The sequence below is a fragment of the Mizuhopecten yessoensis genome, unplaced genomic scaffold, assembly GCF_002113885.1.
Source record: "Mizuhopecten yessoensis strain PY_sf001 unplaced genomic scaffold, ASM211388v2 scaffold11043, whole genome shotgun sequence".
In the NCBI taxonomy this organism is placed as follows: domain Eukaryota; kingdom Metazoa; phylum Mollusca; class Bivalvia; order Pectinida; family Pectinidae; genus Mizuhopecten; species Mizuhopecten yessoensis.
The window spans coordinates 428,387-572,565 of record NW_018408850.1 but is presented as its reverse complement, the minus strand read 5'-3'; the positions used below and the strand labels follow the sequence as shown (position 1 = coordinate 572,565).

Here is a 144,179-nt window from a genome sequence, read left to right as displayed (position 1 = left end):
TCCGCGTGTGTTGACTCTGGTGTATATATTTTACCATTTAACTTAGCAGTCAATGTACTGCGTTTTGTGCAGCATTGGAACAAGCTTCGGCTATTTTAACAAAACATGTTATCATAGAATAGTTTTATAATTTATTAAACAATGACTGTGTATTTTTCGAATCAGTCGTTTTATTTAACATGAATTGACCGCTTCCTACTCCAATTGACGCGATGTTTACGTTCGAGATACAAAGATACCTCGAATTACAAAGTTACCTCGAAGCCGTACTTGTTGTGATATGTCCTCAAAATGATATTGCAATATATGCTACATCGGTTGATATTACCAATATCTAAGGTGGATCAACGTTACATCATATACAAGATGATGAGATCGAATATTTGCTGATGGCATAGAATAAGACCAGATGTTCCAGAAGGGTAGTCGTCTTTGTCTTCATCGACGATATAAGCCATGTTAATCTAGGCTTAAACCCTGGAATGTCACGTCGTCAAAATGATAATTGGGATAGTGACATCGAAACAACAAAGTTCTCTCTAATTAGCATCATCTAAAATATTGGAGTTCCTAAAGTACAATTAAAAACATGTTTCCAAATTGGAATATGACGACGACCATAATTATTGCCCATTCTAACTTTCATTTCGCGAAAAAATCATAAATCGACTTTTATCAAAGAAATTGTGATATTCTGAGCAAGCCATATTTATTTGTAAAGTCGCACCATAGAGACGACTCGTCCTTCGGTTTTTATAAAGTGCCAAATTAAAAGAAATGTATGTATACGTTTAATGTTCTATAGGTAAGATACATCAGTGAACGTAACTCCTTTCGAGGTCGGGGACAGGAACCGTCCAATTATGCTATTCCTGTGAAATCAAATGGGACACGTTGGCTGGAATCCATCCTTACAACGCTACTCCAGGGAGAGAAAATAGCATTAGGGACATGAGAGTATTGATAGATTTGACAAGCACGTGGTACCTTCAGAAGAACCTCCACTGATCGCTCTAAAAGCATGCATTTCCTGCCGGCAGGTCAATTGGTACTGGAGTACAGTACATATGCATTTACCAAATTTGCTGCGACATTTTGTACATTAAACAAGTACCCTTCGACCTGTAATCAATGTATCCTTTAGAGTAAAGCTTCAAACGGTTTATAGCAAGAAATGCTACGTACGTACCATCAGCATTTTCATAGAATAGTGTTTTTGTTATCTAAATTTTACAACAGCCTGTTCCTTAATAAATTGGGAAAATATAGCAATATTTTCTATTGAAATTGGGACTTTCCTGAGGTTTTGGTCATTTTGGAAAAAATAAGGCACTTTTTAGCTAGGGGGAAAAGCCTGTATTCGGCAATAAAACCAAGCAAGAAATCAATGTAGAAAGGTACATGTACTTTATATCGGAAAATGACACGAATAATTTGACAAAATGTACCGATATGATGTAATTGTCTTCATATAGGGTCCAATCGTTTTGTCATTCACAAACGCCCTAATGCGTTTTCAATTTAGACTTCAGATGCCGATGAAAACCCCCATAACCCCTGTAGTTTTAAACATTTCCTTTACAAAACCCTGATTGCATGATATGTAACATCATATATTAAAATGTATCAATATGCGGTAACTGCTAACATCACAGATAATTAAAGTTTGTATAAAATAATATTTAGTAATAAAATGTAGACGATATTGTCAATTTTGAATTTTATTTCACGGAATATTTATATCATTCTATGATGTCAGAATAGAAATGAATCAAAATAGAAATAAAGGTTCAACAGTGTTAAATGTCAAATTAAGAATCATGAAAACCTCGGCGAGAGCAGACCCTTTACACTAGCTGAAACCTACCTATGTATATTAGAGCGAATTAACCCGGGTTACAAATTAATTTTACGTGCTAAGAAGTTTATATCCCTATGCTAACATTCACTGCAATACAGTCTTATTGATTTTAAAACACATGGAGTTTTACACAAACAAAAAGTTCAAATTGACCAATAAGTAACGGCACAGTATTGTCGTGTATTCCTTTGATTACAAGCCAATCAGCGAGGTTCGTTTTGTGGCCGACGTGTTAAGCTTACTTATAACCCACCAGCTGCTCATATTGTCAACAAGATTGTATATGGACTTTCGAGGTGGAAAACCTTTCATGAGTTGTTATGAAGTATAGTTGATAATGAAAAGCATGTTGTCCCCCTTTAAGCATTGAAAGCTTCTAATGAATACACCAGGTACAAATTAAAAACAATTATTTATATCCGAGGTATATCAAAGTTTCTGCTCTCACTGGGAAGGGGGGGGGGGGCAAAAAGCAATCAGGCTCAACGTTGTACTGATCTATCGTCATTTGTTGTTATAATATATCTTTTGTTTTCCTGGTATAACACCCGTTACGCATTTCTAGATTATAACTCTGTAAGTTTCTATTGTCATGGGGATCATATCACTTTCGTGAGAGAGAAAAAATGACAAAACATCAAAATAATGATTCAAATTTTTAATAATACGAGAGGGAAAAATAAAACACCACAGTAATGTAATATGATTCGAATATTTCTGAAAAAATACATCTCTAGACATTCAATGATTGTCAAACATTATATGTTTGAGAATATATAATAATATATAATTATCATAGCATGTATAAACACTGAGAGATTAATGTTGAATTTCCCTTATAGATAAATGATCAACCTTCCAGTAAACAAGTTGTGACAATGTCATAGCTAGAACGCTATACCTCAATTTTTGCGATACAGTGCCAGCTCCCCAGCTTTATACAGGGTAGCTAGGGTTACAACGCCTCAATTAATTCCTAAAACGCTCCCTGACTAGTAAATCTTGTTGTTGGAATGCTAGCTTGCCAATGCTAGAATTTGAATATTTGAGCTTGGTAACTAACTTGCCTAACGTCGATATAGAATGCTAACTCGATAGACATATCTTCTATTCAATCACGAGCCAAGAACGATAACTCGTAAATCCTTGCCTGATATTCTTCCTAACTCGACAAACGCGGTGCAAAGGAGTCAATCTTGTCAATTGCTTGGTTAGAACGGTTACTCTCTATTCTTAGGATTACAACTTTTACTTGACAATGACATATGCTGATTTGTCAACCACAAGGCTAAAATGTTATTTAATAATATCACCATTGTTATCTTACAATACAATTTTTGTTTTCTCGTCATTAATGATTATGTGCTTTAATGGCATCATTTTCTTTTGTAAAATAGTGTGGTAACCTCAAGTGCTATTTTTGATGAAATGGTAAATGGCGCATGCGCATTTTCACTAGGACACTGCACTACAATGCCACTCACAATACTTTGCACAAGACCGTACACACGCATATAGACATATTTAGAGCTCATTCGAGGCAACATTTTAATGGAACAGCTGTTCAGGGAAAGAAGTGTATACTTCTTCTTTGATCCACTTGGCTGATCAATTTTTACAGGAAAACTCAGCAAATAATAACTGATATAAAGAGGTTTTCAAGTAATATTTCTAAATCGATATTCACACTAAAAGTCATAACTGCATAAAGCTATATTTGAAAAATAAAAAGTCGTTTATAAATCTTGAGACATTTTTCAAAAATCTCATTTCACAATCGGAGATCTCAAACTCGTTAAGCGAGGAACGCTTTGAACATCCGGGTATCGATGTTCTTTTTAGCGAAATCGTCGACTCAATTAAACATCGAACAACTGACTCGTCGTGAAATAGATGACACTAATCATACACCGAAATGCTATCAGATGGTAATTTTTTTAAAGACAACGTTCTGGGTTGTCATTGTCTATACTATCGACCGTTTATGCAAACCACACTTTTTTCTAATAAATCGTATCCATATTAGAACGGTCGTGCTTTGCCTGTCAATATCATCGCTGGAGAGTGATAATAATATCGATCATTCGTTCCCACGTTCCACAAATAAATCGTATATCTATACCGCTAAGATCGACGTCTAAAAGCCAATCATATTCTTATCAACCGACCTAAGACACGCAGTGGGTATTTAGATCCAACCTACTGCCAGTCTTATGACGTAGAGATGTTGACGTTTGGGTAAGATTCCATTGTCGCTGGATTTTATCTTAATTCGAGAAGGAAGTGTATATCAGTTATTTTCCCGTAGAAAAACCACCGACCTACAGCCAGAACCTGGTGACTGTCGCACGTAGGTCTCGAACCCGCGACCCCGTGGTGGAGGGCTAGTGGTAGCAGGTGACTAGAGACTACAATCTGGTTTTGTATTCGCGGAAGTTAAGGTATTGACATTAAGGAGTTAGTCGCTGTATTAAGCATCATTGAAGGCAGTAATGACAATATATCTTCACAACTCCATCAAAAATACTATAACACTGTCACACGCAATGAAAAGGAATACATAACATTTGTTTTGAACATTAAATGATTATATTGTTGACAGGCATGATGCTGGTAAAAGGAATGGTACATCAATTATCTGAGTAATACCCCTTTGGAATGAATGGAGCAATTGTGGTGTATTGAGTTTTGTTAACGCCACTTTCTCTAAGAGTTTTATCAACTTATACAGTTGTACAAAAGATATTTATGATGTACTTTATATGGATAATGTATTCCTTAAAAAACCGTTGAAAATGTAATTTAATTCCGTAAACTTACAATAATTTTGATCAGTTTCGGTACAATACTGTATGGTTTACACTCAACGGAAGATGATAAGGATTTCCCGAAATTTTCAATGATTTAGTAATATTGCAAATAAGTAACATTTTGTGAAAACAATCTTGATTTTAGCACCGCTTTAACTCTAGTATATATATTACTATAGAATAACCTCGTTTTGAGTTTTTGTATAGACTTTGAATCATGAAAACAGTTTTTCTGGAACGTTTTTTTTTATATATAACAATATGAACAGTTCATAGATGTATGAAGTTAATAGTTAATATCGATACAGTTTGCTCATTTTTTGTAATAGTTAAGTTTGAATAGAGACGATTCCTTTGAAATTGAGACACAATGAATCAGCTATATATATTTATTTAGATGGCTACAGTATGTATGACGTCAGCGCGCGTGAATATGACGTCACTGTGTCGCGTGCTCCTCTGCTTCTCTTTTCTCGTCAAGGGTCATATATTTCGGACTGTCGGCCATAATACTCTGCATTTCCGAACCGTCCCGACTCGCCGCCATGTCGAAATAAGTCTTACTGAATATCCATGATCGGAGTTTGTAAATTTCATAGAGAATAAACTGGCTAAGAATCGCCTGGACTATGCATAGCACACACGTAACAATTGCCTCGGCAGGATTCTCCCAGTTCAATACATTGTACGCGTAATGGCGCCCCTGTAGGATGGTCCCGTCATTCAGGAAGTATATGGCGTTGAACAGGGAGTAAATGGAACCGAGCATGATGGCGAACAACATGTGGAGAAGGCGCACTGGAGCGGCACTGATTAGGAGGTCAAGCACAACATAGGTGGTATTTAATGTGTGCTTGAGGCGACTCATGTCGGACGTCAGGATCTCTGTAGAGAGAAATAAACTTGTTATGTTGTCCGATATACAACAGTATTATTATTTACTGTCTGGTAGTTGTGTGTCTATATATATGACACAATTTCGGTTATTTCTGGATAGATTAATAATGATACAGTAATAATTATCTTAATGTTGTTATCTATTAAAAGAAAACAACAAAGAAATACAGAAGTATCAAATTAAAAAAAACGAAACTCAAACTAAAAAAATACCATTCGGGCAAATGATGTACTAAGAAAAGTTTTACATGGAGTACAAGGAGAATACGACCAGGCCTTCAGGAAGGTAAAGTTATCTTCAAACAACAAGGCGATATAACCCGTAACATCATATATTTCTATATTTGCTTATATGTGAGAAAATATTAGTATAGCCTACAACGATACAATTAAATAAAATTGTAATACATATCGAAACTGTAAACAAGAGTACTAGTATGTTGCCTCCTTTGTTTTTATAGGAATGCGAAATAAAAATAATTTTGACGGCAATAACTTCGGTATGTACGTACTGGACGTGTCAAGAAAGGTGAGAAATCCCCAGTAAGAAATGGTCACCACCACAGCCGAGTTGTAACTGAGGTTCTGTAGTCCCCATTGGAGCTTCAGCGAGCGTGGCATCCTCTCAAACGTCTGGCGATCTGAAGTAGACGAAAACAATGGGCCTTGTGTAATTATTGAGGCATAATGAAATACAATAAACATCCACCTAACCAAATACACATATAAACAGTGTCTAGGACAAAACAGAACAATGTTCTTTTGTGTGAGAAGATGGTCTGAAATATAACATCAAGTCTTGTTTTCTCAAAACTATCTGATGTATAAACATACGCATACATTATCCATTTATTATTTATTAACTTCACATTTCCTGTAAATAAATATCAATGTTTCAAATTTCCTGTACATAAATATCAATGTTTCACATTTCCTGTAAATAAATATCAATGTTTCAAATTTCCTGTAAATAAATATCAATGTTTCAAATTTCCTGTAAATTAAATATCAATGTTTCAAATTTCGACGGTTTTGCATTCCAAACGTTTCTTGATCTTTAAAAAGTAACATCTTACCTTGAGAAGAAATGTGTATCTAAGCAATTTTTCGTTTGCAATTCTATTTCTTTCGCATTTAACGCGCAATGTTGACATGAATAGAAATTATTTCTGTGACATGTATTATAAATAAAAAAAAATGCTTTCTCGTTACTAATGCACAATGTCTACAAATAACTTGGAGACGACAAATTCAGTGTGCGATTGAGTTTCTTTCTAGTAATCCGGAACAGAACCCGATTAGAGTAATTGAATATTTACTCTGCTTCACTCATTTTTATTATTTGTAAAAGTATCGGAACATTCAGATTTCTTGTCGTTGCCTCTTTATTCGGTCTAACGTGAAGCCACAGTGACTACCGGATCAAAACTGTAAGCTATCGAAGTTACTAGTTTCCCAATGCGTCGTTAGAATACTTAATGCGGGGTGAACTAATTTTAATTTGGTCCCTGATGGGGAAAATGTTACCTTTCTCATAATATTAGTGTCACTAGAATCATTCAATACATATATTTTATGTTGTGTAGATGAAAAATGCTCGGCCTTTAATTGTGAATGATGTCGTAGGAGATCTTGATGAATGCAGGGTACTCCTACTAATCCTATCCCAAGCGGCCATATTTTTACTTAAGACCTGTCTACTCTTTCCCCATTCCCGATATTCCAGAGGTTACGCGTATTTACGTTCTCTGCACCCCTGGAATATATGTCATGAAAAAATCTAAGACACGAGGTCAGCTATTTGATTAATTTCAGGAATAAAAACCTGACTAATGGCCGAGGATATGTGTCATTTGAAGATTACAGAGGAACGGTTTCCGACTTCAAAGCAGACCAATTTCACCCTTGTGCTGCACGCGATTCTTTTGATGTACATGGAAATATAAGACTATTCTACTTGTGGCATATATAAGGCAGCGCGTACAAAGCCTTTGATTTCGTCATGACATATTCCAGGGGTGCAGAGAACGTACGAGAGCGTAGCCCCAGGGATTTCAATGATGCTTCATTTCATGTAGACACGAACAAACCTACCTTGTAAGTTGGGATGGGTAGCATGGTTGGACGCAGAGTCTGATAACGAAGAAATAAACCATTTCGAAAAATGATGTATTTTAATTTTTAGAATTTCCTTATTAAAGTGATGCCCTTTTAACCATATTTTGATGATGTAGTTTGTTGCTGTAATAGCACCTCGTAGGGACAGTATTACAGAATATGATATTTTCCTTATCTCTCACAAGAATGCTTTTTCTCTGTAAGTCTCGAGTACGAGATTTCACACGAGATTTCGCATGAACGAGGAGTATGTCACATTGATAAACCATGTAGAGGCTGACACATTAGCTCAATCAGTACGTCAGTTTTACTCCTTTTTGGATACTTGAAAAATCTAACCCAATGCCTCATTGCAATCTAGCAAATCAGATATATCGGGTTTGTTACTTTAGTGTCAAGTTTAATTACTGTAATGCTATTATTAAACTCAAAACGAGATAGATCTCAACATACAAAACGAGAAACAGCTAATGTTTTCCAACGAATCGTCCTGCACTCAAATGTTGAGCGGCATATATATACACTCTAGGAGATGGTCGTCTCTTGTGAGACTGTATCGTTAATATAGCGGTGTCTTTCCATTCTACAATTGTCATTTAGGTGTAGAAGTACTTATCATTTTGAGGGAAAATGGTACCCATGGAATGGCTAATGGACTAATTTGTGGTCTGACATCACTGCGGGAATATCCATGGTATATAATCGGCAGGAAAGACCAAATAGGGATTCTAAAACATTCGTCAGACAGGTTAAGTTCATTAATGCCAAATCTGTTTAAATCGATTCTAAAGTAAGCGTCCTATGTACATCTAATTTCAAATTCTACACAGTAGAACGCCAGTGTTACTAATCCTTGAGCAAATATATATATATACAAGTGAATTAAAGTCTACGAGGAACACAAAGGGTCCCTGCATCGTTGGACAGAGTCTACCTGGTGTTTGTACGTAAGATAGTATTGTTTGGCTTAGAAAGGTTTTAAACATATGAATGATGACAAACAATATCATATAAAACAAATAGATAATGAATCAACATCTGGTATATCAAAAAAGGGGAAAATTAAGTGAAACTTATGGGAAAAAGTCTCGTAGAAACACATTGTTGATTACAGGAAATAAGACAATTCTCAAATCATCTAATAAACTTTCCAATTTAAGATGTAACATAATTTTTATAAGACATCTTATAACCAATCGTTTATATGATACCTTATTAGATACTTTTAACATTCGTAAGACAACATAATTTAATTTCCTAAGATATCTTTTACATGTTTTGCCACCTTAGGTTTCTGAATAAGTGTTAATTTATTTTACAATACTACCTCATATTGATCATACACAAACACTGGTAATATCAATAATGTTGTTTGAACTCGAAGATAATGATAGGAAAAAACGAAACACGACTATAACCTATCAATATTTCCCCTCACATGATCTGTTATATCTGTTTGAAATATTTTTGTATATGTATTACTGCTTTGAAGTTTACTTAAATTCGTAATTCCCTCGGCAGGAATGTCCTAATCAGCCACACAAATGTGTTGTTTTTCAGCAGTATAGGTCATCTGTCATGCTAAGTAATATGAGTACATACATTTGTATCAGTGACACATTCTCGGATAAATCATTGCTGTCCCTTTGATGTTAGTTTTATGTAGGACAGTTTCTATTGGTAAAGTTCGTGCCGAGTACATATCTATCATGCCAAATATACAAATAGCGAGTCAATCAATACTTTGAAAGTCAGATCAAAGTTGAGGTCATTATGTTTCATAACACATATAGTAAAAAATATAAGGTTACTTTCAAGGCAGTACGCATTTTGTGGGGTGATTTTTTTCAGAAAGGTTTATCTGTAAATTTAACACATCAAATATTTCTAACCAAGCAGATCTATGTATCAAACGTTAACGAGATGGACAACGCGTCAATCAAAGCCTTACTAAGCATTAAGATGTACCGTCAAAGCCTTATACATGTACCTTTGTTTTGTCACCTACTTTAAAGTGTTGATGCAGACATGGAATGTTCAGGGTCATGCTGTGTCATTAATATTACTATATCCGTACACGCCCTGACAGATATTCACTCGACCGTCGCCATTACTTTCCTTGTGTCTTTACAACAAATTACCTCACTCTCTATGAACACCTCTAACAAATGAACATTGCTGACACGAATTAAATACGTTTATCAAATATTCTGAATAGCCAGTGCACTTTACCAAACATATGAAAACATCACATTTTAATAAAACAAAAATGTCGTTTTGAAGGAAAATATTCATGTATTACAATGACCAAAGGTCGCCGGTTTTGTGCATGTGTTATTGTCATTTTTCACACCCTATGCACGCTATTAAAAAACCGTTGCAGAAGGCATTTGTTGGTGTATTTATTGAAATTATCAAATTTTGACAAAATGCAAACAATACTTATAAAATATTTTTGCATGATTAAAATGTATTCCAAATGAATTTTATTCTAACATTATCCATGACAACCAACATTCAAAGATCGAATTATTATTCTGGAAAAATATGAGTTTCAGTGTAAAGAACCTAGTCGTAGATTTACACAACCCAAGTTACGATGAATAATCGTATTTTTTTAACATAAAAGTATTTCTTATAATTTTCTTCTAAAAACATACTTTTTGAAAGTCATACAACCGGGGTTTACCAACACTTAATATTCATATTTAATTTCGTATGTACTTAAAAGTAAGGGGGAAATCCACTTGAAAGTACATGTGACATACAAGTACACCGAAAGAGTACTGAAATGTTATTCTTATACCTTGGAATGTACAATAGGACATGCCAAACATTATGACGCGAAATGGGGCAACAAACACTCGCAAAATCACGTAAAATAAACAAACACAGGTTATATTAAAACAGCAAACCGTATTCATTCAAATTTTATGAGTTACCTATCTTCATGAAATTACGAACACTTAATGAAAATTTTCTCAAAAAACATAAAGAATCATTTTTTAGCTGAATGTTTTTCAGACTTTAATAGACACATTTTCGTATTCGCGAATTCTTTTGAAGTGGGTTTTAGCAACAGTACGAAATAAACTAATCGCACATAATAATTGGCATTCGTTTCATATGAAAATCGAGAACATGGTGATAGTTCATAACTGCTTTTCCGAAATACAAATGTATTCGCTTTAATTGCTATCATTACCGAAACTCGGGAATTTCAAAACCACCACATTAACTCACACAGTTGAGACAGAAATCTTAACTTAACCTAGCTGTTACAGAAGGAAATGGTACAGAAAAAAATAATGATATTCAATTTACTTTCCGTTATATTTTGACTGATTTGCTTACGCCTCTCAAAACTCACCGTCAGGGGGCGCAGCTGTGATGTGTTATTGAATGAAATATATAACACCAGGCCATCTTTAATGTACTACATTGTCACATTGGTCTGATTTATCATTGACAGGAAATCAAACATCACGAGATTTCTATCCAATATTGTATTAACAATAGCATGTCTGACCGATTACCATGGAAACGACATCCGTTCCTGGAATTTGTTCCCTCTTCATTTCCACGGAATTGCTGTTGGTAGCACTAACTGCACAGTGAAATTAACTTCAGTATTTGCTTAAAACACACAGAAAATCAATTTTTATACAGACTAATTTTAAAAAGTGTTGTGATGTACAGAACTGTATCATATTGTGTTCATTGCCAGTGCAAAAGTGTTGTTTGCTGTCTGTCAGTGACAGACGTTCTTGAAAAATAATGGAAAACAAGCTTCAACTTTGTCTTGACATGTGCAGTGTCCTCAAATGAGACGGGATTCATTTCCACGCTCTCATTGCATTATAGTTTCAAGGAGCCAAGTAAACTATGTCTTCTTAGCCAATCCTCTTTCTGGCATCCTTTCCATCAAGTCGTTTGACTGGCTTACCTGTCTCGTTCCTATTTCCGCTAGGCTTCTTTTCGAAGCATGTATGTCAAAAGAGCTGCCCAGCGGAGAAATAAAATTGCAACAGGAAAGCTAATCAATTGGGGTTTGTACTTGTTAAGTTGAAGATTGCAAGTCGTTTGCAGATCGATACTCTTATTAGAGAAAGATTATAAAAATAGGAATTCAATGTTCGTTTTGCTGAATGCATTGGCATTAGTATGAACCGAATTACAATATAGCCTTTAAAATTTCATACAAATTTTGAAACGATGATTTTCTTTTATTTCGAAATATATAAAGTGATATCTTTAAAGGGGCTGGTCGTGGAAAAAAATACAAAATAAATGGGTCTTAATGCGTTCTCTGGCCTTCCAAAAGTTATACCACGGCAATATGATGGTCGAGTTCTGCTTGCAAAGTCCAGTTTTGACCACTGAAATCTCGGGGAAGCCCCGCGTAAATTTAGCGCAGATCTGTATATATATGTCACGTGGTTGTTTCGAAAGTGAGGCAGTGAAGATAACAACAATAGCTTGCCATCATGTGCCATGTCGGACTCAACTAGCGGACAAAACAGCAATAATATACGTAAATAATTGTTTTCAAAGGTTATGTATGCTGCAAGTGTAGTATTCCTACCTATATGTTGTTGTTATATATATAACGGTATTGATACTTCGTGCCTGTAATGACTTTTGCACGCATCTTTTTCTATCGCCGCGATGTTTACATTTGGCCTTGTTGATGACGCGCGTGCGGTAAAATTACATCACTGATCTGGGTCAATTGAGAATTTTAGACTGTCAGGTGACGATTTAGGATTTCTTTAATATAATTATAATTTTTACTCTTAGGGGGGCAATTTCAGCAAACTTTGAATCGGTATATTTCATAAGAAGTTATTTTAAACATGTGTGTGTCGTTTTAGCAAATATGACATTTTTTCCCCGACCAGCCCCTTTAACAAGATTGTGTCGAAAACCACCTACAAATATAATGCCTTGTTGAACATTATACTTAACCTAAAGAAAATAACGCTGTGATTTGGAAGGAAACAAAAATGAAGTATAAATGAGATGAAAAATCTCAAAAATGAAATTATTTGACGGTAATATATACACTTCACCACTTTTAAAATCTCCAGTAAACCTCCATGTGACACAGAAATTTACCCGAATTTTAATCTGCTCAACGCCCACACCACGCCCAATCTACGCCCACTACCACACCGCCTCCCACGCCCACCCCTACTCACACGATTAGAATATTCTTCAGGTTTCGTGCCTTCAACCAAGCGAGATAAACAAAATGTACTTAAGGTTGTTTTAAAGAAGGAGGACAAATTCATCAATGCAGTTCACAGCGTAAAAGCTTTCCCGGGGCACAACTACCCATCAGCACAGTCAACAACGCTATTGTAACTCTTAAATTGACAGTAACACAACAAAATAAACACAATCGATTTGTGGATAAATGTCAGTGACAATGGATTAACGATTAATAATAAACCCTCTCGAAATATCACGCAAACGGTTTGCTTTAAATACGATTATTAATATCTGAACGGTGTATTTCGAACAAAGATTACTCGCAGTGTATTTTAACGGATACTGTTTTCATCAAACTCCAGTGTCTTTATTGGTTTCTTGTTAATATTTAATGTCATTAGCGCGAAGATTGAAGGAGAAAGGATCTTTATTATTTGGACAAATGTGGCATACGAAAATAAAGTTATCATTTGTTAAGAAATATGACCGTCGGGTATCCCAATCATGCATGACAATTCCATTCCAGAAACAAACCCTATGTGTACTGATTACAAATAGGGGTACAGAGCATAACCTCATGGTGAAATAAATAATAAGTACATAACTATTTCAAGTTTGAAGAGAAAAAAAAGTAAGGGAAATATCTTGTTCAAAGGTTCTGTGTTTTTTTTATATTAATACATGTAGCAGCATTTGCCACAAACTAATCATGTGACATGTGAGACACATTGAACGCAGACAGTTATTTACTTGGCCCAAAAGGTTTTCTTCCTGGTTGTCTGTGAAACTTCCCTCGGAACAATTGCATTAATTTAAGAAGTATATATTTTAGGTTTTACTTATGCGATTAGCCCTCAAATTGTTTCAACTTATCAAATAAAAACAGCTTTATATCCTTGTTTACATAAATAATGTAAAGGTTTTTTATAATGTTCCTTTCACTGACACGTATGCTACCACAGCTGGATGACTTGTTTGGCAATATATACCCGTTCGTCGAATGTTTGACATATAGTCCAGTCAACGAAAGGTCATACATACCCAGTGTCCAGTCAGTTCGACACGAGTAGAAGGTCACGCAGACCGCCTGGATAATAGCGGTCAATCCCAGAAGGATGAAGCTCCAGTTGGTGGCGTAGATGAGGTAGAGCCACCTCCGATCACTATAAAACACTTCTGTCTCGTACATGACATCAGCGATTATCCAGCCCACCATTCCCGCGGCAATCATCAGCCGGTACGCCACGTAAATCTTCTGGTTGATCGGCCACTGGAAATAAAAACAAAACGTCTATATAAAAAATATGACAATTTACAACGGATGCATACAACAATATTATCAGTGATAGCTCGATAAACGATTGTCGAGCGTTTTATCTTTACACGTCTGGTCAAAATATTGATAAAAGTACATAAAGGTGATAATCGTAGCGTCATAGTCAGAAATGACTAATGTGGGGTCTTTGAGAATCGGGCACTCTGCTTGGGACCACTGATATTTTTAAACACTATGTTATTGATATTTCAGTCAGGTCACACTAGAATGTAACGTCCAAGTTGTCTTCATCACAAGTGGACATTTTCCATGATGTATACAAACATGATGTGCTAGTTCAATTACAACACAATAACGTAACCCATACATTGACTGATTTACAACTTGTCATCGTCCCGTTTGTGACATTTCAGTTATACACCACTATAAAAATAGTCCATTTCTTAACCCCATCGCAGGTAGGTGCTGCTTCTGATTTGATATTTATTTAGAAAGTCGTGGGCTGACTCCATCACAAGCAAACATATCCGATGTGATAAATGAGTTAGATGACATTATAGAGTATCGCATATACGTATGTCGTCTGTATCACAAGAGGACTGTTCGTGATGTGATAATTTGTGAAAAGACACTATAAAATTAGTTCCTTAACTGTCTCAATCACAAGCAGACACAGTTCTGATGAAGTGACCCAATTCTTTTTCAGTTCGCCGTGAATCAACTAAATACATCTTAAGTGCAATCGTCCTGAACACATCGATTCAGTACTGCGGGGTAAACAAAATCCTAATGAAACCCAAATAGTAACAATGAATGATTACTATTATGATAGTTTTGTTTTCAGCTAAAATAGATGACAAAAGATAGACATTTGTGCGCCCTTTTGTGACCGATAGATACTTGAACCAAATACGATCAGCATCAGATTAAATGTTAAACAACCAAGCTAAAATGTCAACACAGTAAGTCCAGTTACCGAGGAACAAGGACAATTTTGAATATTCATAAGCAGACACTATACCTTAATGTCATGAATATTCATTCGCGCCTACACGCACAACACATTTGCATCCGAGAACACTCATTTTTCCATTTAGAATAAGTAAATCATTCCTATGCGCTGTTTTTGCATAATGCCTTTCTGATAAATCTAAATTACTCTTTAAATACAATGAAATCAAATAGAAAATGACGATGTGATGCAAGATGACCTAGATCCATACGTATTTAAATAAATTCACTAAGTGGGACATCTAGTAAAACTTTCCATCAAAACCTTTCTTAACGTATCAAAGATAAATATTTTCACGTTTTTTGGTTTGGTTAAATTCGGATTTCAATCCTCATTAAAAACTTATTATGATTGTCATCATGACTGGATTTACAACCATGATATCTCATTGTTTATAACTATCCTTGACTTATTTTCTGTTTAATACATTGTTGATGACCTGCTGGTTTCCAAGATATAACAAGAAACGTCATGATTGGTAGCACGTGTGCATCAGGAAAAGCCTACTCCACCAGAGCTGCTGACGTGTTGTCGGATTAGTTATCTGTTACATGTTCGTTTCCCTGGTATTATCTTTTCGTGTTGACCTTGAATTCGAATATGTATGGTACGATTAAGAACCAATATAATTTCATAAACGCTTCAATAATGATAATGATGAAATATTCTTTTATTTTGCGCTAGGCATCATGATTGGTACCACATGTGGCGCAGGAAGTGCTAATCCTTCCGCAGTGCTTGGTTTTTTCTCTATGTTTATGAGGACAAGAGCTCATGACGTTTTCGTTATGTTTTGGCATCTCCTTCGTTCATGTTGCTGTATTTTGTTATTGGGTTTAATTTAGGATGTTGTCATCATGCTCTGGTGATGTTATCCTATTCTTCTATACTGTTTTAAACTTTAAAATAGCTTGATCCAATGACACAAGTTTGACTTTTTTTGTTTCAGATATACCCATTTTTTTCGCACCAGAGACATTTGTGAATATGAACTATCTACAGTATTTAAATTTATGTTACATTGTATCCATCATTTATTTTAGTTTTTTAAATATATGTTTTAACATTGCCCTTAGCATTGTAGTATAACACAGCATACCAGATGTTACACAAACGTCCACCTTTGCCATAGGAGCGATCCTGTGACTGCGTGGGCAGTAATCACCAGTTCATAAATACCAATCGACAGAGTTGTTTAATAGCTAATTAGAAACGAAGGTCGATGTTTTCAGTAATTACTTCAACCACAACCTGCAACAACAAGTTTCAGAAATTGCGGAGCATTTACAGAGCAAGTACACGTATAATCATTTGTTTTTTTTGTTTGTTTTTTTTTTGTAAAAGAAATCGTATTATCTCTCTTTGAGAATTAAAAAAAAAACGACCAAAATATATTCAGATAGATGAGTAAGCATCAGCTTCACACATTCACGAGAATCAAAACACACAACTTCATCTATCCGCTCAACGACGAATGTGTACCTTATTTATTACAGAGCCGTACGTTAAATACACAACCGCGTAGCTTGGGGTTCCTACCGGTTGAGATGTAATCAACACTGAATAAAGTTTACAGAAGCCATCCTAAAATGATTATGTACCTTAAGACCTTACCATGATTATATGTATATGTACACATCTATTAGTACACTCTATATAACAGCATAATTAATTTACATACTCTTCTTGATTATAATAATACAAACTTTATTTATTTCACAACAATAACGAAACAAGTTTTTATAACTTATTAATCACTCTGGTCAACGAATGACCTTTCGTTGACTGGACTATATGTCAAACATTCGACGAACGGGTATATATTGCCAAACAAGTCATCCAGCTGTGGTAGCATACGTGTCAATGAAAGGAACATTATAAAAAACCTTTACATTATTTATGTAAACACTCTAATGTGTGTGTGTGGGGGGGGGGGNGGGGGGGGGGGTGGTACCGGAGTACACGGGGAAACCTACGTGTTCGCGCAGGTGACCCCATACCATTTTCACGACCGATCGGGGAATCGAACCCAGGCCGCCTTTAGTGAAAGGTAAGTTCGCTATCCACTGTGCGACCCGACCGGGCTCCTCGATTTGACGTTGGGGGACAACCGTACGAGTGCCACATGTAGTGATAGGAGACATTAGGTTGGGTACAACATTTGTGATGCTGCAAATGTTTCCCATCCGAGGAACTGTTGCTTCTGTTTGGTGATTTCTGTTGTCTTTGCCTTTGTTTTGAAGTCTGTCCGGATTATGTAGGTATCTTTCCCATTGACTTTAAGGTCTACCAACAATGTTAACCTGGCCTAATTACGCTTCTTCCTCGTGTTGAGTACAGCAGTGGCCTTCCTTTTGCCATTTCTATATATTGACTAAAGTGTTAGCTTTGATGGAAACTGTTGGCTCGAAATCAAATACTGAGATCAACAATGTGTGTATCAAAGACAGAATGAGTTGATAGGCACAAGTACTGAATCAACGGTTAACATGTATACTCTGTATTTATCATCAATTACCCCTGCAGGTCGGGAACTCAGAAAATATCTCAAATTGCATGTTGTTAGAGGTGGATGCAAATGTGGATATTATAATTTGGGAAACCCCTGCAGAATTGGGGGTTTGCTTTTGTTCTTTGTACTAAGGACTCAAAAAGACCAGAGTAAATATGTTTAACCGATTGGAACATTAGGGATCTTATATTTTCTCCCTTCTTCCTTACATACCTTTTGTTTGCTAGCACCTTCCATAGAAAAAATCACTTTCGGCTTCTGGTGAGGAAGGCATTGGGTTTTGTCCCCATGCCGGGACATACCAAAGACCTAAAAATGGTAGTTGTTATGAGCTGAATGTTAACCATTTAGGGAAGTAGCAACAACTGGTTTACCGGTTGTCAGTATAAATCTGACCGGGTGGTATACTGTACTGGATGCCTTCGGCATGGTATTTCAGCGAGATGGCACTCTAAAGTCGGCGTCACATCAGCGCCATCGAATGGAGGCAAGTACACCAACATACCGCTTCCAGCGGATCTGTCAATGTACGCTAAACACATCTATTATTGCTTATGTGTTATGCGTTATGTGTTTATTCGTTCTATATTGATTATTTTCTACAGATTCCTATTATCCGTGTGCCTGGTCTAATGTTTTTTTTTATATTGCACGAGTAATAGTGAAAACTTATATTTGTTCTAGAGATAATAAACATTCATCAATATGAGCTTGCGTTTGGATGTTTTGCCTCCTATATTAAAAAGACCTTCGCAAGCTGATATAGTATTACTCCTATAACCGGAAGCGTCTGTGGCCTTGATACGTGTTCGGTAGTCTGGTGTTGAGTGTTGACCATTGTCGGGATTCGTAACTCACTATCGTTTCAGGCCAATCCTTATCCTGCTAGACAAAGTCAATCTTTAATCACGATCTTGCTGGTGTCTGAAACATCCCATAATTCATCATCAATTACCGCATTAAAGGAGCACGCAAAAATTTGAGGTAGTGTTTACCTCTCTCTCGAGACAAAGAATCGTGCTTTACCAAATCTGTAAGCAACGTCAAGAAACGTATTCACAGCGTAGGGTCACTTTAATGTAAAAAAAAATGCTTCATGCCTCGTTTTCAATATAACCTAGAAACTCACATTAACAACGAGGAAGATTTCAATCCCCTCCGCGTAAATCTTTCCTTCGTGGTTATTATGTCTCTAGTTTCATTAGTTTTAAACGGTTTTCGTCATACTGTCTGATATTATTATTTTGCTGCTTAATCTTAAAAAACACACTCTATGTTCCAATCCACTCCGACATGTAAACACCGTAGGTTGAGAAACGGGGATGTTATGATCAAGAAAGGTAAACTTCAAGGTCGGAACATCAAAGGCATCCCGCTTATTATACAGCTAAGAAGGAAACCTTTCTGTTGTTCACGTCGTACGTTAAACTTGAGAAATACAGATGAGTCTTGTGTCCATGATGTCAAGCTAAGGAGGGTATATACGAACGACGTGGTCGATAAATCATGAATTTAGAGATTAATTGCTTGAAATAGCGAGATTTTCTACAATAATAAACAATAGAGTCAAGATTTAAGCCTAGGCCCATCTACACGTCAAGGCAAAGTAAATCCTTCAGTTGAAAGTAGATCCGTTATTTTCAGCACAAAGAAGCCAACAGATCGCAAGGACTTTTCATTGACAAATAATTATTCTCAATAGAGCAAAAGATAAAAACATATTTTTCTGTTTCTGCACTTCCGTCATACGTCATATTATTTGTAGCTTTTACTTCATCTTACCCACATATTTTTATGTGGTAGCCCTATTATGCATCGACCACGAGGACTCGTACAACGCGGCCACACCAAAACATGGTAACAACGCCGACGCAACTGGTCGATGATGGCGGAGTAATTTGGTAACTGCTCTTCAGTTGAGTTATTCCTATTATCAACCAATCCATTCTGCGCCATGATCGATGGCTGGGAATTTGAACGAACGAACCGACACACAGCAAACACAAAACCTGCTCACATCATCACTCGAACAACACTTAATGCTGTGTAAGATTAAGCAGTCGTTCCTGCACACAAAGTACATGTACCCCGATCTAGGTGTGCCTTACTTATGTTGATTTAATCAAAAACGTATATTGCTTTTTATAACTGTATCGCATGTTTTGAAAATGAAATTATCATATTCATATTTTTTTTAATAGATTCCATTTGATAGAAATCTCGACTGAGACAATATTTTACTTATCTTATGAAGATTCTTATATGACCAAGGATACGTAATAGTTACTCATTAACCCGTTTGTCTTTGCGTTCTGCTAAGAATGTATGTACAGTTTTGTTTAAATGAGGCATGGTTACGTTTCTTGGTTATAAATGAGTTAATCGAAGGAGTGGCTCGTAGCGGCGATGAGGGTTGGTCACTGAGGGATATCAAAACATAACGTTTTATACTATTAATCAACTCTGCGATTTTCTGCTTCAGGCTCTTTCAAGTAGCCTTATTTCATATAATCAAGTATTGCCCTCTCATTTGCATATATATTGAATATTTCACGGTTTATACCACTGAGTTACTTTACAGTTAATAAAGATCAGAACATTTTTCTCAATTTGCCCGACAGTTTCATCTGGATTGGAAATAGGTTATGCAATCTAGGTAACATTAGCTAGCGACAGGCACATCCTTGTGAAGATGTAAAACCATATTATTCTAGAGTGAAGTGAGCTTGGAAAATCTTGAGGGTCACGATTGCAATTTTCTCCACGCGTAGAGGAGATCGACGCATGTGATACAAGATTATTTGCCGCTGATGATGGCGAAGATAGAGACTATCACACCCATAAATAAAAGGATGTGCTGGTAAATTGACACACGAATCGAACCATCCGTTGGAACACAATAAGAGAAGCAATTAACACACAGTGTTTATAATTTTGAATACATCAACCAATTCTGAACGAATCATTTTAGAATATATTATTCCGACAAACACTTTAATGAAATATGACCGATAACCCATTGCTAATAACAACAAAGAAATCCTTTCGGCTTACGGGTCCCCGTGCTGGTGGCAAAAGTTTAGCAACGCATTGAAAACTGATTCTTCCAACATGAATGAAGCTTAGATAAATCACTTCTGAAAAGCCTTTGGTGGGAAATAATAAAAGATGAAATAAACAATATATAAATAAACAACTGTGTTCTGGGTGTACAACTTCTACGGGGCTAGACTGGGATTCGAACCCTGACCCCAGAGTATTAAGCTATCGCTAGAATGGTCTGTGGAGCGTAATTAATAGTGTTTACGTTCAACGTATTTTGTCGATAGCTTACATACACTGCACTTGCGCAAAACATGCATGTAATTTACAACCGTCTAGATAACTAAAACAAGCCAATGTGCGTATTATAGACTGTTTGTTGACTTCTTTCCTTACAAAGGTACACAATCCTGGAATACAAATGGTTGCATCACAAGTGAACGGCAAACTACAAATAAATTGTAAATAGCGCTAGAATGGGGACTGGTTGTCAACAGTTTAATACCTATAATTATTATACTTAACTACTATTTAACAGTACAGCAGGCAATCAGGTTTTCCCGAAATACTTCGTTTCTGTTCAAGTTCATTGTGGTTGTTGACAATGTCTTTTGGTTTTGTTTTGGTGTCTTCTCCGTTCGAGTTGTATTTTTGGCTTTTACTTCCGATATTGAACTGATGAGATGACACTGCGAATATGATTTTTTCTGTTTTTCTTTAAAGAATAGGATACAAATGTACGATAATGAGCATGTATGTTTCATCGTCATTATTAATACGTCAGACACATAGGGATCACTTACACTGACAGATAAATGTGTTTACAAACACAGCACTCGGTATTTCTATTCTCCTGTTTTTAACTTCATCATCGCTACAAAATCTCTTGTGGAAACACTTGAGTCTAACAGAAAATGCATCAGAGCGCATGTTGGTGACGTCTAGAGCTTGCTATTCCTGTCCCCGCCTTGAGGCATAATGGAATGAAATCTCGTTATCAGTGCGCAATGGTGACTGGCTGTCAGGGGCTGCCATTGTAAATCCAGCAGACGACAGGAGATGTATCAATCCCTTGGTATGTCATGGCTTCTGAGGAATATGTCAAAGTGTGAGCGTCCAGTAACCCCATATTTAACTGTTTGAGAAAGGAGTTCATCCTGATGTCGTCTACTCCCCGGAGATATGTCGGAATGGGATACTTTATTAGATTGTGTGACAGTATGCCCTGCCGACCACAGTTTGTCCGTCACTCCTAGTCTAGTTATCGAATGTAAATGCATGCTTGCTCACCGGAAAAAAAGCATCTCTGCTCACTTGATTGAAAATTAATCTGGAAACGATATCTCAGTGTCGTCCTTTGAAATGAGGAAACGTAATCTATTTTGTGGTAATTGAAATCGTAGGGAATGAACAGTCTGGCACAAAATATGTCAACGTGACCAGTAGTATACTATATGTGCTTGACACAAATGCATGTCTGGTATATTGCAGGATTTTACGAACTAATTATGACTTAAAACATAGTATGCAAGCTCCATAAAATAAACATCATTAAGAATGCAATGCATTTTTTTGTTTTTTCAAAGTTGTATGCAAACATGTTCTTATAAGTATGAATAAAAAAGATAATCAGTTGGGTCCCGAGACAAATTCAATGAACTAAAACAATGATCCATTGACTTGTCCACCAAATAAACCTCAACAGAACAGGATTAAATAATTACATTTTCATTAAGTGCGTTTTTTCTATATTTTTGCATTATTTCTGAAATATGGGGCTTTTGCAAAACTATGCTACGGAAGGTGCCAACACATGTGACGTCATCACTCACTGTGTGTCATTCTGGTAAGATGAATAGCTGTCTTGTACTGATTACAACGTTAAAGCTACAAAACACGTCAATTAAAATCATATTTAAATAATACATATTGAACATGTCTCGATTTAATTTCATACCTCCAATCGTGTGCTGCTCGTAAATGTAAATATCATAACCCGAGCCTGCAATAGGCCCAAGTTTCAAGAACGTTCATGCACTTTATTATTTTCTTTGGAAAGCATCACTGAAGCTATTTAAAAGCTAAGGTAAAGCATTTTTTCAGCAGAAAAATACTGAAGATGAGGAAATTCCGGAAAATTTTTAGATACCTTGAAAGCACTAACTATAAGAATATTCTATTTTCTCACTTGAACTTTTAATTAAGCTTAAGCAAAGTATCGTCATTTTGAGGCTTGAGAAAATAATGATTATGGAACCTTGACAGAAATAATGTTTTCCACGTAGAGTGGGGTCTGATTGTCTCGCTATACGAAGTAAATGACGAGGCGTCTTTCATAAGTCTTTTTTCAAAAGGCTAACAATTGATATACACCGATTTAAAACGATTTTGTCTCTGCACAACGACATAAGGAATACGTTTTTATTTGCGTTTAATAAGTCTTTACAGTTCATACATATATATGAACACACACGGCCTAGCGGCTGAAAACGATAGGTGTACGTTTAGATACACCGCAAGTAAAAGATATATTAGACAAAAAAGATACCAAGTATCGCAATGAATGCAGAAGATAAAATAATTAAATATTATTAGTATCATTCCCAGTACTGCAGCGGTACCCACATAAGTCGCCTCCTTGGATCATGCAACGGTAAAAAGCGAACGATTTCCGCAACTTAAGAGGTGAGTGGAACAGTAGCAGAACGACGCAAAATAAACATTAGTCAATGACCATACCAGAACGTATACCGATAAATATCGGGATAACGGGTTTGATAACATGCTCTTTATTCAGAAACACGTGTAGAAAGTTTCTGCATCTTTCAAAGAGACGGACACTTGTTTCAGACATTTAAACTAAAGAATATGCTAATGATAGTGTTCCAATAGCCGAATATGAAGATTTCTTAGGATTGTGGAATCATCATTAAGGTGTTCCGAATGAAGAAAGGATTGCGGTACCAAATAATTTGTTCGGATTGTGAAATAAGATTATGTGAATGGAAAAAATATTCAGGACAGATTATCAGTTAGAATTGTGGAATAAGGTGTTCAGAAGGAAGGAAGAGGTTTTGGCGCCAGATGATTTGTTAGGATTGTGGAATAAGGTGTTCCGAATAAAGAACACGATTTGGCGCCAGACTCTGTGCTGTATAAGCCTGTGGGCGTTGTAACCACCATAGAGTAGATCATATCACCATCATACATTTGTTATTGTAAAACCAGTATTGATTGTAACCTTACCCCTGGTCACGACGCTGTAGTGGGCGATTACCCTGCACCAATGAATTTAGATTATATTCTAACGAGAATCGACCGAAAATTCACAGCTGATTAATATAATCGGGGTAATCAAAGCGGTTTTTCGTACCCAAAATCAGGATCTCGAGCAAGGAAAGAAACCTTTGCTGTATAGGGAATGACAATTTTAAAAATACAAACAATTTGTAGTAGCAGGAATTTGCAAGGACCACCTGAAACAAAAACATTGTTGAAGAAAATCTTGTTGTTTCAAAAACAAACGAAAAGAGAACATTGTCCTTATATACAGTATATATAAAAAGATATTAATACAGACAACTCAGAAGAGCTAGTCTCTACAGCTTTAACCCGTGGAAATCATGTATTACCAATAAAGCATCAACCTTTCTTGTTTTATTGTTGTCACTACCATAGCTCTCTTTTTGGGGGGTGATATTATTCGGATTTTATTTTGATGGGAGTGAGTCATAGATGAAGCAGAAGACGCTTGCCCTTTTGGAAAACCTGCTCTCTCAGTTTCCATGTCCTTTGCCCTTTTGGAAAACCTGGTCTCTCAGTTTCCATGTCCTATCTCAAGGATAGCCATGTTAATCCTTCCTTTGTTTATACTTTATCCTAGTTCCCTCGATTTTGAGGTCGAATTTCAGTTTGGTTTAATACTCTTCGGTATTCCCTAGCCAGGTAGGCTTATTAGACAATCTCACGAAAGGTAATTAACAAACATCATATATTGTAAACACATATTTAAAGAAGACACTGGCTACGCACTAAAAACAGAACACATTACATCTCCAGCACACACGCAGGCATCCACACATAGGGAGATATTAGCCAGGTGGCATAGGACTAGCAGTTAGCGCCCGATAAGGCAGCTCCTGCGAATTCCTCAACATTTTATTGATTAATGTATATGCTAATTGTATTAATTGTATATCCATGTACTGTAAAGCGCTTTAGAGTGGCTTATGGTAGCTAGATAGGGCGCCATATCAAATGTAGTATACATTTTTACTATTATTATTATCATTATTGTAGAGATATTTATTTCATACCTTATTCTACATTTATATATAAAAAATCGTAGAGATTAGTATTCCAAACACCTACGAATCCATATTATAATTATAATTCGCGTGAAAACGAAGATACGAGTTGTATATCAACTACCAGAAAACAAGAGAAGAGCTATTTGAAAATGAAAATTAATTAAAATATCAGAGTTCGTCCTAAGGTAAACATACACGTGTCAGAAGCATATGACTAACCGTGTTACTAGTCAGGACTTTGGTATGTATGTGGTAGTTATATTGATTTCCCTTTATGTGATTTAGGTCCCGTGCTACATAAATCCCTCTCACGTATATGTACGACACAGCTGTTGTTACTAACATGTCACATAGACAGCATTATATATCACGATAACAAAGTCAAGTGTAAAAGTCTTAATTTTAACGAACATAAACTACAAGTAAGACATTCTAACTAAAAACAGACATGAAATAAAGACGGAACATTAAATAAAAGATTAGATTGAAAACTTAAGCTGCAAGCTTCGTTTTTGATCCTTCTAAACTAAATTTCATTTCTGTGTACTGTAAAACCTGCTCAAGTCGAATTCCACACAGCCATGACATTAGCTCTTGATATTAAAGTGTTCGAGATAACCAGATTTTAAGAATAACTGGACCTTCATCGACGTTTATATTTATGCATACAAACACCGATATTCCGTTTTTGCGTATTGCAGAGTTATCTTCTCTTGTGAGCAGGGATTGATTGTTACGTCATTGGTTTGTGTGAGAAAATTACGTCGTTTTCTCAAAAGTTGATGACGTTGCTCACAAGAGCAGATAACTCTGCAATAGAGATAGACGGAATTAATTATTAATGGTGGTTTGTCGTCACTTCGGTATTATTTTATCTTTCCATTTTCATTTTGTCCATGTTTTAGGGTTTACTTCTATTAAAGAGTTGAAATTATTTTACTTCATTTTCGGTGAGGTGATATAAATGCTGGAAGGACAATCGTTATATCAATTACTGATATATATGAATTTAATTGTAAGTACTTATAAGTATTAAACTTAAGTGGGTCACTTGTTCAGATAATTTTAAAAAGGAGGAGAACAAATAAATAAGAAACATTTCATTCACCTTTTAATCATATATTCTCATTAAATAAGTTCATCCACATTGCCTTTACCCATTGTACATTTCTACCAAAGGTATCACTAAAAATTAGTTTGAAATCAAATACACTACATACTCTTCTACTTCAGCCACTACTTCGATCTTTGCTGACAACATGACCAACAGGGACAGCTTACTACTCAGCTCTACGATATGCGGGAAGATTTCTGAAAGAAAATCCCTATCTGGAAAGCATCATTTCTGGCCCCGACTCCCTACGGTTTTAACATGCATTTCGTGATAGGTGTCGACTATGGATGTCGAAGACTCGATATCAATATAAATATAAGTATCTTGGAGATGGTTCAGAGATTCGTTAAAGATACAAGACGCTTTTACTAGATTACACTTACTTGTTTATCTTTTTTCACATGACTTTGCAGTATGGAATGATACCAGTACATAATTGTACTATGTGCTGTCCACCAGCATAATTTTAGTTGCCATGTTTTGTAAAATCTAGTTTTTGTACAACCATTATCAAAAAAAAAAAAAATGACATGCAAATATCAATATTCATGTACATAATATACATGTTTTATTATTACTTCAATTCAATATGATGTGTGTAAACTGTTTATAACTGTAAGGAGAGGGCGCTCATAGGCTTTGCCTGTTGCCCAATTCCTTTGTATCTAAGATCTGAACAATAAATATTCTGAAATGAAAAAAACCCAGACAAAACAACACTCGGTGCAGCAGGTTCACTGATTTTCTGTTTATCCGCCTTTTACTGTTTTACTCATGTACTACATCATGTACTGTATTGCGATGAATAATGGACGACTACAAAAGTTCCTTCGCCACTTTGGCACTCTTCCATCAGAATTCCCGCCCACGCCGCACGACAGGAACACTTTGGAATGTCTACGGGTCCTGAACTATTGACAGCGACCTATGCTAGAGGTATGAAGTTCACATAGCAAATCTGTGATGTCGAAGTAATGACCAAGTGAACACACGTTAGCTGTAGTAACGAAGACAGATGTTATTTTCTTTGAATTGTATTTTTTATTAACGTCTCTGTTGAGGTACCATGGAATTATCATAGCACCCTGAACGTAAGTCAACCAGGGTTCTCAATTCAAGAGGCCCACTAGGCCTGCATTGCTCATCTGTTTTGGAATGCTTTTAGCAAATATATCTCATCAATGTCAAATTCATAACAAACTTGATTATACATATCATTACCCTTCACTTAATGGATATTTGCTGGATGACTGCCTTCAACTTTTAACCTTCAAACTTTTTTAAGAAACGTTGATAGTTTGTTATTCCAGCAGGCAACATGTCCACCACCGCTACTCCAGACCTTTGCTAACCTTGGTAGCAGTTGTGTAAATATTTCAAAACAATTCACTACTATATCCCTTTACAATAAAGGTAATTTGTTCGAGGAAATATGAAAGTACTTCATAATAAGCCATAATTAAAATATCATTACTTTAGATATCATAATACTTCTATTGAAAAAAAGTCAATTACGAACATGTTTGCCCCCTATGATTTTGAAAGTGAGTAAAGAGCTAATGATTGTACTTTAATTTTGTATAAAATATGACTGAAATATTCCACATAAAGTTGACTGCATTTTACCATCAGAAATGACCGCATATTTAGGTTGAAGTCTGAGACTAACGAAAGTATCTACTTAATTAACATAATAAAGCAAATTCCAAAAATGACAGCGCTCTGGCAAAATTGCAAATACATAAAACCGTCAATTTAGGATATGATATCGCTAGATAATCATATGTGTTATCATGTAGTGTATTACAGATTGAACTTTAAATCTTGTTGCAACAACAGTTCTTCAAAAAGACATGGAAAACAGGAAAGTCAGATGTTTCAGTTCCTGCACCACATTTGGTATCCGTCTGGATTTCTCCTGTCGTTACCCGGGAAAATATATACCAGGATCAATAAAAGTAAGTATGTCTTTAGTCATGGCACACATGAAAGACCGTCGTTCGAAAACGTATAATGATGACGATAATAGAATTTCTTCTGCGTAGATTGATCCACGCTAGAAGGCTTAACTCTGACCATTATGTAATCCGGAATCGATAGGAAAACGTTAGTCTGTAAACAGACGAACGTCTACCTTATATTTAACTGTTTCCATTGTTCAAACACAGATTTCTTAAAATCGATTCATCTCTGCATTAGAACGCAGTGTGACAGTTGTGGGTGAATTATGTTCAACCTCCAGCAACGTGATTTCTTTGTCTTCGATTTGTAAATACATGTAACAAAGATCATGTATCCACTGTTTACACTGCAACAATTGGTATAATTGTCTCAACTCTGATTTCATTGACGATTTTCTGTTGGTGATATCTCCCAGCATACTTCTGGCTTAATTACTTGGTCTAAGTTGCATCATTGTCCCCCATAGGAATGCATTGTTAATGTGCGCTTATTGAAGCGGTGCTTTTAAACAATCCTCGGTGATTCTTATACCGTTAAACAAACACAAAAAGCGAGGTGTTTATTGTGGTAGAGTGTTATAATCTGCCAACGTCAACACCCTACAACCACAATTCAGTCAAGCCTCGTTCATTCCGCCACCAATTAGCTTCTATCCAAACAGTGTTTTTAATTGGACAGATTGTTCCTACTGTCGTATTGTCCAGACGCATCACAACCCAACCACCTTTGCAGAAAATGAAGGTGGCCGATAGTATCGATGCACGGCGGTATACTGTCTATGACGTGTATTTCGTGAGACCATAATATTTGCATAAATTTGCGAAGGGGAGATAGTCACGAATATTTTTTTCTAGATACATTTAAAGAATCGATTTATGCTATATTTCCTTGCTTTTCAAATCCATTAGAACTAAAAAATAGGATGTTTGAAAATAAGTATTTGAATAAAGTAACAATCTTTTAAATAAATCCTTTTGAAATTTCAATTTCCGCAACAAAGAAATTCTAGAAATTTCAATTTTCCATACGAATATTTGTAAAAAAAAAAAATGTATTTGTAAAAAATAGTATATGCAATAATTAGTAATATCGTGTTAACCAGTATTTGTCAACTGAAGTAATCATAAAAATAGACATTCGTGAAAATTGGAAAAAAAATAGCATCTGTGAAAATAGACACATAACAAAGTGTTGATGAAAATTGGTTTTCGGGAAAAATAAATGTCCAGGGTAAAAAAATGTTCGTGAAAATCAGTTTTCCTGAAAATTGAGTGTTTGCTACAGTATTAGGTTGTTTTAGCAATAAATATTTCCGTGAAGATTGCATAATACAATTTAAGAAGGAATTCGTTATCTGTTATTGGACTTCATTGAAACCACCTTTAGAATGGAAGTATTTATCACGCCAACCTTCCAACATCTTCTTGTCGCGCTATTTCTGATTGCGTGCCTAAGGCCAGACGTAATCACGTTCATTCACTAAACGTGACCATATTCTCAGGCAAGGATGCCTGGACGAGGAATCTAAAGGGATTTAGTCTTCAGACTCAGAATGCTATTATGATAAGGAGACAGAGGGGTATGACGATAACGGCTTCCAATTGGATTTGAGATAATGGCCTTAGATGTTGATGACGTGGTTTATTACTATTAATAGTTTACCTTTATAACGTTAGAACGAAAATATATGTTCTGTTGGGTGTAAGATTTTTTTACTGTGAATTTTTAAATCAGATGTATTAACTGCAATTATATCTAAACAATTTTTCGTCCATTTCGATATTACGAAATAACGATAATCACTAAAAATAAAATAAATAGCATCCCTGCGCGATTCATATGGTTAAAGCGTTAAATCATGTAACGTGGTACTTTAAAAGGGTTATCAATGAACGGAAACATGAATTTGATAATCTTGATGAGTACATATTTGATCATTGATAAACACATTAACACTCATAGGAATAAATTTCATTTGACAGTTGAGATGACAAAATAGTTACACTATATTTGGATATTTTCATGTTATAGAAAATATAATATAATTATATCTTGAGCACAACACGGAATGATGACCGTGTAACTAGGCACTGCATGAAGGGGAACCGATACAGCGCGTTGTTTACGATAATGAACGGTACGTGGTATCCAAGCTGACTCATTAAACTGCGGTTGTCCATCTAGGCAATACCGAAACGAAGCAAATAAAGTGAAGTCATTTATGAGTAAGCCATACTTTGGGTTAAATAGCTAAATATTGGGACACCCCCACGTCTATCTTCGGCAGATAATTGCTATGTGATTTCATTTGTTAACGACAAACCCTGGTATCAATTCCCAACGTCCGTTGACTAATGACGTAAGTAACAACACGTCGTACACCAGTGAGTGGGAAATGAGATACTCATTGCAACAGGCTCAATAAACCACTGAACAGTTCATGTTTCTATAACTTGCCAACTGAAATACCATTACCGAAATGAAAATTTGAAAACAATGTAATGAGATTTGAGGGTAATCTGACGCTCACATTAACAGAAGGTGTGTGTATCAACATTCGTATTATTTTATTAATGTTCCTATATCATTGATTGTATATCCTCTTCATGGTCAAATGAATTCATCGAATTGTTATGCAATAGTATAAACGAACGGTACAATTCAGATGCGAGAGAATAAGACTATATGGTTCAAACAACACAGGACATTTGACAGGTCAAGTGCTGCTTTATAGATAATTTATTGAACATCATTCATGATTTGTTCCAATGTCGTGTGCAGAAGCATAAATCCTTAACTATATATACCACCATGGCACTGAAACGTGGTGGTTGGGAAATCACTGTACCCGTTTATGGTATTGCAAATCAATGCGGGGTGTAGTATGTCTTGATGTTGTAGAGTGAATATGTGTATCAATATAATGTAAAAATACCGTATATATTTACGATAAAGTAACATAAGTATATATGGATAAGCAAATAACAGTGCTGATATAAGGCAAGGTACATAGTAAATATGTGTGTATCAACATAGGGCTAAGTAAATACGTATAAATCTATCCGTATGCATAGTACATTTCTGTATCAATATCTGGTAATAGTACACGTTTGCTATAAAATCTCCATAATACATTGTACAACTATATCTCTTTTGTTTCCCCAAAAACAATGTAGAGTGAATTTTCCTATTGTGTTTATCATTTGAATAACGTAGTGTGTCTCGCATTTTTATTGTCGATATTGATTCTGTCCACGGCTAGTATTCCCTGTATGTGACGAACCTTTTAGTGGTGCAGTCGTTTCACATAGTATGTTCCATGTAAGACATTAAAAGGTTTCGATAATTAGCCTAACCTTTAAGGCTGTATGCTATTTAAATTATCTCCTTCCCAAAAGATTTTCCTTCTAAGAAACGCCTTAAATATTTGTTTTATAAATTTGATTTGCACAATGGTTATAATTAGGATTAACTCTCTGTAGGTAATATAATGACGGTTTGATATCTAAAATGGAAGTGTAGCGACATTTTACAGTAGAGCTATGACAGTATTACACAATTTAATTGTATAATGATATCATTTGAACAAGGTTTTACTGTATAATGTTGGCATTATAACAAGGATTTAATGTTATTTAGTTGAAATATAACAAGGTTGTACTGTATAACGGTGACAGTGTAACAAGGTTGCACTGTATAACGGTGACAGTATAACAAGGTTGTACTGTATCATGGTGACAGTTTAACAAGGTTTAACTGTCTAATGGTGACAGTATAACAAGGTTTAACTGTATAATGGTGACAGTATAACAAAGGTTTTACTGTATACTGGTTGCAGTATAACAAGGTTTTACAGTATAATAGTGGCAGTATAACAAGGTTTTACTGTATAACGGTGACAGTGTAACAAGGTTGCACTGTATAACGGTGACAGTATATCAAAGTTTTACTGTATAATGATGACAATATAACAAAGGTTTTACTGTATACTGGTTGCAGTATAACAAGGTTTTATTGTATAACGGTGGCAGTATAAAAAGGTTTTACAGTATAATGGTGGCAGTATAACAAAGGTTTTACTGTATCCTGGTTGCAGTATAACAAGGTTTTACCGTATAATGGTGACATTATAACAAGATTTTACTGTATAATGGCGGCAGTGTAACAAGGTTTTACAGTATAATAGTGGCAGTATAACAAGGTTTTATCGTATAATGGTGACATTATAACAAGATTTTACTGTATAATGGTGGCCGTGTAACAAGGTTTTATCTGTCTAATGATGGTTTTACTGTATAACGGTGGCAGTATAACAAGGTTTTACTGTATCATGGTGGCAGTATAACAAGGTTTTACTGTATAATGATGGCAGTATAAAAGGTTTACGTATGTAACGGGCACAACATATCAAGGTTCTAATGTATATTTGTGGCAGTGTAACAAAAGTTACCTATGATGTTGCAATATAAGTGAGAGATTTTACAGTAAAACTGTGGCCTTATTACAAAATTTTATTGTATAATGATATTATTTGAACAATGTTTTACTGTATAATGGTGACAGTATAACAAGGTTTTACTGTATAATGGTGACAGTATAACAAGGTTTTACTGTATAATGATGACCGTATAAAAAGGTTTTATGTATGTAACGGGTGCAACATATCAAGGTTTAATGTATATTGATGGCAGTGTAACAAAAGTTTCCCTATGATTTTGCAATATAAGGTGGCTGTGCTTTTACTAGTGGCAGTGTAACGATTATTTTAGCATTTTGGCATTTAATCAATCTTTTCCTAATATATGTATTTACCGAATCCAATCACACACGCATACACTACACGCATGCATCTTACACACAGGGGACGCCGTCCTTAAATGACCATAGCTGTTGATAGGACGTTAAAAATAATACTAAACCAAACCGAATCCAATCAAGGCCGTTACCGATTAGATACCTGTTAATTGAACAAGAGAAATACACAGAATAAAGCTAGCGTCACGGTGTTACGAGGCTTGCTATGTAGGCCAGTATTCTGTTGTGGTGAGATCAGTTAGTACTAATTTGCCTTCTAGTGGTTTATAGATAGAGAAAACGTCTCTGGTACGATTCCTTGAGGACTCTCCACATAAACAAGCTGTTGGAAATACTAACGATTTTTCCTGACACACTATTTATGTAAATGGCAATGAAGTAGAATAAACCCCACTCATAGACAGCCTAGGGACCCGTTTGATTTAGCTGACGGAACATTAAGCTAGTTTAGATCTCCATCAAACGATTCCTTCACGAATGGACCTGTAGTTATGACCACCTTTGAATCTTAAAACAAAGAGTAAATGAACATTACAGTATTTATCTTTTTAGAAATGTGGACCCCGATTGCAAATGTTTTGAAGAATTCTCAAAAAGTTCAATTGATACTAAAATTAACACGGATATGATATGCTTGTCGGCTAAACATCATGTACCGAAACTTAATTATTATTCAGAATCTTCTAAATGGGTTAATTAGTATTTTGATATGATGGAAGTGTGAATTGAATGTTCATATTTTTAGTTTTGACATATAGATGAAATTATTCATTTTAGAAAAGCAATAACAAACGGTATCTCATCCACTGTATTTTGTCTTAAATACAGGAATGTATGCGTGTACATGTATGTGGAGATTTATGCTGGATTTCCTTTTGTTTTGGTGTGTCTTCGATTTCAATTGTTCTAATCATGTTTCTGTGCTTAACCCCAAGGTATATGTTTTTCTTAGTTACAAATATATTTTACTACTTAATCATAATCGCAAAAATAGAATTTTGAAAGTATGCAGAAACTGTATATATTTGACTTTTCGCGTATAATCAATTATTTTTATGTGTGTCTATGCACTGCACAGTAACCCTTGTTATACTGTCACTCTTAGTTCAGACAAAGTTTGACGTTATAACGGGCTTTTGACGATACATCTAGGGAAATTTATAAAGGAAGTGTTAAAAGAAAATACATTATCTATTTTCACTTTTGATGCATCATTTCGTGGACTACATAACCTGACAACTATTGTCATTGTTTCTTTGCATTTCTTCCGGTAAATATTTAAAATATTGGGATAAATTATATATAATAATGCGTATATCATATAAAAAAAAAAATATAGCAGTAAAGATTCTTTCCTAAATATATTCTCCTCAAGTGAACAGGAAGGGGGCCCCCGACAGGCCTAGAGTGAAGATTTATTGTTTTTATTGATATTAAATACTCTGATGATATACTGCCGCTATTTAGAGGTTTTAAGGGCATAGATATATAATGGCGATGTAAGCCCGTAGTTGACACATTAACGAGACTACGGGGGTATTGTTAAATGCTTTCGGGCAGGCATACAGCGCCTTAATGTGAGCCCGCACATCCTCAGAGCGAGATGTTGTAGTTTTAAACATTCATATTCGTTAGATTCGGATCAGTACTTATGTACTATTGGTAGTTATTAAGACATTGTAATGACACCTCGGTCGTGTACGTAGAACGTGTATAGTAATCGACAGCGAGGGAGGTATGGATAAAGCTTTAAAATGCAATGTAAAGCATTTGTATTTCCACCGGAAAAATATTTTCGCGGGATGAATAATTTCACGGGACACACATGTTCACTTGATGTTTATTTTCACGGAATGTTTTATTTTCACGGGACAGATATGTTCACTAGATGTTTATTTTCACGGGACATATACTTTCACGGAATGTTCATTTCACAGAATGTTTTATTTTCATAGAATGTTTTATTTTCACGAGACATATATTTTCAAGGGATGTTTATTTTCACGGGACATATATTTTCACAGAATGTTTATTTGCACGGTATGTTTTATTTTCACGGGGCAAATATTTTCACGGGATGTTTATTTTCAAAGGACATGTTATTTCACTGGATTTTCATTTCCACGCGACATATTTGTTCACGGGATGTTTATTTTCACTGGAAATATATATATCTACACAGGGTTACTTCTTTTTAATATATGTATATATATATTTAAGAAGATATATTTGTCATAAGACATACTACACCTCGCACATATATAGTAAAACCGCGATATAAGTCCATCGGTTTGACCTCTGTATAATGACTTTTGTTTAATTAAAGTAGAACCACGATATAATGCCCTTCATTATATTACATCGTTTACCATAAGTCTACCTCAAGGTCGCCTTTTCTTTTTATTAGACAATATAATTATGTGTCACCCTTCTAATTTGTAACACTCTTTCTGATTGGATATCTTGCCGGGGTCTATATATCCATAGACCTCGCATATGGGTAATAATCCTGTATTAGGTAACAATTTTATTACTGAGTTGAGGGATAAAGTGAAAAAAATCCACATGCAGTTCTTTTAAACACTTGGAGCAAAAATGGGCGTATTCCTTTCAACATAATCCATATATGCGCCGTTGTGCCCAACCTGTTGAAGTCAAACTCACAAAATGACATAAAATTTGGCAGAAAAACAGTTATAAAAGATTGTCAGTGTGACAAATTCGTTATCTCTTGATTAGGAGGGGTCTACGTGCTCATATTATACTCGCTTACGGCTCGGGGTCTATGAGCCGGTAGACCCCTCCTTACCCAGAGATAACTAATAATATAGCCATCAATGTACCCCCAAACCTCTTGTATAACGTCAATTGTTGCTAGACAAACGAAAACATTAAAACGAACTGTTACTGTATAGGTATAACGTGCATGCATAAAAGACTTTGATGTTGTGATCCTTTTTATCACTTTATCTTATCCTGAGTAAGGAAATGTCAAGTAAATACAGAAAATCTGAAAAGAAAATTATTTCACTGATTGTCATGCTACCATTCCTTTGATTTTTAAAAACCCCATTTATCATTGTCGCGTGACGTCATTATATATTCGATTTGTTTGAAGAGACGGATGAGGTGTCAAGCTTTTCCATTTTCTATTATCTTTTCAGGATTACATAAGATTCAATTTATCAGTAATCAGAATCGGTCCAGAAAACTCGCTCAACCAGATATCGAATTCGGATGCCGGCATGCTATCGATCACTACAGCACGGCATCAGGGTTTGAATTATTGCTCGAATCGTGTCAAATACCCGCCTTAACCTAACTGTTCAAAGTTTGTTTAACTTCACAATTGAAACCGACCTTAATCCATCCTCAGATACAGAGACTTCACAAATATTTACATATTTGGTTGTTTGGAGAGTGGTATTTTTTATCATTTAACATGCACCTATTATAATATTCAAAATTAATATTTTAAAAAAGAAATATAGATGAAGACCATTTATTTGAAAAAGACATGGTAAAGCTAACCAGGCTTTAATAAACAGTGTTAAATCAGTTGATCAGTTATATTTCAACACGCTCGCTTCTTCCTTCCTAATATTAGACGAAATTGAGCGTATATCCATGTGCTATTTAGCGTCTGGTTTAGATCTGGTCGTACTTTTCCGCCAATGTTCTTTCTGTCGATTAGCCATAGCTAAGGTGGCAAATATCGATCTGAAAACGACATTAAAAACGGCTGAGGCACGTCAATCAATTAACATCGGAATCCTAGAGCATTTAGTGAGGCGCCATTTCTTTCTCACAATCGGCATCACCAGAATCCGATAAAAGGTTGAAATAGAAGGTTCCTAATTCAAATCGGCACATCTAGGTAAGGTTGGCTTGCGTCGTGTCGATTTCCAGTCCGGCTGCTGCGACAAGTTAGATTAAATAAAAACCATTTCCAATGAAGGAGACGGATGACTTGTACAAAGGAATGTTCGCAGTCCAAGGTTTTTGGCGGTATTAAAGCAATACGAGATAATCCAGATAGCAGACAAATTCCCTGAATTCAAAAATCTGGAAATGTTGTTGTTTCAGACACTAAAATTAGACGTTTGAATATTTTATGTAACAATTTGTGATTCGTTAGCATAGAAAATTCCCAATTTCGTATATTGGTTTTACATAAGCCAATGTATCCGGATTACAAGGTGATTTAGTTAGATATCCGGATTACAAGATGGTTATGTGAACTATCCGGATAACAAGGTGGTTAAGTTAGATATCCGGATTAAAAGATGGTTTAGTTAGATATCTGGGTTACAATGTGGATTAGTAAGATATCCGGATAACAAGGTGGTTTAGTTAGATTTCCGGATTACAAAGTGGTTTAGTTAGATATCCGGATAACAAGATGGTTTAGTAAGATATCCGGATTACCACGTGGTTTAGTTAGATATCCGGATTACAAGCTTGTTTAGCTAGATATCTGGATTACAAGGTGGTTTGGTTAGATATCCGGATTACCAGGTGGTTAAGTTAGATATCCGGATTACCAGGTGGTTAAGTTAGATATCCGGAATACAATATACCTCTCACTACCCTCTGCGAGACATACGGATAAATCAGGTTCCTATGTAATAACAATATCCCAATGAAATTTCAAAATTCACAAGGTTCCAATATAAGATATCCGGATAAAAAGGTTTCTTTGTAAGATATCCTGATAGCAATATTCATAGGTAAGATATCCTGATAACAAGGTTCCTATGTAAGGTATCCGGATAATAAGGTTCCTATGTAAGGTATCCGGATAATAAGGTCTTTATTTAAGATATCTGGATAATAAGGTACCTATGTAAGGTATCCGGATAATAAGATTCCTGTGTAAGATATCTGGATAATAAGGTTCCAATGTAACGTATCCGGATAACAAGGTTCCTATATAAGATATCCGGATACTACGGTTCCTATGTAAGATATCCGGATAATAAGGGTCCTATATAGGATATCCAAATTGCATGGATTCTATGCCGGCTTTATGGATAAAAAGCTAAATTCTTTAGATATCTGGTTTAAATGCGTTCGTATTAAGGAAATTGATGTGGTGTCGTTGCAACTAAGTCATAAACTTCCCACATTTATTAAAACAAATCACCTACAATTGTTTGTTCAGTGCAGCACACTTGGTTTACATTGTAACAGCTGCCACAATAAAATATGTTTCATATACGAAACATAAACAAAAAGATATATACTGCGTTAGTTTGCTTTCTCGCCCGCATTCGATTACTCATAAATTCACACCGATATAACGTGTATATATATGTACTGGTTGTGGAATTATTATGTATATTTTATTAGACACCTGCCAGCTTTAATATAGAGCAATTTGTCATGGTAATACACCATCTTTCATATCCCAATAATATATCTTTTGTAGATTTTTAATGAAATACAATTTATTTTATGTATATATCCGAACCTCGTCGTAATAAAATCGTGAATAATTCGTTTTTGGTCTAAACACAGTTTTATTTACATGAGATTAAGTAAAACTCTCGATAAATTGCCGTCACTCGTACTTAGAAATGTTGACATTATTAAAAAAAAATGACATTACATCGAAGAATACATTAATAGGATGCTGAAATATACTGTATATAACAGATAGACAATATATCGAAAGTTTACAGTTTATTTTTGCGAATGTCATTTTATCGAAGTTGTATGGCATAAACGAAGGGTATTGTATCAAGATTTTACTACATATAAGAGATTGATGATATCTCGAGGGGTTTACTGTTTATATTTGCAATTGTCACTATATCGAAGTTTTATGGCATATAGCGGAAAATCAAAATACAGTACAGTGTACCTTTTTCCCTGATAAACCAATAGAGACACAAAATATAACTTATGATGAAATTAAGAGCGAGACCATCTCTGTGTTTTGCCGACCTATTTACACTTGTGCGTTTACGTAGATTTGGTTCAAGTATATCAATAGTTCCACATAGACAACATTGACACCATCCACAGACAGAACATCCCAGAGCTTACTGTGTTTTATAAATAGGAGATCGTAAGCTAGTTCCAATTGAATGCGATTAGCGAGTGTCACAAAATTCAGATGGAAAGGGAGATAGTTTAAGATTCTAGTACATTCTATACTCCACTAAAACATGTCCATTTACATAATAAATGACACTGGGAGGGTTTGTAAACAGAAGCACTACAACGTTTTCTGTCGACAAGAAAACGGGAGGGTTTTGTAAACAAAAATACGGAAGGATTATATGTCAATAGAAATACGGAAGGGCTACGGTCAACAGAATACGGGAGGGTTTTATGTCAACAAGAATACGAGAGGGTTTGTGTCAACAGGATAACAGGAGTAAGAAAGAATACAATCTCTAAGGAAATGAAAAGATAAATGAGAATGGTATAAATTAAAAAACAAAATATATAAGATTACTATATAGAACCTGTTACGTGAACAAGTTTATCTTTTAATTGGGAATGAGACAGAAAATAAAAGACAACGATAGCGTCATGAAAAATGTAATTCGAGCTCAAAATCAATTAAACTAAGGCAATGTATGGAAAAGGCAAATATTCCCTTAAAGATACCTGTAAAAGTACAAATATAAGACCATATGTTCCGGAAGGGTAAGCATCTACTGCTTTTCGACGACACCTGCCATGCAACACTAGGTTAAGTCGTAATAATGTCTGGTTCTGAAAGCGAAAACTGGGGTAAGCGAGACCCGGGGTACAAGGCACACTTATGAGCGTTATGCAAACCATCAATGTTGATCATGTATATTGTAAATAAAACTCGAGAAATGCAGCTGATGAAGAAGATGCTTTAGTGTCCTTGATTTCAAGATAATGAGAGTACAAAGGTCGACGAGGTAAATACATGTACATTTCTTGTTGTTTAAGGATAGCACATCGTCGAAATACCTGAATGTCAAATTAAAGGACTTTGCAAGGTTTTTGTACAAGTCCTGATAAGCTCGTCACTGAATTTAGTCTCGTATTAAATCAAAAACATTTGGGAAAGAAGAGCGGCACAGTTTCTTCGCACAGGAATGGCTGCAGTCTGATAGAAAAATCCTGCCATTGAACTGAACAAAGAGATGTCAATAGGAATATGCCAGATATGTGCATTGTGGTCCATGCTTATCATATACGTCACAGGAATTGTGATCCGTGCCACTGTATATATAGAGTATATATATACGTAAATGTCGTAGTCAAACTATGTTTATATCAATAATACGCTCCGTGGCCTATGAATCGGCCAACAATTTGTTGGAAACAACTGCACTGCTTCAAAGACTTAGACTGATATGAAAGCAAATACGTAATGAGGCTGAATTAGCTACATTATGTAGTTTAATTCGGCCCAAAGCTTATTAAGATATTAGAGTGACGTCAGCAAACTCAATCGGACTGTTTATTAACACAGAACCATATATTACAGGTTCGATGTCCTGTTGTAAACGATACAATGACTAAAGGATACTATGATCTTAATTCAACTCACATAGACGATGCAGATGTTGAAGATTATATGCAAATACACACGTTATTGGAGAAATCCCATTATGTGCGAGTTTGATACAACAATACTGAACTCAGCACATTATATCTGTGTATATTGATTGCTAAACAAAATGTCTCCCACGGTGACTTGGCCTCTGGGTCCCGTGTTTGTGTCTAAATGCCGTGTCAATGGTCAGCCGATCTTGTGAAACCACCGGCATATATACATGTACTTTCAGCATCGATCTAAACAACCATATGCCATAAAATGCATCATCTTTTTGTATATTCATATACAATAAACTAGCCATATACATATTCATATGTCGATAAAATTGTTTACATATAGCAAACTAAAACATCAGCCTCGATGTCCATCTGCAACTCCAACCATTTATATACCATACATACAGTACCAATAACAACAGCATCCACCACATCAGTCCAATATAAATAACATTAATCTTGCATAACATTAAAATTCATGAACTGCATCATATAAAAATACTTTAAACTGCATCATTTACCGTAACATGCAAAAACAGCATCAAATAACACGATATGTGTCAACTTCCACTCATTCAAATAAAATGCATATTCTATCAAAACATTCATAAGCTGTACTATAATCAGGGTTAATTTACCATAAACTGCAATACAACAGTTCAAATACCGTAAACTACAGTTGCTACCAAAACATTCAAATGCCATATTAAACTGCACAATGTACATATATATCCACTAACAATCCTTCAAACTGCAGTTATTTGCCTTAATATCAAATAATATAATAGCTTACTTATCAATTCAATGTACAAATGTATATATCAAACTTCGTGACGTACCTGCATTTTTAAGTGCATCGTTCTTATACCATAAACAGCACTATGTCCATGAATATTCCATGACAACCCTTTGAACTGCAGAACATACCTAAATACATATACAATAAACTGCATCATCTACTTTTCGTTGAAATATTATGAACAACATCATCTACCTACATTCATATACCATAAACTACACCGCCTACCTACGTTCATATGCCATAAACTATATCATACCTACGTTAATATACTATAAACTACATCATTACGTATAATTACATCATCTACCTACATTCATTTACCATAAACTACAGTGTACATCATCTAGCTACATTCATATACCATACACTACACCGTCTACCTACGTTTAAATATTATGAACCACATCATCTACCTACATTCCAATACCATAAACTGCATCATCTACCTCAATATACACTGCACCATCTACAAAAACGAATATAAATCGTACTGACACAAACCATAGCCGCCAATCTACATAAACCCCGACATGCAGAACAACAATGCCCCGTTTATATGCCTAGGGATGCTGCGGTGGCGTTATCCACGTCCTCAGACACTAGTAAACATGTTTTATCAACAACTTGGATCAAGATACGCGTTGTCGGTAGATTTTAACAGTGGTATCACTAGACTCTTTGACAATGTGTATCTGGCAATGTTGTGAAAGTAGTTCTGAATGTGTTGTACGCCTATAATGTCGCCAGTGATTAAACGAACACAATATCGACGTTCACGATCGCCGATCAGGACTTGGTAATCGAACGTCAAACGTTGACAGTAGAAGATGTCGGATGGTGCTGAAACTGGGACGTAAGGGCCATGGGGTGGTGATCTGACGGTGGACCTACCTGTGGTCTGACGAAGTCCGAGGGGTTGTCATGGTTCAGACCGAGACTCTCGGGCCTGAACTCCTGGACCAGACTCTCCGTACAGGACTCCATATTGGTTCTCCTTAATGACGTCCTCCCCAGTTCTACAGTTCGTCAACGAGAACAAATAAATCCGATTACTTCATTCTTTCCATGTTGATTACACAACAGGAATATCCTAGAACTTCCAGCTGGGTGATGCCGTGGTCCTAGATGTGATCTGAAGGGAACTTCCCGGCGCTAAAACCCTGAGCACTAGTACACAGAAGACCACAGCTCCACACAGATCGATAGTCCGTCGGCGTGTCGCCCCTCATCCCGCATCTAGGATTCAACCACACAGCGAGATGCAGCTGGCATATATTAATTATGAGAGTAAGTCCATGTTTGACAACATACATTCACATAATACTGCAATATAGAGTTAGCGAGGAGACGGTTTGGCTTCCTAACATGTTTTGCTTCATAAATCTGCAATATAAGTTTGTCACATTTCTGTGACGTTTTCTGACTGCAGTAGACTTTTAATTTTTTGAGGTTCGTCAAAAGCTGTGTTCGACGTTGAAATCCTATTCGATAATCGCTCATCAAAGGTTTTGGAAATCCGGAAACACGTCAGCTCTCGGATTAACGAATAGATTAATTGTTGAGTCCGGTTAATCGAAAGAGTTTTCCGTATGTTGATGATATTGTCGGATATACATTGGACAATTTGCAGCTTGAAAACATTAAGGAAATATTCACCATACATGTAATTAGAATGTATAGTAAAACCTCGTTATACTGTCATGTCGAATCAAATTTTGGCGTTATAAAGGGTTCAGTGGTATATTGAGAAAGACGCAAAAAAAAGTGCTAAGTAAAATGTAATATTGGATTACATTGGCGGTAAGCGAGATAATAGAACAGCCGTTATAGCGATATTATTGCAAATAAACCAGGGACCATATATCGATATTGAAGTGTAACAATAAACGTTATATAATAATGAGCATTGTCAAGTGGGTGCGAACGTCTGTTACTGCATGTCTTCTTTAAGAGGAAATGCCAATATTTTCATCTTGTACACGTCAAATGATACCAATCATCACCCGGATATAACGAGACAACTAGGACATGAGCACATTAAACATTAATATCATGTTCGCTAGGTATATTGATTCAGAACAAAATCATTTATATCAATGGGACATATGTTACGATATATGGACTTATGCACCCGCCATCAAACGTAATCCATAACAAATGTTATTGTTTATCACATAACAGTATCGGCACCTGTACAAAGTGGAACCTGTAAATAATGACACTTGTTCACAGCAGAACATGTACATAGTAGAACCTGTACATAATGGCATTTGTTCACGGCTGAACATGTACATAATGGAACCTGTACATAATAGAACCTTTACATAATGGCATTTATTCACAGCTGAACATATGCATAGTGGAACTTGTACATAATGGCATTTGTTCACAGCAGAACCTGTACATAGTGGTACTTGTACATAATGACATTTGTTCACAGCAGAACCTGTACATAGTGGAACTTGTACATACTGACATCTGTTCATAGCAGAATCTGTACATAGTGGAATTTGTATACAGTACGACATGTATATAACGGAATTTTTACACAATGGAACCTGTATAAAGTGGAACCAGTATATACATAACGGAACATGTACATTGTGTAACCTGTATATAGTGGAACGTGTACACGGTGGAACCTGTACGCAGCGAATTTTTTACATAGTGAATTTCGTACACCGTGTAACCCGTATACAGCAGAACGTGAACTCAGTTGAACGGATCTTGTACATAGTTGAACGTACACATAGTTGAACCAGGAACTGTTTCCTATTATGTGCTGGCTACAATTACAAATATTTAAACTCGTTTCCTAAATTTCATATCAAATGGAACTTATGCAAGATCCTATATATATTTCATTGGGTGTCAGGGTTATCGCCGCGTGTACATGTTCGCAATGGTTACTTTCAAGTGATGTAAAGACGTACAGCCAAGGTCTTGTGAAGACGAGTGCGTACTGAGACACCGACGAAAAACCAAGTAGGGAAAGAGATAAAGGAAAAGATGGATGATCAGCCTTTGGAGAAATGTCATGCGCAATTTTTGATAAGAGAAATAATCTTGATGTACGATGTATTTATCATTGCAATTTAATCCTTTTCGGTAGGTGTAACAATTTAATGTCCAGCCACTAGGTTTGTTTCTTTCCGTAAAGAATATTTCGAAAGAGCGAACGCAGTGTAATAATTTCTCACATAAGACACAATATTGAGTTTTGGATTGTCGTCATGTGTTCGTGTGTCATTCCGATTTTTATAATACATGTAGATATAACTACGGAAGCCGGTAAGTGTCTCAAGAACTGCGACATTCCATCAAACTCGAATCGTAAATACATCTCCGAGCTAGGCCTAGTATTGTGATATATCTGTGTCGTAACTACCTGATATATGTACATGTAGTTACATCCTGTATGTCGTAGTTGCGACGTAAAATATGTTAATGTACGTGGCACCGATTTGCTTCCATACATAACTGTGTGGTGTGGTATAAAGAGTCCAGCCAGTGTACGATCAACACACTTTAAGAACTGTAACAGCTGGACACTTTCTACATATAAGGTAGTTTTCCGATACTTACACAGCAAGCTGAAGACGTCACTCGAGACGTGATCCCGCGTCACTGCCGTGATCAGTATTTCCTATGACATCTGGACCTGTGGGATAGTGTCATAGGCTTGTTATTATTCATCCCAATCCAGATTTTATTAGATCATAAATGACGACAAATCCCTATGACATATTTTTTTTATGTATATGTGTCATATATGGAATACGACAGCGCCAACATGGAGACGTTTCTAGAAAACTGTTTGCTATCGAGCTTCGAATTCTTTAATGCAGTCATAACTTGTCCTAGCGATTCTGTCTGAAACTTAAAGCCAATTTAGTGTTTAAAATGTAAGGTTTCCCATTGATACAACTGTTTCAAAACACAACTAGTAAATTAAGTGGTTGGATCGATGATGGTAAAATGTACGTGTTGTATAATGTCAGATAAAAAAAAATGTAATATAGCGTTAATAATGTCAAATTTACAACATATAGATATCGTATACTGTAAATAAATAAATTAAGGATGCTTGCTCTTTGATAACATGTTTTTGAATTTTTTTTCTAATTGGTTTTACCTTTAGACAATCGACTTTTAGCAAAATTGCTGTGTTTCGATCAAATCTTAGTTATTTTTTAAATAGATATATTCATCCTTGACAGGAAAATAAGTTATTTGGAACCTGTCATCTATGTACGAAACCTAATGTATGAAAAGCATATTCACATAAATAACGCCAGCTACAATTCTGTATTATGCAATTGTGTAATCTAGAATAAAATAGCGATATGTTTTGGGTAAAGATCCGTTGTGTTCCCACTAGACAAAACGTAGTAACCAAAAGTAACGAAAATAAACTTTTTCTTTCAATCCAATGATAACATAAAACGACACTGGCCTAGAGACAAGGTTGTAACAAACGGACCAGGATGAATATAAGGAAGTTAAGCTAGGTTTACAATTATATATGAGTTGGTAGTTACCAGTTTAGATGAAAAGATAATTTCGGGGTTTTTTTTGTTTTTCTTTTTCTCATACAAAGTTGACCATGCTTGTAACATCGTGGATCTCAGAAATGTGTCTCGTATTGCAAATATGAGATCAAATATGTTTTCACTTATGTATCGCAAAAAGAGCAGATAACCAATGAACGAATAATTTGGTAATGAGCTCAAAATGAAGGGAACAATTGTCAAAAAAGGAATTTATCAAGATCTTCCATTTAACAGCAGACAATGAAACAACACGAACCAAACAGCTGTGAAACAACACGAACCAAACAGCAGTGAAACAAGACAATACAAGCAGTTGTGAAACAAAACAATACAAACAGCTGTGAAACAAGACAATACAAACAGCTGTGAACCAAGACAGAGCAAACAGCTGTGAAACTAGACAATGCAGACAGCTGTGAACCAAGACAATACAAACAGTTATGAAACAAGACAATACAAACCGTTGTGAAACAAGACAATACGAACAGCTGTGAAACAAGACCGAACAAACAGCTGTGAAACAACTCGAACCAAACAGCAGTGAAACAAGCCAATACAAGCAGTTGTGAAACAAGTCAATACAAACAGCTGTGAACCAAGACAATGCAAACAGCGGTGAAACAAGACAATGCAAATAGCTGTGAAACAAGACAAAACGAACAGCTGTGAAACAAGACCGAACAAACAGCTGTGAAACAACACGAACCAAACAGCTGGGAAACAACACGAACCAAACAGCTGTGAACCAACACGAACCAAACAGCAGGGAAACAAGACAATACAAGCAGCTGTGAAACAAGACAAGGCAGACATCTGTGAAACAAGACAAGGCAAACAGCTGTGAAACAATACAATCCAAACAGCTGCGAAACAAGAAATACTAACAGCTGTGGAACAAGACAAAGCGAACAGTTGTGAAACAAGACAAAACAAACAGCTGTGAAACAAGAAAATACAAACAGCTGTGAAACAAGTCAATGCAGACAGCTGTGAAACGAGACAAAGCGAACAGTTGTGAAACAAGACAAAACAACCAGCTGTGAAACAAGACAAGGCAGACATCTGTGAAACAAGACAATCCAAACAGTTGTGAAACAAGACAAAACAAACAGCTTTGAAACAAGACAATGAAAACAGCTGTGAAACAAGACCGAACAAACAGCTGTGAAACAACCCGACCCAAACAGCAGTGAAACAAGCCAATACAAACAGCTGTGAACCAAGACAAAGCGAACAACTGTGAAACAAGAAAGACCAAACAGCTGTGAAACACCACGAACCAAACAGCAGTGAAACAAGCCAATACAAGCAGTTGTGAAACAAGTCAATACAAACAGCTGTGAAACCAGACAATCCAAACAGCTGTGAAACAAGTCAATGCAGACAGCTGTGAAAAAAGACAGTACCAACAGCTGTGAAACAAGACACTCCAAACAGCTGTGAAACAAGACCGAACAAACAGCTGTGAAACAACACGAACTAAACAGCAGTGAAACAAGACAATGCAACCAGCTGTGAAACAAGACAACCCAAACAGCTGTGAAACAAGTCAATGCAGACAGCTGTGAACCAAGACAAAGCGAACAACTGTGAAACAAGAAAGACCAAACAGCTGTGAAACAAGACAATTCAAACAGCTGTGAAACAAGTCAATGCAGACAGCTGTGAACCAAGACAGAGCAAACAGCTGTGAAACTAGACAATGCAAACAGCTGTGAACCAAGACAGAGCAAACAGCTGTGAAACTAGACAATGCAAACAGCTGTGAACCAAGACAGAGCAAACAGCTGTGAAACTAGACAATGCAGACAGCTGTGAAACAAGCCAATCCAAACAGTTGTGAAACAAGAAAATTCCAACAGCTGTGAAACAAGACCGAACAAACAGCTGTGAAACAACTGTTTGCATTGTCTTGTTTCACCGCTGTTTGTATTGTATTGTTTCCCAGGTGTTTGCATTGTCTTATTTCACAGCTGTCTGCATTGACTTGTCACACAGCTGTTTGCATTGTCGTGTTTCACAACTGTTTGCATTGTCTTTTTTCACAGCTGGTTGGTTTGTCTTGTTTCACAGCTATTGGTACTGTCTTGTTTCAAAGCTGTTTGTTTTGTCTTGTTTCACATCTGTCTGCATTGTCTTGTTTTACAACTGTTTGCATTGTCTTTTTTCACAGCTGTCTGCATTGACTTGTTTCACAGCTGTTTGTTTTGTCTTGTTTCACAGCTATTTGCATTGTCTTGTTTCACTGCTGGTTGGTTCGTGTTGTTTCACAGCTGTTTGGTTTGTCTTGTTTCACAGCTGTGAAACAAGACAGTCCAAACAGTTGTGAAACAATACAATACAAACAGCGGTGAAACAAAACAATGCAAACAGCTGTGAAAGAAGACAATGCAAACAGCTGCGAAGCAAGAAAATACCAACAGCTGTAAAACAAGACAGAACAAACAGCTGTGAAACAACACGAACCAAACAGCAGTGAAACAAGCCAATACAAGCAGTTGTGAAACAAAACAATGAAAACAGCTGTGAAACAAGAAAATACAAACAGCTGTAAAACAAGACAGAACAAACAGCTGTTAAACAAGACAATGCAAACAGTTGTAAAACAAGACAATGCAAACAGCTTTTTGACAAGTCAATGCAGACAGCTGTGAACCAAGACAAAGCGAACAACTGAGAAACAAGACAGAACAAACAGCTGTAAAACAAGACAAAGCGAACAGCTTTGAAACAAGACAGTACCAACAGCCGTGAAACAAGACAAAGCGAACAGTTGTGAAACAAGACAATACCAACAGCTGTAAAACAAGACAGAACAAACAGCTGGGAAACAAGACAATCCAAACAGCTGTGAAACAAGCCAATGCAAACAGCTGTGAACCAAGACAAAGCGAACAACTGTGAAACAAGACAGAACAAACAGCTGGGAAACAAGACAATACAAACCGTTGTGAAACAAGACAATACACACAGCTGTGAAACAAGACAACACAAACAGCTGTGAAACAAGTCAATGCAGACAGCTGTGAAATAAGACAATGCAAACAGCTGGGAAACAAGACAATGCAGACAGCAGTGAAACAAGACAATACAACCAGTTGTGAAACAAGACAATACCAACAGCTGTGAAACCAGACAATGCAAACACCTGTGAAAAAATACAATACAAACAGCTGGGAAAGAGGAAAATACAAACAGCTGTGAAACCAGACAATGCAAACACCTGTAAAACAATACAATACAAACAGCTGTAAAACAAGACAATACAAGCAGTTGTAAAACAAAACAATACAAGCAGCTGTAAAACAAGACAATCCAAACAGCTGTGAAACAAGACAAAGCGAACAGTTGTGAAACAAGACAATACCAACAGCTGTGAAACAAGACAAAGCGAACAACTGTGAAACAAGACAGAACAAACAGCTGTGAAACAAGACAATGCAAACAGCTGTGAAACAAGACAATCCAAACAGCTGCGAAACAAGACAATGGGCAGACAGATTTTAAACAAGAATCCAAACAGCTGCGAAACAAGACAATGCAGACAGCTGTGAAACAAGACAATGCGAACAGCTGTGAAACAAGACAAGGCAGACAGATTTTAAACAAGACAATGCAACCAGCTGTGAAACAAGTCAATCCAAACAGCTGCGAAAAAAGACAATGCAGACACCTGTGAAACAAGAAAATACCAACAGCTGTGAAACAACACGAACCAAACAGCAGTGAAACAAGACAATGCCAACAGCTGTGAAAAAAGACAAAGCGAACAACTGTGAAACAAAACAATGCAGACACCTGTGAAACAAGAAATGCAAACAGCTGTGATACAAGTCAATGCAGACAGCTGTAAAACAAGACAATGCAAACAGCTGTGAAACAAGACAGAACAAACAGTTGTGAAACAAGACAGAACAAACAGCTGTGAAACAAGACAATCCAAACAGCTGTGAAACAAGACAATGCAAACAGCTGTGAAACAAGACAATGCGAACAGNAGACAATGCAAACAACTGTGAAACAAGACAATGCAAACAGCTGTGAAACAAGACAGAACAAACAGTTGTGAAACAAGACAATGCAGACAGCTGTGAAACAAGACAATCCAAACAGCTGTGAAACAAGACAATGCAAACAGCTGTGAAACAAGACAATGCAGACCGCTGTGAAACAAGACAATATAGCCAAGGAGAAAGCAAGCAAAGGTGAAACAAGGACAAAGGAACGGAGTGTGAAACCAGGACAAAATAATTGAAGGTGAAATCAGGACAAAATAACTTAAGGTGAAACCAGGACAAAATAATTAAAGGTGAAATCAGGACAAATTAACTTAAGGTGAAACCAGGACAAAATAACTTAAGGTGAAACCAGGACAAAATAACTAAAGGTGAAACCAGGACAAAATAACTAAAGAGGAAACAAGGACAAAACAACTAAATGTGAAACCAGGACAAAATAACTAAAGAGGAAACAAGGACAAAATAACCAAATGTGATACCAGGACAAAATAACTAAAGAGGAAACAAGGACAAAATAACTAAATGTGATACCAGGACAAAATAACTAAAGGTGAAACCAGGTCAAAATAATTAAAGGTGAAACCAGGACAAAATAACTAAAGATGAAACAAGGACAAAATAACTAAATGTGATACCAGGACAAAACAACCAAAGTTGAAACTAGGACGAAACAACCAAAGGTGAAACCAGGACAAAATAACTAAAGGTGAAACCAGGACAAAATAACTAAAGGTGAAACTAGGACAAAATAACTAAAGATGAAACAAGGACAAAATAACTAAATGTGATACTAGGACAAAACAACCAAAGTTGAAACTAGGACGAAACAACCAAAGGTGAAACCAGGACAAAATGACCGGAAGTGAAACAGAATAAAACAGTCAGGAAGAAAGCCAATAGGTAACTGATGATTAATGGTATAATGTGCTTAGATATAACAATTAAGTATGCTAAAATTCCGTAGTTCAAAGTAAAAAAAAAAAAGGTAAACCAACGAATGGCATGGTCAATATGTAAAATACAACAAAATAATGAATAAATCCATAAATATATAGGAAAATATACATGTAGTAATTCAAAGTTTGTAATGCCCTAGCATAGTCCTTTATATTGATTTTGCGACCAGGATTGACATCGGTTGGGGATAGCCCGTCAACATTTGGTTAAATCAGCCCTTCCCACGAACGGGAATACACATCATCTGAAGTATCGGCGTGCTTTATTTATGAAGAGAAAATCAACGGAATTATAATTGAGTGATTTCCGCAGCTGAATATATTGTATAATGGCGTACACTTGACAGGAATCTATTTTTTTGTTTTGTTTCCTGGTCATCTCGTGGGTTTGCTGTCCGGACCGAAATAGACGCCTACATACCAAGCGTTTTGGCTGGAGGGTCTGTTAATATCAGACGAAGGAGGGGGTTGTCAATACTCTGGGAATGTCTGTTTATGTCCAAGAGAGAGAGAGAGAAATATTGACGATCAACTGTGACTACCTGTCAATATCCGGGTAGAGAAAGGTTTGTCAAATGCCGTTGGCAGTCTGTCAGTATGAGTATAGGGGAGGATAGTCAATGGTCTGAGAATGGTTTGTGACTATCTAGGTCAGGGAGGGATTGCATATGTTCTAAGACTGTTGGTCAATATCTAGGTCAGGGAGGGATTGCATATGTTCTGACACTGTTGGTCAATATCTAGGGCAGGGCATTGTCAATGGTCAATGGTCTGAGACTGTTTGTCAATATCTAGGCCATGGAGAGATTGATAATAATCAGATACTGTTTGTCAATATAAAGGCAAGGGGGATTGGCAATGGTCAAAGACTTTTTATCAATACCTAGGTTAGGGAGGATTTGGTAATGGTCTGGGACTGTTTGTCAATATCAAGGTCAGGGAGGGATTTGTAATGGCCTGAGACTGTTTGTCAATATCTAGGTCAGGGAGGGATTGGCAATGGTCTGCGACTGTTTGCCAATATCTAGGTCAGGGAGGGATTGGCAATAGTCACGGACAGACTTTGATTTTCGAATCAGAAAAGGATTGGCAATGGTTGTTGGCAATCTGTCAAATTGCGGGCAATTATTGGAAACAGTATGGGGCTTCTTCGAGGTTCGAGTCGAAGAAAATCGGCAATGGTCTAGGAAAAGCTTTTATGTCAGTGTCAGGGACAGTGTTCGATTTTCGAATCAGGAAAGGATTTGCAATGATTTAGGACAGTCTCTGTTATTCGAAAAAGGAAATGATTTGCGAAGGTTCGGGACAGTCTACCGATATGAGTGTACAAAAAACCGAACAGACACTACCAGACTTTTCCAGTAACCACTGGCAATAAGTTATTTCTAATGGCACATATACTTTGGTCGAAGACAATGTTTAATAACACGAGTCCAAACTTAAAAACGTACAGCATAATACGACATAAATGACCATAGGTTTTTTATGCACAAAAAAATAATGATTTGTTTTGTAGTCAACAATTAATGACATTGTTGTACATGCAACATACTTAATGATGTTAATCGCACACAACTTGTGATGACGTTTATTGTACAAAACATGTGATGACATTTACCGCCTCAACATTTGATGACGTGTATTGTACACATTTGATCATGTTTATTGTTCAAAACATTTATTATAGTGTTTTGGGTAAAACCTTTGATGATCTTTTCTGTAGACGATTATTTGAGGACATTTAATGATCACAACATTTGATGACGTTTATTGTAGACATTTGGTCATGTTTATTGTTTACATTTGATGACGTTTATTGTTTACATTTGATGACGTTTATTGTTCACATTTTATCATCATGACAACAACAATTCTACATTATCTACAATGATTATATAATTTACCTTTAAATGGCAACACCACAATAACATACAGCCTAGTTCGCTTGGAAATCATGTTATTATCATTTACTAGTGAATTCGATAGATTAATGTTGTTGAATAATATATTGTATACTATGAGTTGCATGTGGATTGCACTTAAACTTACTCATTTATCGATATGAAATAAAATTTATGGGAGTTGAGAGTGTCTCGTTAGAAAACAAAGAACACGAAATTATTATAAAGATATTTGCGTTGAGTAATGGAAATATTTTGCAAAGTTCTAATATTATATACTGGACACAGAGGAATGTATAAGTCACTAAAAAGCTAACTGTGCTGGTGTCAGTCCCCGGATATCCCATAAGACCAGTGAGCAGAAATCAATTTCATTATCTCGTTTAGATCTGGAACAATATGACCCCATCAAACGTCATGTACTTCGACCCCCAAGGGTAGATAACCCAACACCGCATACTATCTCAATGGACGACAACTCTATATCAGTAAGTAGTCCCAAGGGGAGAGAACCGCGGGACATAATGTTTAGATCAATATTGGTATTAGACATGACATGCTCAAATGGTGTTACTTCATTAGGTTATGAATTATTCATAAGCCATGAGTATTGAATAGTGTTATATTGCATTCGGCTCAGAGAGTTGTAATGATGACCACCATTATCACTGTGGTATGTCTCTCTAAAGAGTCCAGATACAAAACTATAAATTACATACATCCGGTACAGAGAATTAAAATAATGTCTACTCACATCCGGTACAGAGAGTTGTAATGATGACCACCATTAACACTGTGGTATGTCTCTCTAAAGAGTCCAGATACAAAACTATAAATTACATACATCCGGTACAGAGAATTAAAATGATGTCTACTCACATCCGGTACAGAGAGTTGTAATGATGTATATTTACATCCGGTACAGAGAGTTGTAATGATGTTTAATTACATCCGGTACAGAGAGTTGTAAAAATGACCACCATTAGCACTGTGGTATGTCTCACTAGTGAGTTCAGATACAATACTATAAATTACATACATCTGGTAAAAAGAGTTAAAATGATGTCTACTTACATCCGGTACAGAGAGTTGTAATTATGTCTACTTACATCTGGCTCAGAGAGTTGTGATGATGCGTACTTACATCCGGTACAAAGAGTTGTTATGATGTCGACTTACATCCGGTTCAGTGCTAATGACGTCTACTTACATCCGGTACAGAGAGTTATAATGATGTCTACTTACATCAGGTACACAAAGTTTTAATGATGTGTACTTACATCCGGTACAGAAAGTTGTAGTAATGTCTACTTACATCCGCTACAGGGAGTTAAAATGATGTCTACTTACATCCGGTATTGAAATTTTGTAATGACGTATACTTACATCAAATACAGAGAGTTGTAATGATGCGTTAATGATGTATAATTACATCCGGTACAGAGAGTAGTTATGATGTATACTTCAATCTAGGTTAGAGAATTGTGATGTTGTTTACCTGTATCTGGTACAGAGAGTTGTAATGGTGTCTAGTTACATCCGGTACAGAAAGTTGTAATGATGTATACTTAAATCCAGTACAGAGACTTGTGATGTTGTCTACTTATATCCGGTACAGAGAGCTGCAATTATGTCTACTTACAACCGGTACAAAGAGTTGTGATGATGTCTACTTATATCCGGCTAGAGAGTTGTAAAGAGGTTAAATTACATCCGGTACAGAGAGTTATAATGATGTCTACTTACATTCGGTACATAGAGTTATAATGATGTCTACTTACATTCGGTACATAGAGTTATAATGATGATGTCTACTTACATCAGGTTAATAAAGTTTAAATGATGTAAACTTACATCCGGTACAGAAAGTTGTAATGATGTCTACTTACACCAAGTACAGAGAGTTGTAATTATGCCTACTTACATCCGGTACAGAGAGTTATAATGATCTCTACATACATCCGGTAAAGAGAGTGGTAATGATGTTTACTTACATCCGGTACAAAGATTTGTAATGATGTCTACTTACATCCGGTACAGAGAGTGGTAATGATGTCTACTTACATTCGGTAAATAGAGTTTTAATGATGTCTACTTACATCCGGTACAAAGATTTGTAATGATGTCTACTTACATCCGGTACAGAAAGTTGTAATGATGTCTACTTACATCCGGTACATAGAGTTATAATGAGGTTTACTTACATGCGGTACAGAAAATTATAATGATGTATACTTACATCCGGTACAGAATGTTGTAATGATGTCTACTTACATCCGATACAGAAAGTTGTATTGATGTATACTTACATCAAGTACGGAGAGTTGTAATGATGCGTTAATGATGTATAATTAGATCCAGTTCAGAGAGTAGTTATGATGTATACTTAAATCCAGTACAGAGAATTGAGTGTTGTCTATACTTACATCCGGTACAGAGTGGTGTAATGATGTCTACTTACATTCGGTAAATAGAGTTTTAATGATGTCTGCTTACATCCTGTACAAAGATTTGTAATGATGTCTACTTACATTCGGTAAATAGAGTTTTAATGATGTCTGCTTACATCCTGTACAAAGATTTGTAATGATGTCTACTTACATCCAATACAGAAAGTTGTATTGATGTATACTTACATCAAGTACGGAGAGTTGTAATGATGCCTACTTACATGAGGTAGAGAGAGTAGTTATGATGTCTACTTCAATCCAGAGAATTGTGATGATGTCTACTTACATCCAGTACAGAGAGTTGTAATTATATCCACCATTAACACTGTGGTATGTCTCACTACAGAGTCCAGATGCAATACTATAAACGACTTTCATCCGGTACAGAGAGTTGTAATGATGTATATTTACATCCGGTACAGAGAGTTGTGATGATGTCTACTTACATCCAGTACAGAGAGTTGTAATTATATCCACCATTAACACTGTGGTATGTCTCACTACAGAGTCCAGATGCAATACTATAAACGACTTTCATCCGGTACAGAGAGTTGTATATTTACATCCGGTACAGAGAGTTGTAATTATTTTTACTTACATCCGGTGCAGAGAGTTGTAATGATGTCTACTTACATCAGGTACAGAAGGTTTTAATGATGTATACTTACATCCGGTACAGAAAGTTGTAGTGATGTCTACTTAGATCCGCTACAGAGAGTTAAAATGATGTCTACTTACATCCGTTACAGAAATTTTGTAATGATGTATACTTACATCAAATACAGAGATTTGTAATGATGCGTTAATGATGTATAATTACATCCGGTTCAGAGAGTAGTTATGATGTATACTTAAATCCAGTACAGAGAATTGAGTGTTGTCTATACTTACATCCGGTACAGAGAGTTGAAATGATGTCTACTTACATCCGGTACAGAGAGTTATAATGATGTCTACATACATCCGATACAGAGAGCTGTAATGATGTCTACTTACATCAGGTAAAGAGAGTAGTAATGAGGTCTACTTAAATCCAGTACAAAGAATTGTGATGTTGTCTACATACAACCGGTACAGAGAGTTGTAATGAGGTATAATTACACCCGGTACAGAGATAAGTAATAATGTATATTTAAATCCAGTATAGATAATTGTGATGTCTACTTACATCCGGTACATAGTTATAATGATGTCTATTTACATCTGGTTCAGAGAGTTATAATGATGTCTTCTTACATCCGGTACATAGAGTTATAATGATATCGACTTAAATCCGGTACAGAACGTTTTAATGATGTATACTGACATCCGGTACATATAGTTACAATGATGTCTACTTCCATCCGGTAAAGAGAATAGTAATGATGTCTACTTAAATTCAATACAGAAAGTTGTAATGTTGTCTACTTACATCCGGTACAGAGAGTTGTGATGATGTCTACTTACATCCAGTACAGAGAGTTGTAATGATGTCTACTTGCATCTTGTACAGAGAGTTGTGATGTTGTCTACTTACATCTGGGACAGAGAGTTGTAATGATGTCTACTTGCATCTTGTACAGAGAGTTGTGATGTTGTCTACTTACATCTGGTCCAGAGAGTTGTAATGATGTCTACTTGCATCTTGTACAGAGAGTTGTGATGTTGTCTACTTACATCTGGTCCAGAGAGTTGTAATGATGTCTACTTATATCCGGTAAAGAGAGTTGTAATGATGTCTACTTATATCCGGTAAAGAGAGTTGTAATGATGTCTACTTACTTCCGGTACAGATAGTTAAAATGATGTCTACATACGTCCGGTACAGAAAGTTGTAATGATGTAGTTATAAGGATGTCTATTTACATCTGGTTCAGAGAGTTATAATGATGTCTTCTTACATCCGGTAAATAGAGTTATAATGATATCGACTTAAAACCGGTACAGAACGTTTTAATGATGTATACTGACAGCCTGTACATATAGTTACAATGATGTCTACTTCCATCCGGTAAAGAGAATAGTATTGATGTCTACTTAAATTCAATAACATCCGGTACAAAGATTTGTAATGATGTCTACATACATCCGGTACAGAAAGTTGTAATGACGTCTACTTACATCCGGTACAGAGAGTTGTGATTATGTCTACTTACATCCAGTACAGAGAGTTGTAATGATGTCTTCTTACATCCGGTAAATAGAGTTATAATGATATCGACTTAAATCCGGTACAGAACGTTTTAATTATGTATACTGACATCCGGTACATATAGTTACAATGATGTCTACTTCCATCCGGTAAAGAGAATAGTAATGATGTCTACTTAAATTCAATACAGAAAGTTGTAAAGTTGTCTACTTACATCCGGTACAGAGAGTTATAATGATATCGACTTAAATCCGGTACAGAACGTTTTAATGATGTATACTGACAGCCTGTACATATAGTTACAATGATGTCTACTTCCATCCGGTAAAGAGAATAGTAATGATGTCTACTTAAATTCAATACAGAAAGTTGTAATGTTGTCTACTGACATCCGGTACAGAGAGTTGTAATGATGTCAACTTACATCCAGTACAGAGAGTTGTAATGATTTGTATACTTACATCCGGTAAAGAGAGTTGTGATGATGTCTACTTACATCTGGTACAGAGAGTTGTAATGATGTCTACTTACTTCCGGTACAGATAGTTAAAATGATGTCTACATACATCCGGTACAGAAAGTTGTAATGATGTCTACTTACATCCGGTAAAGAGAGTTATAATGAAGACCATCATTAACAGTGTGGTTTGTTTCACTACAGAGTACAGATAAACTTGTAAACCATTTATAATTGAGAACATACATGTAGCTATTTTCGCATGAATTCTCGAGTAGAGATAAACGCAAATTTTAAATGATACACAAAAAAATACAACTGGTTTTCCCTTTGTGAATAACTTCATACCGAATATAAAACTCGGAAAGGAAGTACAGTTGATTCTCGTTATCTCGAACTCTTAAATCTCGAAGACCCCGATAACGAGGTTCGACTGTATTAAGAAAACTAAGTGGTCTTGCACCAGTGTCCCGAAAGTTCCTTAGCTGAAGTAAATGATTTACCTTTATCAAAGAAAGCATTCTTGGTGTTTAGGAACATTCTTGTTTTTTGGAAATCCGTATCTTAAGTTAAGGAAGGTTTGTGATGGGTCTACAGTATTATCAAAGAACAGGAATAAAAGTCACTGGTTTTATTTTGAATTCATATTAGATGGCAACAACATACAAATGCCAACTTCTTTACTAGAAAAAGAGTAGTAACAAAGTTGTGTAGTAAGTTGGCGTTCATGTTGGCTATTACTGCCAACTGAAAGAAGACCAATACTGGCGTTTAGTTTTCTTTTAATTTAAAACATAATACAGGGACAACGACATTCATATGATTTTTAATGTGGGTCTTTTTCCATATGGTATACTGCAAATTGTGCATAGGCTAAATCTCGGTCCGGGTGTGTCAAATCATTTCTTCATCCAGAATAACTGGTTTAAGTTCGCCAGCCATGTTATCCTGATCCACCACAGCCAAAGTCACGAATGTTTCACGTGTTATTGTGCATAATTCTGATGTGATAAATAGCTTTTGACATTTGTGTGACCATTTGTAAAAGTGTTGTGATATACCATATGCATCCTATCCCGTATTAACCCTCGTCCAATATCAGCCCTCGGGTATCCAGCCGATCGGGATTATCTGCGGATCTAGGGTTTGATATGCGGTTGGAAATAGAAAGAGTCATATAAAAGTCTCTGAACACTATTCCTATGGTATGATAAACAAGTATTATACACAGAATATGTCTCCGATCGCTCTCATTCTATCGTACAATAATATTGATTCCTACATTGTCTGGCTGCTTAGCTCAATATCCGTAAAAAACCCACTGGAGAGGCTAAATCGAAAACTAGCTTATTACAACATGGCAAAGGAGACACTAGGATAGCATCTACCATGTCATGACATCAGAAGTAAGCTGTGATGTATTGGAGGACAGAGCGAAAAAGACAATGAAAGAAAGAGTAAAGAGGAAATATATTATCAATGATCAATTCTGCTCCCCGGGGAAACATTTGAAGGATTTGAGTATTTTTATTACAAGTGGTAGAAAAGAAAGATGTGACATGACAATTGAAACATCTAAGAGTGGTGCAGGACAGTACAGACAGTGAACAATATCTACTGATGTACTACTTGAAGGCTGGTAAAAGGGAAATAGCATATACAATGGTAGGCGGATGTCTTAAAGAAGACATTGACATACTCATTTCCAGACCTCACTGCAAGACATACGGATGTACAAGAAATATTATCCAAAACCACTTAGTAAGGTAAAACAACTACTAGGGGAAAAAACTTGCTAGTTGAAGAAAGCATGTGCTTCTTACGGAAAATGACCATCAACCTGTCATTCATCGAAATTTTTTCCCGAGGAGAGCTAGTGCAAGAAAGGGGGAGACCCGAGATGTAAAGAACATAAAACTAGTGTTCTCTGTCACCTAACTCATATTGGAGACCATACCGTGGAAGGATAAACGGTTGGAAAACGCAGACAAAAATCTACCAGCCGATTCTTGGTTGACTTAACTGTGATCACAACCAGTCAGATGCAGGAACTTAGGATCCAACTATTACACTGAAGTTCATGCAACACATCCAAGAATATTAAAGCCTTAAGTTTCGATGATAAGTGTAATTTTCAGTATCAACTCCATCAGATGAAAAAAACAAGGATCAAACATAAATATATCTGGGTGGAACCAGGGTATAATACGATTTCACGAATTGACAAAGGTTTTCAAGTCATTCGGACATGCTTTGCATACCAACTGATCATAGACGCACGATAGCCCATGAGCCCCTCATCCTAATGAAATATTACGAGTTTAATAAATCTTCATAGTTTTGCATTCGATCTTATATTTACCGACTCGAAAAAACATTCATCTAGCTGTGAAAGGGGCACTGTTGGTTACATTGACTCGAACAAAGCTTACTTCAGAGATATCATGAGGAAAGGGAAGCTGGCCGAACATGTAAAACGCACGTTTTTAGACAAACAATTCTCCATTCGATAACATCAACAGCAATAGTTAAATCGGGGAGTTGCCGCTTGCAAGCATAAAGACAGGGGATGATATTTTGGAATTCCAAAAACGACAACATCAGGAAAACTAAAATTCACACAGGGACATTGTGGAAGTTGTCTGTTTTGCAGTAAGTTGAGCAGACAGTAAACCTTTTGACTTCAAAGCTACTGTTAGGCTAGTATAGGGAATAAAAGTTAAAAAACACACACATCAGTAAAGTCAAAGCGAATGACAGGAAAGTATAGCAGTGGCATTTATGACGGGACCATATGGATGATTGACAGGATGAAAGTCACACGTGTACCCGCGGTGGAAAAGCCGGAATGAACAAAAGTCTGATTTCAACTAACGATGACATATTTTTGCTGCAATCGGTCCATATCACCTTACCATTATTTAATCTGAGTCTGCGGATATCATCGAGGTAACCATGAGGGAGGAAGAACAACCAAAGATTAGGAACATTTAGTCTTTCAATTTGTAAAAGCGGGATAGGTTACTATACAGTGTCAAAAAAGAGTCATAGGAAATGAAAATTGACGACCACGGATGGCTTATTCTTGAGGCAGTATAAAACTTGGTTCCGGAGGTTATCATACTGCCCGTCAGTTCTTAGAGGACCATTATGATCGACCGACTGTAGGTCGGGAAAGTTTACAAGAAACTCAGAGAACACGTGAAAATGTGGAGACAGCAAGAATGACACACGTTGCCTTAAAAGTCTGATGCAGGTATTGTCGGAAAACATTTTTCTAGCTTTTGGGCAAGCGAGAAAACATCCGGGGATTGGCAATGGGTGAATCGACACTGTCGACCTATTACCGAAAGAACGATCAGGAATAGTATATTTCAAATATCTGGCAAAAGCGAAACAGCCTACAGACGTCGATATTTCTTTCACCGATGAGATACTTGTGTTTGTTAAAATAGGTTTAAAAAGACATCACAGTTACTCCGGAAAACAAAAATAACAAAAACATTTTGTCTCTTTACATGTATATGCGCACTATTACACTTCGGGTACAAATAGATTATTCGAAGAAAAAAAATCATCTGTAAAAGAAACTACTTTAGACATTATAATATATCAATGTTAACCATTTTTTTTCAAAATCGGCTATATTTATTTAAATGACCTAAATATTAATTATTTATTTATTGCAAAGCTTCGTGCAAAAAAATATTCTTTCCTTCAAATATCACATATCGGTGATATAAAATTATAGTCGTGAGAGAGTTTAGTAAATATAACATGTGCTATGGACCAAAACGAAAACCCTTTTGACGTTATATATATCACATAGTTCATATCATCTATTCGTTATCTCTTCTATCATTTTAACTCCCTTTTTATTTTGATTATTTACACATACAATGCGAATGCTTTTAAAATGAACCTTTTTATCTGATTGTATCTTCGCTTCTCACACCATGGCCCTAAATGACCTAAACAAACAAACAAACCAAAACGAAAGGTTAATGAGCTTCACCTAATTATATAACAGAGGGGAGATAAATCCTATTATGTACCATGGATAAAGTGTGGAATCTAGAGTAGGTACAAGGGGAATAACTCGATCTACATTGAAATATTAATCAAGGGAAACAACTGTGTAATGCTTAGCTTTCCCCTTGGTCAGAGATGATTTTTTCGGCAGGAACGTTAACGTTTAGAATCATATTTGGGCACATATTCACAAAATGATTACTAGTAATTCTGTTATGTGCTATTTCAATTCTATCGGAGATGGTAATCGTCAGTGGTTAACAATAATTTTCCTTTTTCGCCTGTTATGACTTGTGTAAACAATTGGAAAGAAGACGATGTAACCTTAGTATGCTAAACGTTAAGGTTGTCAAACATTGATACCTGTATGTGTCAAACAAGTTTGTCGGTTTACCATACTATACATTCTCTGAACGTGTTAGTGTACATAGAAATACCTTTGTTAACCATTTCGTTGCAACACTGCTCACTATGTCAATTACTGTCCTTTTATGATGATCAAAATGCAAATTATTCTTTCTAACCACATAGAAGTTCACACATAGGTGTATTATAATAAACAATAAACGTATTATTTAAAATAGCAACATGTTATAACATTCTAATACGCTTTCTATTCGCATACCTTGCAACACATGTTCGTTAATGAAGTGGAATGTTACGAAAAGCATTTGTATGGGAAAAGGAAAAAAAATGTTGAACTCAGTTAATTAACCAAAAATTGTTACAGAAGTGTTATTTACAGCTGTGGTCATTTAAGGACGTGCCCGGTTTTGATGGTGAAAGAAAGCCGGAGTTCCCGGAGAAAAAAAACATCGACCAACGGCCAGTTCCTGGCGACTGTCCAACGGAGGTCTCGAACCCGCGACCTTGTGGTTGAGGGCTAGTGGTAGCAGAATGTCAGATGCCTTAACCACTTAAATGTTGTATAATGATCTCTGAATGAATAATTTTGAAACATGTGTTTACTTTCTTCACACGTGTGGATGCTCAAAGCCAAAAACGTTTTGCTGAATAAGAATATATGTCTGTAGTACTACAAAACATATTCTTAAATACAGCTAAAGGAAAGGTGCCCGTGAAACCATTTGTAACTTTACAAATTTACAACTTTTGTATACAACAGATGATTAATTTTCAAAAAGGTTTTTATGTCCCAGAATGAGTCCAGCATACAAGATGCGGTATTCGTGACTGATAGACAACCACCAGAGTTAACGAACTTGTGACGCAAAAACATCACTAGCAATACGAAGGAAGGACGCACTTATTGAAGAAACTATCATATTGACGCAGAAAAACGCAGCAAAACTTCTATGACATCATATAGCCAGTTTTTCCATTAAGCACTCGGCAGTTTTACTAATAAGCATAGAAATAAAACCCATTGTCGTGGGTGGTTTTAAAACGTATGTGTGCTATAAAGCCAATTATGACATCTTTTCTCTACAACAGATACAACGTAAATCATTCTAAAAATGTACATGGTATGTAAATTGTTGGAAAATGAACTCCGGCTACAGGGATAAGGCTAACCTCTGGAACTGAAGTCTACCATCAACCACTTCTAGAAATATGAAATAGGGAAGGAAAAATAAAAAATAAAATGTTTTTAATGTCGAAGGAAAAAAAAAGTAAACATAGGATTTCACTGAACCTTATGTCCACTTCATCCATTCACAACTCATCAGGAGTATCGTTGGCTTACCGATTCACTCCTACCTTTTTTTAATGGACTTGCCCAATATTTGATATTGGTAAGTTCAAATGTGGCTTTAGGGGTGAATAGGTTATAAGGAAAATCAATCTCTCAATTAAATAAGCTTTGTTAGAAAGGGACTGCAAGCTATCACTCCTGTTACCATAACACAGACATCGTGCGATATAACGAAACTCACCTGGACATATCATATCGTGTTATATATACTAACACGCAATGCCGCTTGCTGACTTTAAACACATATACCGAAAAACTTTGATATTTGAAAGAAATATTTATGTAGCGGAGTTGAAATCGACCATCTCTAAAGAGACAACTAAGTAGGAGAACGAGTTACTATAAGCGAGTGATGTTAGTGTAAACAGAACCAGATCGCTGTCATGATACACATTACAATAGGATACATAGTGTTGAAAAAATGAAATAACGTGCCTCGAATACAAGCATTAAATGGTTCATGTGACCTTTAATGGAAATGGTAGTCCACGTTTGATATCATACGAGGTATTTGGTGCGAATAATATGATTGATCTCATTACATGGACACAAATAAAATATGTTTGTAACCATGGAAATCAGCTAACAATAGATGTATGTCTTTGACGACCCTTGCTTGGCAACAACTCACTTTTGCTTTAATGTTGAATGTTGAGCGTTCGTCCAGGTGAGGAAGGCAATGGGTTCTGTACCCAGGCCGGGACATACCAAAGTCCTTCAAAATGGTAATTGTTATTCCCTGCTTAACGTTCAGCATTTAGGGTGATGGCAACAACTGTCACCCGTTGTTAGTATAATGTGACCGGGCAGAATGCTGTACTGGGTTCCTTCGGCATGGTATTTCAGTGAGATAGCACTATTAAGTTGGCATCAGATCCGTACTATCACAAGGAGGTAAGCACATCAACAAACCACGTTTCCTGCATACACACACGCAAGCACGCACACACTACGCTTATGACGGGACGTCCTTAAATTACCTTAGCTGGCAATAGGACGTTACATGTAATTAAGCATTGAACTGTTTTTGTATGGTATTTATGATCTATTTGAATGACACAGCTTTGCAAGCAAACAACACAATGCGCTAGCGCATTATGATCTGTTTGCTTGCAAAGCTGTGTCATTCAAATAGATCATAAATTCCATACAAAAAACAGTTCAATACTTATACTTACGTTTTCTCTGCCTCTTATGTTCTTTTTTAACTTATAATTTATATTTAAAATTAAAAATGCCCGCCTTATCGACAGTCCACACAATTTCGTTCAATAGTTTGAACAGCGTATTGTCGCGTGGTGATTGGCAAACAAAGTAGTACTTTGAAATTTTAACAAACACTTCAATTTTATTCCACAATTCAGTATCAATACAATTGCGTATGATATGTCTATAGGGTGATTTAAGTTTATCAATAGAACTCTGAGCTGAAAGTTAGATTTGAAATTGTTTCGATTTTTCCCCGGAACAAATTTCGCGCATGGACAAATACAGTGAACACCGTAAATCCGACCTTGCCCTCCACGAGGGAGTTATTTTTGGAAGTTAATTCGAACTTTTCTCTTTGCTCATTTTGTGAAGAATCCAGGCGTGAATTTATTTGTTGATTGTATGGGAACCTGACAACAGTCGGTAGATTCTATAACAGCCTCGTTATTTGACATGTCGTCAGAAAATGAGGAACCGTGGATGCGAGACGCGTGAAACTGATAGCGTTTGAAGTGAGTGATCTTGCGACGGAGCACAGGTTCGTTACAAATGTCTGAAATGTTTATGTGTGCTGTGACTCATATCAGTAGGTCTGTAACATATGTGTCAGTAGGTCTATAGAATATGTGTATTTCAGACATTTGTAACGAACCCCTGTTGATCAGTGCAGTGTAACAGACGATATTTCTGATAAATTGCATGAGCGTTAAAATTGTTTCCATTGCCGGCATTGGTGATTTCAACCGATGTGCATTTTGTACGATATTGCAGACCTTGGTCTTGTTTTCGTTGTAATAAAAGTGTTTTTTATTTTATTTTTTATTTTGCACATAAATTTACAATGATATTGTCAAATCTCACAATGCCCAGCGATATTTCAGTAGCCGTCATGTTTATTTATATTGGATATTGTAGTTCCGGTCAGTGTGGTATTAATACGCTAAGAATTGTGTCTCGTGATGCATGGCAATTAAAGTCCCATCAACGACACAGCTTTCAAAGAGGCTATATAGTGACAATGCCATGCAAATGTAAATACACAAAATTAAACCCAACCAAACCAAATCTTTGACGACCCTGGGAGATGGTACCAGTTCAGTCATGTCTCCAGTGTGATAATTTCTTTTTTTAATCACCATGACATATAATCGCTGATTAAAATTAACAAATATCGGTTGACAATAGGTCTACAAATCCGGTCAGACTTTTTTACGATCAGCTAAATGCCTCTAAAACTAAAATATTAAAATGTTGACCGATTCAGTATTTAACAATATTAATCATTAAAATATGACCAAAAATAGCTGGTCGAATAACTGAAAAACATGTGGATTGTCGTATTTCGAGTATATACGAAGAAACATATATGCGGATATCTTTTGACTAACGGTCAACCATTGGGAAATACGAGTAGTGATATATGAGACTGGCGGCTAATGTCCACTGAGGTCGGAGATTAGCGCCTATATGTCCTCAAAATCAATACCTGCACGGTATGAAAGGGTTTAATGCGCAATGGCGTTGACGTAATCAGCACCACAAACTGTCGATTGGACATATAAGGTTACTTTTCTCGGTGTGGTTAATATTCTAGTTGAACAGTGGTTTGTGACAGGAAAGGAAATATGGTAATTATTTTACTATGTGTAGGTGATACGCGTCTAACTGGAATGCTACAATATCATCCGTCAAGACGTCCAACTATAAACAGAATAATTTTTAATTGATAACTCAATGTTGATATTGTCCAGGAAAGCATATTTTACATATTGTACATGTTACATGCGTACAAAAGATGTAGCTCTCAATCGTCGAATACATCGAAACAACTTTTTTTTTCTTGTTTATTTTTTAGCCTTTACTGATATGTTAAAAATGGATGATGCAAAATGACTGAACGATCTTACTTATACAAGATACAAACCACAAGAAGGTACATATATATATTAGGTCAAATATTTGGGAAACATTAATAGATGCTAAAATAGTTTTTATTTCCAAGAACATACGTATAAAAAATCAGATACAAAAACAATACAAAACGGGGAGGGGGGGGAGGGGGGCAAAGTAGTACATTTACGGTACAGTGACATACAATACATTGGAATAAGAAAAAGGTCTAAAACATATTGATATACAATGTTATATATATATATATATATATGCATAAAATAAATCACTGAAGATTGGCGAAAAGGAAACACTGACAGTACCCAAAACACGCCATATCTAAATCACAACCGTGTTCTGCCTGTTGCTACCAGGTTTGCTGCCTGGTTTGCGTAATTTGTTCCATAAACGGGCACCCTTAGTCCGGAAAGAACTCTTTCTCCTATCTCGATGTGATGACTCATGGAATCCCAACTGTTTTTCTCGTTCCTAAAAAGATATATAATTTTGAACGTAACACACAAACAGGTGAATGTACCTTTAGAATTCGGTGATAATACAGTTATCCAAAATAAATTACACTGCATCATTTCGTTGTAATGTCAAGGCAAATTATTCACGATTTTCAGAAACCTTAACATGCAAGTTATACGTTTGTTTTCTTTAAAATATCTTTGTTACCAGCGATATCATCATTTGGAACAATACTAATAATCCGCTCTCTATCAGCTTCCGCCGTTGGAAGAAATAGACTTAAAATGTCGATAAAATGAAAATTAACATATCTACTTACTAAGTATCTCGTTAAACTACCATTTTTCTAGGGGCTTATCTGCAGATAATCTGAATTAAAACATTATGATTCTCTGCAGACTTTTTATAAAACAATTTGCCTAAAAAAGCTTAGGGTTCGCTTTCGTCCAGTTTACATAACAATAGTCAATGCATACGTATGCCTCTTTTCAAGACTTGTTTTAGGGCATACGGCATCATCTCACGTGTAATGTGAGTTTCGCATGAGCAATACATAGTGTACAGGTGGCGAGATTAATAAATCTTCGTATTAGATACGACCCTAACACCCATGATGTATGTCTTGTCCTTGAAATGGCTTCAGTCAGTTGCAACCCAACGGTCATTTTCCATTGTACCAAGAAATCCAAAAACAGCCATAAATATAACATACCCTATCAATCTGTTTGTAGTGACAGAAAAGGATCCATGTGTTCGCTTTTGATTAAATATATTGATTATAAGTAAATTGTACAGGTTCAGATTACTAAACGGGCTGACCGGGTTACTCAAACGATGATGACGGGTGTCTCTGAAAAGTCCCTTCCTGGAACATTCTCGATATACACGTACACATAACATTGCGGTAATGAAATAGAAAGTAGCCACACGTTTCTAAAAAGATATATATATATATATCCATGTACCTTCTTCCAAGTTTTCAACACTGTAAATTCAAAAGTCTATGTCGATTTGATACGTCAATACCATGACGTAAGGATGTCAAGAGTTATTATTCACTGCCTTTGTGCTCCCAGGTCGGTGTGAAATGTTGTTTTCATTTTTAAGAAAATATAATCTATTTTTATTTTATGCATGTCTCATGTTTTTAAGGTTTAACAAGCGCCAGCCCCGATTCCGCAGTGGCCCACATTAGTCAATCATTGCAATCATGCAGCCAGATACAGCAGGACTAATCTTTCTCCATTTAGACTGATGATTTGAAAACACTTAGTACATCGAGATAATGCCACATCATTATCCCTAGTAAACAAACTGGTGCTGTGTAACTATATATAAAGTTTAGTCGTGTTTCTAGGCCGTCCGGAGCTTAACTTTCCCTTTAACTAGTTGTTAAAGAGCAAACTGACCTTCGTGTCAAAATGGTTGTTGCTATGCAAAACTATAGAAATAACAATGGAGTAGCTGGGATACATATTACATGTACGTGCTAATTACTATGTGGATGGCATTTTGCCAAGTGGTTGGGTAAAGTGTAAGCCAATTTGACAGATCTCAGTTTCTCTTTTGTAACTTTAACAGTTATGCTTCCCACTTGTGTCTGCTTTGTTGACTATATAGTTTCCCACAATCGTCACACAACAGTTAATTTATCAGTCGGGCACTAGTACATATCAGCTGATTAGTGTTCATGTGCCTTTCAAAATTGTTTTGTCAGATGATGTTTAATAATACAACAGGCACTCAATGTATCCATGTTCACTTGCAGTTGTTATGTCAAACAATACCGACCTTCAAAAGAAATATCACAATTCAAATACATGTATATAATTATTTATCATTGGATGACATATTTATTTCATTTACAAATAACATTCACGACTGTGGAAGATAACTTATACATGGATATTGAAGTAATATGTAAAACGAGTATTTTCTATGAAATCTGAAAAAAAAATGTTTGTTGAAAATAGGGGAAATGACCATGTAAGAAAGAGCATGCTTAGTGTAGAACATCCGAATTTCTTTGCGGTGTTTGGCACTATGACGTCACATCCAATGATAATGCCGATCTCACATATTTCAAGTTAACTGATTGGTTATTATTATTGTTCACTTGTTCATTATGTCGTGTTATCATTGTATATAAATCCGAAAAAAGTAGCAGTGAAAAATAATAATAATAAAACTTGTAAAGTAATAATCCTCCAATTTCCCACCCTGCAGGTTGGGGATCGGGAAAATAATACACCTGCTGTTATCCTCCCCCTCACCCTGGTGAGGAAGGTAATGGGTTCTATCCTCTGGCCGGGACATACCAAAGTCCTTAAAAATGATAGTTTTTATTCCCTGCTTAACGTTCAGCATTTGCATGTTAGTATAATGTGACCGGGAGGAATGCTGTGATGGATGCCTTCGGCATAGTATTTTGGTGAGACAGCACTATACAGTCGGCATAAGATCCGCGCTATCACAAAGAGACAATAAGACCAACTTACCCTGTATCCAGCACACATACACACATACACGTACACATAACACACATGGAGGCACGTCCTCAAATGACCTTAGCTGTTGATAGAACGTTAAACAAAATAATACCAAACCAAACCCCCAATTTTCACTGATAAAAATAATATGAATATGTCTATTTCATGTATGTTTAGCATAATCCATGAAAATCATAATAGCAACGGGAAAATCCGACTAGGTGCAGATTTTAAAATGATATTTTCATTCCATAAAGGTAATTACAAAACGTTGACAATATTTCTCTAAACAGTCATAATTAAGAAAATTACATTTATGCCTGAGCTACGTAGGCGACAGGCGATGATTACTGATGATTTACAGAAATTTTAAATGCATTGCGTAAGGGAAGAGATCGCACTGATCTATCTGAGGTATATAAATTATCAACAGTAGAAGGTATATAAGGGTGGGTAAGAGAAAGCCTAAATTAACGAATCCTGTAGTCATTGTCGTTTCCCTCTATTTGAGTGATTCACACACTTGAATTTACCAATTAATTGTTATATGGTAACAAAAAGTGATTGGCGCTGGCTAAGATTCATACCGACAGATAACAGATATATGGTTTGCAGTGATCGAAAACGTCTTAAGATATCCGACATTTGCCAAATGTACTATCTGAAACATTTCCTATGAATCCATACATCAGCTGTTGATATGCCAGAAAATGACGTAAAGGAACCGCCAGTTGGTAAACTGTCTATATTGCTTTTATTGAGATGATCTATATGCAAGCGTATGTCCTGTTGTTGATTGGTTTTTTTCTGTCATTTAGTTAATACATCAGTAAATGTCACGCGTATCTTTTTTTTACATCGTAAATGGAGCAAACTTCGAACTTGATTTTGTAAAACAGCCCAAAATGACAGCTCCTGGTGTCAATAGGCACACCTGATTACTTTTACATATCACTAGTAGGCAACATTGATGGCAAGGATATCTCTGGTTCTAACGGGTAGAAATGAGGCGCTATTGCTACCAAGACGATTTCTGGTTCTAACGGCTATAAATGAGACGTTATTGCTACCAAGATGATTTCTGGTTCTAACGGGTACAAATGAGACGTTATTGCTACCAAGACGATTTCCGGTTCTAACGGCTATAAATGAGACGTTATTGCTACCAAGAAGATATCTGGTTCTACCAGATAGAAATGAGACGTAATTTCTACCAAGACGTTTTCTGGTTCTAACGGGTAGAAATGAGACGTTATTGTTACCAAGACGATTTCTGCTTCTAACGGGTAGAAATGAGACGTTATTGCTATACCAAGACGATTTCTGGTTCTAACGGGTATAAGTGAGACGTTATTGCTACCAAGAAACCTCGGGTTCTACCGGACACAAATGAAACGTTATTGCTACCAAGAATATATCTGATTTACTGGGTAGGAATGAGGCGCTATTGCTACCAAGACGATTTCCGGTTCTAACGGGTAGGAGTAAGACGTTATTGCTACCAAGAAACCTCGGGTTCTACCGGACAGAAATGAAACGTTATTGCTACCAAGAAGATGTCTGGTTCTAACGGGTAGAAATGAGACGTTATTGCTACCAAAAAGATGGCATGTTCTACCAGATGGAAATGAGACGTTATTGCTACCAAGAATATATCTGATTTACTGGGTAGGAATGAGGCGCTATTGCTACCAAGACGATTTCCGGTTCTAACGGGTAGAAATGAGACGTTATTGCTATCAGGACGATTTCGGTTCTAACGGGTAGAAATGAGACGTTATTGCTACCAAGACGATTTCCGGTTCTAACGGGTAGAAATGAGACGTTATTGCTACCAAAGTGATTTCTGGTTCTACCAGATAGAAATGAGACGTTATTGCTACCAAGACGATTTCTGGTTCTAACGGGTATAAATGAGACGTTATTGCTACCAAGACGTTTTCTGGTTCTAACGGGTAGAAATGAGACGTTATTGCTACCAAGACGATTTCTGGTTCTAACAGGTATAAATGAGACGTTATTGCTACCAAGACGATTTCCGGTTCTAACGGCTATAAATGAGACGTTATTGTTACCAAGAAGATGTTTCGTTCTACCAGATAGAAATGAGACTTTATTGCTACCAAGACGATTTCTGGTTCTAACGGGTAGAAATGAGACGCTATTGCTACCAAGACGATTTCTGGTTCTAACGGGTAGAAATGAGACGCTATTACTTCAAAGAATATATCTGATCTACAGGGTAGGAATGAGACGTTATTGCTACCAAGAAGATGTCTGGTTCTAACGGGTAGAAATGAGACGTTATTGCTACCAAGAATATATCTGATTTACTGAGTAGGAATGAGGCGCTATTGCTACCAAGAAGATGGATAGTTCTAACGGGTAGAAATGAGACGTTATTGCTACCAAAAAGATGGCATGTTCTACCAGATGGAAATGAGACGTTATTGCTACAAAACCGATTTCTGGTTGCTACCAAATATATAACTGGTTCTACCGGGTAGGAATAAGACGTTATTGCTACCAAGAAGATCTCTGGTTCTCACGGGTTGACATGAGACGTTATTGCTACCAAATATAAAACTTGTTTACCGGGAAGGAATGAGACGTTATTGCTACCAAGAAGATGTCTGGTCTACCTAGCAGATGTATCTCCCAAATTGACAAATGTTCTAAATTGTCTATTAAAAGAATAAGTGGCGCATATTTAACGGTTCTTTCAGTTATAAGTTCCTGAATCAAATGTCTAAAAACATAAATAGGGTATGTATTCCTTTTATGAAATATGTTTATAAAAGTAGACATTTAATAAGTTGTCTGTTCTCCAATCTCTCTGAAATTACATGTATATAATAACATATCCAGATTATTGAATAAAACACTGTATAAAATTAACTAAATACCACTTAAAAACGAGTATGAATAAATGGTCATCGCTTTGTGTTTTAGATCCGAAAGATATCATCTATTGTTTGCAAATTTACGTGATGATATTTATCTCATGATATGTAAATAATTTGCAGTAAATACAGTATGTTTTCAGTAAAGAGAGTACAGATACAGTATAAACATTAAACTTACAGCATATATAGTTATATTTTCAGCTTAGTTTACAGTATATTTACAGTACATAGTTTATATTTACAGTATCAACATTATGTTTATCATCTTTACAGTATATTGAACGTTCTCTAACCCAGGTTTAAAACTGTAAATCAATAATGAACAAAATTGAGAGGCTATAATCTTATCAGAAACAACTGTCGAGTAGAAAGACGAGACCTCAGCATCCAATTTCCCTGCTTATTCTGTTGCTAATGAAGCAGGTACAGATATCGGTCGCGGAACAGAAATCAATCTTTTAATATCTGTCAAATACGTTCATTTTACATCCGTTTGCTGAGCTGGAGTGCAGGATACTGCTCTGCCAAGCTCGGTCAACTTAGTTTAACATTTCTCTACAATTTTATCGCTCATATATTTATGTTTTTAACATTAAAATCTGTTCGTTCTGAGATTAAACATATCAATCATCATGCACCGGAGTGAAGTGCAATGTGCTTGAAAAAATAAATGTGAATGTTTTATGTCATTTAAACAAAAATACGAGCGGAGCATACTAACATGTATAAAAGGTGTGGGTTCACATAAGTTATACACAAGAAAATTAAGCATACAGCTAATAAAATCACGATACACAATCTTTTCTTGTCACGTGATGTCGCCAGGTGATGACCAGCAATCCTCAATCCCGGTTGACCTACTATAATGGCCAAACAAATAATAGTCTTTGTTGATTCTTTCATTTATCCTCTCTCATCTGTGTCATATCCAGTATGATGTTCTCTATGGAACTTCTCCCAATCACTGATTGCTATAGTTCTGGCTCTTCCAGTGACTCCTGTTGACTGCAGTGTCCTCCATACTGGCTACACAGAGAAACCTCTATGCAACCAACTTCCACTAAAAAGAGCCAATTTGCTCCTCCACTCTTCCCTCCACTTATTAAGTTTATCTTTCCCCCTCTCGTGGGCTTCCTCGCAGCTTACGATAAGCAATACAACAGTGTGGTGTGTGTCCTGCTTTGATTATATAACCATGTCAGGCTTCGGCGATGTTTTCGCAATATCTGGATTTTCAGCTCTCAACTTTGTGACCTATCAAAAATGGATGCACTATTTCGATGTTTTCCTGTGCATTTCCCTTACGCTTCACAAAAAAAAAAAATCCGGACTGGCTCTTTTATATTGAGTGTTTTCTTCTTTCTCCACAAAGATATCTGCCTGGACACCAAGGTTTCGCCATGCCTCCAACTTCACCCTCCTCCTCATCAAATTTGCAGCAAGGAGAATCCGACAGACCGAACTGACTCAGGTTAACATTCGACGGTACGTTCTGCACGTTCCCTGGTTCGTTTTTAGAAGTTGTTTTGACGGTTCATTCTATTCTGATTTGTCCTCTAAGATCCTATTTTTCCCTGGATACATTTATATAAGGTTTGTGAATGAGGTGTAGACATGCTATACTTATGAGAACAATGAATGTGGTATCATATCTTTCCCTTCTAATTACCAACTTTAAAAAAATGTATTTCCGATGATAACGTGCTAAAACAAAACACAAGTCCAAAAACATCAATCAAATAAATCTATAACTATCTATACTTACATATTACATACTGTCATTACGGCAAGTATGGATATTCTTCCTTTGAATATTGATAGGTTTGGCAGCTGCAAAATATGTTTCAAGCCATTTGAATTACATGTACTAACAGTACCGTAAAGTCTCAGTAAGTAATAGTAAATACTTTTTTTAATGTCAAATAAATCTTAAAAACGAATTCATGTATTTATTTTTTAAAGAATTCACGGCCAATCCACTTTAGTCAGTAAAAATGAATATACAGTACGATGTACACAAATATGTACATTACGCAGCGGTAATTTATTGCTACGTCATTGTTCTTCTCTAGTGCGTCAGGACTTGGTAAATGTCTGGTTTATAGATATTGAAACTGCAATATGCAAGTTGTTGAAAACAGAAAAGATAAAAAGTCCTTAATAGTACAATAAGTGCAATAGACAAAAAGTGGAGTCGCCCAATCAACCTTGCAGTCTACGATTAGAGCTGAACTTTTTTTTAGATAAAAAAGGGGTGGACGCGACAAAGCAATTAAACGATGAGAGGAATAAGTGCCCATTTATGAGTACCCACCCAGTCCTGTAGCAGTCAAGAGCCAGGTACAATAGCAAACCGATTTAACACTTTGTACTTAAATAAGGCATTTAATATACTAGTATTGTTGGAGTTATCTCATAAACTGATTAACATTCATTCTTATATTTAATGTCGGACGAAATACCGATTAAGGTTGTCCATAGGCGTAGGTCATGGCAAGATGGTAGACCGTGCGTTATAGTTCCAAAGTTCAATTGCAGAAAAGACCTGAGAAACTCTCCGCAAAGCTTCATTGTGGTGCTAGCGTGCAGTGTCTGTAGAAATTTATGAAAAATGGCGACAGCTTCTCCCTATATACACAGAGCCACCAAGGGCACGCAGGGACTTCGTATGAAAGGAAACAATATTGTATTACCATCAGCCGCTGCAGCAGCCATAGCAACAGTTTACTGTTAAAGCCTCCACGCCAACTCGGACAGTGGCTGCATCCCAATGGACAACCGACACCACAACTGGACTGAGGTAGGATAGGACCCCAGTAGTCAATTAAGCGGAACATAAGTTTTTCGCATATTAATGTTTGTGGTATTAAGATAAAGAATACCAACAAGTTAAACTGTAGTATTATCATTGTCATTTTTTGTGAAATATGTATTTAAACGCTTTTCAAACTAATTATATAAGTATTCTACATATATGGAAAATGGAAATAAAATTCAAAACACATGAACTGCAGGGGTCGAACTCGGGGCCTTTACATTGCACAGCATACGCTTTACACTACGCTTTGTCAATTGGGAACCGTCGGCACTTTCCGTAAACGAGAAAAAAAATTAATTTTCGTTTACGGAAAGTGCCGACGGTTCCCGATTGATCAAACTCGTCAAGGGAAATTACTCTAAGTAAGCTTTCCAAGTAAAAAAGAATTATGAGAGGAATTCTTCTTTGCGATTATAACTTATGTAGTTGGTATTACCCTTCACCTTAAATCAAATTTACTTTAACCAGAGTCTACTGACTTGATTCAAATAAGTGACATTCTAATATTGTAAAAACTACTTAATGAACTAGATTAAAAAAATGACCAGGATGATATGTACGGTAAGTACTATCGCTTAATGATGACGTCCGGGTCATTGTGGTCCCCTTGGATACAAGAGTTTTGGAGACGTCAACTGCAAAGTTACAAAACAGACCATCTGCAGGTACCGATAATGAATCTTTGTTAATTACTCTGTTGGTACGTAGAACGCCGAGAAGACAATCCCGATTCACACAGAGTACAAGTCGGGCGCCGATCAGAAGATCAGTGAAGTTTCCATGTAGGAAATACCTGAATTTCAAGAATATTGACTATGGAATAGGCTACAGGCCAAGCTGCTTACCTAACAAATATCATGTAATAACACACTTAATTGATTTTTCAGGCAAATATCTGTAATATTTTCCCTTGGTGACTGTAGCAACCAAACTAACCGTTGTCTTCAGCCAAACATGAAATACTATGAAATAAATAGCATCTACCTAGCACAACATAGACAAATATAATTATAACCATTTGTCATTTCATTATTTTGTGATATAATTATTAGTTACAACGAATCTCTGAATATATATTAAAAAAAAAACATTAAGAAAATACGATATCTGAACGTTTATAATAAATGGAAAGAAGTGACGCCTTCGCTTACGCTAAACCGCTATTATTATACTTATATATGATTTGTTTGCATTCAACCAGAAACCTACTGATATGTAACAATTAAGTGTTACGTGATATTGAAAATGAAATTATATGTTTTACAAAATTACAAAATAATTTCAAATCTTTTATTCTACAACACAACAGGTTTATATTACATCGAATGAAACGTTATATATTGTCAAAAAATGATGAAATATGTAATTAATGTTTGATTATTAAAGCCGTCCATGACTTAGAAATCCGCAGGAAAAAGCTGAGAGAAACCTTTTTGGTTTTAAAAACTAGGTGAAACTGTTTGAATGGAAGATTTCGTAAAAAAGTGCTTGTTGGAGATTTTACAAAAAAAAGTGGGTCAGTGTTGTGGACAAGATGCAGAATAACTGTTTTGCCGATTTAAAAACTTTAAATGGGGGAAAAAAAGAATGAGTAAGAAATATTCAATTTGGACAAATTATATGGAATATATTGGAGGAACTCTTAAAATATCATTAGAATCACCCCGTGAAAATATTCAAACTTCAGAAAGGGTTGAAATTGCAAAAGACATAGGTGACATGTGTAAATGTTGGGGCTAAAAACCGGTATTTTCTGGGAAGAAATAAAACCAAAGACCATTTTAGGTAGAAAACCACCAGAGATGAAAAGCCATGGTTTACAAAAACGTTAGATGAATTTCACAAAGCAAGACTAGCAAAAACGAAAACGGCAAAGTGTTTAGGAATGAAGCCGGTTTAAAAACGGTAACAAAAAGACAATGTATATGCGTAGATATTGACCAGGTCTGGTTTCAAGAACGTTTCTTAACTAAAGAAACTTAAAAAAAAAATCATAAAATATTATAGGCAGGTGAAACTGTCTTGCTGTCAGAAACGTCAGAATAAATACCTGTACGGTCTGAATTGAATGTTGCTGAACTATATTTTACAAATCGGGAGTTAACACAACGTTGTCGACTACTGACGGACAAACATACCACACAAAACCTGGAGAGAACAGGCTGGTGAAGACTTTGGGTAGGTCTTATGGTAGCCATTCTGACCTTTTTCCTTTTCCAATACAGGTATCGACGGTTTTGATCGTGCTCATTTGTGTGAGTTGCTGTTTCGTATAGTCACGACTCCAGTTCTTCTTTTGAGGGTGTGAAACCGCTTGGATTTGACCTAGATTTACATGGCGGGTTATGTCGATAAAGCAGAAGACGCTTACCTTGCTAGTACACCTGGTCGTCGTCTTCTTGTTCTTCGTCAAAGGTCACCGTGATGTATGTCCTTTATTCTCATTGTGAAAATATTTTCATTGATTTTATGCTCGAATGAAGTGTTTGCACGCCAATGTCCGTTTGTTTCTTTTCATGCCAATTGTTTCTAACAAAATCTTACAGGATACAAACACGTGATATAATCATGTACATATTTGCTACCAAAATGATGCGTATGCGTTCAGATTTTATGCTAGTTAATCGACTTTGAGTACTAATTACGGCTTTCTCCACACTTCAGTCTTTCTTGTTATTTATTTATTTTTCTTGCTTTATATATTTTCATTATCTTTTTTTTAAAATTATTCATTTTTCAATTCGTTTTACATATATTAAAATTGGCTGTAATAGCAAAATAAAAAAAAGTTGATTTGGATAGTTCTATTTCTAACTTTATATAGAACTTCATATATATATGTAGTATATAAAATATATGGTAGTACAGTTTAAACAATTAGTTTCCGTGCCTCCACATGATGATTAAAAAGTTATCATTGTGTTTAATGATAATATCCAAATATTTAAATAAAAATATCTCTATTACACTCGTAATATGAAATTTTAAACTCTGTAATCTGTTTTGTTTTCCGTTTGAGCAAATGCAAATACCGGAAAATGGGAGAATAACGTTCGAAATAAATCAAGCTCGGAACACATTTTTTCTATTTTCAGAACAATAAAACACTCTTTTGACACACACAATTTAGACTTTTTGTGAAGATGCAACTTCAGATCGTTCATCACCTAGGGACAAGGGAGTAATAAATCATGGTTTTAACAGTTAAATCTTTGGGTTAAAAAATATGGTTGATGTGCTTCGTTCCAAGAAAAACGGAAACACTAATTGTATTGAAAACAACAAACTTCCATGCAAACCACGGCTCAGTTTCGACGGCACCAGCCTCCTAAAGGCTGCACGTTACAAACCCTCTGAAGTACAATTGTTACGGCATTAGCGAATCACTGCGTAGAAGTGAGTACGAAGCACAATTTCTTCGAACGTAGTTTTGGCAGACATCGTATATTTAGAAGTAGTACAAATTATTTTATTACTTGTTTTATCTACATCGATAAATCAATTTAAAATACATGCCTTGATATTTTCTATATCTAGTCATCGTTTTCCAGGTGTTAAATACTTTATTTGAAAGCATCGTTGGTTATCCGAGTAATCCTCTGTAGACAATGATCAGCTACGGTCTAACCTCATGAATGAAGTTTAGAATGTCTGGGTACTCCGGACTGTCATGCAACAGTCCCTATACCCGTTGTGGTCAGCTTGTAAGACAGAATTCGCTCATAAACATAAAAAAAACATGTTTCTTAAGGACATCATAGACTCTAAACCAATCATGAACGAAGTACAGTGAATGAAATTAATATGTTTCCGTAAGATTCTACATAGCTTATATTAGACCGCTGTTAAGAAATGCAAGCGGAGTCAGGGACGATATACTTAGCCAGGCAGAAGGTAGCTAGCCTAGATCTAGTCAGTTGATCAGGTACCTAGCTCTTGTTCGGAGTGGATTCATTTAGGAGTGAGTCTAGGACAGGGCCTTGGTAGGCGAACAAGTGAGAACAACAAAAAATGCTTTTGTTTTGCGTTTCTGTTTGAAAATGTGGTTGATTCCCCTGTGTACAGGCGGCAACGCGCCTGACAGTTGTAACCTCCTATGTTGGCAGGTTTTAAAAACGTAGATTACGGAGCTTGTTAAAATCACCACATCCATCAAGAGCTTTTCTGACAAAAAGATCAGTTTAAATTTTCTTTTTCAATGTAGCAATGGCTTCGGCTTTTGGTGGCAAATCGTTCCGCCATCAGACCGTTGCTTTTCCACAACATGTATTCCCGAAGGTCACAGAACGAAATTTCGGTCCTCTCAACTCGGCCGGATCTCAATCAGATTTTGTCGGCTGATGGTAATAAGATCCTATATTTACATAATTGATTATCCATGAGTGTCTGGTGCAATATTTATAAGTCAAAATATACTATCCTGATATTAGCTGCGGGAACCGTAGCTTCTATGTCCGATTTTTTTTATTTTTTTTTATTTTTATTGTTATCTATGGTCCGATAACAATAAAAATAAAAAAAAATAAAAAAATCGGACATAGAAGCTACGGTTCCCGCAGCTATCCTGATATGTACCTTAAAGGTAATGCAACGCAGGTGTGACGTGTTCTCGTTCCTAGAATCCTAGAACAGGTGACCAGCCGGGATGAAGTATACATTATAATTATCGACACACTCTGCCAAGCAAATGAAATAAGATGTATTAACATGTGCCCAATCCCTTGATCAAATTAATTGGCAATGAAATATGTTTTAAGTACAGTTAGAAATTAAGAATTACCTTTGGCTTGAAGACACAGGAAAACTGGTGAATATTTTTTTTTCTGTAATCTGAATTTTTCAATAAACCTATAAAGATAGTGCCAAAACTTATTTTACAACAATTATCAAGATACTTAGAACAAGTTGAATGATACAGATACTTTTTTTAAAACTATGAACAACATCTCAAGCATAAAATCACCTCAGCAAACTCAATAAAAGACAAATACAGAAGATACATTTTTTAATTCCATGCTTCAAGAAAGAGCGTTCAATGATTTGTTTAAGCTGGTCACGTGCATTTGCATATTTTCACAGATGAAAAATTAAAAACAAAAACAAAAAAAGCAATTGTACTCGAAGTTTGTCTCCTTGATAAGTGCAAGAGTAACTCACCTTCAGTGATGAATAAAGGCGTCACTGATTTTTACATTTTACATTTTATTTTATTTTATTTGGACATGTTTGCCTAATTTTGAATTCAAGATTATATTTTCATGTAAACTGATAATTAACATCCTTGTGTATACGTATATCAAATACATCATAACTGATTCAGATCTAATTAGATGTCATATTATATGATACATTTATCAATTATGAACTTTGTTGAGGTGAATACGTGGTTATGTGAACCTGAGAAAGGGGGTTAAAAAACTCGTTTTTTTTTTAAATATTCATACTCAATTATGCATATAAGCAATGCTAGACAGCTGATTTTTTTGCTGGACCAATTTGTCGATGGATTTTTATTCTATTTCATGCATTGTGGCACAAAAACAAATTGATATTATTTTTTCATATTATAACTTTAATAACTGAAGTTCACAGAATCGGGTTTTTTTCTTCAAAAAAGTAATATAATTTTCAACTTTTTGTTGAAATTGTTGCCATTTAGGGTTGAAATATTGACTAAACTTGAGTTCTGCCTGTAGGCTATATGAGAGCGATAAAAAGGGGGAAAACTTCGAGATGACATTTAAGACAAAGGAATGCTGCATATCTGACCAGTAAAATAACGTTATTTTAACCCCGGTAAAATATGGTGACGTGTACATTTCTGTAGCTAAACACGTAGACTTTGAAAAATTCAATCCAGAATATATATTTTTTATTTAACTATGTATGTTGTTCAGATGAGACATGTTTTTCATACCTTAGATAAATATTTGAATAAACCAACAACAATATATACAATATATATGGTCCGTGGGTCCAGGCCATAACTGTTAGGGTTATATCTGCATAAGGTGGAACAGGTGCTTGGTGTATAAAATTAGCAATTTGATAATCCACTTTCATTGATGGATGTTCAACAGTGATTCCTATGATCATCCAAAATAAGTTCATAAATCCAGGTAACCGCCTGTATGTACTTTTGTGAACCGTTACATGCATGCTAATTACAAATGTACTAGTCAAGTGGTCCGATTATAGCGTTTTGTTCATTTGTACAAACACTAAGAAATGTATATTCCTTCCGTTGCACATGTGTCATTCGATTCATCCTGAATGATTTACGTGTGTTAATTGTCTTATATGGTGTTTGGTCTTAAATTTCATACCATGCGCCGGTCTAAACACCTTTTTCATAAGGGCGTCTCAAATAGACAACCATTTTTTTAATTATTATTACCGAGATAAGAATATAGAGATGATAAGTTTAAGTTATTCAGTCTCACGTATACTATTGGAATTCCTGAATTGAGATATATTTAGAAGTTACCTCTGTTGCTACTTAGCCATGTACTTGTAGTAGTGTAGTTACGTACACACATTAGTTTTGACCATGACCTTACAACGGGGTCATACGAAAATGCCCGGATTACGATTGCAACTGCCGACTTATTAACGTAAGTATAGAGAATGTTAGATGTTTTCTCGTTTTGTAGGCACTTGATCAAGACACTTTCAATGTCATAGCAAGCTTTAAGATATAAAGAAGCTGATGTTACGAGTATAAACTGTTCTTACTGTGATTTTACGTCACAAAATGTGATCGAAGTATGGCATGAAGCCTGCTCGTCCGTGACGCAGCCATATTTTCAGGTGGGCTAGCATTCTGAACAGGGATGGATTTTTCGGCAAAAAGGTAAGTGTGGGTATGCATAGTAACTGACAGTGACCTGGTATTACGTTTGGCATGTTTAGAAATATGTCTGATTTAAACGACATCATACTGTTAGCTGGAGACTGCTGCTGCAGTAAAAATAAAACGGGCAGGCTCTGGCGAAACCGCTCGGGCGGCATCTCGTGCCGTGGGAAGGCAAGCTCGGGTCATATTTTGTCCTATTTTTGTACATGATCGTTGTTTAATGTTTGATACTAAGTGTTTTAACAGAACTTGTCGCTGTCAAAACAATCGCAAATACAAGAAACCTAGTATTTACTATATCTTCAACAAATCACAACAGCTGATTATATTTAGTGTACCATCATGGTTATAAACATCACTATAAAGTCACATGTTAATCATGGTGTGGGAATCAGGCCTCGTATCTCATTTGTATATTGTTATAGAAATATGTGAAATAACATAATAATGCCATCATACTTCCTAGAAATGTTCAAGAGATACATTTTCGTGATTGTTTACTAAATTGTAAGAACTGCATGGGAGAACATGTGGTCCTCCATGTTGGAATAATTGACCGAGAAACTGACCAATCAAATCATCAGTTCACTCTCTTCATCCGTAGTACACAAAAAGTGACAATTCTCAGCAGACTGTTGTGATAATTGATATATGAAATGTTTACAGACGTAAAGATAAATGATGTCTGTGCTATGCATTTAGAAGAAAAAAACATTCACAACAGTGCTCAGAATAACTTAACATGAAAGTCTTAAACACATATTGAGTGTTTATTTCTGTTTTCACCCTCTGAAAAACTAACGTCAGTGAAGGCAAATTCGTCACATTAGTAAGGGTTTCTGTTAATAATTCGACCAAATAGGAATGTATCAAAATGCCGACGAGCACCAATACAGAAGAAGATTCGACTGAAATGCCTATAAATAAACATCGTTGTAAACAAGTGCCTGAATGACGTCACGCAGCAACATTTGTGACGTCATCAGGCCTTCCATGGTTTTTCTCAAATGTGCAGGCAGTTTCGCCACCTTCAAACATTTAACTAATTTACAAGTAATCTATGTGTTTAAATGTAAACTTTTGTATGTTTATGTTACACAAGCCGTACTGATACGAACAGCTCCAAATGTGTGTGTGTAACAATGATTAACATTGAAATACATGGCTTTTCTTAGTTGTGATAGTAAGTTTTCGGTAACTTAATTTTAATGTTGTTTAAAATAGATGACGGGTATCGGCTGAGATGATGTCAATGTTTGCATGATACGCAATAAAGACTTTGTCCTTAACAAATATAAAATTCTAAATCGCTGTCCAATATTACAAGCTTCATCGGGTCAGGATGAGAGGGTCCAGCGCTTTCAACGTTCGCCCCCCCACCCCCAACATTTTGGATAATTTGTCACATGTACGTCTCCGATAGTCTTGAACGTCAACGGGAAATATCTGACAAAAACGATTTTCTTGGGCTTGAACATTTATTCAACAAAGACTGCCCGGCCAGTTGTTGTAAATGTACTTACTTTTTCATATAAAAATCAGTCTTTGGTAACTGTCTTTCTCTTTACGTACAATCAGCATGCGATTATACAGCAGTATACTTTCAGGCATACAACAAATTCCTTTCAGATATAAATCTAGAAAATTTCTAGATGGTATTTTAATTTAAGTGTTGTAATATTGTTGAACGTAAGACGCAAACAATACTTTTAAAAAGATACTGGTTGATTGTATTCTAAATACACATTGCATGAAAATGGAAACTGACGAATTATCAAATCGCGAATCTTTTCGATCGTCATTTCCATAAACACGCAGTGGATCGTCAGTACATTGTACATGTTCCAAAAGTACACTTGTAGAAAAACAATTAACTTGCATTAACTGCAGTTAGCGTTAAGATTTGGGTATTTTTTATGTGTATGTAATAAATTTACACTAATAACAACCAACTGGCCTCAGATTAATGAGTTTAGTTGATGAGATGTCCGTCAAACAGACCAAATTTTTAAGATTCGTTGTGTTACAAGATATTTCATAACTGTTTTGATTAAAAGTATAGCCTTTCCCTTATACCTCTTCTTGTCAAAATATTTGAAGGCTGTAACTGTGTTAAAGACTATGGTGATGTTATTTACGTCACATCTTATGTATTATGACGTCATATGGCATTTTCGTCACAGGGTGGCAAATTTGGGTGCATGGCAAATTTGCCTGCACTAACGTTATACCTATAAAACAAGAAAGGGGAATATTTTAAACTCGATCATATTCATAACATATTTATATAGGTTAAACATAATGACAATTTAACAATGTCCATCTATTAAATAGACTTAAAACTTGAAGGTCTACTATGATAAAAATAATGTCTGGAAAACCATTATACACATGAATTTATTTTTCCGCCCCAAAAAATTATTATTTGAAATGTCCCAGGAAAATGCAAGGAGGATTGGAGTCTCAGGTTTATAGCTCAGAATAATGGCATTGAAAGATTTAAAATATGTGACAAGATTCTGTTAATATTTTATCAATATCACTGTAACATTTAGGTTTCATACATTTTTATCCCTCTCTCTTCAGAGGTGTGTCTCGCGCTTAAGCTGGGACTTGGAGAGATCACCTTGCAATTATCGCCCACTAGACAGAGATAAGTCCGGGGCAGAATATACAGCACACACTAAATTGTAATGTTAAGAAAAAGTCATATAAATATGAATGACAATATTATATAAATATGAATGTGAGAAACATGCATTTGTTAACAAATATGACCACTGTTAATGGAGGTATATATTGTGACTGAAATGAATAAAGATATGACAAAAATAATCATCCCCTTAAACTGTCAGGGATAAGACAACAAACAAAAATCACCACTGAAGTTAAAGATTTCTTTGTCACGTCCCAATTTAAACTTATGATTGATTTGTTTTAAGAAATTAAAGTATATTGATTGTATCAGTTTTTGCAATGCTTCTTTAGTCATTGACATGTAGTTTCAGTCTGAAAGGACTAGTGAGCATTAATATGCATGGTCAAAGGTCAATTTGTTCAAAACGTTTCAACAAATTCTTCTGAATAACCGAGTGGCCTATACATTTTAGGCGGTGATACATATTTGACCAGCAGAATACATACTATGCTTTGATGAAGGGCGACCAAGGTTTTCAAATGAATGATCTTGAAAAAGTTTCAAGGTCACAGGGGTCAAATGTATAAAAAACACACTTTTAAACAACTTCTTAACCCTTTCACCCCTATGTAACTTTAGTAGACTCTACCAGGCATTGCTATGGATGAGTCCATTATGGTCTACAGTGGTGAAAGGGTTAATAACATAATTATAAGTGCTTATGATTATGGTTTGGCAAGTGTTTATATACAAAACTTCTCATCTACTAGATTTATATGTGTTCAAATGTATCTTGATTGCTCTCATCTATAATTATAAAATTACTTTAGTTCAATTTCTAGGCTATTAAAAATGTATATATATACACACGCCTCCTTAGTATATCAACATGTCAATCCATCTGGAGGCTGCTACCCTAGCTTGTAATGTGATATTAATGTTACTGATATAATCTTAATAAAGACCACTGAATTGAGCCCAAGGACTGGTGCATATACTGCCACAGGGATAACTTTATGTGAAGAGTTGAACATCATGGTCAGCTGTTCATACATGTTTCTATTATACAGACTGCTTCTATTCAACAGTGATACAGCTGTGTGTCAGTGTGTGACTGTAAATATCAGATCTGATCAGATATCTTTACTATAAATACATTACCTCAGAGCACTTAGACACATGCTTGTAATTACAACGTTATACATTGTGGTGGTTATGACTGCACTTGCATGCAATTACAACGTTATACATTGTGGTGGGTATGACTGCTGAATTGACGTTATTCACTTGAGACAACGAAAATATGATTGAAATTATTAAAAAGGGATTGCAGTTTGATGGTATTAAAATGTATGTACCCCTGAGGCCTGAGGTTCGAGTGGGGTCAAAATGGGGATAATTAACCAAAATTTAAAAAAAAAATGTTTATCAAGACTCTAGGTGTGTTAGAATAGAATACACTTAATGGATGAGGTGTTTTAAATAAAATGTAGATTTTATAACAATTGGGTCAACCGTTCCCTCCTGGAGAGCGTGTATGATGAATACTGTAGTTTTTTAAGGGGAGATTAAACCCGGTATTTTTCAGTAGGAAATGATTCGGTTAGATCCCGTCCAGTCTCGGGGTGCTAGGGGAGGGGTCCAAAGGGAATAGGTCAGTCACCAGGTACTGACTGGAGATCGGTGTTTTTTTTTGTCCAGTCACTCTTGTTTTTCCTCCACCACCAAAACCTGACTCATTCATAAATAACTAACTGCTAATATAACGTAAAACACTACAAGCCAAACCACACCACTCTGGGAAAGGAATGGAAGTTTGATCAAGGGAAATAACTCATCTAGAATTATTTTGTATTTTCAATCAAAATTGATTAAAAACTTCATTGGAATTATCATAATGGCAGTTAATGGTATGCAGTGTTCTTGTCAACTTAATTTTACAACAGCCTGTTCCTTTATGAATAGGGAAAATATAGCATTACATATTTGTATTGAAATAGGTAATATATTCCTCAGATTTTGATCATTTTGGGAAAATAAGGCACTTTTTAGCTAGGGAAAACATTGAAGTGGGATCATTGGCTGAACTAGTACTTTAAAAAAGAAAAAAAATCACCTCTTATACAAAAATTGCTGCAATAAAACAGTTTCCATATATACCAGCGGTAGATTGTAATGTGAAAATTGTGTTAAATTCTTTACCCAATTCCCACTGGGGAGGGAGTCACATTGTCTAGTTTTAATGGAAATGATAAATATGTGTTTCTTCATTATGGAAAAAAACCTTTAGGAAACATGGATTGGGGTGGGGGGTGGGGGGTCTGCTGCCTCCCCTGCAACACTTAAAGTTTGGTCTCTGTATAATCTGGGTGATATCTAGGTTTCAGTGTGACTAGAAATACCATTTGTTGGTACTTCCAAAGAACTGTTATCGTGTAAAGGGTACTGGGCTTATTATCAGGCATGGGCTTATTGCAGGATAAATATAGTATATTATTTCATGGCTGGGACAATTATGATATCATCATACCTTGTTTATGATATATAGTCATACCTGTATCATTTATCTGTGATCATGTTTTTATAACAGCCTGTTCCAGATTTATAAAATATAGCATTAATTTTATCGAAATTTTGGGAGGGGGGGGGGGGGGGGTCTTCATTTTAGCAAAATTAAACACCTTTTTGCTAGGGGAAGCAGAAGCAGCCTCATAGTATTTTGCTGTACTTTTATCAATAATATACAGGTCAGTAGAAATCCACTTGCCCAACCTACAGGGGTACCGGTATACACAACCAACTTGAGGTCCAGGCGATATGCTATACACACTTACCATGAGCATGCATGTTTTTGCTCCTTTCCAAGTAATATTGTCATTTTGAATGGATTTAATGCCCCAGACAAGTTCCTGTTTCGTGCCAACTTGTGTTGGGCTATTTTGAGATAAGTTTTACAACCCAGAGTTTACAGTAACATTGTATTGTGATACACATTGCACATTGATCAGATGCATACACATTTTGAATCTTTCACATTTATCTAGCAGATATGGTATATCCATCTACATGAAGATGTAAACAAATTTCTGCAAGATATACTATTTGAATGTTGCCCTTCTCTTCGCCAAACCCTGATAAGCTGCTTCAGTAAAGGTCAAAGCTTGGCTCATATCAACTTGAAGCAAAACAATTTCAAATCATAGAAATACACGAGATATCAGTATTATTGCCTACTTCCGGATGCACCTTTTAAACAGGCTAGCTAGCACAAGTTTTACAGCTGCGTTTGGAGATCCATGAATCAAAATGTGTATGTATTTTTGCATATATACTGTAAATATTAAAAACTTTCTCAATTTCCCTTTTTAAATTTACACAGCATATTTCCAATTAATTAGGCAAGTCCATGATATCGAAAATGCTTTCCAATTAGGTTGTCGCTGACCCAAATCCACACCATTTAAAAAAAAAAAATACCTCAGTTCAGACATCTGGCTTGTTTGTTGTACATTGTTTCCAAATCCTGAATGTCAAATGTAATGCTATTTTAAAAGTTTTACATACAGTCAATGGCAGTAGATCTAGTGCTGACCTTGAATTCACCTCTTGTCCTATATTTGTATATATCCACTGAATCAACCCAGTCTTAGTGACTGTAAAGTTACTATATAATATAGAAACACAAATTTGAAAAAATACACAGATGATCATCAAATTGGCAAATTTTAACTTGTTCAGCCCTTTTAATTTAAAATTGAAAAAAAGCTGATGGTGTGAGCTATCTGGATGTGAATTTAACATAAAGATGTATGTTGTGACTCGATCGTGTGATTTGATTGTTTATTTTACTTGTAAAAACTAAATATTTATCGTAATTCAAATGATTTTTGTCCGTGCTGAACTTTGAATGCTGTAATAAATATCAGTATGTTATTAGAGGACAATCCTTCTGAGTCCTGGGACATTCATATTTTGATTCCGATTAAATAATGTTATATCAAAATATTTTTGGTTGGAGTTTACCCTTCACACAGGTCATTAAAGCTGAGACAGTCTGAAAATGGTAGTTCTAGACGATATTTATGTTGGGTCCCAAGGCCGTAATAACAAAGTATATTGATTTCATAAAGAAATATAATGGTGGCATATTTCCTCCGCTATCTTTGTGGTGAGATATAGTTATGTCAACTTCAGTTAACAACAAGTTGACCTAGAGCCAAAACTAAGTCGACTTGTCACAATAACAGAGCATTTTTAGCGAGATAACAATGGTGTCTGGCGGTGATAATTTTCGTTTTCGTTACTAAGACATGAAAATGACATCTACTGCCACCAGTTAACGTGTCGGTGACTATATATGGTTCCACTGAGACATCCTAGCGATATCCCGATAGCATTATCAAATCTTCGGACCCTGTAACACTTGTGTTGGTTTCATTTGATGTAAATATAGCTTTAATGTGATTACTGTACAATGTCTTATTAATAGGTTTTTGTTTGAGGTAATGTTTTCATGTGACTTTGTGCTATCATGTTATAACCTGGTGTTGTGACCTAGTACTGTAAACCTTGATGTGGCATGGTGTGCACATGTCATTGTGTTACCAACTTACCAGGGTGTTAGTCTTTGTGTTACCAGGGTGTTAGTCTTTGTGTTGCCAGGGTGTTAGTCTTTGTGTTACCAGGGTGTTAGTCATTGTGCTACCAGGGTGGTAAATATATGTCATGGTATAACCAGGGTGTTAGTCATTGTGTAACCAGGGTGTTAGTCATTGTGTTACCAGGGTGTTACTCCTTGTGTTACCAGGGTGGTATATATATGTCATGGTGTTACCAGGGTGTTAGTCATTGTGTTTCCAGGGTGTTAGTCATTGTGTTACCAGGTTGGTATATATATATGTCATGGTGTTACCAGGATCATATGTCTTTGTGTAACCAGGGTGTTAGTCATTGTGTTACCAGGGTGGTATATATATATGTCATGGTGTTACCAGGGTGTTAGTCATTGTGTTACCAGGGTGTTAGTCATTGTGTTACCAGGGTGGTGTATATATACTGTATATGTCATGGTGTAACCAGGATCATATGTCTTGGTGTTACCAGGATGTAAGTCATTGTGTTACCAGGGTGATATATATGTCATTGTGTTACATATACCAGGGTGATAGTCTTTGTGTTACCTGGTGCTGATCACATAATCTTGGTTTGATATGTTGCTAGCTACATGTATCGTGTCTGGTGTCTTTGTGAATTTGTTTGACAGGACACTGTCATGCTGTGTGCATTAATTTAGTTAGCAACGTGTAGGTATACATAGGACCTGTTGAACACCATTATTGAGTGTATAGTGTCACCACGAGCTATTAATCATCGGTGTGTTTCAGCAGCTGTAGAGACACAGAGAATCCATAATGGATATATTAAGGCAAATACCAATTTGCAAATAATGGACAAGCTTGGCTTTAATCATGATCAAAGCATGATGTACACATGTTCTTAGAAAATCAATAGTTCAGAACCAGATTGGAGACGGTGAATTGTAAAAGAGTACAGAATATTTGTGGTCTACATGTGAGACATCTTGAGATTTATCACATTATTAGTAGTACTAACTTTGAATCCTGATGACACGGCTGATAATACCGGTATATATGTTAATATGTCCATAATTGTGGTACATATAAAATGTCCTATATATAATGGAAAAGAAGTGTCAATAATGGGCAGTATTTGATAGTATAGAGACAGGCTTACTTCAAAAGATCATTTTGTAGTAACACATATTTACACTTTCATAATCCATACAATGTTTTAGAGTTTATAATGGCCAGTTAATTAGTAGACTGACTGATTATTCGACTCCGAGTCCCAGAGATGCATTATTTTTAGTTTTCTTTATTTTGACTTATTTTTAACAATAGTCATCTATAATATAAAGCAAACTAAATCAAAATCTGTTCTTCCTTTATGAATTTCAATTTTGTAATGATGAGTGAATGTTGAATTTTATGCTTTTATTTTAGTTTGTAATTAATAGTATTAGCCTTCTAGCTATTGGAAAGACCCAATGCAGCCTTTGCATATGTTGCTGCATTGGGCAGATATTTTGCGATTTATCTTTGCAATTCATTTTCAAACCTCATGATCAGATAAATTTGAAGTAGAGATGTAATTAAATATTCTCAATCAAACTGAGAAACGATTGGCAACAACCATGAACTTTATTTCAAATTATGTCAAGGAATGGTTGAAATTTTTTTTTGGTCACTTTGAATATTCTAAAAATCAAGCAATATAAAAATTATCTTACAACTACGGTGTATTACTCAGCTGAAATTAGGTGTTTATAAGGATATAGGGCACTTGTAAACTTAAGCTTGAAGCCATGTAAGTAGCAGCTATGCGAAAATTGGGGCAATTTTTTTTAATTTTTTTTTTATAAGCTAAATCTGTAGGAAACCTATACAGGTATCAAACATGTAATAGTGTATAATGCTATATTTGGGGTACCAAAAGAACATCCCACACCTACACAATGTGTTTCCTCCTAACTGTAGTAATATATATATAGTGTAGTAGCCTTTTAACTCATTCACCCCTGAAGACACATTTGAACTCTTCTAATTGAAAGGCTGGAATAGTTGGTTATGATATTTCAGGGGTGAATGAGTTAAAGCATCAACTACCCTTAATGAGCCTTGAACTTTCCAAAAATCGTTGGAAGTGGTGGAGTTCAACTGAGGTCAATTCAGAGCACTCCAGGCCTAAGTATATGGTAATGCATGGTTACATTTTATGACTTGATACACTAACAGTACATGTGTACACCAGTTCTTCTTCCTATGGGCTAAAGAAAGTTAGATAACTCTTGTGGTTTTGTTGTGATTGTGTCAGATATGATTGAGGATTTAGCAGTGGCGAATTAGTTCTGTTTGTTTATCGACTGTGCTTATATACATTTACAGGTATTTGTATAAAAATGATTTTATCATTAAGCACTAAAACATTTAAATCCAGATATTAATTTGAAATATAAGCCTGTTGGATTACCTCCCTTTACTGCATGTTAAAGGTGATAACACTCAGAGTATTAAATTCACAGTTATTCCACTAGCCTGACGCCCACAGCTAGTAAATCTGATATCAGGGTAAGTGAAAGTTTACAATATTTCCTAGAAAGTATAGGCAGGGCTTTAACATTTTGAGTAGAATGTTTTTGAAATCTGCTTGTTAAAGGGGCTAGTTAGTCAAATAACAACCGGAAAAATCGAGTCGATACTGAATATATATATCTCTTAATGAAAGTTTCGTAGTTGATAATAACATGACCTGACGCCAATGTCCATGCAGTGTTGTCAGTTTCATCTTTTTGGAAAGCTTGTGATAAAAATAGCCATGACAGAAATAGCTCAAAATCCGGGCCTTTCAGTGATCATGAGAAGTAAACTTGTACAGCACTAGGCTGTTGACCGACAACACAGTGCCAGTTACGAGTCTGAGTTCACACATAACGCATTCTTGAATTTACACATTACATCGCAAGTAAGCACTATAAGTATCATAATATATACCACAAATAATATATTTCTGTTCATATTTGGATTGAATAAAAACGAACAGGTTTACTTAGAGCATGCACGCACTGAGAGGGTGCTGCAGAGAGAATTTCAAACGGCAGAATGAACGATATCAATAGATCTCTCGATCATTTGTAACGATGTAAGAGATTAAGATGATGTTGGAAGACAATTTTGATTCAGAATAAATGCATGTACTTGTATTCTAGATAGGCTAGGTGAATAAAGCGAGAAGTTACCTTCTCTCCTCGGCTGGAAAGACATTTTTGTTAGCTAGAAATTCACCGACAGCTGCCGCTAAAACGTACGACTGTACAGTTAAGGATTTCTCCATTACTGATAAAAAACACCAAGAAAGCATTGTCTCTTGTCAATTTCACGACATGAATTGTTCATAAGGAGTATCAAACTATGTATAATAATGAAAATGTTTGTGTCAACGTTATAAAAAAAAGTTACTTTGCAAAATTGTCCCTTTAATGGCCTTGTAATACTCCAAATATGAAATTGTAAACATTATAATATTGATTTGTGAAACTGACATCAGAGTTAATGTCATATAGCATTTCAACATTTCTTGATGTTGATAATCTTTGCCATATTTAGTCAATACTGAAAAGAGTGCATTACCGAATACCCCCATATCCACTAGTATATTGAGGTATATATCGCACAAGTAACTGGTTCTAAATAAACATTGTAATATACATTTCTTAATCATGATGGCCACAGCTAATTGTTATTATTCAGTATTGTATGTTTCAATATAGATACGATGGACAATGTAGTGGAATTAATACAAAAGTATTAACTTTGTACTAATTGGAAAATAAACCAGGCATGTCCAAGTATTATTTTCCAACAAAACCACGCACATGTAATATAATGCTCTTTCGAAAGCCATTGCAAATTAAACTAGTGAGGCGTGACTGCTGTCGCCTGCCTTGGCTGAACTGTCGTTGTCAAGTGATATTTGGTACACAAATTTATACATATAATGATTGTTGATTGGCTAATGACTTGGAAATTATGTCATCAACAATGATACTGTGGCTTGAAAGAGACATCATTTGGCAAATGTACATGTTTTAAATAATTGGATGATCTCTGCAGTTTCTTTGTCTCGCGGGCACTGATCAGAATTGATGTAGACACGAAAGGTTCCATTACGTTGACTTTTGGTAGAATAGATATAATCAACATATATTTGTATATTAGTGGAATGTATAACTCTGGGTTGGAAAAGTTGGAAAAATAATAAATTCCGGCCGAAGCAGCTTTTGTTTATTATTTTTATCTGATGTATACTCTATATATAAGTCCCACTATGATGCACATTTCAAATATAAATTCATGCATATTCATGAGTGTTAAAAATGTCCTTTAACCCTCTACCAAACCATTAGAGCCTCATTTACAACATTCCTGACAAGTCTAGCAACATCATAGTCACATTATCCATTTTTCTTGTGAACTATCCCCGAAAAATGAAAAGCATTTCTATGCTATTATTATGATAGCCTTTTCCACAAAACATTTTGATAGCCAGCGGCTATGAACTAGCTTTAAAGGGCGCTATATCTTATTTTGCAAGTCACTGCTTAAGTTAGAGAAAGTGACATATCGTTTTTGAAATAAATTAAGCATTAAATAACCCTGTGGGATGTGTTTACATACACATGACCTTACAAGTAATTATATCAATGTCAACTGTTTTATTTTACCTTGGTGACCAACGAATAAGTGTCCGACATTATAAACTTGTCAAGTAAAACCTCGTTGAGTGTGCTCACAGGTGCAGGGAACATCAAATCAATTTTGAAAATAAATATTTAGTTGTTTATTCAAATAATTTATGACATCCAGTAATTGTCTGCTTGCATTAATTCAAACACTTGAGAAAGTGTTATTAGCATTATTATGTAATAAATAAGGCAGGGCAAAGCTACAGAACATTAATTAGACTTATAGAAAAAAAGAAGCTACATATGCACAATGGAGGCAGCCTGTTAACCCTGGTATTGTTTAATTAATTGTATTAGCCATTAATTATATGGCAAATATGGTTAAGAAGTTTTTCGTTTTCGACTATTACTAAAATTTCAAATAACAAATTACCGAAAAATTACATTTCAATGATGTTTAAATATAATTCTGATGCCTTAACAATTGATGTCAAAACATATTGATTATTTGGTGATATTTGCAACAGTTAAGCAGTTTTAAACAATGACTCATCTGCACTTAAAATCGCTCGTTGACACTTGGAGGACTTCTAATATTGGATCATCTGATGTTAACTAATTCTTAACACTATAAGCGTTACTGCATAAACAAATGAAGGAAGTGTTGTGCGTTGTTATGCTTGTAACCTGTCCCAGTAGACTTTGATTACCTGCCAAGATATTCACATAGAATTACGAAACCGAAGCTTCACCATGCACGATGACGTAGGAAGTTCAAGGCTGCACTAGTGCATGCTTACTGAAAGCACTTGCTGTTCATGTAAATTGATGCACTCAACCTTACAGTACCCATGCTGCCATCGCTGTGAGAATCGGTTGCAAGGATTTTTGTTGTGTCCACACAATTGACGTTGGTTCAGTGAATATATACACTTATGTAGGTAGGTGTACAATACACATATCTATACACATGTGTGGTGTGTCTGCTGTACTTTATACACAGTGAGACCGGTACAGCTACAATCTGACCTAGTCAGGACCTGGAGTGCTTTGGGTTTCCAACATTGTAGACTTAAAAGCTACACTTTAACTAAATCTCTCTCTGGTGGAATGTCTATATGGTAAAAGGCCGAAAACTGTTTTATATAGCTGAAGAGTTCATGTGATTCACTGTATGATTTTTCATCCAGTCATGCTTCCCTCACATGGCTGCCGCAAACAGCTGATCTAGAGGATATAAATAACTCCATAGTGGAACAGCCCCAGCTGATCTGAAGGTCAGGTGATCCGTCTGTACCGATGATGAGGTAAGTTCGGCCCCGATTATTGACCCCAGTGTGTGTTCTACCTGAGACTATCGGTGCTTCATGTATATTTAATTTTAATGGTTGTTGTGAGAATTGAAGTATTATTTTCTATTGTTGTAGAAGCTTTAGCAGCTATGTGTCTAGGATATGTAACTGAAAATAGAACGAATTGATTAAAGACAGTTTTATTTCTGGTGGTGTAATGGGGCCAGTTATTATCCTTCCTTAGAGCTTCTGCTTGGGCTGTTCACAAGTGTCAGACACTTAAATTCTTTACAGAGGTAAAAATGAGTACAATACCGTGATAGCCTTCAGATAGTTTGTACCAGGTTTAAAAGAACCAGGATATTCCTGGGAGATACATACGGGATGTAATAAAATAGCATGTTGCATTTTGTGTGCGTTATACAGGTTTTGGCGTGCAACAGTTGAATCGAAAAGCGAGAACATGCACACAATTTTATGACCGTTACATTGATTATTACATGCAGTCTGAATAATGACTTTCTTCCTTGACTATAGGCAATATTGTAAATTGTCTTGTAATGGGATAGAGTCGGTAATGTACTTTTAGATGGCTGACGAAGACATTTGTAATGGTTCTTGGTAATTATATAGATTAATGTACATCCTGCATTAAACTTAATATGATATGAGTTGATTGTCTGGCAATGTTTTAGAATGTTTTAATTTGACAAAATGTATAGAACTCATCATTTGGGTGTATAATAATTACTGTGGCATGAAATGGCAGTAACATTAATTGTCAGTCATAGGATGATTATAATTATACTTCCCAGCATATTAATGCCATTTTATACAGCTATGTTTATCTGGTATACTCGGTGTTCTCTATCTGAACTTTTACTGTTGCACAGCATCTGCATGCCTTTCTCATTTATGGTCTTATTTTGGGGTTGCGGGTTCATGTTGTTTTTTGTACCATGTTTTCTCAGTTCTGTTTAAGTATTTGTATCGACTTTGAGTTGAGATATTGTCTAAATATTGTTGTGTTGTGATGATGTGGTACTTTTAATATTGTGCAGATGTACCACAGTGTTTGGTGTATCATAGAACGGATGACATGCACTTAAGTTATAGGCAGTCCAGGGTTACGTATAATTAAGATGAACACTATTTACTTAACATAGAAGTACAAAACACACATGTTTGATATAGTACTTACTGAACTACTAGATCTAAAGGATGTATTATACCGTAATTAACCAGGTGACGGCACCTGGTCGATCAAGGATGCATGTTGCGTAAGTCCCTAGCATCTACATTGTATAACTCCATTGATGCTTGTTATATATGGTGAACATTCCAGATATTTTCTTTCGGGGATTTTATAATTTCAGTAAGGTGTTGTTTTTTGTTACACAATTCAACATTTGCTATCAAAATGCCACGATATCGGCTTAGAAGACAAGTAATACAGCTTAAAAACCAAAAGAATGCCATACGGGACATGTTATTTGTTGATACCACTAGTGATCAAGGCAATATAATGATTTATTCATAAATGAGGAATAAACTTGTTTAGGACAGACGAATAGATACCTTTGTGTCCCTGTCATCCTGAGAAAATAGTCATAACGCATAGAGCTATATAATTTCTTCATTTGAATAAAATCAAATTTATAAAAAAATACCTGCTGCATTATTTATCAGAGATAGAAAACGAAATAATTTTTTTTTGTCTGAACCAATATTTGTTCAAAAACAAAATTGACTTGAGAAACTGTTTATTTGGCTATTAATACTGACAGCACGAGCCTCGATCCATTTCAGCAAAATATCCGTATGTTCTTAATAAAAAAATCTGCAGCTGAAAAGCATCAGTATTGCCAGTTCTATGTGTATTGATGTAGAAATTTTGGTTGTTGATAAAACATTTCATAATTGAGGCAAAATATATACTGAGTAAAGTTCATTTTACCTTACGTATCAGACGTGAAGTGCCAATTTAACATTCTGTCGGATACTTTGATTACGCACCCACATAAATTTGTGTGTGTATATATATAGACATGTGCTAATGTCATGTCATACATGTGTATACATGTAAACAGCTCTATTTAAAATCATGGTCCTGTATATCTAACATTGGGCAGTATTATATAGATACACGAAGTGTGCTGTAAGATACGATTATAACTCATTCACCCCTGAAGACACATTTGAACTCTTCCAATTCAATGTTTGGAATAGTTCATTATAAAATTTCAGGGGTGAATGAGTTATTAAGAGCTTACGGCTTGTACACTTCACTATTTTCAGTATTGGGGTATTCAAATACTGTTTCCCTAAATAAACCTCAAAATTGTTGTAAATTTCATTTAAAGACACAAATAATGCTAACAGGTTTTATAAGTATATGTGAATTTTTCCCACTGACAAATGTCTGAACATAATGCTGCGTTAAATTATTGTGATATGTCTTTCTTTATCGAGCATTTACTGCAGTTGTCCTTCGAGTCATGCACAACAGCTTTGTCAATGTCACAATAATATTTAAATGTGTCCTAGTTTGAAACCAGGCATCGTGCCATACATACAGTCTTTTGACACCTTGTGTGCGTTTTAAAGAAAGACACAAGGTCAGGGCCAAACTTAAGAAATGTTTTGTCGTAAAGAAAAATAACCAATTGTTGTTTTTGGACGTCATAGATTGACAGATTATACGTAAGCTGTACATGTACATGTTATGCCAGTGAATACCCTGGCATGAGTAGTTGTACGGGTCTTAGATAGAAATTATAGTTTAGACATTAGTGGGACATAATTAGCCGTCCTTCCATACAGCTTTCATGAACTTGATACCAAGAGATTATACACTCGCCTTGTAGCTGTAATGGGTGTAAATGTATACAAAGTCCTGTGCATATGAAGATCTTGGTAAAACCAAGCATGTTAAACCAAGCACGTGTCATTAGTATATAACTCATGGGGATACGTAGTTAGCTCTGAACTTTGGTCTATATCTGAAGTATTTTCAAGGCCATGTTGAAAACTCGTCATTAACATAATTTATGAAAACTTTCAAAGACAAAAATATAAAATGTACAAACTGAATGTATAAATGGAGGGCTTTTTTCCCATTTAATTTTCAAATAATTATCCATATTATCCAATGATACCTGTGCTGTATATGTGTTCATTATCATGTATTCATCTATTTAGCTATTAAAGATTATTATAAAATTGTAGCAGACATTTCATCAATTTATGTTCTGATCGACTAGCAAAAAAGTCACAAATAAATCTGGATAATTTGTATCAGTTTATAGTATATATTTAGAAAAAATAAATTAAATGGGTTGAAATGGATAATGATAAGCCTGCTGCCTTGTTCTTAATGTGTTTAACTCATTATCATAAATGCATGTAGGATTGGTGTGCAATTGAATTTAAAAAATGAAATTTGATTTTGTACATTATCATTAACTTCACATGTGAGATTTTGATGATCTATATAATTATGATTGTTCATGGAGACGGATCAATACACAAGATAACTGCATTTATATTCTTACCAACATTATCATACTGCTGACTGTATATTGATACAGTTTGTCGAATCAGACAAATAAGTTGGGCAGTCAGTGGCCTTGCTAGAGTGTAAATTGTGTGGGAGGCAGGTTTGAGGACTGAAGGCTTACTGTGACCAACGGAGACCAAAAAAAAAACCATGTTTAGCATCGTGAGAACTTGTTGTTGAGGTTTCTGTACAAGGAAGTACAGTAAATTCAATTAAAAGACGACTGAGGTAGCTTGTTCAGCTTGCTCTCTCTCTCTATATATATATTTATATTGTGTGTAATAACATTATAATAAATGGATCTTTCTGAAAGAAATCTAAATCTGCTGTGATTTGGTCCTTAGATCCTCTGGCCCTGACACCAGACTTCGATATTTTGACAGATAGATGTCTGGTGTTAGGGCCAGAGGAAACTTTGGCTACAGTCAACTGTACATTATGCCTGTACTGAGGTTGACAGTGCTGTGCAGTGCCACTATAAGTAATGCATAATGAATAATGCATATATTCTTTGCCCCATATATATTGTGTGTAATATGTATTGAAGTGTGACAGAAATAACTTACTGATGTGTCAACAAGTCGGTGTGCCTGTTTCTGATATACGTACATGTGTGTGCCTGTTTCTGATTTACGTACATGTGTGTACATATGTACACATCGGCAACAAATCAGCTGATTTAGTATTTATTGTGAAACTAAACTTTATATTTATCACAGGACCATAGTGTTGTTCTAACAAAGAGACAACATATTGATATTTGTGTCCTATTTCTGATGTATTATATAAAAACACCCATTAATTGTGACATCAGATTTAAAAATAAACATGAGGTCATATGACATTGATGACACTTTGAAGACATTTTACATGGAGTCGGTAAATCGAATGATAGGTTGAAGTGTTTAAGCTGGTTGAATGGGGGGTGTATGTTTTATTTCTGATGACAATAAATATATTGAACAAAAACAAAAGTGCTGTAGAGCAGATTATCCGTTGATGCAATAACAAATGTAATCTTTCCGAATAAAACTTGCTAAGAAACCATTTATCTATCATGTTGGTAAAATAGTAAAAATATGAAGTAACATTATATATTATTTGAGAAAAACTGACACTAAATAAAGCAGCCCTCCTGAACATCATGTACCCAACCTTTGTGTCCTAATTGGATCAAATACGATAATTATAATTAAAGTTAGGTAATTCAGGGGAGATAACTTGCAAAAGTCACTAGAGTTGTATGCAAGGTAGTGTGTACATCAAGGCATTGTACTTAATTGCTGGGTCAGACCTAATTGATGTTCACTGGTGACCCCCGTGGCCTGAGAACACGTCAATGCATACTAATGACTGTGGTTATGACACAACTGATAATGGATTTCATCACTGTGATTTGGTCCTTAACATCAAACTGCCATCACAGATTCAGGATTCGAAGGGAAATTCATTATAAAACAAAGTATGCAAAACACAGTGTCTCGGCGCTTAGATTAGCTTTTAAAAGAACCGTTTTACCAGATACTAAATGTTTCCGCTGTATTGATTAAGGCACAGTTTCAGTTTATAGTGAAGCCATTTCGCTCAATCAATAATCTTTTATGGTGCTGCTGCTAACATCTGTAAATAAACTTTTATCTCGAAGATTGCACTATAATGGGGAGCGCAGATTTAATGTACATGGACTTGTTAGGTTTCAACACTAACATGAAACGTGAAAAATGGATTTGTGTGGCGGGGCCAGAGATTGCTTTGACAAGGGAATGGACATTGATCAGTCATTATGCAGAGTAATGACGTCAATATGTGCTTGTATTATGGGGTAATCATCTCAGTTATAGCCTCCTTATCAATACAAGCTCCATCTTATTTCCTCCGCTCAAGTGTTGCGTTGGTTGCAGACGCAAGCTTCCTTGTCTGAACTATTGAACAGCAAACTTGATACACCTGTCATCTCATAAATTATAAATACATCAATGTCAAAAGAAAGAAAAAAATGTAATTTTGTCCTCTTTTTTTGCTGACGTCAGCAATTCTTCACTGTGTATAAAAATAGATATAATGGATATAAATATTCCGGAACATGCCTCAAGTCTTTCACTGAATGTCCATTCCCATTGTATCCTGCATTAATCCACATTTGTTCAATTAAATCTTTTGCTTCATTTTTGTCCAATTTTGATGGGTCTACTCAGTGAAAAAAATTGAAGTTTTATTGCAACACAAACAAGTCATTAGTTCTGGTTGCTAGGATTTTACAAATTTATTTTTGAAATATCCTGCAATGAAGACTTTTCTTCTCAAAAAACAAGGATTGATCCCAGGCTTTGTATCGGTGTTCAGCAGCTGGTCAGCAGTGAGTGAGCTGTTTGAGTTTCACAACAGAATGAACTTTTAGTGGTATAATATACATGTACCAGCTGCTGGTTGATACATGGTCTGGTAATTAATGTAAGCAAGATTGTAACCTAAGATCAATGAAGGAGTTAAATGGAGTTGATAAGGTAATGTGACATGTTTTGCAATGTAATGCATGTGCAATGAGCCTGCAGTCGGGTGTTGATAGATATGTCTTCCAAACAATATGTATAGACATGTTGACAGCTAGCTGACAAGTAACCTTGACTTTCGGAAAGTACAGATATGGTGAAATGTCAGGGTCGTCTTGGGTCTGGTTTTCTTGAATCTCCTAGACTTAAAGTCTATGCTGAAGGCTGTCCTACACTACATTGTACTAGCTAGTAGTCCAGATGTTTGTGGATATCGGCTGGGAATGGGAAGTGGATATTTTGAAATTGATTCAGAAATTAAGGTAACTGGATCTGTAATTATATTTACATCACAAATTAGCCATATATACCAGCTCTATGATTTGAGAGATTTTATGATAATTATGGTTAAAGTCGAAGATTAAACCATACCAAGGAGAATTTAAATTTAATATTAGGGACACAACACAAGTAATTAATCACAAGACATCGATGATGCACTTTTTAGGCAGACTTAATAGTTACTGAATATCGCGAAGTTTTTGCTGCAGTGTAACTTTCGCCTTTTCTCACCCTCCCATGAGGGCGATTTATCATGACAGGGAATATTTGTACACAACATCCAATGCATAGAAATTCCATGTGAAAGACAAAATAAACACTAGGCGAACATTTATTTTATCGGCAAAGGGCGAATATTTGACTGGGGGAACGTTTCCAGGTGTACAGTATATTTTTCAGCACCTTTTGCGAATCAGAACTTGGAGTCTAGATCTGGACTAATTATCGTATTGTATTGCACAGAAGATGAACTGTTGTTTAAGGATATAATACTATTGCGATTCAAAGAATGTTCTAATTATTCTCTACTTCGGTTTGGTGTCAAATTTCTCCGAGGCAACTTGGTGAAGGTAAATACGTTTCATGTGTGAAGCATGGATGCAAATTAAAAACAGATTTAAAAAGTTTGAATCCAAGGAATGTTCATTTGTTCAAAAGAAGACTGTATCCACATGTACAGTTGATGGGACTGCTCAAGAGTGCGATTCACTCATTCATCCCTAAAACTTCATAATGAACTATTCCAACCTTTGAATTGGAGGAGTTCAAATGTGTCATCAGGGGACGTGAATCAGTTAAAGAGCCTTCTCAAAGAAATGTCATATTCCTTCCGTAGTGAAGTAATTCTCCGCATGGTCACATTATCCCAACAAGGATGTATTGTCGGAATCTGACCGATCAGTTTATCTTGTATCATTTGACCCTTTCAAATTATGAAATATACTTTTGTGATTGAGCGGCTTTAAAATGTTTTCAGGCTAGTGACAAATAGTATTTTGAAGTATTGATTAGTTTTAAAACCAGTACACATGTCCTCACAAGGTTTGTTACAGTTTTAAATGCCTATTAATTTCTTTAGGTAGAAAATAAAATTTCATATACATGGTGAGTCAACCTCACTCAGGCGTAAGATATTATTTACCTGTATACGTAGCAGGCAGTGTATGTATCCAGGTCAAGGTAAAAGAGCTTTAACGTGTTTAGTCTTATCCATATACACAATATCAGGTGTTTATGATCAGAGTCTAGTATTAAGTGTAGCGTACCATGCTTAGATGGAAAATTTCACTGTCACTGACAAGCATAAAATTTCAATTTAATTGAAAAATAATGTTTTACATTAGCTTGTTTAAAAGGATATGATCGTTGTTGTAGTTAAAAAAAATAAAAATCTTGAAGTAAAGGATATAAAGATTTACATAATAAATGTAAATACATATATGTGTTGTTCTGGCATCAGAAGAAAGGTTTTGGATGTCACAACACCTTAATAAACTCACCAAATCTGGTACAATATAAAATGATGTATTAGGTTAGGTTCAGTTAAAAATTAATTGATACTGAAAGGGTTTTGTATAGATCTTAGTCTGAACTGCCATGTAACCTTGTAAATGATATATGTGTTTAACTTTTTATTATTAACAAAGAAAAGATTGTTTTAAATCTTATTCGTAGGAAACACCTTAATTTTAATTGTCAGTGTTAAAACAAATTTATATGTAAAGTAAGTAAATTTAATAATCATTAATTAAACTGAACAACATGTTATTATACCTATACATATATATGTATGTATTAAAGTTCCCCTGAATAGCATTATGTTACTTTGTTGTGTAATTTATAGCCTTAAACTAATTGCCATACAGCAAGTGATATGGTAATAAGTGTTATACATCATACATTGATATTTAATTTTTCGCCCAACACTAACAGATAGGCTGTTCTATCATCCAACACTAACGCTATTATCCAACTTAAACACTAACAGCAGATACGCTGTTCCTATCATCCAACACTAACAGTAGATATGCTGTTTCTATTATCCAACACTAACAGTAGATACGCTGTTGTTATCATCCAACACTAACAGTAGATACGCTGTTCCTATCCTCCAACACTAACAGTAGATATGCTGTTGCTAGTATCCAACACTAACAGTAGATAGGCTGTTGCTATCATCCAACACTAACAGTACATTGATATTTAATTTTTCGCCCAACACTAACAGATACGCTGTTCTATCATCCAACACTAACGCTATTCTCCAACTTAATCACTAACAGTAGATACGCTGTTCCTATCATCCAACACTAACAGTAGATATGCTGTTCCTATCATCCAACACTAACGCTATCATCCAACACTAACAGTAGATATGATGTTGCTATCATCCAACACTAACAGTAGAGACGCTGTTGCTATCATCCAACACTAACAGTAGAAACGCTGTTGCTATCATCCAACACTAACAGTACATTGATATTTAATTTTTCGCCCAACACTAACAGATAGGCTGTTCTAGCATCCAACACTAACGCTATTATCCAACTTAAACACTAACAGCAGATACGCTGTTCCTATCATCCAACACTAACAGTAGATATACTGTTGCTATCATCCAACACTAACAGTAGAAACGCTGTTGCTATCATCCAACACTAACAGTAGATGCGCTGTTGCTATCATCCAACACTAACAGTAGATATGCTGTTGCTATCATCCAACACTAACAGTAGATACGTTGTTGCTATCATCCAACACTAACAGTAGATATGCTGTTGCTATTATCCAACACTAACAGTAGATAGGCTGTTGCTATCATCCAACACTAACAGTAGATACGCTGTTGCTATTATCCAACACTAACAGTAGATACGCTGTTGCTATCATCCAACACTAACGCTATTATCCAACACTTACAGTAGACTATATAGCTAATAAGGATTATAATATGTCGAGATTTCCTAACAAATGAGTGTTTGGGTTATCATAGTAATTGGTTAATGTCCATTTAACTAGTTGCTGTTCTTTGCTAATTGTATAAAGGCATAAGGTTTACCTGTATAAGTGTCTTTCTTCAGTTTGAAATTAACTAACAAGAGTTAATTAACCTGATTCCAATCAAATTACTATCAGGTTAGGGAATCTGTTGATCAATTATTAAAAATTCGTAGTATAGTACGTGAATCCGGATTCAGTGTAGCCATTTTCTGTACAGTAAATTTTTACAACCAGCAGAGCTCTTTGAAGTTTGGGATGCTACTTTGATGTTGGTGTACATGTCCCTCAGGTATTATAGCATGTATAGTTTGGAACCAATGAATCTAGATTTGCTGCAAGTCTAGGCCTGAAAGTAGTATTTTACATACATGTTTGTTTCCAGTTTGTCCTTGGGAAGAAATCTCGTTAAATGCATGATGATGTCACTTGTATGATACAACTTCATCTTAAGCATGACGTTGCATAGCCTTAACTCATTCACCCCTGAAGTCACATTTCAACTCCTCCAATACAAAGGTTAGAATAGTCCATTATGAAATTTCAGGGGTGAATGAGTTAATTCTTGTGTACTATTCTAACCAATGAAAATGCTTTTGAATAGCCGTCATATACCACATGTGGTATCTATAATTAAACATGTTCTTCTCCGTATGCAGTGGTGGGAGCGGTGAAACACGTGATGGGAAATAATCTTTATGTGAATAAGCTTTATGTGCTAAATACTTTGATAGTGTCACCAGCTGTACAGGTTTGATTTTAATATCTTGTTTAGAGGTGACATTCCAGGCATTTAACATAATCTGTAATAAGAGGCCTTGAACTTGGTACCGGCGTGTCGACCCTAACCATGCAGTGAACATTAGCCTTGACCTCACTATTACTTGATACCGGCGTGTTGATCCTAACCATGCAGTGATCATTAGCCTTGACCTCACTATTACTTGATACTGCGCCTTACTGATAATACAGCAGTTCAATGTCCCCAGATAATATTAATGATGTGGCAATTTGGCACCTGTGTGTAAAAACAATCGGTATCACCAAGTTGTTTTATCCTGGCTTTAATCAGCTCAGTGACTCTATATATGTATACCTGTTAGTAGTATGAAGTTAAATGCTGAACATTACTGAATTTTAACCTGAACAATCTTTATAGTAAATACACTTCATATATTTGAAATACACTAGTATTGGGAGACTACCTGAGTCGGTGAACAAGCATTTCCTGATTGTTATCACCTACTGTTGTCTGATACCATGCAGTAGTCGGTAAACACAATTACGATAGGTATCACTTTTATTATTATCTTTGATTATTTTCAATATATTTAAATGTATAATTTAAATTTCAACTGTGTATCTCTCTGGTCAGCAACACATACCTGCACTAGCTATTACAAGGAGGCAATGCATGTGCACCAGCATATGCTTCCTGATCAGTTGGCCTGCATGTGCACATATAGGATGTTTAACCCTATAAACCAAACCAATGGTGGACAACCTTAATTTGCTACGTTTATTCAATGTATACACTTTGCATGTGTAAATAATTGTATTATTTAGGCTATGTTTCCCTAGTTTGCAGGCACTGATGTAGACACAAAAACTGTTTGTATATGGAAAACTATATGGTGGAATATATATATATGGGACAAAAATATAGAAAAATAATAAACTATATAGACTATATGTTTTCCCTAATTTTTCACACCTTTTACAGTGTTCTGCCATGAAACTTTCACATATGTTAAAAATAACACAAGACAGGTAAAAAAGGACATGTTGATCAATATAGATAACTACAAAAAAGGGCTACATGCTACATATGAAATACAATAAAAACCTGAGGGCGTCCTGCTGTGCATGTCTGTTAGCTAGCTCACATATGCATGCACAACCTATATTAGAACTCCCATCACAGGTAGCTTGAACCAGACCCACCCACGGTTACCGTGTTCAGGTACCTAACTTGTACTTGTAGAATGTGACTCCAACACCTGTCGGATTTGTTACCTGTGTACGATACCTGCCTTATGACACTAGGTAGTTCTCACTACCATGACAATATGTGTAGTATGATACCGCGACTCTGTCACGCTCTAGTTGCTTCTTTAATTGACTGCCGCCCTTGTCACATGACGTGGCCACGCTGGTTTGTCAGTCGACCATATTTACAGTTTGGGGACACCAAGGTGAATGCTAGCCACACTAATTACAATTTCCGTCACGGTAGATTGGGAAAAACAATCTGATTATAAAAGTAGATCCGAAAAGTCCAGTAGGATATTCTCCAGCGTAAGGTCTGTGTTTGATCAGATTGGGAAAACACTGCTTTTTGTTGTAAACAGTTGCATCTGATGCCTCAACTCTTGTATTGTAAAGATGTTTAAAGAGGACATGATCACGATGACTTGGTGTATATAAATAGCACTAAGTGACATGTACGTACCATCTATTTTAGTGAGGAGGAGTTACAGGCAGATTTATAATAATGATCTGATTATACACTCAATTCATGCAAGTAATACCTGTATGAGGTAATATTGTGTGTAGTTGAATGTGTGAATATGTAGATTTTAACCCAACAGCAATACTACAATATGACATGCATTGAGTAGAGAACTAGAATATAAGATATTTATGATAGGAATTGTGTACAAGTTAATTTTTCTTTTCTTTTTTAAAATAAACTAAAGCAAATTTGGTTCAAATGTCAGTTTTCCTCGTACAAAGATGGAAGTATGAAAATAATTAATGTGCTAATAGTTCTTTGGAGATTGTCTGAAAAATTTGGTCTGGCCAATACCTCCAGTCTGAGATTTAGAGATATGTAAGGCGTTAGGACCAATTGTTTCTAATTTGGTGGTGATTGCCCTCTGTGTGACTTCATCATTGGGAAACCTATGTGAGAGACGTAATTGTGACCAGTCAGTGACCGCTAACCCCTGGCAGACCTCCATCCTATTATTATACTTACTGTGCATCGTACAATACCCTATAGCCAGGAGGATTTAGTACGAAATAGAAACCTCTCAAGTTATCATATACACAATGTAACCATTTACGTCATAATTCAATATATATGCATACATTGATAATCTGTCAACACCATCTGTATTGCATATGTTTAGAATCGAGTTCTACAGTTGTTTCTGCCAGTATATTTGGGGTGGAAGTTTATGATCCTATAATTACCAATGTGTATGTGATGAGACATTATTCTTCCTACATGTATTTTGTGGATTCTGAGGAGCTGCGGAACGTCAGATGAAGAATTTTCTGTCAGGTCATTATATATGATGTACAACTTTTATTGTGACTTTCTTTCAATTTACAAACTACTGTTAATTATTAATGATTATAATTTGTACTGTGTGGTCAATTTAATTAGGAGTTTCGAAGGATTTCATGTCATGATGGCCACAAAAGCTTTGATTACAATAATGGTAGTGTTAATGGTACATTGTATATAGGTAAGCAGACTTACCCATACAGTTATAGTAACGGTAATTGATATAGCTTTAGAGTATTGGAGACATTGGAGACTGCAGACCCTCAGACAGTTGAGATTATCATTTATCAGTTAAGGTGTAAAACATTTTTACAGGAATGTTATAGACTTAGTAAAAATGAACGAAGTTGTAAGTGATGTCTGTTAGACACCTTGGCCGAGTGGTTTCACTAGCCCTCCACCACTTAGCCATGGTCAGTCACTAGCCCGCCACCACTCGGCCGATGGTTTAAGGCATTTATTGGGTAGTCACCTGGTACTGGCTGCAGGTTGCTGCTTTTTCTCTGGGTACTCAAGTTTCCTCCACCGCCACACCTGGCTTGTCCTTTAATCATAATAGCTGTTAAAACCAAAACCAATAGTGTCTTCTGCCTAGAGGATATCGTAGATCCAAAGTTGATCTGTTGCCTTGGTCCCATTGCAACACTAGCGTGGATCTTCGCCTTTTGTTTCTCTCTTCCTGAATTTTTCTGCGATGTGTCCGCTAGGTACCCGTTTTCACATGATCCTAGCTCAGGTGTGAGGATGTTTTACAACATACTAACTATCGCCATGTGTATCAGTGCAGGAAAGGCATGCAAGCACTCCTATTCTCTCAAAGCTGACAAACGTCAATAAATATTGTCTATAGAAGCTATGGGTTATGGGGAACTTAAACCCTTCCCTCACAGTCTGCAGACAGAAATATCGTAGTATTGTCTATTCAGAATGCTGCTCCCCAAAATTATTACATCCTGTGTGGAATATAAGTGCTCAATAAATCTTACAAGCTTTCTCCAATCCCTGGTTGATAATTCAAGTATATATATATACTCACTTGAGGCATTTATCACAAATCATTCAACAGAGTTGCAGCTGCTGTATATAGCAGCACTAATGGAATTTAGCAGGGGGGGGGGGGGGGGGAATAAATTAAAAGTTTAAAATCAATTTTATATATAATCTCAGTTGGTATACAGAAAAGCATGAAAATGTTAAAGGTGTCACCAAGAGCTGTCATTATTATTGGCTTTAAAAAACTAGATTATCAAAACAGATTCCCTGATGATCTAAGAATAGAAAAGTAAAAAAAAGGTAAGGATTGTTAAAAACTTAATTTTCAAAATTTTGGTTTCACCTGTATTTTAGTTTTTGAGTTGATCCGATTCATGGAAAATACGAAACGCACAAAGTTAAAATTTGTTATACTACAGTACTTCAGTGCAACCTTTGTAAACAAAATCCTTTATAACCTTAAAACCTCCAGAAACTGTAAACCTTCAGCCCAAGTTTTTTGGATTCTGATTAGTTATGCTGTATTCAATCTGTATACGAGAGTGTTAAGTCATGTGTAAAGCTGCATGGTAAATCGTCTCCTATGTACGACGTACAGGCCGCAGATTGAAAATAAACATTTAGTATTTTTGAAAACCTTATTGGGTGTCAGGGAAACAGTAAATAATGCCACGGTGTATTTAGAACTTGTTTGTTATCCTTTGCATATACAGCATGATTGCTATTGTTAACCCATTGACCCCTGAAAACACATTTGAACCCTTCCATTTCAAAGGTTGGAATAGTTTATTATGAAATTTCAGGGGTGAATGAGTTAAGTACTGGCTGCAAATATTTAAAGACTGGTAACTGTATTTTGAGGGCCTGTTATGATGAACTTTTAAGAGTTTTATAAAAGGAAACCAAATTATAAAGCAAATTGGGTTTATCATCGGAGATGTGATTTGTGTATGTTGGGTTTTGGAGATATGTGGTTGGCACAATGTGTACCAATTGAGAAATATTTTTTATTATTATACAACCTATAAAGGTTACTTTTATTCAGCAAATGAGAATCATGTTCAAGACATCTTCTATCTTCTTATGTTTGTTGTATAAACACATTGTTGACCGTTTTGATCTACAATGGTATTTTGCAAACTGCTATTTAGAAAATATAAATGTGTTCTTGCGAAATATAGATTGCAATGCAAGCACATAACCTTAATATAGAGACAGATAGATATTATGCAGTGCCTCGAAACCAGAGATTGTGTACTTTATGTGATCTTGGAAATGTCCAGGATGAGTTTCATTTCTAGAATTAAGATTATCTTATATCAAGCCATATTATCGTATTCGTCCTTCGGTGTTTAAGTAGAGCTAGAGTTACTGTCTAGCAAAACTTTAAAACTGATTAGAAATTTAAGTAAGTACTTGATTCAAGAAACTGTTGAGAGAAGTGGCAATATTATGAATATATGTGTATAAGCTGTATCAAAGTCTTGCTGTAAGCGTCTTGTTACGGTATAATGTGATTGAGATCTATGTCCTTTACTTAACAAAGAGTTATAATCTCATTTCATTATGTAATATATAGTAATCGTTCTACCTTCATGTTGAGGTTGTATGATTGACTTTGAAGTTTTGTTATTTCCTAAAAATTTGGCTAGCTAAAGGCTTATTTGTATAATTTCATAAACAATTAAATTATGCTTCATAAGAGTCTCCTAAGTAACCTTAGGAAAAGCTTTAGATTTTTCCCAACTTATAAATATTTCATGAATTTGTGATTATTATGTGTTATATTTCATGAATTTGTGATTATTATGTGTTGAATTAAATCTATTGTATATGTCCTCCGCCATTGTACAAGATGTTTGTGAAGTATTGATCAATAGGTATATTTTTATATGCCTATATGCAATGTGCATTTGGTAATAAATTGAATTGAATGGTTGCCTTTTGTTTAGATAAGTTTCACAGTAAGAAGGCAACATCCATAAGAAGGCAGTATCCATAATAGCTAGGCCTCTAATAGTGGTGCTATTTATAATGTTATATAAACTAGATGATTAATAAGCCCTGTATGATAATGGTGTCATTTTGTACTTACAGGTATATATAATGATGACAATCACATAGAATGGACATATTGTAACACCTCACCCTGTTTCTGTGTAAACTATCTGTATGAAGGACACTGCTATTTACAAGACTATTATGCAGACTGCGGAACAGTGAGTACCAAAACTATTTAAATTAATTTATTTTGTCTTAGTATGGTCAGGCAGACATTGGTTCGTTAACCCTTTCAACCAGATAAATGAATGGTAGAGTCTACTAAAGTTAAATAAGGGTGAGAGGGTTAACTTGGATCATATTCTGTTGAACTTTAATCGTCTGCAGTAAATTGTCCGTAAAACTCCATCTTAACTAACAGGCAGATTTTATTTTAACTTCACTTCAATGATCAGTATATTATGTAGTTGTGCATCGGCATTTTAATTTCAGATTTCAGCACTTTTTTTAGGGGAGTAACAACCCTTTATGTGAAATAACTTGTCTGGAAAACTTGCTCTACCGATGAAACTTGGCCTATGTGTAAAGAGTTAAAATATCTCGAAAAAGTTCCCACTTTAGTAGTAAGTTAATAGTTGACCCCAAGGTCACTAAATGATGTAGTTTTTGCGGGGGGGGGTTATTAGTTATCCTCGGTATGAAAGTTCTAGTTTTGTTCTAACAATTATCTTTTGGAATTTCCACTTTAAGGTTTTTGTTTTATTACATGGTTCAAGATATCGGTTGCCAAAGTAGCCATTGACTATTTTCGTTTATAAGTGGCAACTGAAAATAGGATTATCTCTACTACACTTGATACTGGTTGTCAGTACGAGAATACCTAAGAAGAAGCAAGGGTTGAAATTAACTTTTTTTGTCACTAACAAACCTTTGCTAGTGCCTGGAAATATCTACTGGCAAAATTGAATCACAAGCTAATAGAATATATACATTTGATTGTAACTCCTCCGTGCAGACATGTATTTTTTGTTTACATTTGTCTGTGACGATGACTTGGGAGATCACTCACTAAAAGTTGGCTTGTAAGTTATGGTAGATAGTCAACTTTTTATGATTGATAAAATATAAAGTTAATATATATATAGCAATGGTTGTAGATGATAAACAGTTGATCACTCCAAGTTCTCACAGATTTATTTTCATTGCTTGCATATGGACAAAATTTCAAGAGCATCTGCAGTCATGGCCTTTATGACAAGACCCTGAAAATGTTGTGTGACATTCTCTTACCCTTGATGATGAATTTGTCGGTGTTGGATTTCCTTGTCCCACCCTAGACTCTAGGCAATCTGCAGGTTTTCTCTGATGTCATGCAGATGACAATAATTTAACATTTTACTTTTACAGTAAGATAAACTAATGTTCATAGTAGGCCTTTGGCATATAAATAAAGCATAATATTTTACCAAACAGTTCCCTTTCAGCTGTGGGATAAACGTTATCATTTCCTTGATTGAGGTAATTCTTCACAATTAAGAATATAGTTATCTGCCAGCCTTTTGTGGGTGAGATTGGGGAATCTTACCCTGAGAGTTGAGATTGGGCAGATGTTATTATAAGTACTCTTTAGATAATCTGTTGATAATATCATGTCTTATCAGGACTTATGTAGAAGATTTATTAACACCTGGTCCTAAGTATCAAACCCCAGAACTGTCCGGACGGGGGACATGTTACAGCTTAGGGAGCTGAAAGTTTGTTCAAATCTGAGGTCTTAGATAGGTATATGTGCAGTATTAAGTGGCATTAGGGATGGCCTGACTGACCTACGTTCAAATCCGAGGCCTTAGATAGATATATGTGCAGTATTAAGTGGCAATAGGGATGGCCTGACTATCTTACGTTCAAATCAGAGGCCTTAGATAGATATATGTTCAGTAAGTGACAATAGGGATGGCTTACGTTCAAATCCGAGGCCTTAGATAGATATATGTTCAGTAAGTGACAATAGAGATGGGCTGACCTACGTTTAAATCCGAGGCCTTAGATAGATATGCATTGTGTATGTGCAGTAATCGCAATAGGGATGGCTTAGGTTAAATCTGAGGCCTCGGATATATGTACAATAAGTGGCAATAGGAAAGGCCTAGGTTTAAATCTGAGGCCTCGGGATATATGTACAATAAGTGGCAATAGGGAAGGCCTAGGTTTAAATCTGAGGCCTCGGATATATGTACAATAATTGGCAATAGGAAAGGCCTAGGTTTAAATCTGAGGCCTCAGGATATATGTACAATAAGTGGCAATAGGAAAGGCCTAGGTTTAAATTTGAGGCCTCGGATATATGTACAATAAGTGGCAATAGGAACGGCCTAGGTTTAAATCTGAGGCCTCAGGATATATTTACAATAAGTGGCAATAGGAAAGGCTTAGGTTTAAATCTGAGGCCTCGGATATTTGTACAATAAGTGGCAATAGGGAAGGCCTTGGTTTTAATGTGAGGCCTCGGATATATGTACAATAAGTGACAATAGGAAAGGCCTAGGTTTAAATCTGAGTCCTCAGGATATATGTACAATAAGGGGCAATAGGAAAGGCCTAGGTTTAAATCTGAGGCCTCGGATATATGTACAATAAGTGGCAATAGGGAAGGCCTAAAGGAGGGTATATTATTTTCAGGACGTATAATTATAATTAGATCATAACTCCGGGGAAACAGGGGCAGATGGCTTGTATCCTGTTGATCTCTGCCTGAATATGACAGATTATGTAAATATTGAGTTGGGTGTCAGCTGTACTTGAAGCCCTTGTAAATATAATATAGATTTTTGTTCATTGTCATGTGATACTGTGTTGTAGGTTGTTTATATATTAATGCATTTAGCCTTGAATTTAACCACGATTTTAGCATTTTGTATATTCTTTATCTTTACCACATTAACCTCTTCTGTATGTAACATGTAAATTATTTTAAATCAATTCAATAACATGACTCAGGTATTCTGGTGTGCAATGCACAAATTTAAAATTCATGTTGGTGCATGTGTTAAGATTTCCTGCCGGTACAATATAACGGAGGGTTTGAACCATGGTTTGTAATGGTAGGTGTCACCGTCAGGTGAAACTGGTAGAAATATTTATGTATACAAATAAAGAGTTTTATTTTACAACAATTATGAAACAATTATGAACGAGCAGGTGACCCTTGACCTTTTCATGTCAGATTGGGGACTCAAACTCTGGCTGTCTTGGTGACAGTGTACTTATCCACTGCACCACCCGACCACCAAACTAAAAACTGGTGTTGACCCTATAGGCCTCTAAACCTCCTAAAATCAGGATCAAATGTTTGTCTCAATTAAGGCAAACCTTGTAAATTGATATTGGCATTAAATTAATTAGTGATGCAGATTTAACTGTAGTGATCTCATCATGACCAATACAAAATACACAGATCTCCCCATACTTTTACCACTTAACAGGTGCCTTATGGTTTTATTCCGCTATCGTAAAACTGGGAGGGGGGCATATAGTGTTTGTTCCCCATGTTGGTCCCCTTGTGGTGGCATGGTGGCGAGATTATATGTTAACACTCTAGCAACTTTATTCTTTCACAGATTTTGATACAAAGGTCAAGCATGAGAATACCTCTGACATCTCTAGATATGTGTTTTAGGTTCCAAGGTCAAGGCAAAGGCAACTGTTGCTGAACAAATTATAGAAAATCATCAACTGATTCATTGTCCTCACTATTATCAGCTACTTCATTCATCAAAGTTTATACAGAATTCAAGTATGAGAATACCTCGGATGGGTTCTTGTTTCAGGATTCCAAGGTCAAGGCCAAGGTCACCGTTGCTATCAGAAACCAATTCAGTATATTTCATGAAGGATTTTGTTCAAAACTCAAACAATGGTCATGCAGGTATAATAATCCCTCGGACCTGTTTGTGTTTCAGGGTATGGCCAAGGTCACTGTTGCTATATTCCGTCTTTGCATATTGCAGAGTTATCTTCTCTTGTGAGCAGATATTGATTGTTACATCATTGGTTTGTGTGAGAAAATTACGTCGTTTTCTCAAAAATTGATGACGTTCCTCTCACAAACAAAGGACGTAACAATCAATTCTTGCTCTCAAGAGAAGATAACTCTGCAAAACGACAAGACGGAATACATCGATTGTCATCAAACCAATTCAGTGTATTACTCTTCGGCAACTTCATTTCTTAACAGATTTTGATAATTCGAGGTTCTTATATGTATACCTCTTTATCACAACCTAGTTCGTAGGTCGTCTCAAAGCGGTTCACAAATTATTATCTGTGGTTATTGGGCCTTAATTTGCAACCAGCCAATATCTTTCTTAACTGCCTGGGGAGCATACAGCCGGAGCTGCCATTAACAGCTAGCTTTCAACAATTCTAGCACTGCCCAGCCACATACTCATTTACAGCTGAGAAGACTGGAACAAATAAGCTTAGATAAAAGTTTATACAGATTTCATGTATGAGAATACCTGAAAGCCTAATTATCTCTAATCTTTACATAAACATACAAAAGATGTTGAAGACTATGAAAATCAAACAGATTTTAATTCAGAATATAAAGTTTGATTGATCTTATACAGTATGTTCATGTTTTGCATTGACAGACAACCTGCAGCTGGGAGGCAAGCGATGTCAGCTAAGTGTGGAGTGCGAGCACCCACCTGTAAGGTCTGTGGGGATGAGTCGTCGGGGTACCACTACGGTGTCGACTCCTGCGAGGGATGTAAGGTAGGTAACTGTTAAGTACGTTTAGAAATATATGGCAAATAAACACTCACAATAGTACCTGAACTAAGCTTGGCAGTACTGAATACCTGTGGCTTGTTAGCCCAGTGTTGGTTTTACCCTTCACCTGTGACTTCTATGTAATTATGGTACACTGTGTACTAATATTTGCTGTCATGGGTAAAAAAGTTTAAAGTACGGCAAAAAATGATCAGCATTATATAGTATGAAAAAATTATCAGCATAAAATATTTTGTTGAATGTGCTTGTTGATAAAAAATTCTTGCCTTAAGAAATATTGAATTCAATACATACATCTTATTAGAAAACGTCGGATCTTTGAGAAAAATGAGTAGGTTTGCTCAAAAACATTTTCATGCATTTAAAAAAGTCTTGAATTCAATACATCTTATTTGAAAACATGTCAGATCTTTGAGAAAACGTGTAGGTTTGCTCAGGCCAAAGTCATTAGCACATTACAAGTAAACTAGTTAATGGTGATATCTCGTAAACAACTTGCATATTGAGAAAAGCTTGAAAAAATCACAATCTATCAAATCAATACTATTTCTTGAACAATCAGGTGGTCATTGATCAAAAAAAAAAAGTATTTACCAAAATGGGTAAAATACTTTTGTAATACCTAGCTGTGGGCATAGGTGTTGTTTGTATGTAGTTTCCGGAGATATTTATGAGTAAAATTGTTCATTTAACCAGTTTTGAAGTCTGCTCCAAATCTCTACATGTAACTCATGACAGTTTTCATGTTGTAGTCAAACCATGATTGATTGTAGAAAATCATGATCAATTAGTCGTAAAGAAAACACAAATAGCAGGTAATCATCATTTAAATTGATTAATTGGAATAACATTGCTCACATGTGGCGTCAATTTGAGTATAAATGTTCGCCTCCACTGACTTCTGTACCTGTGGGTATTATCCTGATATATTAATTTTAACTCATTCACCCCTGAAGTTTCATAATGAACTACTCCAACCTTTGAATTGGAAGGGTTCAAATGTGTGTCTTCAAGGGTGAATGAGTTAAATATGACATCGTTACAGACATTGACTAACGAAGGTTGGAGATTAAAAGTTGAGAGACGACTGAAACTTCCCCGTGTAAGACCGATAAGCCAGACAGACATCAGTTGTACTCTTTTTTAATGGGTATTCATGATGATGTCATGTTACGTCCGGGGTTTACGTGATTACGTGTCTATTTTTAGAGCTGTTTATGTAGATGTGTCAGACACAGTTTAGTGATAATATCTGTTTTATATGTGCAGCATACCTGATCAAATCTCAATACCACAGGGACCTATAACTACCACTCAGAATAGACAAATTTTCAAATTGCATCTTTTCATTGAGCAACTGCATGTCAAGAAATTCCAAATCAACATTGATGTTATGGTATTAAGGCATTGTACTCGTCTTGGTTTCTCTTTCGAATGGAACGTTATTTTAGCAATAACACAATTGTCGATGGATGCTTGTTCAACAGAATTTGTTCAATACATATTTCATTTAACTTTTGGTCATGTATTGTTCCAGAAAAACTTTAGACATTTACACAGTCTTATAAATTTACATTAAATTTAGAATTTTTAATCTGTTTACAATTACTCACTGAAAATGTAAGACCATCCAATCCTTTTCTTTTTACATTGTCATTTTATACGGAATTTATGCAGAATTTTCTTTTATGTTTATTTTTTCCTCCGATGATTCAGCAGGCAATGGTTAAATATTAATTGCGTTATGACCAAAATAATGTTCCACAAGCCAAGTGAAATGGATTGTGCAATGTTATCGTTTCTCCCATATATTTGAACTAGCAATCAAGTCGATGATTTAGCACGCCTGGTCAGCAGGACCCTGATGGTGAGCTTATGCCAAACTGCAGCGTCCGTCGTCCGTCCGTCAAATTTTCCTTTAAAATGCTAATAGTCCTGAACGACCTAGTAGATTTTGGCTAAATTTGGTCTGAAGCATCCTTAGGCCAGGGACACTCAATTTTGTGTAAATGGTGGGTGTGGCTCCCCTGGGGGCAGAGAAGCGGTGCCCAATGGGGGAAATAGAGTTTAAAACCTTTAAAATCATTCTTCTACTGTAGGGATAAAGGGATTTTATCTTAATTTAGTCTGGAGTATCCTTGGGCCAAGGGGACTCAATTTTGTATAAACGTTGGGTTTGGCCCCCCTGGGGGCAGAGGGATGGGGCCGAATAGGGGAAATAGAGGTAAACCTTTAAAATCTCTCTTCTACCATAGGGACGAGTTATGTCCTAGTTTTGTCTGGAGCATGCTTGCGCAAAGGCGTCTTAGTTTTGTATAATCGAAGGGTAAGGCCTTCCTGGGTGCTGAGAGTTCCGAAGCCCAATAGGGTAATTCAAGGTTTAAATCTTAAAACTCCTTCTTCTGTACCATTGGAGGGATTTTATGTAATAAGAATAATTTCCCATGGTTGCTTTATTATCCAAGTGAGCAATACAGGTCCTCTGGGCCTCTTGTTGTTGTTAATGATGTTATTCTGTAATAAAATATAAAAACTAGTTTAATAGTAATACACAATGAACAAATGGCACATTTAAAGATAAATACTTTCCATTGCAAAATAAATGTGTTTATGTAATATGGTACGATGTTATTGCTGACTCAGATTGAGATGCGAAGGTCATAAGTTAGGTGAAGGTCTAGTTACCACGGCAACAATAATTGATATAAATGGTTATGATTTTATGGTGACATCAGGTTCCCTGCACATTCATCAACATTGGTTTTTAATATGTTTCGAGTGTTGACAGTATTACCATTTTACTCAGGAAGCCCAGTTCATTGTTGATGTACATTGTGTAAATCCAAGCTTTAAGGAACATAACTAGACTGCCCCCCCCCCCCCCGTCTATAGAATATTGAATTATTTAGAAAAAAAAATTATCACTTGGATGTCTGATTCTAAGTTCTAAACTAGGGAGATAAGCTAGTAGTAAAATGATGTTGGGAAATTCATCATAAAACCTTAAAGGCTGATAGCCAGTCTAGAACATAACTTGATTGACCCGATTGTCCCTGTACTTTATGGGTCAGCTTAGGGGTAAATGATAGGGCTCTTTCTGGCTTACCAGCTGGACTGCTAAAACAGTATTTGTTTTCAAATTTTTTTTCTGTACCATTTAAAAATGGTCTTATGTGCTTTTGAATATACATGTATTCAAAAGGAAAGTCACTCGTAGATGACATGTTGTTGGCAAAATCAGCTTGCTCAGTTGGCCTACACAAAAATCCATTGGAAAGACCAGTAGCTCAATCAACAACCTTGTCCTATGAAATATAGCGAAGAATATTCCAGGTCATTTATTCAGCCGGCATCTGTGGTTTTTGCAATACAAGTAACAAAAAATGTTGTGCATAATATTGTTGCCTATATATATATATGGTAATGGCTATATGTCTGTTTAATAAACTTGCAGGGTTTTTTCCGTCGCTGTATTACCCAAGGGATGACCCATAAGTGCTCAAACGAAGAGAAGTGCGAAATCACGCCCTTCACACGAAACAGCTGCCAGTACTGTCGGCTGAAGAAATGCTTTTCAGTTGGCATGTCCAGAGAAGGTCAGTATCATCCTCAAGTCAATGACAACACCAGTCAATATATCTGGCATTTTGTAGATATGAATGATGTTTGTATAAGGTAATCAAATATACAAATTTTTATCTAGAACTTGTTCTGATACAGCTTGATGTAAACAAATTTTTATCTAGAACTTGTTCTGATACAGCTTGATGTAAACATTGTGCACTTTACACTTACTCCATGCATGGCAGGAATAATGTGGAATATTTTCCCAGAGATGTTTAAGCACTGGACATGTATTCTATTATCCTTGGGTGTCGGGAAAAGTAGGCTGTTACATTAACTCATTCACCCCTGAAATTTCATAATGGACTATTCCAACCTTTGAATTGGAAGAGTTCAAATGTGTCTTCAGGGGTGAATGAGTTCATGAGGTGTTAGGAGGAGACAAATGTAATGTTGTCCTTTAGAGTTTGAACCGAACAGATAAGCAGTTGCCCTGAAGTGTTGGGACCAGTTAAAGTAACCTTCTGTCTTCATATATGTTAGGACCAGATAGATGCTATATTGCCCTAATAAATATATCAAGACAACACATGTAGAGTGCCCAGAACCAAAAGTGTTGTAAATGAAATCTTGAAGAAAATCAGAATGTTTTGAATTGGTTTAAGATTACGATCTAGAAATCAAGGTTTCAACTTGATGTTTGACATTGTGTTGAAGGCAGATTGTAGGTCTTTTTATGGTGTCAGCTGGCAGAGTAGAATAACTCCTTGTAAAATACTTACTTGAATTATTGCATGTGGTTGTGTTCTGATAAAGGGATAAACTATTGGCAGTGCACAACAGCTGTTCCAAGGCAATACTCCCCTCGATGTACAATAAAAATGTCCTAATTCTGAGCTTTCAAAGTATCCCTTTCAAACTATGATTCTGCATCTAGAACAGTGTGACGTCACACTCATGCAGTTGTAAAATGTTTGGCAGAATGACAGATCAGATGCATGTGTATGAATGACTGTGTATACAGTAACAGGCATGTCAGCATACTGGTCTATAAATAAATGACCTTTAATTTTGTTTTGGATATCCGACTCTAAACAGGATTGAAGTGTTAAATACGAAAAAAAATCTGCCTCAAACATCCTAGTTGAGTGATAGAGGCTATATTTAGCGTTTTTGTGTAATTAACGCCTAATTCTCCGCAGTCAATGTCCTAGATATTGACAGATTCAGGGCCATAACACTCATTGATAGAGCTAAGTTTGATGGGAATGCAGCCTTGTAATTAAGGGTATTAACTGAAGTTCAGTTCCTTCTCTCTAGGATTACTCTCGACAAAGACCTGCAAATCAGACGTTTTAGGGAGCAATCATTAATCGGATTGTCAACTGCTGAAATCTGCCTTTGACATTTGTTTCCTTCTCTGGTTTTCTCAAATGATGTCATTATTGAATGTGTGTCATGGTTTAAAATGTTGTTTAAAATGTTGTTGCTCATGTCGGGTTTCCAATGGTAACAGGTTTCTGTGGGGTTTAGGGGTAGTTGACTTTTATGAATATCCGTTTTATTCAAAATTACTACAGATCATGTCTCTTTCATTTTTTTGGTGAAAGAAATTTCATTGAAGATAGAAGTTCACATTAATTGTCATTCAGAATTTCTTGCTCTTTGATAATAATATTGGGGAAATCCTTCTGGATTTAATTCTTACTCTTTGATAAAGGCATAAGGGGAAATGGAACGAACAGATTTGAATGTCGCAGGTTCGCGTAGACAGACAATACAATGGGATAGGTTTATAGATCGGTCTGTAACCATACCTAAGACTTCTATATAGTGATGGTTAAAGATCGGTCTGTGACCATACTTAAGACTTCTATATATAGTGATGGTTATAGATCGGTCTGTAACCATACCTAAGACTTCTATATATAGTGATGGTTATTGATCGGTCTGTAACCATACCTAAGACTTCTATATAGGGATGGTTATAGATAGGTCTGTAACCATACCTAAGACTTCTATATAGCGATGGTTATAGATGGGTCTGTAACCATACCTAAGACTTCTATATTGTGATGGTTATAGATTGGTCTGTAACCATACCTAAGACTTCTATATTGTGATGGTTATAGATTGGTCTGTAACCATACCTAAGACTTCTATATATAGCGATGGTTATAGATCGGTCTGTAACCATACCTAAGACTTTTATATATAGTGATGGTTATAGATCGCTCTGTAACCATACCTAAGACTTCTATATAGTGATGGTTATAGATCGCTCTGTAACCATACCTAAGACTTCTATAAAGTGATGGTTATAGATCGGTCTGTAACCATACCTAAAACTTGTATATTGTGATTGTTATAGATTGGTCTGTAACCATACCTAAGACTTCTATATATAGTGATGGTTATTGATCGGTCTGTAACCATACCTAAGACTTCTATACAGTGATGGTTATAGATCGGTCTGTAATTATACCTAAGACTTCTATACAGTGATGGTTATAGATCGGTCTGTAATCATACCTAGACTTCTATACAGTGATGGTTATAGATCGGTCTGTAATTATACCTAAGACTTCTATACAGTGATGGTTATAGATCGGTCTGTAACCATCCCTAAGACTTCTATATATTGTGATGGTTATAGATCGGTGTGTAATCATACCTAAGACTTCTATACAGTGATGGTTATAGATCGGTCTGTAACCATACCTAAGGCTTCTATATAGCGATGGTTATAGATCGGTCTGTAACCATACCCAAGGCTTCTATATAGCGATGGTTATAGATCGGTCTGTAACCATACCCAAGGCTTCTATATAGCGATGGTTATAGATCGGTCTGTAACCATACCTAAGACTTCTATACAGTGATGGTTATAGATCGGTCTGTAATCATACCTAAGACTTCTATATATAATGATGGTTATAGTGGTGTAACACTACAGGGACTGTTAACACTATCAGTTGTCAATGGACAACACTTCTTGCTGACACTATGTTGGGGTAGCAGAAGAGATACCATGCTATCAGGGATAGTATGTAAATAAAAAAACACCCATCTTCTATATAATGATTAACAGAGATAGCACAGCTCGCAGACAAAATCTTGTGAGGTTTGTGACAATGTTATATAAACTCAAAATGTGTAGAACAAACAACATTTTACGGTGAATTGACATTTTACAATGTCTTGGTCTGTCCTTTCTCACTTAGCTATCGTAGCTTATACAGTACCTATGCACTCGTCGGGTCTTAAAGAGCTGAGAGAGTTTGACAGGAAGTCGAGGGTCGTTGAATTTGATGGATACATTAAAACTAAAGAGGATTAAAGTCTACAATGCTGGAAAACTTGTTGGAATCATGTCTGTCCTTATAAAATTTCTATCTTTGTACATAGAATTTTCTTTTTTGACAAGGGGAGTGATTTAAAACAATGCAAAGGGATTAAAATCTTTTTATTTATTGTACCAGGTATATAGAATTTCAGATTTTTTTTTATTTCAAAGATTATTATTGTTTCGGCTATAATAAGACACAACTTCATTTATTATTAAAAAAAAATAAAAAAATTGCCTGATTTTCAAAATATACAGTTATCAGCTTTGGGCATGTAATTACAGTGCATGCTCAGTTTATTGAGATTTAAATATTTTCTATTTTATCAACTTTGGTTCCCATAATAGTTGTATTGCAATCATTTAATTGAGTTAGTCAGTTTTACAATGCATTATTTATAATGATATTATGATATAATGAAAATCTCTGGGAAAGTTGAAGGTGTCAATTACTGGCACTCTCTGTAATGACAAAACTTTAAAAATTTGTTTACACTGAACTTATGCCTCGGGGGATCAAGTTAGAATTGTTACGATATTGTAAAATGTTATGATGGCACGGATTAACCAGAGATGTTTATAAACAAGTTGGTTAGATTTAAACGGAGATGTTTGTAAATCAATATGGTAGGGATGAAACTGAAGTTTGTAAAACACCGTGGTAGGGATTAAATTAGATATGTTTGTTTTAAAATGTTTCCATAAGCACGTGGAGATGTTTGTTTGTTGAGCTTGATGTGAAACAGATATAGTTCCTACACGTTATGTAGCTACCCCTGCCTGACCTCAGCAGCATGCACCATTACGCATTATCTCCTACAAAACGTAACAGCTGCCGCTGAAAATGTATCCTGCTCGGCTGTGTTTACTGATGTAGCCTACCGCGTGCCAAAACTTACATGTATGGAAACTCCCAGCTCGTAACATTTCACACATGCCAGCATATATGAAAAGTATGAGGTATATCCCGATAGATGCTGTATTTAGTGATATTATCTCGTTAGGTTGAGTATAGGAAAGGCACGTCAATTGTCAAACAATCAACAAGTTGATCTTCACCTGATTCTGGCTTTCAATCAACTAATGCATACAAAAATACATCTATAAAAGGGGATCTTCTTTTTTGGCGTTCTAAGACATTTTGATCAGTGTTAGCTATATAGTGCTAGACTTTTAAAATGTTGGTTAACTTGTATCAAAGTAATATCATTAAATTCGGTTCTGACCATTTTTGCATCAATTTAATTTATTGCTGTACATGTGGGGACAAAATCGGTAAACAATCATTTTCAATAAAAGCGTTTTGACATGGATGGATGTGTTTTCCTTTACCAATGCTTTGTTGAACCATCAGCCATTTTACTTCCTTAGAATCAAATCCCTTTAAATGAAATATTACACTTTTGATAGACAAAATTTGTCTTCCCATTGAAAGCCTATAGACAGTCTAAATTGGATTTTGTCATATTCATCAATTGTAACTGATACAAGAACATGACATTTATATGCTTTTGTGGTAACCGTAAATTGACACTTGTTGATGATCATTGGAGGTTTGGGGGTGGGGGAAGTAAATATCAAAAGTTCTTAGTGGGAGCTAGGTGGGGATGGTAGGTAATGGGAAAGAGGTAATTATTTTATAATCAAAATTGGTCTATCTTATGTCTTACGCAGCCTACGCAGCCTTAGAACCCGGAGTAAATATAGTAAGTCTCTCTACTGTTCGGGTCATTATTTATAATTCTGCTGGATTGTCGTTAAGATTCTGAACTGCCCATGAACCAATTATTATATCATTGTTCCATTTCTGGAGATTTACAGTACAGATGATTATCGAACAGGACAAGTTGTCGCAAATACCAAACGTGTTGTTTCAGGCTGCAGGACCCTGACCTTTGTCCTCTGAATATCTGTTTGTTTCACATTAACAAATACAGGGTCATGAAATCATATCAAAGTAATCGCTTTTGGGTAAACAATATGGAAATACATGTATGCCTGTTTAAAATTTCACATTTTTTTTATATTTATTTTTTTATAATTTGACATTTGATTTGTTATCAAGGTAATAGGTGTACTTGGTGTATGTCAGCAGTAGCCTAATGATTCCTGTGTTGAACCTGCTGTTTCCATGTCACCATCCCTCTCATCTATTTGTAGTGTACATTTATGTCCTTTATTTAAACAAAGCAAGCTATTCTGAAAATTTGACAGTTTGTCTGTCCTTAATCAAGGACACATTATGTATATTACCACTTAATTATTCAGTTACATGTATGGAATATGTATGAGTGTATCAGCTGACTGTTATAGATGTATGCAGATGTTTTTTGTGTATTTACACTTCAACTTCCTTATCTTCAAGGTTACACAGGAAAGCATATAGGTATCAGTGCTAAATATATCCCAGTCAGGCATGTTTGTTATACATGTATATACACCAGCAACAAAGTCAGAAGACCCAGATATACCTGATTCAAGGTATCTGTCTATCCCTCCATCCTTTTGTCCATAGACATAAAGGTTGTCAAGACTACTTCTCCTGAAGTGCTGCTTATATTTAAATGGAATTGTTAACACTATGTCCGTATATAAAAGGTACTAAATGTCAATAGTTTTTTCTTTCTTTGTGAATGACATTAATCTGTAACTAACAAAATTTTGTAATCCCTGAACCTGAATCAAATTTTGCATGAAAGTAAGTAGTCGCAGATAACCCTTGATAAGTAATTTACAAGTGCATGTATGCAGTTGGTTTCCGATAAAGGAGTTCTTGAAATTCGGAATAAGATTCATTTGTTTGGAATAAATAATGAAATAACAATAAAACAAGTTTGTTTTGGAGTTTTTTTCAGCGGTTTAGAGTCAAGACACCAGTTATTTACGCTCTTTGCTTGACAAAGGAAACAGACATTTTTCGAAAGCTTGCAAAATAAATTTTCAATTCTTGTTTGTGTTCAAAACTTTGAACAAACTTAGCCTTTAGAGTTTTTGAAATGTATAATTACGTTTTAGGGATCAGGAGAGGCTTGAATATCAAATAATTTTTCTGAGTCTCTAGATGAGTTATAATAAGTTTTTGATAAGTTGTTCACAAGTAAATTTTTTTTGTCTATATGTTCATTTTAAAGTATTCTATCCTCTACATATCTAGACTGAGGTGTCTCAAGTTCATTGGGTGATATTTACACTCTCCTGGACTGCCTGGGACTGTACAGTACTTTGTACTGTAAGTGGCAGACTGAAGTATTCCCTTGAAACGTTCAATATAGCAGCCTGTAAGAATTGACTCATTTTTGTGTCGCCTGCAATGTGAGGCGACATATAGGTATTACTTTGTCGGTGGGGTCGTTTGCGTCGTCCGAAACAAGGTTTCCGTGCGATCACTTAGGAGTTTCCTTGGGTTGATTGAACCCAAACTTGGTACACATATTGCATACCAATATAGCTCTGGCAAGTTTGCATTTCAGAAGTTTACGTGCATTTTTGGTGGAGTTATGCCCCTTTTATTGCCAAACAAGGGCGTTGTGTAGTAAATACAAGACATTTTTTAATCAATTCCTTTCAAATTTCGTACGGTAATGCTAGAAGCAATAATGTTCCACACATATTACGGGGTTTTCTGTCGAGGTGGCGACACATCCACTCTTCTTGTTAGTTTTTACAAGTATAATTTTTTACCAAAAGAATTGCTCTGATGTATTTCATTCATTTCAGACACACTTTTACTGCATAAATACATTTTGTTCCTTTTCCTCCAGCTTCAAGATTGGGACGGCGGCCAAAACGTTTAAAAGACTCGGGTGGAGAGTCTAAACATCAAGGGTCAGCGAGTCTGCCAGCCATAGCACCTTATCCCCCAACTTCGTCCGATCTGTACAAACTGAAAATGGCCGAGCTGCAAAACCTGCTTCAACAGAATGGTACATTTAAGTCAGAGTTAATGCAGGCCTTTTTGTCTGCAGCCCAGGCAAGCTTCCGGGAGCACCAGCGCAATCCTTCAAGTAATGACAACGATGAAACCAAGAACAAGGGTAAACCCCTGACAGAAGGGGAATCAGGCTACTCAAGTTTCAGTAGTCCTGGTAGCAGCAAGAGCCATTCCCCTATTGGTGAGTTCACCAGCTCTGCGGGGGATATGTCATTCAACAACAACCATGACATACCCCTTGACGACAAGAGTGACATTGACCTGGCAACCATCAATCTTGTTGATGAAAATATGTTAACAGAACTTGAAAGCCAGCACAATTTTAATGCATTAAGTATCAAGTCTGAGCCAGGCTCATCCAATCAGTCATGTAGTGGGCCAAACTCATCCAGTGCTTCAAATGACGGGGCAAATTTCATGCCGATGGGTTTTTCCACAAATCAAAACATGGATGTTATGCCTCAATTTCCCAGTGCTGATCCTATGCCCTCACTCTTGCCTGTGGTGATGAAAGTTAACGACAATAATGACCTTGATATGGAACGCATAATGACCGATGTTGCTGTGAGACCGTCTGAGTTGAGGAGAGTATTAATTCAACAGGTAACAGAAAATGTTTACGCCGCTCACATGGATACATGTAAGCCCACCAATGAGGTAGTGAAGGCAGCGAATGCTCGTCTCGCAGGCTGTACAGCTGTCCTGGTAAGTATACAGTAAGCTCGGCCACATTTGACCATTTCATTTAAACAAACAAAAATAACCAAAAAAAATGTTAACATTCTGTAAGCAGGTTGTATATATAATTGATAATACATTTATTTTACAACTATTTTGTGAATAACATTTGTACTAAGAATCAATGCAAGAATTCAGTTGATTGTTAAAGGTTAACCAGTTAACTGTTACTCATGTGATCAGGTACAGGCTGTAATCCACCCATCACATGCTCTCAGTGATCTTAAGCAGTGGTGTAGCATCTGTCATCAGTCTGTCAAGTTTTTCATTTAAAAACCTATTCCCCCTGAATGCCTGATAACATTTTAACCAAATTGTGTTGCAATTCTCACTGGACCAAGAGAGCTTATTATGGTATAACGGAGTAGGGTAGGGACTACTCCTTCAGAACTGAAGAATTTTTAACCAAATATGGTCTGAAAGATCACTAAGTCATTGGGACTTATAATTATTATTGTATAAATGAAAAAGTGCCTCAATGACAGCTAAGCTATGTAGGTGGTTCCCAATGGGGAATAAAGAGATTACTCTTTCCAGTTCAGGTGAAGGGGTCTGAACCAAAGGTCTGAAGTATCATTTGGCCAAGGGGACTGACTTCATAATGTATTTATTAAACAAAGGATATCACCATGACTCCCTACATGTAAGAGAGGCTTAATCCATTAAGGACATGTGATCAAAAACACGATATTTGTTTTGACAAATCTGTTATATTTGTCTCAAGTTTTCTGCAAAGCCAAAACTGATGGTGTTTTCCTTTGATTTGTGCACATCTACGGTATACATATTCATGAAATGTAGAATTGTAAGCATGCTATAGCTGAGAGATGACAGAAAGAAACTCCAACTCCTTCCAATTATATCAGACTTTTATGAGGCTTTATTGGAACTCATGTTGTATATGTAATAGTAACAGTTAATTAACATATTTCATATCTTTAACGCCAACAGATTTAGTTTATTTATTAGTATGGTAACATCACACACCTGATTAGGTTTGGTGGCCATTGGTCAGGGTTAGGGGTCTGAGGCTGTCTTAGGTTTGGTGGCCATTGGTCAGGGGTAGGGGTCTGAGGCTGGATTAGGTTTGGTGGCCATTGGTCAGGGTTAGTGGTCTGAGGCTGTCTTAAGTTTGGTGGCCATTGGTCATGGTTAGGGGTCTGAGGCTGTATTAGGTTTGGTGTCCATTGGTCAGGGTTAGGGGTCTGAGGCTGTCTTAGGTTTGGTGGCCATTGGTCAGGGGTAGGGGTCTGAGGCTGTATTAGGGTTGGTGGCCATTGGTCAGGGGTAGGGGTCTGAGGCTGGATTAGGTTTGGTGGCCATTGGTCAGGGTTAAGGGTCTGAGGCTGTATTAGGTTTGGTGGCCATTGGTCAGGGATAGGGGTCTGAGGCTGTATTAGGTTTGGTGGCCATTCGTCAGGGTTAGGGGTCTCAGGCTGTATTAGGTTTGGTGGCCATTAGTCAGGGTTAGGGGTCTGAGGCTGTATTAGGTTTGGAGGCCATTGGTCAGGGTTAGGGGTCTGAGGCTGTCTTAGGTTTGGTGGCCATTGGTCAGGGTTAGGGGTCTGAGTCTTTATCAGGTTTGGTGGCCATTGGTGAGGGTTAGGGGTCTGAGGCTGTATGAGGTTTGGTGGCCATTGGTCAGGGTTAGAGGTCTGAGGCTGTCTTAAGTTTGGTGGCCATTGGTCATGGTTAGGGGTCTGAGGCTGTATTAGGTTTGGTTGCCATTGGTCAGGGGTAGGGGTCTGAGGCTGGATTAGGTTTGGTGGCCATTGGTCAGGGTTAGGGGTCTGAGGCTGGATTAGGTTTGGTGGCCATTGGTCAGGGTTAAGGGTCTGAGGCTGTATTAGGTTTGGTGGCCATTCGTCAGGGTTAGGGGTCTCAGGCTGTATTAGGTTTGGTGGCCATTGGTCTGGGTTAGAGGTCTGAGGCTGTATTAGGTTTGGTGGCCATTCGTCAGGGTTAGGGGTCTCAGGCTGTATTAGGTTTGGTGGCCATTAGTCAGGGTTAGGGGTCTGAGGCTGTATTAGGTTGGTGGCCATTGGTCAGGGTTAGGGGTCTGAGTCTTTATCAGGTTTGGTGGCCATTGGTGAGGGTTAGGGGTCTGAGGCTGTATGAGGTTTGGTGGCCATTGGTCAGGGTTAGAGGTCTGAGGCTGTATTAGGTTTGGTTGCCATTGGTCAGGGGTAGGGGTCTGAGGCTGTATTAGGTTTGGTGGGCATTGGTCAGGGTTAGGGGTCTGAGGCTGTATTAGGGTTGGTGGCCATTGGTCAGGGGTAGGGGTCTGAGGCTGTATTAGGGTTGGTGGCCATTGGTCAGGGTTAGGGGTCTGAGGCTGTATGAGGTTTGGTGGCCATTGGTCAGGGTTAGAGGTCTGAGGCTGTATTAGGTTTGGTGGCCATTCGTCAGGGTTAGGGGTCTCAGGCTGTATTAGGTTTGGTGGCCATTGGTCTGGGTTAGAGGTCTGAGGCTGTATTAGGTTTGGTGGCCATTGGTCATGGTTAGGGGTCTGAGGCTGTATTAGGTTTGGAGGCCATTGGTCAGGGTTAGGGGTCTGAGGCTGTATTAGGTTTGGTGGCCATTGGTCAGGGTTAGAGGTCTGAGGCTGTATTACTGAGACATTGTTGTTAAAAAAGGGAATGCAATGTAAACTGTTCACTTAGATTATCTATTTCTTGATCATGTGTTGGTTTTCTGTTCGACAGCCTGACCTCAGCACGCTGTCTCTGGACCCAGATATGATGTGGAAACAGTTCCTACAAAACATGGTACCGGAGATCACACAGGCTGTCAAATTCTGTAAAAGAATTCCAGGTAAGATTTAAATGTTACCTGTAACAGAAAATCACATGTAATATAAAACAGTCAAATAGCATTATTCATGTTAACGGTTGTTAACTGTTCCTAAATGAAATGGAAGCAAATTAAAAAAAAAAAATCTGTGAAAAAGAATTGCGGAGGAAATATTTAACATAAAATAAAAGCAAAATAACTTTGAGCAATAGAACTATGGGTAAATTTTCCAATATTCTTTATAACAGCTTTGAACATAAAATAAAACCGAAGTCACATAAAAAGCAACATCTTTGGGTTAATTCTCGAATATTCTTTGTAACGGCTTTGAACATGATATGAAACCAAAATCACTAAAAACTGCAATATTATTGGGTTAATTCTCCGATATTCTTTACAGTAGGTGTATTATCATGTTTGATCTCTGTGACAGGTTTCGGTGAGATTTGCCAGGATGATCAGATACTGCTGATAAAGCAAGGTTCGTTTGAGATACTGGCCTGTCGTATGTGTAACCTGGTGGACATCGATACGCAAGAGATGTTTGACCCCGATATGAAAATGAAGTGTCCCAGGTAAGGTCACGAGGCCTGGTTTTACATCTAAGCAATGTTCACTCAATCAGTTCAGTCTCTGTATTGGGTTAGTTATGCAGTATAATTGTTATAATTGTTTAAAGAACTAATTTGTTATGAAAAGAGGTTTCCATAAAAAAAAAAAAATCAAATGTAAATGAAAATATATCGGGTAATTTTTGCAGCAGTATTATTTTGGCACTTTTTGAGATGAATGCAACAATGCGGCAAAAATTTCAAGTTGCAGACATGATTGTAAGGTCTAGATTGAGACTAAAGAAACAGGAATACAAAGTATCTACAGTTTTCTATGCAATGTTATACAGACATGCAATAACTGATTTATGATATTCAATTCCTCACCGATTCCAGGAAGGTGATACAGTCGATGCCGATGGGAAGCTTTATGGACGAGTTTTTCATCGTGGCAGGGGAGTTGAACCCGCTGAAGTTAACAGACGTAGAAACGGCACTCTTTTCAACAGTTTTGATTATCTGTCCTCGTAAGTGAAACTACAGTGATCAGCTTGATATCCAAATACCTTTGTGCTATTGTCAACTCGTATAGATCTGCACCCAGTAGTAAAACCTGTCGTAACCAAAGTCTGTTGGACATACAAAGGGCCTGCAAATCTCTTTTAAATAGCATCATTGTACATTTGGTGACCATTATAAGTGAGCAAGCACCCTGCAGGTAGCTGCTGAGATATTTATAGCCATACACATTAAAGTCAATTTTAATGGTTATATTATTACAAGTGCAGGGTCAGGAGAGGGGGGGGGGAGCCTAATGATTTAAAAAGGATTAAAAGACACCTTCCCTCATGTAATTACTTCGAAATATGTTCTGCAAATGCTGAGTTCTTATGAATGTGATATTGTCTGCAGAAGAGTATATGTAATCTACAGTGATAGATATCAAAATCTAGTTCAGGTTGGACAGATATTGTCTGCAGAAGAGTATATGTAATCTACAGTGATAGATATCAAAATCTAGTTCAGGTTGGACAGATATATTCTTTTTTGACGTTATTTAATTGTGATGTTTTCTCCCACAGATCGCCTTAATCTGAAGAATGCAAAAGCTATTGACAAATTACAGATACTACTGCTCCAGTGCCTTTACCAGTTGATGCTTAGGTCGCACGGAGACAGTAAGTATTGAAGAAAGCCCCATTCTCAACTCTCCGTAGTTGCACAATCATTAAAGTGTTGCCATACCCTATCCGGAAAATGTAATTCTGTTTTTATATAGAACTACTTGTAAGGGCTATAGGAAGAAATTGGTTTTCAGCTTGTCGATTGATATTGATTTTTAGGTGTCATACCATTCAAATAACATTTTCAAATTTGAAATCATGAACATGATAGGTATTAATATTTTACCTTAATGTGTTGTTTCCTTTCTACTAAATCTTGCTTAAAATTGTGTGTCTGGAAAGTTCTTGGTTTTCCTGATCACAATGAAAATCACTAATAGCTTGTGTTGTGCATTGCAGATGTGGATGAGATGTTTGTGAAGACCATAAGCCTTGTGCCGTTCTTTAGGAAACTTAACAACAAGCATTCCGAGGTTCTTAATAGCATGAAACTTCATGGCATGGAGCAACAAAAGGATTTCCCTCCGCTGCATCAAGAGGTGTTTGATGGCAATTTCTCTACAGACTAATTTGACAATACCCAGTAGTAGCAGGAACTTGATCACAAATTGACGAATAAATCATAAGTGCTGTCAACTTCACTAAAGTATTAGCATTGTGGTCAACTTGCCCACAAAATGGAAGTACTGTCCATTTCATCACTGATTAAGACAGCAAACTTATCCATGGAGATTTGATGCAGATCAGAGAAATGGCATGGGAACACTAGCTAGCCCAGATCTTTTGATGCCCCCTCCCCTGTCTTTGGGGCCACTATAACCTGTCAGCAATGGATATACCAACCGAGGGCACCTATTGAATATTTAACACTTCTAGAATTCTTTGTCCTTAATCCTGTGCTGCTACATGGGGATTACATAGTTAAGATTAATCTTAGCTTTCTCAGTGATCAATGTTGTGGAGTTGGTTTTGAAACGTAATGGATGTTTCACCGCACAAGATTGAAAAGTGTAAACAATAATTGTCCTGGAGTTACAGGAAATTTAACACTGTTGTGTAAAGATGTGATGGGATGAATACTAGACATGCTGTCCATGTGTCACATGGACAATTGAAGGAGCAGTATGTGCAGAAATCGTATAAACAAAGAGAGAGAAAAGCTACCTTGTAGACGTAGTGATAAATATCTCCTGAAATTGTACAAAAGAATGCCCGGTGGATGCACTGAAGTTCGGACATCGCTCTGAAATAAGATGTGGACACAGTGCTAAAGTTGTTCTGAAATGTTGCTAAAATGTGCTGCGGACACGACACAACATATGTTGCCAAGTCGCGTATCAAACTCAGACTCACAGTTACTGTGTAAATGGAAGCATAGCTCAGGAGCATACTTACAGAGTTTTACGATATACTACTACCCGACATTTCTTACAGGTTTAATTACTTTATATAAATTTACCTATAGGGGTATTGGCCACTGATAGTGCTCCTCTCTAACGATGAATGATAGCGCTATGTATTGTGTCGAAAACTCCCCAAACCATGATCACATGTACATGTGACGAGATTGGTGAGGACATATTATAATCTGTTTGGATTTTCTTCATAATAAAACTGTAATGTCTTTGTAGAAAAATGTAAATAACTTGTTATGACCGGTTACAAAGCTGAATGTGATGAGAGATTTTGAACTACAACACTCTTACAGGAGATAAAGTTTTTAAGTTATCTGTTTTTATATTAAGTGAAATTGCTTGGTAAGATAGAGTTTGAAAGATTAAGGTACCCATATAAACATGTATATACATATATATATAAATAAACTATCAACTACATAGGTCAGTCGTGGGTGGACTGTAACGAGAAATTCCTCAAATATATAAGCAACTGTTTGTTCCACAATCTCGTTAAAAGTACCTTCTTTGTGATGGAAATGGTTTTAGAATTGTTCAGTTTTGCGAGAAATAGAATCTGAAGTTTTATTGAATCATTTCTTATAGAATTGTTACAATGAATATTAAAAACAAAAATACTTTGAACAGATATTGCATAATGGTAACTATAAAATGATATTATGCTGTTTTAAAAACACATACTTAACTGTTAAAAGGACGTTCAACAAAAAGTTTCATCTGCCAGATCAAGAACGAAGGCTCAAAAACTATTTACCGTTTTACCCTGAAAACAATTCACTTAAAATTAACTGTGCATGTTGGAAACCATCAAATGAAAGTTTTGTAATCAAATTTCATGTAATAAAACAGTTATTTCATTACGGTTCATGGAATAGTCGAAACTTAACCCCTTAAATGTTTGGAATAAATCTGGATTGCAGTTTGAACCTGTCATTCTTAGAAAGTTTTGACAAGTTTCAGGAAGACATATAATATCAGTATACTATATTCTAGGAAAAACTTTGCACTAGATTGTTGGGTGGTCAAAGTCTTATGTCAGTATATATATATACAGCACAATGATTTAGTATGTAAAGGGAGGTTACTCACATGTACTGTTAAATGGCAATTTACAAAATAAGTGCAAAAAAATGTGTGTTTAGGGTTCCAATATTCCTACCTTAGAATGTTTTGCTATAAATGCGGATCAAATTTTTGCTGATTTTTTAGAAGGTTTAAAAAATACAATAAAATAGATATCTTTCACCATTGAAATTTAGTGTATTCAATAATAATAATTCGAGGTTCTTATACAGCTTTATCACAACCTAGTTCGTAGGTTGTCTCAAAGCGGTTCACAAATTAATTATCCGTGGTTATAGGGCCTTTGCCACCAGCCAATATCTTTCTCAACTCCCTGGGAAGCATACATCCAGTGCTGCCATTTCGGCGCTAAATGGCTAACAGCTATAGCATTTTACATTTCTTGCACTGCCCAACCACATACTCATTTACAGCTGAGTAGACTGGAACAAGCATTTGACTTGATATGATATATAAATAAATGGTCTTAAGCAAAATCTGTTGTCAGTGTCTGAATAAGGTTAAAATATTTATAAAAAGACTCAACATTGATACAAATAAAGTTGTGACTTTTCTATCTACCAAGTTACCAACTGTACATGTACAGCACCGGTACTACCGAGTATTAAGGTTTGTAACGCTTAACACACATTTTTTGGCCTTTTAAACCTTTAAACCTTCATGAGTGTTGACTAAGGGCTTTGTTACCCCCGAGACTTGTTTAAATGGTAATGGTTTTGTGATATGTGATATTATATATTAACTTGAACAAAGTTAGTTGTGAATGAATGACTCTGTGGGCTGTTGTAATCGAACCTGATGATTGATAATTTTGAGTTTTAATTTTGATCTAGACCAGGCCAGTTGGTGTATCGTGACTTGCTTGCTCAGTTTTTTTTGTTTTCTTGTTTTTGTCCAGTAGGGCTCATTGCGAACTACTCATTTTAGAAAACACGATTATCAGTAATAAATGTCTACCTATCGCTCCTTTTTGTTATATATTAATTATGATATTTTGTTTATGATATTGAGGGTCAGACGTTAACGATAAATGCTACTTAACACATTGTATATGTACCTCTGCTATAGGTTAAAGATATCTTAGTTAATTCACATCTTACGCGTCACAATTACCCAATCGCTAGCAGTGTATTCTTGTATAACGGTACTTTTGTAACACGATGTTAACCGACTAACCAAATCCAAATATCCAGTTTTGTTTTTACAGTTTTTCTCGTTGTGGTACTCTTTTGAATGGAGTTGCACAAGAAAGGTACCGGGTAGCATATATTTTTAATGTGTGTGCACCTCTGATGGAAGTGTGTCATTGGATTACACTACAGAATGTAAGTGTTCCACAGGGTCACAGTATTTGTCTGATTGTGTGTATAACAATGAGGACACAGGGCAGGGAAATCTACCACAGTGCCTATTAGTCGGACAAACTATTAATGTTGTCTTACAATTCATGTGGCTTTGATCAGCCAATGGTGTTGTAACTTGCAAAGGCATTCATTCCTGAAGCCAGTGTGCACCAGCATCTGATAGAAACAATCAAAATTCAAAACTTGCACGTTTGTAATCTTAATTAGTGCTGTGTTTGTTGCAACTGAATATGTGATATACTGTATATTACGGTTTTGCCTTAGTGCCAGTGAGTAGCAAAAGTCTTCTAAATTTATCTGTTTTATGTCCACGATTTTGAGTGTCAATTTAAGTTTGCATTGGGCATCATCATAAACAGTTTGAATGAAGAGGAAGTTTTTGTCATTAGGTGATCATGATCAGAAACTATAAATCTGGTTTACCTGTAGTTTCATAATGAACTATTCCAACCTTTGATTTGGAAGAGTTCAAATGTGTCTTCAGGGGTGAATGAGTTAAATGTCAACAATTTCTTCATTTTTGAGAAAAGGATTTCTTTGAGGTGTTTGAATAATTCTTGATTTCAATTCAGTTGGATTTATTTTTTTTGGTCGGATAAATTTACTTATGTATAAAATTTGCTACATTGTAATTCAATAAAACTGTTGTTTGGTATACAGACTTGTATGGATTGGATCACATTATTAGTACTAAAGTGTACCAGCTGCTTGCTAACAGTAAATGGTGGAATTCAACAACTTTATCAAAGTGATCTCAGGGTCTAAAATGACTTCAACAAAACATCATTAAGAGTTATGTCGGAGCACAGTTATTATAATCGTCACAAGAAATTAAAATTGTGACTCAGAACAGAGTGTCTGGTTGTTAAATTGTTACGTATGATTGTTATGGTACATAATTAATGTAGGAGTGCATGTCTGTGTGTTATATGAAGTCCAATTTCTCTTGGTATCATGTGTTTCAAAAACATGTTAAAAGGATGTTTGTTTTCTGAAGTGTGGGACCACTTGAGCTCGTCACCACTGGTCAACACTGGTCACTTCTGATCAGTAGATAAATAAATTACAATATCATACTTTTTCTTTCTTTTATTTCAGAATGTTTTTTAACAAGAATCTGGCCCCAATGTCTCAAAGTAAAAAATAAAGGGTTCCCACTTCAGTTTTTTAATGCCCCTTTATCCGTATAATGATACTGAATTATTTCTGATTTGAAATAAAGAAAAGTGGCAGCGTTATTTTTGCTTCCAACTTTTTGGAACTATTTCTGAAACTATTAATATAAACAAAATGTTAACGTAATAAAAATTACGAAATAGTCATATTAAAAATTGGTCTAGGTAGGTAAACCACATCTAGCTTTTAAAATACTGTTTTTATAGTCCACATTGTATTACATGGGACACTCAGTTTTTCGTAATTTGGCTTATTGATGCTGTTAATATATTAACAAAGGTTGTTATTGTGAAGTCTGTTTATTATTTTTATGTCACATTATTGAGAAACGAAAATGAGATTGTGAAGGAAGGAAACAGAATTGTTTCAATGCTTCAGACTTTTTTCATACTATCCTGTACGTGTACCCTGGTATCTTTGATTCACTTAGCTTTTATAAATGAAAGAAAGAATTTTTCTTCATACTTTTTAATACTAATTGGTATATACACATTTTAATATAAAGAAGATTTTACCGTTCACAGAAAATGTTGATTTGTGTTTTTCACAAATTCAATAAAAGATTTTATGACAGCTTAAATTTACTTGATCTTTTATTAAATTTAGGTAGGATTTATGTTCAGCTGGCAGTTAATGAAATTTTATATACACGAGTAATTTTAAACATTTTTAAAGATTTTCGTTTATATAGATGGTATAATAAATGCACTTTTTTTCTTTTCTTTGCAATGTCATCAATATTTTAGGAAATTTTTACAGACATTATTTCGAAGAAGAGACATATCATATTTGTAGTGCAAAATAACTGGGCATTGTAACGTATACATTGTTAGTGTCTCGCATACATTGTCCGCGTCACTCGTTATAAAGACTGTCCCAGATATACCTATTTATGACGCAACATACATGTACATGTATATACATATATACTAAATGTCCTCCATAAACCTCCATTACATATATATACTGTATTTAGGTCAACATGGCATATATATAAAAACATGCAGAGTAAATTAGGTACAATTGTTTGAAGGAATGTCTGGAGTTGTCAAAATTCAGAAGAATGTACATTTCTTCACACATCGTTGTACCAATTATAATGCTATACACTTAATCATTGTATATTTTCTTCATGATATCAATGTGTATTAATTTTGAAGTGCATTTTTCGAACACCATCATTGATTGTGTGTGTATATATATATATAGCTATGTCGAGTGATGTGCTTAACTTTCCAACTATGTTTGGTAACTTGCAGTCCAGAGGTACCTAGTACCCAGGATTACCCTGTAGTATCTCCTATGCTCCGTTTATATTATTATAGAGTATCGGCATTGCTCACAAAACTTACCCATATCTACCATGCTGGTTGTGGGAATCTCAACACTTTTCACTCCATGTTAAAAACAGGTCATTTTTTCCAGAGGCTTTGCAGATTCGGCTTAATTCTGCCCAAGAATTTTGATAAGAACTCCTACCGGTAACTTTGTCAGGTCCATCTTCATATATGTAATATATGATTTTGACAAAAAATTATGTTAAATATCGGTCTTTCATTGTAAAATTGCACTTTCATTATTTATTATTGTAATAAGAGCTGACTTTTCATAGCAGAATATCTGTGTTCTTAATCTTCACCACTTTAGGAGCATTTACTTCATTGATCAGAAATCAGTTTTATAACTGATAGGCTAACACTTCTATCCCTTGATCAATTCAGAATGATTATTATATGACCAACTAATGCAACCCCCATTAGAACACTTGCATGTGGTTTTAGTTTTCCTGTTTGTCAGTTGGATCCAGTTTTGATATTCTGTATTACTCAAAAAGTATGCATAAAGTTGGTTGAGGTGCAAATGTGAATTTTAAGTATTTGTATTTCAACATTGTCACAAAAGCAACTTCATGTATAGAAAGCGGTACATTCATGAACTCTGTTGAAATTGTACAGGTTAATAAAAAGCTTAAATTTCAATTTGATACTTGATCCATAGTGAAATATGCGTACAATATGTAGTGTTATTTATATGATAATCGGGGGAAAACTGGAATCAAAATTGTAAAAATGGCATATATATCGACTCTTTTAAATATATATTAAGTGTCAATCTATTAATGATGGTTTTCAGACGGATTTGATAACAAAAGTGTATGTACTTATGTATATATATATATATATATGTGACAGGTACACAGGCTAGACTTTTTATAACTAACACATAACACTAAGTTGAAATGTTTTACAATCAAGTTGTCCGACCAGCCACCATTTAATATAATATTTGATTCTGCAATTCATCATTTGTCTTGGAACGATTGGGTGACCCAGGTTTAAAAAAGCCAAAGTAGTGGTTTCTTCTACTATTCTTCATCAAGAACATTAATGTCCTATTCAATAGATATTTTGGAATGTACAAACTATGTAGAACATGCCATATTTAAAATTGACTCCAAGAGTTCTAGCACTTAACTGCTGTGGCTGTTACCTCACCTCTCAGGTTTTCAATGCTCACTGGCCCAAACACTGGTTGTAAAACAGTCTTCAAGGCTCGTGTAACAATGAACTAAGACATTATTTGGGTTGCCCTAATTAGCAGCTTCATAAACTGCTGTCATTTGTAATGTGCAGTAATAAAATCAGTAAAACCTTAATTGATTTGTGTTGTTAGTTCATATTTTGGTACTTGATGTTGTTCATTCATGTAGTGTAACTCATCCAAGCATAGGGTTGGTTTGTGTTTAACATTAACAGCTATATAGGGTCACCTTTAAGGACATGCCAGGTTTTGGTGGTGGAGGAAAGCTGGAGTATACGTACCTGGAGAAAAACCACTGACCTACGGCCATTAATTTGCGACTTGCTACACATATAGACCCTAAGCCTTGGTGTTGGGGGCTGGTGATCGTAGATGCCCATAAATCTTCAACAACTTGCATATCTAAGGAAATAAACGTTAATGCCGTCATTGACATATTGTACTACATCTGTTTAAGCCGTTTTTGAAGTATAACCAATGTAGATGCCATAGCCTTGTTGTCCGCTGTAGCGGCCTTGGTCTATTCTTAATTCTGAAGTAAGCAACCTCTGTAGTGTCCATAGCTTATTAGCTCACCAGCTTATGTCATGGCGTGGTGTCCGTCAGCCGGCCGCCATCCGGCGTCAATATTTTACTTTAAACAACTTCTTCTCAATAACCAAAAGGCCCAGTGTACTGATATTGGGCCTGTAGCACGCTGGGATGAAGTGCTACCAAGTTTGTTCAAATGAATGACCTTGACCCACTTACAAGGTCATAGGGGTCAAATGTCTTAAAATCTTCAAACAACTTGTGCTTTATAACCAAAAGGCTCCGGGTACTGAAATTGGGCCTGTGGCATGCTGATGTGAAACACTACCAAGTTTGTTCAAATGAATGACCTTGATCGACTTCCATGGTCACAGGGTCAAATATGTTCAAATATTCAAACGACTTCTCAATGACCAAAAGGCCTAGGGTACTGATATTGGGCCTGTAGCATGCTGGGATGAAGGGCTACCAAATTTGTTCAAATGAATGACCTTGACCAACTTCCATGGTCAAATATGTTAAAATATTCTAACGATTTCTCAATAACCAAAAGGCCCAGGGTACTGATATTGGGCCTGTAGCACGCTGGGATGAAGTGCTACCAAGTTTGTTCAAATGAATGACCTTCACCAATTCTCAAGGTCACAGGGGTCAAATGTCTCAAAATCTTCAAACAACTTCTGCTTAATAACCAAAAGGCCAAGGGTACTGAAATTAGGCCTGTGGTATGCTGCGATGAAACACTACCAAGTTTGTTCAAATGAATGACCTTGACCCACTTCCATGGTCACAGGGTCAAATGTCTTAAAATCTTCAAACAAACTCTCTATAACCAAAAGGCCCAGGGTACTGAAATTGGGCCTGTGGCATTCTGGGATGAAAGACTACCAAGTTTGTTCAAATGAATGACCTTGACCCAATTCCATGGTCACAGGGGTCAAATATGTTAAAATATTCAAACGACCTCTCAATAACCAAAAGGCCCAGGGTACTGATATTTTTGGCCTGTAGCATGGTGGGATGAATGACCTTGACCCACTTTCAAGGTCACAGGGGTCAAATGTCTCAAAATCTTCCAACAATTTCTTCTCAATAACCAAAAGGCCCAGGGAACTGATATTTAGCCTGTAGCATGCTGGGATGAAGGGCTACCAAGTTTGTTCAAATGAATGACCTTGACCCACTTTCAAGGTCACTGGGGTCAGATGTCATAAAATCTTCAAATGACTTCTCAATAACCAAAAGGCCCAGGGTACTGATATTGGGCCTGTATCATGCTAGGATGAAGGGCTACCAAGTTTGTTCAAATGAATGACCTTGACCAACTTTCTTATCATTCATATATGCAAAGAATCAATCTTATGCCCACTTTAAAATTAATATCCCTAATCTCCTGTAATTCTTAAAAGGAGTTAACGCAATGCAATGATCATTTCGAAAAAAAAGTAAAAAGAATTCTATCTTCTTTTTTTTTTATTAAAATATAAAGAAAATCTATACATTTTAAAACCCAGGATAGTTTACTGTAAATTGATATTTCTTTGTAATATTATTCAGTCTTAATTTCACTTCAGCATTTGAGGGTATTATCAACAAATTGTTTTCATAATTCTTCAGCTTTGTGGCACCTCACAAATGACTGCAAATAAATGCTGTGCGATGGAAATATTGTCAGCAAGTTTATATGTATAGTGATCGTTTACAGTCCACGGCTGAACCTTCACTTATAACTGAAATAACAGAGGTAATGTCTTTTTCAATGAAATTAATTTTAACAAAGAAAATATTTCTTTAATGTTGCTTTATCTTCAGTCTTCTATAATGACAAATAGAAGACAATGCTAAGTTGAAAACAGCTCTGCGATGTAACTCTTATTTGCACATATAACTGGTTCAATGTACATTTTACCTGAAGTGATGGTTTCAACGTATCAACACCCAATATTGAAATGAGTTATTTGATTTTTTAAAAAAAAACACTTAAAAGCACATATATATAAATGATATTTCAGTCAGAATTATCTTGCTTATAGCAATTTTATCCACCGTATTTTCAGCAATGATCAATGCATTTATCTGAATTTTCACATCATCAGATAACCAATAGATGTACACAGTGGTGTTATTAATTCTTCTTTGTTCCGACTAACTGGGTTTCAGAAAAAACGTGTTCTCCAAAGACAAGGTCTGTAGTATATACTGAGACAACTGTCTGTCACAAGTGAGAAACTTGATGGTTCATACACTGGAGCTACTACAAACAAGGTCTGAAGTATATCCCTAGACATCAATCTGTCACAAGTTAGAAACTTGATGGTTCATACACTGGAGCAACTACAAACAAGGTCTGAAGTATATCCCTAGACAACTGTCTGTCACAAGTTAGAAACTTGATGGTTCATACACTGGAGCTACTACAAACAAGGTCTGAAGTATATCCCTAGACAACTGTCTGTCACAAGTTAGAAACTTGATGGTTCATACACTGGAGCTACTACAAACAAGGTCTGAAGTATATCCCTAGACAACTGTCTGTCACAAGTTAGGAATTTAGCAGTCTATTACATTCAGCTGGAGTTTCCAGAAGCAATACCTGATGTATATGTTGTGGACACACATCTTCTGATCACAAGCTAGAAACCTGTACGTCTTAGACATCTATAGGTCAACTGGAGCTATCAGAAAACAAGGCCTGTGCTCTATTTATGCTGACATGGCTGTCTGTCGTAAGTAGAAACTTGATGGTTGGTGATGTTGATCCACTGGGGTTGCCACAGGAAGCAGGCCTGAGCTTTATATCGACACTCCTGTCTGTTAAAAATTCGGAACTTCGTGATAATTACTTCAGTCGAATGAATTTGTTGTAGAACCCAAGCAACAATGACATCTTTTTTCTCAAGGCAAAAGATCTAATCCAATCTTCATGGTTGCACAGACGTTTCCAGATCGTAAATGTCAATAAGGTCACTCATGATATCCTTTAAGTTTCCTATTGTAGCGTCCTCGGTAAACACCTACAAAACAGGAGTTATTTCTTTTGATATCAAGGTAAACTTTGAGACAACACTTGAATTGTAGAAAGGTTCATACAGCACGACCAGTGAAGTGTTGATGTGTGACGTTTTGATGACTAGTAGGATATACACTCTGTCACCTTCACCAGAAATATGACTGGTGAAGCATATATATATACACAAAGTGAAATACATGCATGAGTTGGAACAATTAAGCGGGTACAACACATTCATACGTGAAGGAAATTATCTGTCATGATGGTAATATACACGCAATGTAAGCAATGGATGCAAGATTCAATCTTTTTATAAGACCAAATGCCACCAAGTAAACTGTCATGTAAGAGGGCTATTCCAGAAATATAAAACATCATGTGGCAGGCAGGGCAGGGTGTGCTTTTTTGGGAAATTGATCACTATCAAATATGCATGTATCTTTTTCTTGGCTCACTTCTGTGACCTCCTCCCTCGCCAGCATTATATGGAATGGACTCAGAAATAACTTGTTGTAAGTATTCCTATAACTACATTTTTTTATGACAGACTTCCCGATTTGCTGAAGTACTTACCTTCCACCATGGAGTATCTGACTGGTAGTGATAAGGAACATCCACTCCGTGACATTGTAGTGTCATATATAAAATGGCCACTGCAATATGATCTGGTTTGTATTTCAGCGTGACACTGCCATGGTAACAGTCGCGTAGTAGTGCCCAAGCTGTTCTAGCTATTGGCAAATCCTCCCATCGATAAGGCTCAAACCAGTCTTTGATGAACTTCAGGTAATGTAGAAGGTACTGCAACAGTCAAAAAATGTATTACATGTGTTAATTTTATTTTTTAAGTTGGACTAAAAATAAAGATCTACCAAAATGCTGCCTGTATCATTTGTCAACGCAATCAACCAAATACCATGGTCTGAGATGATGAATTTGCCTACTTTCATGTACACCATTTAGTCAGTAAATGGAAAAGTTTTAAACAAGACGCCCAGAGGCCCTGTATCACTTACTTGGATATGTTTAAAGTTCTTGATAATAGGTAAAGACATAGCGCTTCATGGTAGGTATTCTATGGACATATTAAATTTCAGAAAGATCCATTCAGTATTTCTCGAGATATAGTGTAAACAAACATCAAAAATCAAAATCCAAGATGGCGGCATGGTGGCCATCTTGTTTTAAAACATATATAG

General features: G+C 35.9%; 3 protein-coding genes across 6 annotated transcripts in view; 1 reads left to right on the top strand and 2 right to left on the bottom strand.

Annotated features, from left to right (window-relative positions):
* Nucleotides 1-2,511: 2,511 nt before the first annotated feature.
* LOC110464942 (protein rolling stone-like) lies at nt 2,512-42,573 on the bottom strand. The gene is made up of 4 exons (XM_021520432.1): nt 42,185-42,573; nt 13,942-14,170; nt 6,081-6,209; nt 2,512-5,556 (listed from the first exon to the last, which is right to left on the bottom strand). The coding sequence occupies exons 1-4, from the start codon at nt 42,275-42,277 to the stop codon at nt 5,111-5,113; spliced, it is 897 nt and encodes a 298-aa protein (XP_021376107.1). The 5' UTR covers nt 42,278-42,573; the 3' UTR covers nt 2,512-5,110.
* Nucleotides 42,574-81,866: 39,293 nt separating this feature from the next.
* On the top strand, nt 81,867-134,609 carry LOC110464951 (nuclear receptor ROR-beta-like). 4 transcript variants are annotated; one of them, XM_021520446.1, is made up of 10 exons: nt 81,867-81,909; nt 111,116-111,237; nt 115,672-115,795; nt 119,268-119,409; nt 126,485-127,359; nt 130,098-130,206; nt 130,619-130,760; nt 131,133-131,263; nt 131,819-131,914; nt 132,260-134,609. In XM_021520446.1, the coding sequence occupies exons 2-10, from the start codon at nt 111,191-111,193 to the stop codon at nt 132,427-132,429; spliced, it is 1,836 nt and encodes a 611-aa protein (XP_021376121.1). In that variant the 5' UTR covers nt 81,867-81,909; nt 111,116-111,190; the 3' UTR covers nt 132,430-134,609. The 4 variants fall into 4 exon arrangements, with proteins under 4 accessions (XP_021376121.1, XP_021376123.1, XP_021376120.1 ...); XM_021520448.1 differs by lacking the exon at nt 81,867-81,909 and adding an exon at nt 81,926-82,148; XM_021520445.1 differs by lacking the exon at nt 81,867-81,909 and adding an exon at nt 94,364-95,358.
* An 8,000-nt stretch (nt 134,610-142,609) lies between these two features.
* Nucleotides 142,610-144,179, bottom strand: part of LOC110464947 (cyclin-related protein FAM58A-like) — a 13,201-nt gene continuing 11,631 nt past the window's right edge. The window contains exons 5-6 of the mRNA XM_021520439.1: nt 143,554-143,781; nt 142,610-142,984 (exon numbers count right to left, since the gene is read on the bottom strand). Of these exons, the coding sequence (XP_021376114.1) occupies nt 142,892-142,984; nt 143,554-143,781 (321 nt within the window). The 3' untranslated portion in view covers nt 142,610-142,891. The remainder of the gene's footprint in view (nt 142,985-143,553; nt 143,782-144,179) is intronic.

What these genes read in the sequence shown, in the direction of transcription:
- LOC110464942 (XM_021520432.1), bottom strand. Translation starts at nt 42,277, where the DNA reads ATGGAGTCCTGTACGGAGAGTCTGGTCCAGGAGTTCAGGCCCGAGAGT. An exon ending in CGGACTTCGTCAGACCACAG is followed by an intron (nt 14,171 to 42,184) that starts GTAGGTCCACCG and finishes TTTTATTTCCAG; the next exon opens with TGGCCGATCAACCAGAAGAT. An exon ending in TCGAACTGACTGGACACTGG is followed by an intron (nt 6,210 to 13,941) that starts GTATGTATGACC and finishes CGTCTACTTCAG; the next exon opens with ATCGCCAGACGTTTGAGAGG.
- LOC110464951 (XM_021520446.1), top strand. Translation starts at nt 111,191, where the DNA reads ATGAAGGACACTGCTATTTACAAGACTATTATGCAGACTGCGGAACA. An exon ending in ATTATGCAGACTGCGGAACA is followed by an intron (nt 111,238 to 115,671) that starts GTGAGTACCAAA and finishes TTGCATTGACAG; the next exon opens with ACAACCTGCAGCTGGGAGGC. An exon ending in AGTTTTGATTATCTGTCCTC is followed by an intron (nt 131,264 to 131,818) that starts GTAAGTGAAACT and finishes TTTCTCCCACAG; the next exon opens with ATCGCCTTAATCTGAAGAAT.